This window comes from Caretta caretta, chromosome 2, assembly GCF_965140235.1.
Source record: "Caretta caretta isolate rCarCar2 chromosome 2, rCarCar1.hap1, whole genome shotgun sequence".
Classification (NCBI taxonomy): Eukaryota; Metazoa; Chordata; order Testudines; family Cheloniidae; genus Caretta; species Caretta caretta.
In genome coordinates this window covers 265,581,040-265,702,935 of record NC_134207.1, presented here as the reverse complement: position 1 = coordinate 265,702,935, position 121,896 = coordinate 265,581,040, and the positions used below count along the sequence as shown (strand labels likewise).

At 47.4% G+C, this 121,896-nt stretch overlaps 1 protein-coding gene and 2 long non-coding RNA genes across 4 annotated transcripts; 2 read left to right on the top strand and 1 right to left on the bottom strand.

The window, feature by feature from the left end:
• Positions 1–402: 402 nt before the first annotated feature.
• On the bottom strand, positions 403–4,931 carry LOC142071236 (uncharacterized). Of its 2 annotated transcripts, none has more exons than XR_012667318.1 (3): positions 4,873–4,931; positions 3,472–3,611; positions 403–3,330 (listed from the first exon to the last, which is right to left on the bottom strand). It is a non-coding gene; the product is annotated as an uncharacterized LOC142071236 (long non-coding RNA). The 2 variants fall into 2 exon arrangements; XR_012667319.1 differs by having other exon boundaries at positions 403–3,261.
• A 54-nt stretch (positions 4,932–4,985) lies between these two features.
• CCDC12 (coiled-coil domain containing 12) lies at positions 4,986–83,413 on the top strand. Its single transcript, XM_048837358.2, has 8 exons — positions 4,986–5,153; positions 48,960–49,030; positions 68,563–68,642; positions 75,207–75,268; positions 75,392–75,426; positions 76,950–77,026; positions 78,696–78,779; positions 79,481–83,413. The coding sequence occupies exons 1-7, from the start codon at positions 5,001–5,003 to the stop codon at positions 78,773–78,775; spliced, it is 558 nt and encodes a 185-aa protein (XP_048693315.2). The 5' UTR covers positions 4,986–5,000; the 3' UTR covers positions 78,776–78,779; positions 79,481–83,413.
• Positions 83,414–91,283: 7,870 nt separating this feature from the next.
• Positions 91,284–97,377, top strand: LOC125630810 (uncharacterized). Its single transcript, XR_007354795.2, has 2 exons — positions 91,284–91,576; positions 96,988–97,377. It is a non-coding gene; the product is annotated as an uncharacterized LOC125630810 (long non-coding RNA).
• Positions 97,378–121,896: the final 24,519 nt, after the last annotated feature.

Here is a 121,896-nt window from a genome sequence, read left to right as displayed (position 1 = left end):
ATAGGGTGTTGGGCAAGAGGGCGGCTGTCACATATGGAAAGATTGGTGCCGGCCTAGATTCCTGTTTGCATAAATCCCCAGCACACAAGTTGCCAGGGTTCCTTCCCCACTCTGAACTCTAGGGTACAGATGTGGGGACCCGCATGAAAGATCCCCTAAGCTTATTTCTACCAGTTTAGGTTAAAACTTCCCCCAGGCACAAAGTCTTTGCCCTTGGATTAGGTAAACGCTGCCACCACCAAGTGATTTAACAAACAATCAGGGAAAGGACCACTTGGAGTTCCTATTTCCCCAAAATATCCCCCCAAACCCTTACACCCCCTTTTCTGGGGAGGCTTGAGAGTAAACAAGAAGAGCACAGACCAGCCTTGGATTTTTAAGACCCCAAAAAACCCAATCAGATTCTTAAAAAACAGGACTTTATTAGAAGATCAAAAAAAGATAAGAGAACAACTCTGTAAGATCAGAATGGAAGATAATCTTACAGGCAGTCAGATTCAAAACATAGAGAATCCCTCTAGGCAAAACCTTAAGTTACAAAAAGACACAAAAACAGGAATGCACATTTCCTCTAGCACAGCGAATTTCACAAGCCATAACAAATAAAACCTAACACATTTTCTAGCTAGATTACTTACTAACTTTACAGGAGTTGGAGGGCTTGCATCCTTGATCTGTTCCCGGCAAAGGTATCACACAGACCGACAAAAGCCTTTTCCCCCACTCCAGATTTGAAAGTATCTTGTCCCCTCATTGGTCATTTTGGGTCAGGTGCCAGCCAGGTTACCTGAGCTTCTAAACCCTTTACAGGTAAAAGGACTTTGCCTCTGGCCAGGAGGGATTTTATAGCACTGTATACAGAATTCCCTTTATATTTATGACACATAAATGGTGGTGTAGGTGCAATTGTGCCTGCAACCAGCAACCAGCAACACTGACATGCTGTGAATTTGGTAGGGCCATATTCATAAGTGTTTCACCTGAGGATCTTTAAACACTTTACAAATATTAATAAATTAACTGCTCCGGCATGTAGGTGTTAGCTGCATTTTACATGTGGGGAAACCGAGGCACAAAGCTGTGATGCTATTTAGCTAAGATTAGCGAGCTGTGAGTAGAACCCAGAATCCCGGACTCCCCCTCTCTGGGCAGTGGGGCCTCTTGGACAACACATGAAATGGGATGAGATTAAAAAAGAGGTGTGTAGATTGCAACTACGAAAATACAGTTTTATCTTTACATACCCAATACAGTGCCTATAAAATCTCATTACACATCAGTTTAAAACAATGCAGGCACTTAGATAGCCCAAGTACAAATTCTGTAAAGCACTATACACGTCATAACAAACAAGCATGTTTACAAAGGCAGTCTATCAAATTTAAACTTAAAAATAGGTCCCCTCTCCTGCTGGATGTCTCTGAAAGACCTCTGAGCAGATAAGCAATATGCTAATGAGTTGCATTTGCTCCTGCCCTTCACCCGTTCTGACACTGAACCTACAGATTCCTTTGTCCAATGTCTCATTATGCATGTTCTTGTTGCTGACAGTGCTACTTCCATACGTTTGCCTTGACGTGTACTTAATATAACCGCTTTTCAGTTCTTTAAAATGCAGACACCAATGGGCCCATCTAGCTTAGTATCATTCCCAAGGCCTTCTATTGTGCACAGCCAGTACCCTCATACCTGAATCTATCTAGATAGCCTCATGCTTTGTTTACATTTAGGCAGAAACCTGCTAACATGTGGATTCAGGAGACCCTAACATAACAGTACTCTTTAATGTAGCATGTGAACAGTTGTTTGGGTGTGATATTTTCCCTTCCAAAATGACCTGCCTAATACCTGTGGCATGGGGCTCGAGAAAGTTTTCATGGTGTAATTTACTGAATTTTGAACTGTTTAATTCTTCTTTGATTTTGTCTCTAGCTATTTTTAAAGCAGGATTTCCTGTTTAGTTCACTGCCAGTCTGTTGTGGGACTGAATTTCTCTTGAAAACAGCTTGTGACACTAACGTAATTCTGACAAGCACAGAGGCACATTTGTGTTGTGCATAAAGAAATACTAACACCTAACTTGAAAGAGGTGTTTCCTAGTGGTCTGATTACGGGACTGAGAGTCAAAGAACCCTGGAGCTCTAACCCATCTGTTACAGTGACTCTGTATGTATGCCCTTGGGCTAGTCACTTAACCACCCCATGCCTCAGTTTCTCCATCTGTAAAATGGGGATAATGATACTTTCTTCCTATTGAATTTAATGGCACTGGATCAGGGCCTAAAATGGTTACTCTAAAGCATGTGAGAATCTCTCTTAGTCAGACATAAGTGTCTGTCCTGTAACCTAGCCAAGCGTGCGTCTGTTGAGTCTGGCAGCCAAGAAGTTACAGCAGCTGCCACCCGAGAAATGCAAAGCTTACAAACGTTCTTTATCACCAGCAGGCAAGTAGCTTGCTCCATAATGTCACAGACCCCGTGTGGATGTAGTGACTGTATAAACGGTTGAACAAGGGCTCCTCTCCGGGTTTGAAGGTTGTGCCACACTGTATCATCAGAAAGGTTATTTCCCCCATAAGGGTCCTGTTCGATCTTTGCTCAGTGCATTGAGTTGTTAATGGTTTCCACACAGGTAACAAAAAAGCAAAGCAGCTTGCCGTTTGTTGGCAGATTTGCTGGAAAGTTCTGAACTTAAAGGCTAAATGAAGTTAGTATAACTTATTCGCTTCTCAGATGTCACTTATTTACTAATATTTACTTATTTACTGGTGGGTTCTTTGGTGAAATGAATTTGATGGGTCCCAAATGTTCACATCCCAGAAACCACTAGAATATTCAACAATAACTGGACTCACTGAACCCAATTCTTCTCTGCTGCCAGCTTCGCCAAGGGACCTTATACCAGCGGTCAGTGAAACAGAGCTCTGGTCTGCCACGCCTCTGGAGTACCCGCTACCCTGGAATGGAAGAGTTGCAGCTAGTGCAGAAGTTGCCTCCGTTGGCAGAAACCCAACAGGAAGGTCCCGTTCACAAGTGGAATTCTCCTCTGGCTGTTTTTGCCCATGATTGTCACTCTCAGCAGAGAGGCCAGGCGCTGAAAGGGTCATGGGGACTCTGCTGTCCTCTGTGGGTTAGGACCCAGCTACGTTCATGACCACACTTCTAGTCACGATCCCTGAAGACAGCTGTACCTCTCGGGTAGATGTCAAGCCCCAGGACGAGGTGTGTGAGTGACACAAACAAATTGTTCACAGTCAGAGGGCTGTGGGATGAGCCGGAAGAAAACAAGGAGAATAAACCTGGGATTCTGCCCTTTTAGCTTTTTTCAAGCCTGAAAGAGGGACCGTGTAAGGGTTATTTTCTTCTTGTTCTTAAACATTAGAAAATCCATCTGAGCCAATTATACTCACGCCCCCTAAATCCACCTGTCGTTTCAATTGGACGTGGGACTCTTCCCTCTTTCTGCACTAACCTGCTGTCTAGCGCTGTCCATGTGCTGCAGCCTCCTACCTCAGGAGAGGGTGAAATGAACCCATGGTCCCGTTTGTGTCTCCGTTCGCACAGAGCTTTGGGAGAGATGGGGCGAGAGATTCCTAGGGCCAGACTGTCATCCTGTGGATGAAGAAAAGGAGTACTTGTGGCACCTTAGAGACTAACCAATTTATTTGAGCATAAGCTTTAGCTCACGAAAGCTTATGCTCAAATAAATTGGTTAGTCTCTAAGGTGCCACAAGTACTCCTTTTCTTTTTGCGAATACAGACTAACACGGCTGTTACTCTGAAACCTGTCCTGTGGATAGAGAGATCTAGGGGCAAGGTGGACTTTCCCAGTGACAGGAATCCTAGGTAGCATGCGGGGAGCCAGGGACAGGAGCCTACCAACCCCGGCAAGCCTAGAGACTAGCAGGGAAAGGGAGGCCTACTCCTGAGGGCAGCTGCTGCTGTCCTGTCCCTGATTCTCCCCTGCCTTCTCCTCTCCCCGTCCCTTCTACTTCCCCACTCTCCCCTAGTCCCTTCCTCCTTCTCAGTCCTGTTACCCCCTCTCCCAGCCTGCTCCCCTTCCCCACCCTGCTCAATCCTCCTGCCCCATCCCTTCTGCTCCCCTCCCCCATCAGCTCCCTCTTCCTGCCCCATCCCTCTGCTCCCCTTCCCCACCCCGCCCCCTCCTCCTGCCCCATCCCCTCTGCTCCCCTCCCCCACCCCGCCCCCTCCTCCTGCCCCATCCCCTCTGCTCCCCTCCCCCACCTCGCCCCCTCCTCCTGTCCCATCCCTCTGCTCCCCTTCCCCACCCCGCCCCCTCCTCCTGCCCCATCCCCTCTGCTCCCCTCCCCCACCCCGCCCCCTCCTCCTGCCCCATCCCCTCTGCTCCCCTTCCCCACCCCGCTCACTCCTCCTGCCCCATTCCCTCTGCTCCCCTCCCCCACCCCGCCCCCTCCTCCTGCCCCATCCCCTCTGCTCCCCTCCCCCACCCCGCCCCCTCCTCCTGCCCCATCCCCTCTGCTCCCCTCCCCCACCCCGCCCCCTCCTCCTGCCCCATTCCCTCTGCTCCCCTCCCCCACCCCGCCCCCTCCTCCTGCCCCATCCCCTCTGCTCCCCTCCCCCACCCCGCCCCCTCCTCCTGCCCCATCCCCTCTGCTCCCCTTCCCCACCCCGCCCCCTCCACCTGCCCCATCCCCTCTGCTCCCCTCCCCCACCCCGCCCCCTCCTCCTGCCCCATCCCCTCTGCTCCCCTTCCCCACCCCGCCCCCTCCACCTGCCCCATCCCCTCTGCTCCCCTCCCCCACCCCGCTCCCTCCTCCTGCCCCATTCCCTCTGCTCCCCTCCCCCACCCCGCTCCCTCCTCCTGCCCCCCGCCCCGGATCCCCGCCCCCACCCTGGCTCCCGCCCGAAGCGCTCAGGCTCCGATCGATGCGCTCGGGGCTCCCCCTGGCCCCGCGGAGGCCGCTCGATTGGCCGGGCCTGTCCCCTCCCCCGCGCGGTGTCTGCCGGGCGTTGGGGAAAATGGCGGCCCCCGTTGCCAACTCAGGTCCCGGCCCCGACCCCGGCATCGGCCCCGGCTCCGGCTCCGGCTCCGGCGTGGGGCGGCTGCAGGAGGCGGCGCTGCGGCGGAGGGAGCGGCTCAAGGCCCTGCGGAGCCGGACAGCGGCGCATAAGGTGACCCGGCCGGACCCCGGGGTGGGAGCGCGGGGGGGGGGGGGTCGTCCTGTGGGGGAGGGGGAGGAGCCGGGGGGTCCCTGTGGGGGAGGGGTATTGGGAGTGGGGGGGATGGCTGCAGGAGCTGGGGGGGGCCTGTGGGGGAGGGGGATGGGAGCGGGGGAGATGGCTGGAGGAGTGGGGGGAGGGCTGGAGGTGCTGGGGGGTCCTGTGGGGGAGGGGAATGGGAGTGGGGGAGATGGCTGGAGGTGCTGGGGGGGCCCTGTGGGGGAGAGGGATTGGGGGGGATGGCTGCAGGAGCTGGGGGGAGCCTGTGGGGGAGGGGGATGGGAGCAGGGGGGATGGCTGGAGGAGGGGGATGGGAGCAGGGGGGATGGCTGGAGGAGGGGGATGGGAGCAGGGGGGATGGCTGGAGGAGGGGGATGGGAGCAGGGGGGATGGCTGGAGGAGGGGGATGGGAGCGGGGGGGATGGTTGGGGGAGGGGGATGGGAGCGGGGGGGATGGTTGGGGGAGGGGGATGGGAGCGGGGGGGATGGCTGGGGGGGCCCTGTGGGGGAGGGGGAGGAGCTGGGGGGGCCCTGTGGGGGAGGGGAATGGGAGTGGGGGAGATGGTTGGGGGAGGGGGATGGGAGCGGGGGGATGGCTGGAGGAGCGGGGGGAGGGGGATGGGAGCGGGGGGGATGGCTGGAGGAGTGGGGGCGAGAGGGGAGCTGTGGGTGTAACAGAATTGGGGAGCACCAAGGGTCACCCAGGGGTGGGTTGCGTGGGGAGGTCTGGGAGCTGCTGGTGTTGGGGGAATGGGGGGGATCTTGTGTGGTGTGAGTGTACCCAGTGGGGGGGGGGAGTTGAAGGTGTTCCTGGGGCTGGGGGAGCAAGGGCAGCTGAGGCCAACCAGGGTGAGAGGAGCTGAGGGAGACAGGTGCACTCAGTATTTGTGTGGGGCACAAGGACAGTGGGGGGCACTGAGGAATTGGAGGGGGGCCACAGAGGAGCAGGGTAGTAGGGAGGTGTGCATGGGAGTTGGGAGAAGACTGGGGGATGTCTGGGGGAACCTTTCAAGAGTGGCAGGAAGGGCGTGCACCCCAATGGACCTGCCTGTGGTATTTAGCTAACCAGTAACCTGCTGATTGAGCCCCGATCCGTAATTGGATATCTGTGGGCAGTCGCCTCCATCTGTGTAGGGTTCCTACTGACTTCATAAAAGCTCTGTAAGGGTTGCAGGGGATCCCCTGTGTGGGTCCAATTGCAGAACCAGAGCCCATCTCTGCTACTTATTAATTCATTGTTATCTTTGCTCCATGGTGCTGTATATTCGCCTTTGCTGAATAACCATGTGCTGATGTACAATTCCATTCCTGCTCTTGGCTGTTGTCTTGTCATCCACCTTGTTTGTCTTGTGTCTGTTTTAGCTTGTAAGATCCATGGGATCGTGTCTGCTGTCTGTATTGAATGGCACTTAGCTCATTTAGTTTGGGGTGGTGTTAAAATAATAAATAAGCCCCAATATGAAGTGCACAGATGGGAATCGGTGGTCAGAGTTAAGTATAAACTGGGGATTAATTCTGTCATGTTCAAATATTTTGTATTTTTTATAGCAGTTTCTGATTTATTGGGGTGGGGGGAGAGGCTTACAAATCTTAATTAATCCCCCAAACAATCTATCAGAAGGGTGTTACCTGCATGGTACTTATGGGGAAACTGAGACACGGGATCTGTGATTTACTCAGACCATGCACATGTCAGTCCCATGATTATGACTTGGGAGTTTCATGGCTCTCAGTCCTGTGTTCATTGCCTGTAACCTTGGTTTCCTAACTTTGTGTTTTGTGGTGGTAAATTTGCAATGACAAATGATAGAATACCAGCCCCAGATCAGCTGTGTGGAAACACCTAGCATGAGGACAGTAAGTGAAAGAAGGGGTTGGGTTGGGTGAGCGGGGAAAGAGTCCCTTGAAGAAGGAGGAAAGATGGGCATGAGTCCTGTGGAGAGGTGAGAAGTTACTCAACAATCACTGGGGAGAAGGCAATGAATGACTCAGATAGCTTGATCTTCATTACAGTGCCTGAACTCTGTGTGTAAAGTAGACTGAGTTACCACCTCGTGGATTTTGTCCTTCAGGGAAAAACCAGTTACTGCATGATGCTGAGATATGATATTGTCACATTGTGAATTTCATTGTGATGTGACTGTACAGCGCTGTAAGTGTACTTATTGCTGTACAGTAGGTGATCTGTACCAAATGGATAACGGGTCTCAGCTACAAAAATCAGCCTAAAATCAGTAGCAGGAACATTACAGGGCAGTGCAAAACACAACAGAAAATAGTATATAGTCAACATACGTGGAACCTTAGATTGTATGCCCTTTGGAATAGGAACTGCCTCTTTGTATAGTACCTAGCACAATGGGGTTCTGGTCCATGACTGCACCTTCTAGACCTTTTTTACTGTATTAATAATAATAATAATAATGTGGTGTTTTTCTAGGCTGAAATTATTTCTGGGATAGTTAAAAGTGGCTTTGCAATCACTGCTTGCTGAATCGCTCTGGATTGAAGTTTAGGTACTAAGGTGGTGGGGTTTGTATAAGTAGCTTGGCAGGTAAATTCAGGGTGACCTTACAAAATGACTTAAGTCAGTTTTGGTCAGGGCATTCTCTTTTCTCCCTCAAAGGTGGAACTGGAAGATTGTTGGAAGGAGGGTTGCAATTGTTAGTCTCATCAGGACAGTTTTATAGTCATTTTGAAGACACATACAGAGTTTGTTTAGCTGCGGCTTCTTGAAAACTATTAGTTCCACTTCTTTTATTATCCTTGGTCTTTAATGGGGGTTGCAGAACATACAACTCTAGTTTGTGTCCTGTATGGACTGGCACACAAGATAAGGAACCAGGTAGCACAGAGCCTTTGTACTTTTTCTAGGTACTTTCAAAAAAGTTGATACATATTTTCCTTCCCTCTATTAAATCCCCTTCCTGTACATGGTACCGTGTGTTGCCCTGTTCTTTTGTCTCTTTGCTTTTGGAAGACAGATGAGGCTCAGGCATTCCTTTGTTAGTGGGAGACATTGCTTACACTATGGGAGTCTTGTCACGTCTCTTGGACAGGGGTGGCCAACCTGAGCCTGAGAAGGAACCAGAATTTGAAATGTACATTGCCAAAGAACCACAGTAATACGTCAGCAGCCCCCCATCTGCTCCCCAGTGCCTCTGCCTGCCGGCAGCCCCCTCCAATCAGTGCCTACTCCATCCCACGCCCACCACAATCGGCTATTTCACCTGCGCAGGAGGCTATGGGGAGAGAGGGGAGGAGCGAGGGCATGCAAGGCTTAGGGGAAGGGGCAAGGGCCTTGGGGGGGGTGGAGTGGGGGCAGAGCAGGGGGTTGAGCAGTGAGAACCCCCAGCAAATTGGCAAGTAATCATCTATTGCTTCAGCCCCGGAATCAGTGCCTCGGTAAGGAGCCGCGTATTAACCTCTGAAGAACCGCATGTGGCTCCGAAGCCACAGGTTGGGCACCCCGCTCTAGGAGTTGTCAGCTACAACTGTAGTGTCCACCTAGTGAGAAAGAGGCTAATTCTGAGACTTCCACTCTGTTTCCTCAGGGGTATCGAGTCACTTCAGGCTGGTTAGAGTCTTTGGAAATTCAGAAGAAATCCATGCAGTTAAGAATTTGGGCTTTTCTTGGAAAATCTGTATTACACTACACATCTGTAGTGCCTTTGATATTGTACGCCAGGCGTGAACGTGGCCCACTTTTTCATTCAGTTGCTGGCTTAGACTTCATGATGTAAATCCTTTTCTCGAGCAAACTAAAGAGTGAAAGCTTCCATTGTTGTGCTGCTCAGGAACATGCAAAATAAATGTGTTGACCTCTTTCTGGGTAGGAAACCGTTGCTTCATGCTGGGTAAGTGTAATGTGTGGCTTACTTTGTTTCTTCATTTGGGTAGTTTTCAAAAATAGATAAACAAATGCAATGTGCGGCAGATAATTTTTTGAGTTCCTGTTGGATGCCACTTAATCATAGTTCTACACCTCAACAAGAGATCAAATAAAGGTGTGCTCTTAAATTTGCCTGTGTTGGTGTCCTTAAGAATTCCTGTAAGTTGGGTTGTATCAGTGCTTGACTTAGTTTCTGCAATATGTTTATAATAGGTGTGAACCAAATGATGACTTATCACTGTCTTCATTATTGGGGCTTGACCAACTGAGTGTAAATGGTGGATGTTTCTGAAGTAGCTCATAGGAGCATCAAAGTCATCAGCCAGAACTTGAAACACTTATTATTTGCCACTTTAAATAGCAAAATTGGAAAACATATTCACGTTCTCTATATGTGTATATATCTATCTTCTTACTATATGTTCCATTCTATGCATCCGATGAAGTGGACTGTGGCCCACGAAAGCTTATGCTCAAATTTGTTAGTCTCTAAGGTGCCACAAGTCCTCCTGTTCATATTCCAAAACAAACTCCCTCTTAAAGAAAGGGATAACATTTGTTGAGATACACAATAGAGACGTGATTGGTGCAATGCACACCGTGATTACCTTATCTGAACTTGGCCTGTACAACATTTGAAAAGCCCGTAGTCATTGCTATGCAATCTGAATTTTGGTTTGAGCTCTTCTTACTCAATTTGTGCCACTGCCAAAGCTGATGTTATTCCCTGTGTGATACCATCAGCTGTCCCAGATTCCAAGTGTACTCTATCACAAAGATAGTACAAGGTTTCCATCCTACACAAAACTGATGTATGCAGACTCTTGGTTCAGCTACAGACCTGTCAGTGGATCCAACAGCAAGTATGGTAATAAAACCTAGCTTTCTGATTGTATTTCTGAGAAACTTTTCTAAGACCCTGTATTTGTCTTTGTAAAGCATTTCCCTGTGGATGTTAAATATAGCTTGCTCCAAGAGTAAGGCCATCTTTGGCTTGCAAGTTGCAATGTATTTCAAAATCTCAAACTGAAGTCATGTTTAACTGCTCTATAACCGGTGTTCAACAAGCTCGGCAAGTTTAAGATCTTCTCATGGAGCATTTTATGGAGCAATCGGTAATGGGAGCTTCTTGGGGACAAAGTGATGCGTTTCCTGCTTCCATGCATTTCACATGAGCAGCAGAGTGGTTGTGTATGTTTAGGAACCCAATTCTAATGGTCTTATACCCGGTTACAAGCAGAGTGTCCTGATGACCAAGCTTTTCATGCTTTCTGCAAAGTACACAAGATTTTATCTTTCTGACATGAAAATGATAGCCACTTTCCGACTGTAACCTTTAGCGTGCAAGCTTTATTCTCCCTCTTAAAATCAAATCAAAGTCTGCCTGGCCAAAGCTTCTGCTGCTAAACTTACATGGCTTTAGAAGTTGCTATGTAGCCTATTTCAGCTTGGCTGGAATATTAAACATTTGCTTGCCTTTGAATTACCTGAGTGTAACTGAAAAGCCTAAACCACATCTCTTGGTTCTCCACTCACCATACACTCCTGATCAGTGCACTAAAAAACACATTCAAGCTGAGGCCCAGCAGACGTTCTTTCCAGGATGCTATCACCTTCTCCCAAAGCATTGTATGTAGTTGGCACCAACGAGGCCCATTCGTCACCCCTCTGACTAGCAGCTCAGTAGTTCTGCTCTGCTCAGCCCCTACTCCCCTTACCACTAAATTCTTTGGTTCGCTACCACTCAGCCCTCCTGGTCACCCTCACCTCTAACTGACAGCTCAGTTTGCTGCTGTTCAGATCCTGCACCCATCCTCCCCTGTTCTCATCCAATGGGCAGGAAACCTGACCCTCTTATTTACTCAGAGGGTGCTACGTCTTGCCTTGGGCTCCTAGGCAAAGGGGGTTTCCCTAGCTGGGTTGGAAGATCACTTCAAGCTAAGTGACTAGCATGCATGGAAGGTGCTTTTAACCCTGTATGATTATTTGTGTTATGCTGGTACCTAAGGGAGCCCCGGTCATGGACCAGCACCTGATTGTGCCACACCATTTTCCTAAAAGCTGATATATTTGCGAGTAACTGGGGAAGGTGTAAAACTGACAAAAGTTCAAATAGTCTTTTATCTAGTATCCAACAGAAATCCATATGAAGGGACAACATGGGAGCAATGCTTTCTGAAGAATAAACTTCCCCTCTTTTTGTTTTTTTGTAGAAGAGGAAACGTGCCGGACAGTGTCTTGATGTTTAATATGGCCTTGCACATTTTTCTGCAGGCTTAGGATATTTAAATATCTTTGATAGAGGTTGGTTATATAATTGGCACTTAGCTGATGTTTTTGGTGCCACGTCCAATTAAGAGGAAAGCAGCACCGGGTTTTCTGATGCCAGCCCTGGTAACGCTCACATGATGATGTCGATCAGTCTTTTTAACTTTTAAGAATTTTAATTTTGAAACAGAGTGAGAAGTGCTTCCAGCTTTTGGGGGAAAAACGGGGGTGGTTGTTCTAAGTAACTGAGTGTGCGTCATATTATATCTATAAGAGCAAGCCTCTCCCAAATGGAGAGCATAAGAGAGAATGCTTGGGGGGCAGTTTATCACTTAGTCATTCGGCACAGCAGTGGGGCGGAAGAATCTGACACTGCATGCGTTTTATACAAAAGTGTAAAACCGCATAATAAGTACTAGAAGCAGCAGCTGTATTTGTACTGTAGGTGCATCATAATGTTCTCAGCTTGCTTTAATCTTCTTACGTTAATTCTAATTAACATAGTAACGTTTTTCTTATCGTACCATGTAGTCCAGCCCACTTATTGTCTGCTGCTTTCACATGACCTATCTTTTTTCCATTAAATAGCTGAAAATCAAATAATTAAACAGAATGCTGCTTTTCACCCATTGTTAACAGTTATTATTGCTAAAGAATTAAGTTAGGCTCATTTTAAAGCTTAATACTACATGCCTGGTTGTTTTTAGTGCCCATCACTTAGCTACCAAGTGCAGCATCACTATCTGATTATAAATTTTGGAACACAGTTAGAGAATGTGGTCTCTTAGATTTATTTAAAGCTTTTAGGCACGTGATTACCTGACTTCTCATGACTCCTAGCTTGCTTAGGCTCCGATCCTTCCAACATTTAAACACATACTTAACTTCATGCACTTCAGCAGTCTCATTGTCAATGGGACTACTCTCATGTAAGTGTTTGCAGGATTGGGGCAGTAAAGCATAACCTCAACATCATTCATTTACAGTAAATGAAAATAAGATGGAGGGTAGTTGTATCATTCCTCGTGGAAAATTGAAAACCCACTTGTACTACAGGCCTCAGTTGACTCTTAGATCCCAGCACTGCAGTTCCTAATTGAAATTACTGGCGAGCTTTGCCTACATAAGAAATGCAGGATTGGGTCCAAAGGGCTCTTTGGAGCAGGGAAAACTGTTTTACAATTAACCCCAAATCAGAAATTGGCCACTGGTATTAAATGGGCACACTTGCATGGAATCAACATCAAAACATTTAGGGTTGGACTTCCTAAGTGACTTAAGAGCACAAGCTGTGTTGAATGTCAATGGGACTTGTAAATCTACATCATGTAAGCACTTAAAAATTCCACCCTTAGTACATAGAGAATCTTATTCCCGTTTACCACAATTTTCCATTAAGCTAGTTGACATTACAAACTGTTAGCTTTATCTTTTTCTGTTGCAAATGTTTGTTTAAGAGTTTTTATGTAGTGATGTTATAACCATTTTGGTCCTGGGATATTAGAGAGACAAGGTGGGTGAAGTAATATCTTTAAATGGACCAAATTCTATTGATGAGAGAGACAAACACAAAGCTCTTCTTGAGGCCTGGGAAATGGAATATGTCAGAGCTAAATACAAGGTGGAACAGATTGTTTAGCGCAAGTAGTTAACACATATTTCAAGGGACCATTCAAGGTGAAGTGGCCTGTTAACTCCCGTCCAATCATAGGGGGAAAGGAAGGGTGGGAGGGGGGAAAAAGGCAGTTTGGGGGGTGATCGCTAGTGGGTTACAGATTGTTGTAATAAGATGTAAATCCAGTGTCTCTCTCTATTAGTCCATGATTTTTAATATCTAACTGAGTTAAGAATTTAAGCTCCCAGGCTCGTGTTTTGAAGGCATTGTGCTGGTTTCCTTGGAGAACAAGGACTGAGTGGTCAGCTATAGAGTGATCATTTTGTGAAAAGTGTTCACCCACAGGTGACTGGGTGGTTTTGTCTTTTATCATTTTTCTGTGAGAGTTTATTCAAGGGTGTAGCGATTGTCTAGTTTCATTGACATAGTTGTTACTGGGGCATTTAGTGCACTGGGTGAGGTCTCATCTTTGGCTGTCCCTCGATGCGAGGATGATGTCTGCCAAGGGGGTTCATTGGTGGCTTTTTAAGTGGTTGAGGAGCCCAATTCGTGCCCTGAAAATTTTCCCACAGAAGTGACAGATGTAATCTTGGAGGAGACAGAGTTGCTGGCTGGACTTTTGTGTCCTTTCTTTCCTCCTTTGTCCCTAGCCTCTGTTTGCCAGAAGCTGGGATTGGGTGACAGGGTACGGATCACTTGATGATAACCTGTCTGTTCGTTCCCTTTGGGGCACCTGGCATTGGCCACTGTCAGAGGACAGGATACTGGGCTTGATGAACCTTTGGTCTGACCCAGTATGACCGTTCTTATGTTCTCTGTCTCATGAGCACATCTGTTCTCCTCAAAGTGAGCTGTGGCTTGGTGTATGGTGTGACGCCACCGTGTTCTCCCAGTTTGTTGCATTGATGCCTTACTTTTTAAGATGTACTTTCAGTATGTCTTTGAAACACTTCCGCTGCCCTCCTTCCCTGATTTAACTGAGAGAAGAGTACTTGCTTTGGGAGGCGAGCGTCAGGCATACGTACAAAGCGTCCAGCTCAGCGGAGTTGGTGTTTCATGGCCTGTGCTTCTATACTGCTGCTGATGGCTGCAGAGAGAGCCCTGATGTTACTGCGTCGGTCTTCCCAGCTGATCCTGAGAAGCCTCCTGAGGCAGCACTGCTGGAACCACGCCAGCTGCTTGAGACGTTGTCGATAGGTTACCCAGGTCTCACACCCATAGGGAAGGGTGGGGATGACAACTGCCTTGTAAACCAAGATCTTGGTGCCAGTTTGCAGACCCCTGTCATTGAAGATTTGTTTGAGTAGTCTTCCAAAGGATGTGCTGGCACAGCGGATCCTGTATTCAATTTCTGTATTAATGCTGACTGTTTGGGAGAGGTGGCTGCCAAGGTAAGGAAAATGGTCCACGTTTTCCAGGGGTTCTCTACTGATGGTGGTTTGTAGAGTATGAAGAGTAGTTTGTGCAGGTGAGGGCTGATAGAATACCTTGGTTTTCCCGACGTTGAGAGAGTGACCCAGGCTGTGAGAGGCATCTGCAAAAAGGTTTAGGGTACTTTGCATGTTGGCCTCTGTGTGTGTGAGAGAATGACGCTGTCATCTTCATACTGAAGTCAGTGATGCCAATTCTCGTGATCTTAGATTTTGTTTGGAGATGTCGAAGATTGAAGAGTTGACCATCCATACGATATTCAGTCCTGATTCCATCAGGAATATGGTCATGAATGAGAGTTAGGATCACGGCAAGGTAAGTGGAGAAGAGTGTTGGAGCAATGATGCTTGACACCAGTGTGAATGATGAATGGTTCGGTCTCTGAGCCGTTACACAGCATGGTGGCAGTCATCCCATCATGCAGTAGTCTGATGATGGAAATGAATATTTGTTGGCAGCCAAACCTGCACAGCATCTTCCATAGGGCATCACGATTGATAGCCAAAGGCCTTGGTTAGATTGATGAATGCTATGAACAGTTCCTGGTGTTGCTGTCTGCACTTCTCCTGAATCCGTTGTGCCACGAAGATCATGTCAGTTGTGCCTCGGGATGGCCTGAATCCACAATGTGATTCAGGGAGGAGTTCTTCGGCAAGGGGGAGGAGGCGGTTTAGTAGGATCTGGGCAAGGGTCTTCCCTGTGATGGAGAGGAAGGCAATACCTCGGTAGTTCCCGCACAAAGATTTGTCCCCTTTCTTAAATACTGTAACAATGTTGGCCTTCTTAAAGTCAGGTGGAATTTCTTCACAGGTCAAGATTTTGTCAAGGAGTTGGCAAAGTTTGTGCTGGAGCATTGTTTCACTGGCTTTAAAAAGCTCAGCTGGGAAGCTGTCTGGGCCTGATGTCTTGTGTTTTTTTTTTTTTTTTTGTCTGGGTGATAGCACACCCAGACTTCCTCAGAAGATGGGGGGGATCAGCAAGGGGTTCCATTGCAGAGCCTTGTGGAAGGGTGTCTTTAGAAACCGTGGATTCGCAGTTTAGTAGGCTCTCAAAGCACTCCTTCCAGCGTTGTTTAGTGGCCGCATTGTTCTTGAGGAGGGTGGAGCCATCCTGGGAACTTAAGGGGGTTGGGCCTTTGGAGCTTGGCCCATACGTAGCTTTTGTTGCTCGAAAGAAGCTTCTCATGTCATCCTGATCTACGAAACCCTGGATCTCAGAGGCCTTCTCGTGCCACCACTTATTTTTGATGTCACGTAACCTCCTTTGGACTTTGACTTTGAGCAAGTGGTAGGCCTCATGTTATCGTTGGTTAGAGGAATCATTTTGCCAATTACAGAATGCAGTTCTTTTCTGTTGAATTAATACTAGGATTTCCTTGTTGTTTTTGTTAAACCAGTCATGGTGCTGATAAGTGGAATATTCTATAGTTTCAGCACATGCACTGTGAATGATATTTTTTAAGCTCTTGAATGTCACTGATGTTATCAGGCAAGTTAGAGTTTCTCAGGTAGCTGTTGCTGGAACGTCTCGCAGCTAGCTTGGTCTTGAAGTACTTTGACGTTCTACTGCTTTTGCTTAGTCTTTGGGTGTTTGTGGTGTGGTGGAGCGAGCTGCAGGTACATGAGTGATCTTACTAATCGATGGTCTGTCCAACAGTGATCTGTACCTCTCATGGCTCATCTTATATGGAGTCAAATCTCAGGCTCTGACTATAACATAGTCAAGGAGGTGCCGGTGTTTGGACTGAGGCTGTTTCTAGGTGGTCTTAAATTTGTTACTCTGCCTAACGATGGTATTTGTGACGAGCAGGTCATGCTCCACACATTTGCTGAGGAGGAGAATACCATTGGGGCTTACATTTCCCACCCCTTCTTTGCCTATTGTGCTGCTCCAGAGTTGAGAGTCCCATCTGATTCTGGCATTGAAATCTCCCAGGAGGATGAATTTGTCTGCTTTAGGTATGGCTGTGAAGACTGCATCGAGAGCACTATAAAACTGCTCCTTGTTGTCTTCCTCATCATCAAGTGTTGGGGCGTATACACTGATGACTGTGGCATATTGGTTGTTGCTGAGCTTGAGCCGAAGTGTCATGAGATGCTCCTTGATCCCCACAGGAAGCTCCAAAAGCTGACTGGTGATCTTATTTTTGATGGCAAAGCCAATCCCGTGAAAGCCTCTCTTCAGGTGGTGAATGAAGAAGGTGAGTGAGGTACATCACATGTTGTAATAGGCATGTGTAGGGCCCATGGATATTGAAAGGTATGTTGTGCGGGGTGTTGGTCATTGTAGCAGTGGAGATATGTTTACAGGTTTTGCATCTGTTGTTCTGGCAGAGTCTGGTGCTGTTTTGAGTTGGTATGTCCTGATCTGTGTGGAGCTTGCTTCTAAAAGTGAGCTTGGAGAGGTTGGGGATTGTTTGAAGGCCGGAAGAGGGGGTTCAGGAAAGATTTCTTTCAGGATGTGGTCCCCATTAAGTATGGATTGCAGTTATTTAATGATACTCCGTATAGATTCCAGTGTGGGGCGGTACGTGACAACTAGGGGTGTGCGTTCGGAGGTGGTTTTATTTCTGTATTGAAGCAGGTTCTCTCAGGGTGTTTGGGTGGCTTGTTTCGTGATGCAGTCTACTTCTCTGGTGAGGTATCGTTGTTTGGTAAAGGCAGTTTTAAGTGTGCTAAGGTGTATATATCCTGGACTTTTTACTCCGAGCATAGTTTGTGGTATCTGAGTGCCTGGCTGTAGATAACAAATGTCTTGATGTGTTTTGGGTGGTTATTGGATCTGTCCAAATAGGTGTGGTGATCTGTGCGTTTCTTGTTTATATTTGTCTGTAGGGTTCCATTGTTAAAGCTGATTGTGGTGTCCAGGAAGTTGATGCTAGTGTGGGAGTGTTCTAGAGTGAGTTTAACGGACGAGTGATGGTTTCTGAAGTTGGGTGGAAATCTATGAGGGAGTTAATGTCATCTATCCAGAGCATGAAAATATAATCGATGTATTTCATGGGTTTTGTGGTGCATTTATCCAGAAATTCTCCTTCACGGTGACCCATGAAGAGGTTGGCATACTGGGGAGCCATTGTAGTACCCACCGCTATTGTCATCGTTTGGACAAAATGTTTGCTGAATGTAAAATTGTTGTGGTGAGGAAGAAATGGATGAGTTTGATGTGTTTTGGGGAGTATAGCTGAGGGTTGCCCATTATCTTGTAAATATCTGAGGCAGGCAATACTTGTTGGTGTAAAGGGAGGTGAAATCCGTGGTCGCAAGGATGGCGTCTAAGAGATTGGCTCTTGAGAAAAGACCTTATTTGTACATCTGCATCTGTCTACTTTAGGGTTTTGACCTTCTGCTGGTCACTGGAGTATTTGAGTGCTTTTTCTGTAGGAAATGTATAGGGTTTCAAAACCAGAAAAATGTCATGTGATACGGATTCTTCAAAGGGCTACTTTGTGGGCGTGTACTGGGGTACATCCGTAAGTAGATGAAAACACCGTGTACACTGGAGCGTGCATTCATTAGAATTGCTGATGCCTCAATGTATTTTAAGCAGAGATTTTGGAATCCATCTACCATAGACTGTTTTGAAAACCGAGCATGTAAAATGGGGAAAACCTAGTTTTTCTTAGTTGCTGTTGGATACCACAGATGTGTCAATGTGTGACCCAAATAGTTAGTTTCACTGTAGGGTGGTGTCAAGTTTCCTTCCCCACTCTGAACTCTAGGGTACAGATGTGGGGACCTGCATGAAAGACCCCCTAAGCTTATTTTTACCAGCTTAGGTTAAAACTTCCCCAAGGTACAAACTTTTGCCTTGTCCTTGAACCCTATGCTGCCACCACCAAGCGTGTTAACAAAGAACAGGGAAAGAGCCCACTTGGAGACGTCTTCCCCCAAAATATAGCCCCAAGCCCTACACCCCCTTTCCTGGGGAAGGCTTGATAAAAATCCTCACCAGTTTGTACAGGTGAACACAGACCCAAACCCTTGGATCTTAAGAACAATGAAAAAGCAATCAGGTTCTTAAAAGAAGAATTTTATTTAAAGAAAAGGTAAAAGAATCACCTCTGTAAAATCAGAATGGTAAATACCTTACAGGGTAATCAGATTCAAAACATAGAGAATCCCTCTAGGTAAAACCTTAAGTTACAAAAAGACACAAAAACAGGAATATATATTCCATTCAGCACAGCTTATTTTACCAGCCATTAAATAGATGGAAATCTAATGCATTTCTAGCTAGATTACTTGCTAACAGAAGTTCTGAGACTGCATTCCTGATCTGTTCCCGGCAAAAGCATCACACAGACCTACGAACCCTTTGTTCCTCCCTTCCTTCCTCCTCCTCTTCCCCCGCCCCGCATATGAAAGTATCTTGTCTCCTCATTGGTCATTTTGGTCAGGTGCCAGCGAGGTTATCTTAGCTTCTTAATCCTTTACAGGTTTTGCCTCTGGCCAGGAGGGATTTTATAGCACTGTATACAGACAAGTGGTTACCCTTCCCTTTATTTTTATGACAGGAGGCATTTTGATTGTAATTACAATACATAGCAAAGTATTCTTTAGCTCTTTCCTCGCGGCTAGTGCTGTAGTGAAGCTGTGGGTCTGTGAATTATCCATATAAAAGAATCAACTGAGCTGTTTTGCCTTTCTTGCGAGCTGAGCCCTTTTCACACAACCAGTTACTTAGTAATGTTGTTAGCAATATTTTTTCGAACAGTGCAGTTGCCTTAAACACTGCTTTGTCACCTGGGGTTTGCTTCTTAATCTCTAATGTGGAAATAATTGTGTGTGTAACCTTTAGATTTTGAAATGGGGGAGGAAATGTTCATTGGCCACTGCTGGTGTGATAAAGTCTGTGGCTTGCTCTTGCTAGGGGAGGAAGCTGCTACTGTATTGTTAATTCAGAGTACATGAGAGCGGGAGGATGTTTACTTAACAACAAAATTTGAGCATTAAAATCAAGTATTGAAAATTGTGAGGCCTCACTGTGTGGTGAATTACTGAGTATTTGCATCTGCTTACTATTTGTTGGTTCCTTCTAAAAGATTTGGAGGACAGGAGGGTTGGAATAGAGAGAAAAAGCTTTGAGTGCAGAGATCAAACTCTCCATACGAATATACAGATACAAGGCATGTGCAGTGCAGCACAAATGATGAGCACAAAAGTAGTAATCTGTTTTGAAGGGTGCTGTTAACTTGTAAGATCAGTTTAAAACAAATTTAAAACCAGTCTTAGGTTCTACACTTGTCCTGTTTCCCCTGCCAGTCTTTATGGTTTTTAATTTTTTTCTTCCATTTTCTAAAATGAGTTACTCTCTGCCATTGCTGTATGAAAGACCCACACAAATGGGGAAAAAGACTATACAGGGGAAACAGTGAAAATGACTGGACACGGTGCTCCTAAATGCACAAAGTAAATAAATGGGGGATATTTTCCAGTAGTCTGGGGTGTTACTTTAACAAAAGTAGGTAAAATTTCAGGCAGAAGTCGTTGTTTTTGATCTTTACGTACTTGTTTCTTTGTCTTTGAATCATATCTAGCTTGTATGTTGTGTTTTCCACTTAGGAAGACATAGTCAAACTAGACCGAGGAACAGTGGGTCTTCCTTATGAAATTTTAGCTTGTGCTGACTTTGCTAGTGCTGTTTTATGTAACAGTGTTGTAAACTAGGTAAATATCTAGTTGATGTACCCCCTGGAAGACCTCTGCATAACCCCAGAGGTATGCATACCCCTGGTTGAGAACCACTGGTGCAGAGCACAGGAAAACCAAGGAGAGGCTGGTTCACATCCTCATTTCCTACTGATGAGCAAACTGAAGCTGAGAGGTTGTCACCTGCCTGTGGTCAAATGACAAGTGAATGTCAAACTCAGAAGTCCCTGGCTCCTAGTTCTACGTTTAGACTACAAGTCCATACCTCTCCAAGGTGGCTGTCTCCTTCCTTATGTATGGCAGCACGTGACCACATTTCATTCCTATTTCTTGCTATCTAGGTGTTTTCACGCTCTTTGCTTTTTAATTTTTAAAGCAGCTTTGTTGTTGGTTGAGGTGAATATTTAACAGAACTTGGCTGGTACAAATAGATGCTAATTGCAAACTAAACATGACTAGCACTTTTTCTGTGTTGTTGCTTTTTTGCAATTTCCGTAAGATGCTGCTTTCCATTTTTGCATAAAAGCAGCAAAGCAATGTAACACACTGGCATTTAGAGGCAAATCTTTGAAAACTGCTGCAAACTCACTTGGACATCTTCCCCTTCCCCAGTATAAAAACATTGTAATATAATAAAACCCGGTGAGATCCCATATTTATGTTGTAAATGAGGATTAATTTTCACATGAGAAACTGGCAATAAGTTTATGGGATCTGATTGTCATGATGCTCATTATCTTGACTTATTTTTGCATTGCCATGGTAATGGGCAGAGAGTTTTTCCTTTTTCCTTTTTTCTATTTGTACCCATAAAAAAGATTAACTGCTCCTTTTCAACACAAACTGTGCTGTGCTAAACCTGTGGCTCCTTTAATCTGCCGCTCAGTGATCCCAGCTGTGCAGTCTGACTCTTCTTTCTGCTGGAGCTTTTGAATGGGCTCCATGGAAATAGATGACTGACAGGCATCTTTTCATCGGTAGCTGGTGGTATGCACGCAATGAATGGATACAAGCTCCAGACGGTAGTGCAAAGGCAGACAAGTTATGATACTAATACTGCACATGGGGGGTGGGAGGGGAAGAGAGCATGACAGCTCTCCTGTGGTACACATCCTCTACCCCTTTGCTTCAAATGAAACTTCCGATGTCACCTTCTTCCGGCCCATCAGAAATTTTTGTTCAGTTTGTTTAAATAGCCCACAATGGGAGAATCAGGGCACCTTTTTTCCACTGGAATTTGAGCTACCATCTATTGTTTTTGAAGGAAGTGAGCAATGAATTTGGGGGCAGCATCAACGTGGTATTGAGCTCTTGCTCTTAATGGCCTGAAGTTGACTCACTTGAATTGAATAGCTTGCTGTCTGTTGGAAAATAATGTGGCTAGAACTTGATCTGAGCCCCTCCCGCCCACACACTTGTTTGACTCTCTTTTTCTAACACCTTCTTTGAAACTTGAAAATGTGTTTGCCTTCAGATTTGGTTGGGTTCCATTTAACAACCCACTATCTCTTTTTAATGGGGCTTGACATTTGTTTTCTTTAAAATCTTAGTTCCCTAAATATAGCCAACGCACATCATTCTGCTATTCGAAATGTCTCGCACACAGCATGAATGTTTCAAAGGTGATGTATTTACAGCCATAGAAAAAAAATATGAAACAGAGATATTCAGTGGCTGGAAGGTGTGTGTGTGTACTTTCAAAAGCCTCCTTCAGTTTGAAAGTGGTACTGAAAATTGGGAACCAAAACTGATTATCCTAAGCGGTGAATACCATCTAAATGGATTTAGGAAACTTACAGTGGGTGTTCCATAGAAGAATTACCCTCCTTGGATAGAGCGATATGAGGGATGTCATGGGCGGGCAAAGCAATATAATGAAGAGGTGCAATGGAGTGCCCATAGAGAGACTCCATGAGCATGACATGAGATGCCTGACGTGACAGGCTGGGTCTGAGACGTACCGCTTTGTAAAGGGTCGTAGCGGAAGGGACAGACTGGATGGAATAGGAGGTCCCATTGTCCAGAAGTATAAGATTTTGTTTATTCACTGTAACCAGTGGTGAGCTGGAGCCGGTTCGCATGAGCCGGTTGTTAAATTTTAAACAGTTTTAGAACAGTTTGTTGACCCGCTTCCCTGCAGGGGACGCTGAGGCTTTGATGGGCTCCGGCTGGGAAGTGATGTAATTCCTCCTCCGGCCGCCGGGGGCGCTGCACTGGGGGAGCCACGTGGGCTGTCGCCTGGCCCTGGGCACGAGGCCTGGTGCTGCTGCTGCTCCCCTGGCCCTGAGGCTCCCGCTGTTGCCTGGTGGGTCCCCAGCTGCTCTGCTGGGCCTGGGCTGCATCCTGCTGCTCCCCCCGTGAGCACCCACCACCCTGCCCGCAGCCAGCCCGTGCCTCCAGCCACCCCCTCACCCCCTGCCTTGCCTGCAGCCAGCCCCTGCCGCACCCCCTTCCCTGCCTCCAGCCACCCCCGCGCCACTTGCCTGCAGCCAGCCCCCGTCTCCAGCCACCCCCTGCCCTGCCTCCAGCCAGCCCCACACCTCCTGCCCGGAGCCAGCCCCTGCCACACCCCCTGCCCTGTCTCCAGCCAGCCCCTGTCTCCAGCCAGCCCCTGTCTCCAGCCAGCCCCTGCCACACCCCCTGCCCTGCCCGCAGCCAGCCCCTGTCTCCAGCCAGCCCCTGCCACACCCCCTGCCCTGTCTCCAGCCAGCCCCTGTCTCCAGCCAGCCCCTGCCACACCCCCTGCCCTGCCCGCAGCCAGCCCCTGTCTCCAGCCAGCCCCTGCCACACCCCCTGCCCTGCCCGCAGCCAGCCCCTGTCTCCAGCCAGCCCCTGCCACACCCCCTGCCCTGCCTGCAGCCAGCCCCTGTCTCCAGCCAGCCCCTGCCACACCCCCTGCCCTGCCCGCAGCCAGCCCCTGTCTCCAGCCAGCCCCTGCCACACCCCCTGCCCTGCCCGCAGCCAGCCCCTGTCTCCAGCCAGCCCCTGCCACACCCCCTGCCCTGCCCGCAGCCAACCCCTGTCTCCAGCCAGCCCCGCACCCCCCTGCCACACGCTCCTGTCTGCAGCTGGCCCCACGTCCACTGGTGCCCTGCAGTTCCCAGGGCAGTAACCCTGCACACCTGCTTCAATGAGGGGTGCAGGGAGCAGCTGGGACCCACACATGTGCACACCCTAGGGTGACCAGACAGCAAGTGTGAAAAATCACACGGGGTTGGGGGGTAATAGGAGCCTATATAAGAAAAAGACCCCAAAATCGGGACTGTCCCTATAAAATCAGGCCATCTGGTCACCCTAGCACTCCCCCAGGGAGTGGCGGGGACCCACACATGTGAAACGGAGCCCATTTCTAGTTCAGGCCCATTTTTTTAAAAAAGAACTTTAGGCAGGGTTAACACACACCCGTATTTTCCTGGACAGGTCAGGCTTTTTGGTTTTTAAATCGCCGTCCAGGGAAAATACGGACGTAGGGTAACCCTGTTGGTACAAAAAATACATACTGGGGCACATCCCTTAAATCAGAACTTTTTATAGGGAACCGGTTGTTAAGATTTTGGCAGCTCATCACTGACTGTAACACAAATGGTACCTGTCTAGATCAGCTTTTGCAGCAGTTAAAATGAGGTGTGTGTACTGGTTCTTTTGTTTTATCTACCATTGCTGTCGTTCCTTTGTGCATCATGGGCACGAATGGATTTATTCTTGCAACTCCTCTGTGAGGCATTACCCTGTTGTATAGAGGGGGACTTGAGGCACAGAGGAAAATTACACAAGAAGTCTATGGCAGAGCTGGTAATAAAACTGGGACCTTCTGAGTCCCAATTAGTGCCTTAGCCACCAGACCTTCCTTCCTTCTAATAAGATTTTCTCTTATTAAATAAATCTTGTCTTATTAGCCCCAAACCACTCGGAGTTTATCTGGGAATTTCATAGTTGCTGTCTGAGATGAAACAACTGTCAAAGCCTCTAAGAAAAGGTCGGGAAATAAGGCTGTTTGGCCCCAGCCCTTTTGGGATTCTCTGTCAAAGGGCACAGACTAAGGATTCCGCTCCAGTAATGTGTCACTTTCATGGTCCTCTTCCACATGCACAGAGGATGTACTCAGTGACCACAGACTAGAGTTGCATTTAAGGAAGTAAGGTGACAGGGTACAGACAACTAGGGGAAAGGGGGGCTTAATATTGGGGAAATTTTTCCGTACAATGCACTATTTTAAGTATTAGAGACTCATTGCTTTGGTATCTAATCACATCTCCACTGGCTGTGGAATACTCTTCCAAGAGAATGGTGGAAGCCCCATTATTCATCCAGTCTAGTTTTAAACGTACCGTAACAGTAGCAAATAGTGCAAAAGGGAACAATTCTGCACTGGCAGCGCAAAGGACTACATAACTTATTAGATCCCTTCCATCTCCAGCATCTGATTCAGTTTCTGAGTTAGTGTGAGTGAGAGTATATAAAATGTGCATATATAAGCATAATATTGTAAGTCTTAAGAGACATGATCTAGTGAACTATGCATGTGAGCTGGGAATTTGTGGGTTCAAATTCCAGCTCTGGCTTGCTGCATGGCCTTAAAGCAAACTGCCCAGCTCCAGTTTCCCCACCTGTAAAATGGAGATGAGAATGCTTTTTTCATAGTTATTGAGGGTATAGTTGTATGGAAAATGCTGTGTAAGTGCTATGTATTACTGACACAACAGGATAGTGTATTATAGACAGACACTTCTTGTGCAGGGATATTCCAAATGTAGTGTTTCTTATTTGGGCACCAGCATTGCTCCCATCCAACCCTCTGGGAGCAGTGTTAAACTGCAGTTACAGAGCCAGCTGAATACTAGAGTAGGACTTTTTCCACATTGTGTACAGTAAATAAATCCCATGCTCTGAACCTGTTCAGGGGAGAAGGAGCTGGTTTGCTGGGAGGGGAAGTCTCCTAGCTCCAGTCCAAAAGCAGCTGCCACCGGTATCACAGACAGAGGTTGTGATATCAAGGTGGGGAGAGAGTAGCAGGAACGTGTATGCTCTTTAACCGCTACTCATACCATGGCGATGGGCGGGGTGTTACAACCTGAGTAGAACAGAACCAAATTCCCAGCACTGAGTGCAAGTAACGGAAGAATGCAAAGAGCACACATGGTAGGAACATGATGCTAGCTTGTTTTTGTCTAGAAAATATCAACCGGCAAAGGGAACTAGGAGCTGTCCATGTGCTGTGACAGGTTCCCAGCTGAGTTCTCTTTCTCCAGCCACTTTATTTGCTACATCGCACTTTCACTGCAGTTCTAAACAGACAGGAAATCTGCAGTAGTTGAAAACTCTAACTAAACCAACCTAAGCTCTAACCAGGCGATCTCTCCACATTGAAGAGAGATGCACAGCATGGTGACTGGGCAGCATGCCTTCTTCAAATGTGTTTTTTCCCTTAGTTTTATTTTAGAAGAAAGAGTGTATCAGCAGCTTGTGTTCTTGAAAGCAGAGAACAAAGTGGCTGAGAACATAGTTGCTGTGGTAACAACACAGCATAGTAAAGTTACATTACATGGAGACAAAAATGTACACTTCAGGGCTAGCCAAGGCTCTTTCTATTTAGGGCTTATCAAGAAAATAATATGCTATCACCGCAAAGCTCAAGTGTTTGGATGTCGAAACCTGCAGACAAAATTATTTCCCCAGCAATGTACAAGACAATTCGCAATGAAAAATTATTAGTCATCTAATCCATGAAGAAATGTTACTTAGCTGTTCTATCTCACTAGTCAATTTAGATAGTGCCATTTGCAGGCGGAGTGTTTATAGTAGTTAATCCTTTCAAGACTGGGCATGTCTGCCAAAGCATTTATTTGACAGTTAAGCAAATGTCCATATTCCAAGAGTTCATACACAACAAATGCAACCTGGCAAAAGAGCTAACATAAAAAGTAAAAAGGTCTATTCTAAGTAAAACATATTTTGCATCTCTGTAGCGCCTTTGACCTAAGGTTTTCAAAGTGCTTTGTAAATGTTAAATTTCACAACTTCCCTGTGATGTAAGTAAGTAGCAATCCCATTTATAGACTGGTAAACTGAGGCATAGGCAAGTTCTTTGGTCTCTCTAAGGTCACGCTATATCAGTGGCAGAATTGGAGGTAGAACCTAGGACTCCTAACTCCAAGTCCCTTGGAGTAACCGCTAGACCAGTGACTCTCTGTACCCCTTTCAGGAGTCTTATCCGTCTTGCCTACTCCCAAATTTCACATTACTTAAAAACTATTGTATTTTTATGTCTGATTTTGTAAGCAAAAAGTGTCCCAGCACACGATTAATGAAAATTTGTTTACTTTCTCATTTTTACCATATAATTATAAAATAAATCAATTGGAATATAAATATTGTACTTACAGTTCAGTGTATAGTATACAGAGCAGTATAAATAAGTCACTGTATGAAAATTTAGTTTGTACTGACTTCGCTAGTGCTTTTTATGTAGCCAGTAGTAAAACTAGGCAAATATTCGATGAGTTGATGTACCCCCTGGAAGACCTCTGTGTACCCCCAGGCATATGACCCCTGGCTGAGAACCACTGCACTAGACTCACTCCAGTAGTGATGGCTGCCCAGCCATGCAGGGCAAATTCTACTAAATGGAGCCAGATGAATAGAAGTGTACTACTTGGAGAGAGGTTTCCAAGTGGCAGCCGTGTTAGTCTGTATCAGCAAAAACAACGAGGAGTCCTTGTGGCACCTCAGAGACTAACAAATTTATTTGGGCACAAGCTTTTGTGGGCTTGAACCCACTTCGTCAGATGCATGGAGTGGAAAATACAGTAAGCAGGTATAAATACACGGCACATGAGAAGATGGGAGTTGTCTTACCGAGTGGGGGGGTCAGTGCTAACGAGACCAATTCAATTAGGGTGGATGTGGCCCATTTCCAACAGTTGATAAGGTGTGAGTATCAACAGAGGGAAAATAATTTTTTGTAGTGACCCAGCCACTCCCATTCTTTATTCAGGCCTAATTTGATGGTGTTAAGTTTGCAAATTAATTCCAGTTTTGCAGTTTCTCTTTGAAGTCTGTTTTTAAGTTTTTTTGTTGAAGAGTGACCACTTTTAAGTTTGTTATTGAGTGTCCAGGGAGATTGAAGTGCTTTCCTACTGGTTTTTGAATATTACAGTTCTTGATGTCTGATTTGCGTCCATTTATTCTTTTGTGTAGAGGCTGTTTCGTTTGTCCAATGTACATGGCAGAGGGGCATTGCTGGCACATGATGGCATATATCACATTGGTAGATGTGCAGGTGAACTAGCCTCTGATGGTGTGCCTGATGTGGTTAGGTCCTATGATGGTGTCCCTTGAATAGATATGCGGACACAGTTGGCAACGCGGTTTGTTGCAGGGATTGCCTCCTGTACCAGCAATGCCCCTCTGCCATGTACAACAGAGGAAATGTTCTCCTTCTGAATCGGGCAATTCTGTGCCTAGCTACCAACTAACAAGATTTGCATAAAAGTAATTAAATCTTTAACCAGATGTTCTGGCCTCTCCAGAAGACAGCAGTAAGTGGATGGCATAATTGTTCTCTTATGCAAAACTTAAATATTCCAGAATTTAAAATAACTAGTGATGGAAGCTGGATTCTTGGTTAATATGTCAGATACTGTAAAATAATGGTCTTTTTTTAAAAGTTTCTTTTAAATCAGCATAACAATTGCAGTGGATGCGTTAGAGAAATATCAGTCAAATCTACTGCCACTTCCTTTTGAGAATACACACATACTGTTTACCAGTTCTTTCCCCTAAAATTCACAGATTCCTTTCCCATCTGCTTTAACATTTATAAAAATACAGCTATAAATCCTTTCTACATTCCTTCCTATTGTAACTCTATTTCTCTGGCTGGTTCATGAGTTTTGACTAAAGATTTTTTTCTGGATTAGCCCTGTCTTATTACCTAATTATTTCTTTTCAAATGGAACATGCACTACTTCATCTGCATTCAGAACAAAGCTACGTTCACACCTTCCCTCCTCAAGACTTACAACATGTGGAAATTGTCCCCTGTTCTGAGGAAATATGCTTAGTAAGGTCAAAACTGCAGAGCCTTCACCCAAACCTTGGTTTCTGCAGTCAGAGCCCTTCACAGTGTGAACTCATCCAGCTTCATAAGATAAGGTAGCATTGATACGTACTTGATTAGGAGACCTAGAAAAAACCCAAATGCTGTAAGCAATGGTGTTGGGGATTCGCAGAGGACCCACTTCCCCTAGAAGTATCATAGCTGTGCCCCAGCATGTCAGGGAGTGCTGTGTTCCTGAGGGCTGGTCTTTCTGATGAGATGAAAAGCCTAATGTTCTTGCAGACCTCTTGTGGTCTTTGCAGATCCCATGACTCTCTCTTTGCAAGACAAGGAGTGCTAATTTCAGTATGTGAGCCAAATTCTGTGTTGTATAATTATACTCTGCCTCCCTAATGCTGCGTTTATTCTATGCACTATTCATTTTTGTCCTTAAACTTGTGTGCTGTTGCCACCAGGTCACTACTGATATGTAGCTGGCAAAGTAATGCTATCATGTGATGTTTGAATATTTATTTGATCATCTGTTAAGGATGTTAAGCTCTTTAGAGAATCACATCCAAATTTAGGAGAGTTCTCATTTTGGGCAGTTTTTTTTTTTTTTTTTTTTACAAATAAGTAGCTTTGTAACTCTGAACTTTGAACTTCAGCCCAAATTGTGCAATTTTATATTTTTATATATAGCTCCTTTCATTTAATACTATTGCATTGCGGTTATGTAGCAGCTTTCATCAGTAAATCTCAAAGCACTTTGCAAAGGTGAGTAAGTATTATCCCTGTGTTTTATAGATTTGTAAACTGCAGCACAGAAAGCAACTTGTCTGAAGTCACAGAGCGAGGAATAGAACCCAGGTCTCCGGACTCCTTTGCCCTCCCCGTTACACTATGCTCACCTCAAGTTTTATTCGCTGCTGGGGTTGACCGAAGATTTTCCATCTATACTATTTTTTTGACAGAAAATTGGGCTTTTGATGCAATGAAATGTTTCATAAAAAGCATCTGGTTTCTGTGAAAGTGTTCTGATTTTTTTTTTCCCACTGAAAAACTGCAAAGTGAAGTTTTCAACCAAAATTCTAAATATTTTTGATTTAGATTGGCCTCGTGGGAGGTGGTGTTCAGTTCCCTCATTTCCACATTCTCCTTAGTTAGTGAGCTAGGCTTCCGCTCCCACGGTGCACTGTCCTATAAAGGAGAATGGGATCATGAGGCACTGCGGCGGTATTTCTGAATTTAACTATTTTGGTTTTTCATTTTTTCCTGAAAAGTAGAAATTTTCTGCTGGGACAGGGAACCCCATTTTCCAAACAGCTGTATTTCCTACCCTATTGCTGACTTGCACAGTGGCTTTGGGCAAGTCACTTAACGCTCAAGAGATGTACAGAGAGGCTGTATAATTAAAACATTGTTCTTCAGTAACATCCAGTTACTAAAATGATTTAATCTTTCTAAACACATTGGATAAATGTCAGGCCTTCCATCCAAACACTTGACTTGCTTTTCAGGCATGGTGCTCATTTAATATCCAAACATTTCTGTTAGGTAGATATGTACTATCCCTATTTCACATACGGGACACTGAGCAATCCTATTACTACTGTCATAGGAGTGCTAGATGAACAGATCCCCATGTACAAAGATGAGTTATGGTTGCAGACCTCTGGGCCCAAGATGAGTTTCTCCCATTGATTTGTATGATGGGATGATGATTGATATGACAATATTTCGCTATTTCCTATCCCCTTCGCTAAAGCTACGTCTACACTGCAGACCATACGGTGGCACAGTTGTGTCGCTGGAAGGTCTCCTGTGTAGCTGCTCTTTGCCTGTAGAGAGAGTTCTCCTGTCGGCATAGCACTGTCCACACCAGCACTTCTGTTGGTGAAATTTACATCAGTCAGGGATGTGTGTTTTTTTCTTTTCTTTTTTTTTTTTTGAGCCCTGTCCTACAAAAGTGCTAGTGTAGACAAAGCCTAAGCATTCAATTGGTAAAGTGATTTGAGATCCATTTAGCTAGATAACTGCTAGATGATTCTTACTGTAGGCTTTTTGATTTAAGTTTAGTTCCTGTATTGCTTCAGAGCTCAGAGTTATGTGTAGATCATGACCAGATGAGAAGATCTTAACTCTCTTTTTGTGAACAAACAGGTTTCTCCAGAAATGTTCTGCCTGGAAGAACAAGGTTGAATGCATACGAGTGTGTTAAGGGAAAGAAAAACCCATGTGTGCGTAGCTGGGGAAGTAGGCTCCTGTTCTTGCATGGCTGACTGGCACTGCCTTTCAACAGGCTTTTTTGTTTAATTTGTGAAGGGAAAAAAAAACCCTCCAGAAAATAGGTTAATCATCAGCTGCAAAAATGCAGAATTAGATCTGTCTTGCACCCAAGTGCAATGCTTAATTAGTGTGTGTAAAGCTGTGAAATTCTCCCCGTATGGTTTGAGACTAACCTGTTTTGTAAATATAGGGGTGGGGAGGGGAAAGTTCATCTGCCGAGAGAAGTTTCTGCTTGGTTCTAGCTAAAATGTTTATCTTTTAACAGGTCCTTGCATGTAAAACCAAACCTCCCTGGTTTTTTTTCTGATGGAGAAGTGAAACCGGCTATGTGGCTTTTATTTTTGTTTTTGTCCTAAGACAGCAAAGGTACCAGTCTAGCTGAAATGTTTCTAAAAACTGAACAAGCCACCTATTCTTCCCCCCAACCCTCGGAAAGAGAACAGTTCTCATCATCCAAGATCATTTAAAAACGGTCCTGGGTTTGGTAAAATTTGCCCTGGGGTTCTTGGCAACTAACAGTTTCTTGTTGCTTGTTTGCTCAGTGTGAAGCGTGAGGGACAGTTTCTGTTCTGGGTGATGGAAAGGAAGTGTGCAATCTGGATGGTGGTGATCTGGGACCACAGCAAGCAAATTGTTTCCAAGTTCTTTAAAATACAGCACTGAGGATTATTTCTTGGTTTTATAAATTTTGTTGAACGATGCAGAGATTGTCGTAGAGCATGATGTACTGTAAATTGGTTACCATATATTGGAAGGAATGCATCTTGCAAGCTATTAGTTTGTCAAACTCCGAAGATAAGTCTTCACTGTCTATTTAACGAGTTACTTTAGTTTTGTCCTCCCACGGTGTCTATGCGCCACTGCCCCATTGGATGGAAGGTCAGGCCCACTCAAATGTGGGAACCCGTTTCTATTTAGTGGCTGCACCCTATAGAGAATATATGCTATGCTAGAATGAATGTATTTCAGGAACCGATACTGATTTACGTTTTAAGAGAGCTGATGCATGTTCTTAATTGCATAAATCATTGTGAGATGATTGTACGTGCCAGGTTCTACTATTCATCCAGGTTGTGTCATGGGATGTGGAATGGTTTTCTGCTCTCTGCAGATGTCAAGAGTATTAGGTAGTCCCTTATGGGTGCTTGTTTCATTTAAGACATAAGCCATGGTAGAGGGGATTTCCTCAGGGAAAGTATCCAGACTCAGATGCAAGAAAACACTAGTTTACCTCTGACATACTACACATTTGTTTTTTGATGCTCTTGCAAATTGGCAGCTGTGTCCATGTTCATGTGAGAGTACTTTTCTAACAGCAAAGACAAATCTCCCTGCTGGCTCCTGCTGTGAAGGGTGCATCACATTTCTCAGCAGCATTCTGGGTCGACCTAAACAAGGCTGTTTCATTATGGGATCACGATCCCGAAGGTGTTGGAAAAACCTCATGGGAACACTTGCAGTAATAAGAAAAGAGAATATTAAAAACACCTGCAAAAGAGATTCTGTTAATGGAAGTCTCCTCTCAACACATTTGAAGGAAGTGCCAGCTTCTAATGCCACAGAATAGTACACTAGCATTGATCAATACAAGTGAAATCTATACAAATCACTTGCTGGGAAAGGGAACTGTGTTAGAGTAGTGTCCCACACACTCAGGAACCCTAGTTGTTCCATAATGACTGGATCTGGAGGCTTGGCATTTGGAAAAACATTTTGAAAAATTAAGTACTTAAAATAAAACGATAACCTATCGAGGGATCATTAAGGACTTTACTTAAGATGACAGCGCAAGTTTGGAATTAAAATTGTGGATTGGTTCTTGGCTAACTCATTGTACCAAAGTCTTGGACTATTACAGAGAGATTCTTGCCTCTGCATAGTTAAGGTTGAACCATTGTAATGCGCTATTTTTACACCTTCCACCCCCTTATAACTTTGGTCTGGCCTAGATAATGCCACACTTTCTTGGATGGTAAAGGGTAATGTTTCTGAAGCATTGGTGGAAAGTTCACTAATCTATTTAAAAACAATAAAAGAACCCTGATTTTAAATCTTCATTTTTGTTTATCTCCCTCTGGCTCAAAAGTGGCTTGTTTCTGCCCCTTCACATGTTTCATGTAGTTAAATCTCATTGAAAGCTCATATGACTGCACCCTGGTTTCTGCAGCTATAGCTAGTAAATAAAACTATTAAGCTCTGTGTATAGCTTTGGTTTCCGTGGAATTTCTGTGCCATTAATTTCAGTTGTGATAGCAACTGTACTGTCAGTTGCAAAATATATCCACTGATACTTCACCTTTAACAGTAGTTGCTGAAAGAAAATACTCAGGCACTGACATTTGGATAATGCAAGTATATTTAAAATAGCAAACCCACTATTTCATGAATTTAAGGTTATTGTGATGATGAAAAAATGTATTTCTTTATACGTGAATGATAAGTGTGTTCATGCTGATTAGGTAGGACATGTAAGAATTGGTGCCTGTAGTTATTTGCTTAGGATTTTTAGAGGCATTGATGTGAAAACAGGATATTTAGTTTTCAGAGCCTGTTCCGTTCCTTCTGATTGTTCCTTATGTGAAGTCACAATGTTTTGTCTGTGATTTAATCATTTCCATAGCAACCAACTGTGATTGAACAGGGTTTATGACTTCAGTAAGAAATAAGCACCAGGAACACAGAGGTTCTTAAAAACAATCACGTTTTCATACTCTAATAAATAGGGTGGCTATAAGAAAATTGTTTCTAAATAGTGGTTTGTCACAAAGTACCAATGGATCTTTAAGACCTGAATATGTATTTATGAATTTTTATATTTTCCTGGCTCTCCTCTGTAAATGTTAAAATGAAGCTTTTTTACTGCTTGCTTTTATTCATATTAACTACCCAGTCAGGGAATTAAAACTGCTTGATCCTTTGGAATTTGTGTAAAAATTTGGTAATGGAAACTCAGCTACCCAATGATGTTGTAAAGTGGATGGCACTTAATGATGCTCTTGTGTTTTCCATTCGTGGTACTAAGATAATTAAATGTCCCAAAACTTGTGTTAACACAGAATTAAGGTTACCTAGTGGTGCCTCGTGCCCTTCCCGAATGTGGAGAGTGACTATGTTTCTGAAAACCAGGCAATACAGAGTTAGGGTACAGGCCACCTCCTTCAATACAACCTTACCTCTGCCTTCTCTAAGTGAAGCCCCACCATGCCAATAACACACAGACTAGTACTCTACCCTCACAGATGCTACAGAAGACTCCAGGAACAGAGCATATAAGCACTGTAGGACATGGTCTAACTGTGTCACCTTCTCTTTGCGAAGGCAAAACTTGGAGTGTAGCAAACAGGAGCTACCTTTACCTGGCCTGCACTCAAACTCTGGCCTACTCCATACAAACCACCCAAGTCCTGCTAATTGTTACCAAATCTTCAACCTTGGCTAGAGGATTTTGTCCGAGACATTGCCTTCACTTACCGCTCACTGTGCCCCACAGACCTCTGTCATCTGTGCCACCAGAATGCTATGGCAAGAAGACACCCCCTCATGCACCTCTAGTGAGACAGCCTACAAAATTCGGCCCTGAAATGAGGCATACCTGCTCTCTCAAGGTACACATGCCCCTCTTCTCATCTCATGGAGACAGCTCTGCCAAGCTGTTACAACTAATCCCTCCACTATTCAGTACAGCTTCAGCTACCACAGGGGACGCAGCTGGAACACATGCAGAGAAAAGCTGAAATTCAAATCTGTGGAATACCAACAACGGGACAGTCTCTGAGTCCTTCCTCGTAGCTACTTACTATAGATTCATATATTTAATACCAGAAGGGACCACTAGATCATGTCGTTTGACCTCTTGTATAACACAAACCAGAGAATTTTATCTAGTTCCTCCTGTATTGAGCCTAATAACTTGTGATTGACTAAAGCATCTTCCAATAAGGCATCTAGTCTTGATTTGAAGATGACAAGAAATGGAGAACCTGCCACTTTTCTTGGCTGTTTAATATTTGCACCACCCTTGCTGAACAATTCCCAACTCGGGGGGCTGTGTGGGGGCAGTGTTAAGGTTGCATTGAGGAGCTGGCTTGTCCTTTAACTTTTTATCTCTTAATTTTTAGAGACTTAAAAGTTAGGCATGCTTCACATTAGGGAAGAGCACGAGGCACCACTGGGCAACCATAACTTCGTATTAACGAAGTTTTGGAGCATTTAATTTCCTTTGTTTAAAAAAAAAAAATTTCTGCATCCGCATGCACTATAGCTCTGTTCCCCCCCCCCCCCCTCCCTCCACTGCTTGTGGGAAGTGTCAGGCAGCACGTCCCTGCAGCCCACACCACTTCCCCCAGCTCCCATTGACCGGGAATGGTGAACCATGGCCACTGGGAGCTGTGGGCGGCTGTGTCTGCGGACGGTCAATGTAAACAAATTGTCTCGCAGCCTGCCAGCAGATTACCCTGACGGGCCACAGGTTGCCCTCCACTGTTGTTGATAGAACAGTCTTAGACTTTTGTAAGGCATTTGACTTAATACTTTACAACATTCTCATTAGAAAATTAGCACAATACAATATCAAAAAATCGCACATTAAATGGATTAAAAACTGGCTAACTGACAGATCTCAAAGTAGTTGTCAATGGGGAGTTGTCGAATGGGGATGTTTCTAGTGGGGTTCTGCAACAGTCAGTATTAGGTCTGACACCATTCAATATTGTTGCAGTGATATGGAAGTAAATATAAAATCACTGCTGATATTAAAAATTTTCTGGATGACACAGAGATCGGTGGAGTGGTAAATGAAGAGGGCAGGGCAGTCATACAGAGTAATCTGGATTGCTTGGTAAAATGGGCCATTGAAACAAAATTAATACAGCCAAATACAAGTTACACATCCGGGAAAAAGGGATGCAGGCCATACCTACAGAATGTTGGAATGTATCCTGGAAAGCAGGGACTCAAAGGATTTAGGGGTTGTAGTAGACAAGAACGTAATAGACGACGTTACCTTGCATTGGCAAAAAGGGCCAGTTTGATCCTTTGATGTATAAGGAAGAGGAGAGAGGCGAGTTTTCCTCTGGGTATGGCATTGGTGAGATCAGTAATGCAGTATTCCATCTGGTTCTGGTGGCCATCTTTTAAAATGGAAGTTGAAAAATTGGACAGGGTGCAGAAAACAGCACCACAAAAATGATTCGAAGACTGGAGAAAAAGCTTCACAGTGAGAGACTTAGAGCTGTATCAGCTTCGTTTATCAGAAGGAAGATTGAGAGGTGACTTGACTGCAGAGCATGAATACCTTTGTGGGGAGAAAGTACTGGGCACTAAAGGGCTCTTTAAACTAACCGAGAAAGGCATATCAAGAAGTGATGGCTGGAAGTTTAAACCAGACAAATTCAGATTAAAAATTAGGCACAAATTTTTAACAGAGAGGGTGATTAACCACTGGAACAAAGAGAAGTGGTGGATTCTTCATTTCCTTATGTCTTCATGTCAAGAGTAGATGTCTTTCTGGAAGATCTGCTTTAGTCAGACACAAGTTATTGGACTTAATACAGGGGTGTCTGGATGAAATTCTGTGTCCTGTGACCGACAGGTGGTCAGGCTAGATGACTTAAGTTCCTCTTGGCTTTATTGTATTTATCTATAAATGAAAATGCAAAGAGATGGCTCTTCTCTAGTTCTTAAGGGGATAGGATTGTATAGTTAATTGATTAGGTCCTGCTGTTGAAAAAGCCTTATAGCCTTGCCTTAGTTCTATTCATTTTGTATTTCTCATGACCGTGCTGGTCTGTACTCATGATGACAAGCACAATATCCTCAGGTAGTCGAGGCCTGCTCCACTGAGGCCTTTGTAGATTGGTACCAGGACACTGAAGTACCTTGGTACTGAACTGTGGCCCAGAGAAACATGTGGAGCCCTGGTGTGATGTGCTCCTGTTACTCTGCTCTAGTTGGAAGGTGCACGGCTGCACGCTGAACTAAATGGAGGTGCTTTGCAGCCTTCACCTTCCCCCAGTTTTAGGACCTTACAGTAATCCATCTGGGAGGTGATAAACCCACAGTTTACTGCTGCATCTGACAAGGATCAAGCTCAGTCTGCTGATCAGCTGAGAGGAAAGATACCTGTGTTGCATGGCGCACGATCTCAGATGTAATACTAAACTGTATAAAGGGGAAAACCAGGAGGTTGAAATGCCTTCTGTGACAACATTCCCTCCTGCTGACCAACAGGGCGTACTCTCCCTTACTGTTCGTGCTTGAGCTCAGGAAGCTGCTATCGTACATAACCTGGTGGTTTCCCCAGTAATGCTGCAGGTATTTGGGAGCATTGATACTGCGATGGAGCGTACAGACCTTGTGATCTGAGCAAAGTCCTTTAGATGCTACCAATAATCCTGAGCATGGAAAGGCAGCTCTTTGGGTGTACATGGTGAGTGCTGGGACAGCAATGGCTGGAAGAAAAGTAGGGGGTGGTTTCTTGCTGACAGTTGACTACACCCACCAGATGTATTTTTCTGCAGTGTCGCCATCTGGCATTTGCTTACTGTACTGCGGCCAAACGTATCTTTATCACCATCTGGCACTTGCTAAGAGAATAAGAAGATAACACATGGACACTGACTATACCCTAAGTTGCATCAAAGGTTCTTGCAGGGCCCAGATTCTGCCGTCTTATGTGTCCACATATATGCTGTTAAGTTGGGCTATTACCAGTTTGTTCTTTGTGAATCTTTGCCACTGGCATTGTTTAACATTGGGATGCTAGTCCTCTTTGAATAATTCAGTGTCAGCCTTCTGGGGGATTTTGTGTCTATATCAGGAAATGCTTTAAAGTCCCCTTTAGCGTTTTTGTAAAACAAAGTCCTTTTTATCTTAAACCTCTTTGCTTTATTAACTCCCTACCTTATCCACCCGGAAGTCATTTTCATTCTGATGGCTTCAAGCCAAAAGTAGTGGATGAGGATTGCGATGTTTGAGACCTAAGTAACTACCAGATTGTAAATGAGCAGCATTTATATATTTTATCCTGGCAGTTCATCCAAGGGCTGTCTATGCCCAGCAGACTGAGATATGGGAAAGACTTTCATTTGCAGGCAGCTAGCATGCAGTTTTGTAGGCCTTAGCAATACAGCTACCTCCAGTGGTGTGACTTACTGTTGCTAATAACCAGCATTGTTGGAGTCTCACCACAGGGCATATCAGAAAGAGGATGTGCTAGAAATAAGAGCAGGGCAGAGCAATACAAGGGTTGTTTTCAGCTCCCCCTGTTGCTTTCAGTTTAAATACAAGAAAACAAAGTTGAAGCCTATTTGGCTAGTGCCTTGAACTGACTTATTGCTCTGTAGACCTGTGGAAATTGACCACCTCCAAGGGGGAAGATGACGGAAGCATTTGAAATGTGGAGCTGTTACTGGAAATAGAAGCCAATAGCTGGGCAATGCAGTATTGTGAAGAGAAATGTTTCCTCTCCTGGAGCTTGAGAAATGAAAGATACAGTATTGCACATGACCACTAAGCAGAAGTGGAGACCATCTGGAGAAGATGATGGTGGAAGGCAGCTTGCCAAGGAAGAAGCTGAAGGGAAGGCCGAGGGGGGAAGTAGCCGACAACAGGGCTACAATGAATTATACTGTATTAATTGTATGGTTGCTGTGTTAGAAAATGCACATGTTCAGATAGGAATCCCAGATGGTTGGCAGAACTTAGAGTATGCTGGAAAGGACAGAGAGGTGGCTGCACAAAACAGAACAGAACCATAAGCTGGGCTAAAATGGCACAACGAAGGGCCGCTTTCCCCGTCTCAGTAAATGATCAGGATAGTCAGTGCTGTCTGGTGATTCCAGCACAGCACTGCTGGCAGCGAAGAGAGGTGTTCTGCTTCTCACGCCATCTCGCTGCGTGGCCTTGGGTTCTCTGTGCCCTAGTTTCCTTACCTGTAGAATGGCGCTATTGCCACCCGCTCCAGCGCTTGAGAACCTCAGACAGACAAGTTTCAGAATAGCAGCTGTGTTAGTCTGTATCCGCAAAAAGAAAAGGAGGACTTGTGGCACCTTAATGTAATGTAATAACCCATCCACTCCCAGTCTTTATTCAAGCCTAAGTTAATTGTATCCAGTTTGCAAATTAATTCCAATTCAGCAGTCTCTCGTTGGAGTCTGTTTGTGAAGTTTTTTTGTTGAAGAATTGCAACTTTTAGGTCTCTAATCTAGTGACCAGAGAGATTGAAGTGTTCTCTGACTGGTTTTTGAATGTTATAATTCTTGACTTCTGATTTGTGTCCATTTATTCTTTGACGTAGGGACTGTCCAGTTTGACCAATGTACATGGCAGAGGGGCATTGCTGGCACATGATGGCATCTATCACATTGGTAGATGTGCAGGTGAATGAGCCTCTGATAGTGTGGCTGATGTGATTAGGCCCTATGATGGTGTCCCCTGAATAGATATGTGGACACAGTTGGCAACGGGCTTTGTTGCAAGGATAGGTTCCTGGGTTAGTGGTTCTGTTGTGTGGTTGCTGGTGAGTATTTGCTTCAGGTTGGGGCGCTGTCTGTAGGCAAGGACTGGCCTGTCTCCCAAGATCTGTGTACCTACTACAGGACAGGCCCAACAAAGAAAATAACAGAACGCCACTAGCCATCACCTTCAGCCCCCAACTAAACCTTCAGCTCTCCAACGCATCATCAAGGATCTACAACCTATCCTGAAGGATGACCCATCAGTCTTACAGATCAAATACATGTAAAGACTGGGAGTGGATGGGTCATTACACAAAATAAAACTATTTCCCCATGTTTATTTCCCCCCCCACCCCCGCGCCCACCGTTCCTCAGATGTTCTTGTAAACTGCTGGAAATGGGCCCACCTTGATTATCACTACAAAAGGTTGTCCCCTCTCCTCCTCCTCCCCCCCCCCCGCCGCTCTCCTGCTAGTAATGGCTCATGTTACCTGATCACTTTCCTTACAGTGTGTATGGTAACACCCATTGTTTCATGGTCTCTGTGTATATAAATCTCCACACTGTATTTTCCACTGAATGCATCCGATGAAGTGAGCTGTAGCTCACGAAAGCTCATGCTCAAATAAATTTGTTAGTCTCTAAGGTGCCACAAGTACTCCTTTTTCTTTTTTCAGATAGACAAAGTATCATCACTGCAAGCTCTCCAACTTACATACAGGTTCTGTCTTACTGTGCATCTTAGCCCTGTTGGAATAGCTCAATGGAAAACTCTCCTACTAGTCTCATAGTCTGCAGTAGACTCTAGCAATGCTAACTAGAAATGCTGATCAGGTAGCTTCTGCTAGTACACAAGCAACAGCCCAATGGGTTACAGGTTTAACTGGCCCAAGGAAGAATATTTCAGAAACAAACATTGCCTTTGTTTGAAAGGACAGCAGCTAACACCTTCAGAAATGAAAAGGAGTACTTGTGGCACCTTAGAGACTAACCAATTTATTTGAGCATGAACTTTCGTGAGCTACAGCTCACTTCATCGGATGCATATCGTGGAAACTGCAGCAGACTTTATATACACACAGAGAATATGAAACAATACCTCCTCCCACCCCACTGTCCTGCTGGTAATAGCTTATCTAAAGTGATCATCAAGTTGGGCCATTTCCAGCACAAATCCAGGTTTTCTCACCTTCCACCCCCCCACACAAATTCACTCTCCTGCTGGTGATAGCCCATCGGAAGAGACAACTCTCCACACAATGTGCATGATAATCAAGTTGGGCCATTTCCTGCACAAATCCAGGTTCTCTCATCCCCTCACCCCCCTCCCAAAAACCACACACACAAACTCACTATCCTGCTGGTAATAGCTCATCCAAAGTGACCACTCTCCCTACAATGTGCATGATAATCAAGGTGGGCCATTTCCAGCACAAATCCAGGTAGTCTCTAAGGTGCCACAAGTACTCCTTTTCTTTTTGCGAATACAGACTAACACGGCTGTTACTCTGAAACCTTCAGAAATGTGAAAGACTCTTGGAATTCCTGCAAGAATCTGCTGGTGTTTCACCTTCTGACCTAAGCTGTTGTGTAGGTAGATCCCAGCTTGTACTGTGTGTCTGAAGTGATTTTCTGTTTTGGGGAGTATGTGTAAAGAGCCATGGTGTGCCAAGAGGTTGCCGTCCGCAGGCAAAGATGATGGTTACTGACATAATATGCAGTGCATCCTACCTTCTCGGAGGGGGAAAACAGCTGAGGCAAACTACTGACTTACATCACACACTGCTGTGAGCGATTGTTTATCCTTCCCCTCTGTGCTGTTGTCTTTGTGGGCTATTAGTCTATGGGGCTACAGGCATTTTCAGGGCCCTTTTCTGTTGCAGTGATCCAATATTTTGCTTTCCTATGCAACAGAGTCCTGAAGCTCCAGTCCTGTGGGGGTGGGAGGTGGGTGGGAAATAAATATAAAGCGTCTTCAAAGCTCAGCTTCCTAGGCATTACTCAATAGGCAGTCCTCTTGCGGCCAACCTTTTGACATGCTCTGGTATGAAATTGACGAGGAGCACTATGAATCAGCTACATGTTGGAAGACAGAGTTTATATTTTTTAGAAACACATAACCTTCTCCCAGTGCACTCCGTAACCCACTACTAACTGGTAACTCTGCTTCTCTCAGCTAGCATGTATTGCTAAACTGTTCAAGACCAACACTGAAAGCCCTAGTTTATAATTTGCAGGGTGACTGGAAATGGAATTGAGGGAAATACAAGGATTTCTCCTTGCAGTCTAAAGGAAGTATGATCCACACATTGATCTATTGATTAAGCAGCCATGGGGCTATGAGAAAACAGACTGAACAAAGGCCCTTCTGTAAAAGGCTCAGTGACAAAAGAACACTTCACTGTAAAGCCATGACTATTTCTTACCTAGCTTGGTTTCAGAGAGGCTGTGCTGCTCAGCATTTCCTGGCTTTTCAGGCTGACTCTGGGAACTGGAAAAATTAGCACTTGGTTTGAATGATCCTGCTAATGAAACCTGAAATCTTGTTTAACAGCCATTGTTGCAAAGAAGGAACCAGCATTAATTTCTCTTGGGAGAGAGAGACCTAAATTTTAAGACACCGGTTTCAGATCCCCTCTGTTTTTGTTCTGTCTGGTGCAACCATATTAGAAGCAGATAATCAGAAGGAAGGGAATGTAGTTTACAGGTATTTATGCTAGTGATGGGCAACTTGTAGCTGCTTACGCACAGGCTTTTCTTCTGTAACCCATAACTCCATGGTAGCAGTCTCTGAAATGTTTCCCGTTCCAAGCAGAGAGTCAGGAAGACCGGCAGAACTGCAGCATCTCAATGTGTGGATGACATGATGGTGTAGGGAGGAGTGTGTTATGTTTATTAGTAACTGAGGAACCTTTTGGGAAAGGAGGAGCCTATAAATAAAGGATGGGCTCCACAAAAACCAAAATGGAACCAGATTTCTGGAATTTAAAATTAAAAAGGTTGTAGAGGATTTTTTGAACTAAGCGCTGTGGGAAAGCTGACCCATGTGGAGAAGAATACAGTTTGGGTAGAGACATCCCTTAGGGATGAAATTATTAAAGGGGAAACTCTATATCCTAGTAAAGATAGGAAAGAAGTCAGTAGAGTACAGGTAGGAGGTAGTGAGGAATAGTCAAATGTAAGAGTCTCACTGAAATATAACATATGAAGGCAAGCAACTGAATATTGAGAAATTGTACAAGTGTTTATATACAAATGCTAGAAATCTAAATACTAAGATGGGTGAACTAGAGTGCCTGGCATTAAATGAGGATATTGCTATAATAGGCATCATGGAAAGTTGGTGGAAGGAGGATAATCAGTGAGACAGGGTGATACTAGGGTACAAGTTTATATAGGAATGACAGAGTAGGTTGTGCTGGATTGGAGTGGCACTGTATGTGAAAGAAAGCAGCAGGTCAAATAAAGTAAAAATCTTAAATGAATCAAACTGTGCCATGGAATCTCTATGGAGAGAAATCCCATGCTTGAATAATAAAGAGTATAGCATGAGGAATATATACTCTTATAAAGCTGCTGTCAGCTGGGTCATGCATCACTATGCATAATTTTCCAGATACAGAGAAGTTGTCCCTCCAGAAAACATTTGGGTACAAATGGGCAACAAATTCCATAAGATACTTTGGAATTTAATCTCAAACAACCTAAAACAGCTGTAAGATGTCAAATCTTTGTTCGGGAACTATAGAGGTATTGCTCTCCTCTCCATCGCAGGGAAGATTCTTGCCTGGATGCTACTAAACCGCCTCCTCCCCCTTGCCGAGGAACTCCTCACTGAATCACAGCGTGGCTTCAGGTCATCCCGAGGCACAACTGACATGATCTTCGTGTCACGACAGATTCAGGAGTAGTGCAGAGAGCAACACCTGGAACTATTCATGGCATTCATTGACCTAATGAAGGCCTTTGTCTCTATAAACCGTGATGCCCTATGAAAGGTGCTGTGTAGGTTTGCCTGTCCACAGAAATTCATTTCCGCTATCAGACTACTCCATGATGGGATGACTGCCACCATTTTGTGCAACGGCTCAGAGACCGAATCATTCAGCATTCGCCCCGGTGTCAAGCAGGGCTTTGTCATTGCTCCAGCACTCTTCTCCATTTACGTTGTTGTGATCCTGATTCTCATTCGTGACTGCTTTCCTGATGCAATTGGGATTGAGTATTGTATGGATAGTCAACTCTTCAATCTTCAACGTCTGTCTGCAAACAAAATCTAAGATCACGAGAATTGGCATCACTGACTTCAGTATGAAAATGACTGTCATTCTTGCACACACACACAGGCCAACCTGCAAAGCACCCTAAATCTTTTTGCTGATGCCTATCACAACCTGGGTGTCTCTCTCAACATCAGGAAAACCAAGGTACTCTAGCAGCCCTCATCTGCACAAACTACTCTTCGTACTCCATAAATCACCATCAGTGGAGAACCCCTGGAAAATGTAGACCATTTTCTGTACCTTGGCAGCCATCTCTCCCAAACAGCCAGCACTGACACAGAAATTGAATATAGGATCTACTTTGCCAGTGAATCATAGAATATCAGGGTTGGAAGGGACCTCAGGAGGTCATCTAGTCCAACCACCTGCTCAAAGCAGGACTAATCCCCAACTAAATCATCCCAGCCAGAGCTTTCTCAAGCCTGACCTTAAAAACTTCTAAGGAAGGAGATTCCACCACCTCCCTAGGTAACGCATTCAAGTGTTTCACCACCCTCCTAGTGAAAAAGGTTTTCCTAATATCCAACGTAAACCTCCCCCACTGCAACTTGAGACCATTACTCCTTGTTCTGTCATCAGCTACCACTGAGAACAGTCTAGATCCATCCTCTTTGGAACCCCCTTTCAGGTAGTTGAAAGCAGCTATCAAATCCCCCTCATTCTTCTCTTCCGTAGACTAAACAATCCCAGCTCCCTTAGCCTCTCCTCATAAGTCATGTGTTCCAGACTCCTAATCATTTTTATTGCTCTCTGCTGGACGTTTTCCAATTTTTCCACACCCTTCTTGTAGCGTGGGCCCAAAACTGGACACAGTACTCCAGATGAGGCCTCACCAATGTCGAATAGAGGGGAATGATTACATCCCTCGATCTGCTGGCAATGCCCCTATGTATACATCCCAAAATGCCATTGGCCTTCTTGGCAACAAGGGCACGCAACAAGGGCACATCCTTTGGAAGACTATTCCAATGAGTCTTCAATGTTAGGAATCTATAGACAGGTACCAAGATCTTGGTTTACAAGGCAGTTGTCATCCCCACCCTTCTCTGTGGGTGTGAGACCTGGGTAACCTTCCGAGAACGTCTCAAGCAGCTGGGAAGACCGACGCAGTAACATCAGGGTTCTCTCTGCAGCCAACATAGTATAGAAACACAGGTATAGAAGTATACAGGCACAGTATAGAAGCATAGGTCATGAAATACCAACTCTGCTGGGCTGGCCACTGTGTACATATGCCGACACTCTCCTTCCGAAGCAAGTACTCTTCTCTCAGTTAAGTCAGGGAAGAAGGGCTCGCGGAGGGCAGCGGAAACGTTTTAAAGACATACTGAAAGTACATCTTAAAAAGGGAGACATCAACCCAAGAGACTGGGAGGACTTGGCGCAGAACAGAACCCAGGGGTGCCACACCATACACCAAGCCACAGCTCACTTTGAGGAGAACAGACGTGCTCATGAGACAGAGAAGCAACAAAGGAGGAAAGAAAGGGCACAACACTCTAGCCAACAACTCTGTCTCCTCCAAGATTACATCTGTCACTTCTGTGGGAAAATCTGCAGGGACGAATTGGGCTCCTCAGCCACTTAAATACTCACCAGGGAACCCCCTTGGCAGATGTCATCCTTGCATTGAGCGATAGCAGAAGAAGTCAAACCGCTACTTCAGCAAATGAACAAAGGTTGCATGCTGAGGGAAATACGCAGTTTCTTGGTGAGGAAGAATAGCTACAGTCAAATTGAATATTTTGTCAAGGATATCCTCCTTGTTTCAAAATCTTCTGGGAAAGCTCTAGCAAGAATACAAGGAATGTTAGAATTCATATAGAATAAGAAAAGAGAGAGAGTGCAGATACTTTACAGGTCCATTAAATAGGGTGAACCAGTTGTTCCAAATTTTACATGGTACTATCAAGCCAGCCAGCTCAAGCAAACACTGGGTCTTTATTGAACAGGAAAATTATGGCAATCTAAATATTGCTAGGATAGCACGGATTAAAACAAACCAAATCCACCTATGCATATGTCTTCATGCAATCTGTGTAAATCAAGGGTGACCAACCTGTGGTTCTTCAGAAGATAATAGCCAGCTCCTTGTCTAGGCACCAACTCTCGGGCTGGAGCTACAGGTGCCAACTTTCCAATGTGCTGGGGGGTGCTCACTGCTCAACCCCTGGCTCTGCCACAGGCCCTGCCCCCACCCCTGAGCCTGCCGTGCCCTCGCTCCTCCCCCTTTCCCCCAGAGTCTCCTGCACACCACGAAACAGCTGATGTGGAGGGAAGGGGAGGCAGTGATTGGCGGGGCTGCTGGTGGGTGGGAGACGCTGGGAACAGGGCAGGAGCTGATGCAGGGGCTGCTGACGTATTACTGTGGCTCTTTGGCAATGTACATTGATAAATTCTGGCTTCTTCTCAGGTTCAGGTTGGCCACACCCGATATAGATTCTTTAGCAAAGACTACTGTATGGGTTTGGGATAGAACCAGAGATAAGATGTTCCATTTCTTTGCTAATTACACCCATTGCAAATAATCCAAATCATACAGCAGAGTTTTAAACTTTTGGAGAGCAATGAAATTCATGTGTTTGGCCAACTGTTCACCAAAGAACCTTTTCTAACTCATTTAGAAATCAAAACCTGCTTTAACTGGCCTACTCTCCTGTAGTCCCAGTACTTTCAAGTTAGGCATTATGTTTCCCAATTTCCTAGGAAACTTTTCCATAGAAAGCCAACTTTAGTAGAAATGATGGCTTCTTGTTGATTAGAAAATAAAAAATTATAACTAATTTATGTCAATCTTTGCTGATGAATTTCCTAACAAAGAAACATATTCACAAAGAAAAAAAGAATTGGATAGATAAATTACCCCAGAGGAATTGGCTTTGATCTGTGGGGGAAAAAGCCAGCAACCTCAGTCTGTAGCAAAATAAAAGAAAATTCCTTAATATCTATTTCGGTGGTACCTCACATCAGTCAGGTTTAAAAAAATATAGAGTGTGAATTGGGATAAAAGTTGGTGAAATTGTGGTGAAAGAGGTACAGTGCACCTGTCCGGTTATTAGAGAATTTTGGGATGTGCTGCATAATGAAATATTATAAATTGTTGGATATTTATTACTGTTAATAGCTATAGTGACAGACAGGAACTGTCTGTTTACATGGCTAATCATTAAACAAGATATAAGTAAACACATACAATTAGTAAAAAGAAAAGGAGTACTAGCGGCACCTTAGAGACTAACCAATTTATTTGAGTATAAGCTTTCATGAGCTACAGCTCACTTCATCGGATGCATTCAGTGGAAAATACAGTGAGGAGATGATTTATAAACACACAGAACATGAAAAAATGGGTGTTTGTTATACACATTGTAAGGAGAGTGATCACTTAAGATGAGCTATTACCAGCAGGAGAGTGGGGTGGGGGGGCGGGGGGGGGAACCTTTTGTAGTGATAATCAAGGTGGGTCATTGCCAGCAGTTAACAGGAACGTTTGAGGAGCGGTGGGGGGAAAAAAACATGGGGAAATAGTTTTACTTTCTGTAATGACCCATCCACTCCCAGTGTCTATTCAAGCCTAAGTTAATTGTATCCAATTTGCAAATTAATTCCAATTCAGCAGTCTCTCGTTGGAGTCTGTTTTTGAAGTCTTTTTGTTGTAATATTGCGACCTTTAGGTCTGTAATCGAGTGACCAGAGAGATTGAAGTGTTCTCCAACTGGTTTATGAATGTTATAATTCTTGACATCTGATCTGTGTCCATTTATTCTTTTACGTAGGGACTGTCCAGTTTGACCAATGTACATGGCAGAGGGGCATTGCTGGCACATGATGGCATCTATCACATTGGTAGATGTGCAGGTGAATGAGCCTCTGATAGTGTAGCTGATGTGATTAGGCCCTATGATGGTGTCCCCTGAATAGATATGTGGACACAGTTGGCAACGGGCTTTGTTGCAAGGATAGGTTCCTGGGTTAGTGGTTTTGTTGTGTAGTGTGTGGTTGCTGTTGAGTATTTGCTTCAGGTTGGGGCGCTGTCTGTAGGCAAGGACTGGCCTGTCTCCCAAGATTTGTGAGAGTGATGGACAGGCCCAACAAAGAAAATAACAGAACGCCACTAGCCATCACCTTCAGCCCCCAACGAAACCTTCAGCTCTCCAACGCATCATCAAGGATCTACAGCCTATCCTGAGGGATGAGCCATCACTCTCACAAATCTTGATTTGCATGATTTCAATTAGATAATGTCACAATTACCAAATGATTACCAAAAAGCCCAGGAGGATTACCAGATGATCCTTCGATAATCCTCCTGGCGGAATTGGTCAGGTTCAAAGAATTAATTTAACATCTGCTAATAGCCGCTAGGTTACTCATAGCGCCTCATTGAAGGGGGGGGGAAAGTCCCACATTAAAGGAATGGCTCCAAAAAATATGGGCATTGTTATGGAAAGAATAATGCATCAATATCATACTCAACAAAACAGAGGGGCCAATAAATACTTAGATGTTTGGTTACCATTTATTGATTATTTAAAGTACATTCCCCTGCAAATAAATCCTAGCACACGAATCCAATTTTTTAATATTAAGGTTGATGGACATGGCTGGTTTGATAAATGAGTAGATTCAGTAGTTGCACTCGCTACAATCACCAGAAAACACAGCATGGCTAGTGGAAGGTGACTCATTCTAATATGGTAACATCCTACTAAATAGAAGCATAGAATCTCAGGGTTGGAAGGGACCTCAGGAGGTCATCTAGTCCAACCCCCTGCTCAAAGCAGGACCAATCCCCAATTTTTGCCCCAAATGGCCCCCTCAAGGATTGAACTCTCAATCCTGGGTTTAGCAGGCCAATGCTCAAACCACTGAACTATCCCTCCACCCGCACTGAGATTTGATTATTCCATTACTGTGTAATGTTTCTCTAACAAAGATAAGCTCAGTGTTGTAATCATTAATGCTTTGTTTCTGATTTACGTAGTAATGATTTGTAAACCTGTTGGAACTTCCTACGTAGTTATTTTAAATGATAAAGAAGTCCACAGCTGCCTGGAGCCCTGTCTAAAAGCAGTGCACTCCCATTGTTGCTTTCACTGGTGTAGCTGACCCATTGCTAGCACACGTGGGATATGTTTCAGAAAGCAGGCTAGTGTAAACACAGCCTGGTTGTATGCTAGGGAATAATCCTGCACTCTCAGGGAGATGGACGTAATAGGACTCTTCCTATCAACATGTAGCTCCCTTCAGATCCAGTCACTATCACTTCACTTATTGGCCAGAATAGAATTCAGCCTTCCCTCCTAGCCAGGGGAGCTCAGGATCCAAACTCAGATCTCCTCCCCAACCTTGTGACTTGGTGAAGCCGTACACAGCTGTTACCAGTTTACTGCATTGTCCTTTGCCCTACAATGCCCTACAATCAACATTACTCTGTTGTTTGAAACAAGGTTTCTACTGCAGACCAGGTCTCTGAGCTTAGAATTTACCGTGGCTTGCTGTTCGCTCACTGAATTGGCTTGGACAGCCAGAAATAAGGAGAATATTCGTGAATTTTCCTTGTCTTTGGTGCAAACTAGACACAGTGAAAATTGCAGCTATCTTTGCCTAAAAGCAAGTCAGATTTAAATTATAGAGAACACTGTTATGCATATCTGTCCTGTGGCCTCTCTTCAATGTGGCTCTGAAGTGAGCTGTAGCTCACGAAAACTTATGCTCAAATAAATTGGTTAGTCTCTAAGGTGCCACTAGTACTCCTTTTCTTTTTATTCCGTTCTTTTGTTACTGTGCATAATTCTGGAAAGTAGAAGTTTGACAAACTTTTTCCTTTCGCAGAATAAGGACAATGGTGAACCTGAGAATAAGCACTTGAGAGAAGATGACGAAGAGGATGCCACCAAACACAAGTAATTTGTTTATTTTTCAGAGGGATGTCTCTGACTATGTGTTCTCTTTGTGCTGCTTTCCATGGTTTGCTAATTAGGATCTTTGCTTGGCTTCCAGTGCCCAGATATCTTAGTGTGAATTTACTCTCTCTCAGTGAAGATTATCTGACATTGAGGGACTACAGTGAAAAACCACAGACAGTGTAGCCCTAGCAAAAAAGAAATTATCAGTAAGAAATTTTCAGTTTCAGACACTTTAGGAAATTCAAACAGCCCTTCTGTTTGGGAATAACTCTCTAGGTATGTCTACACACCAAAGGAAAACCCATGGCTCGCCAGTGCCTGCTGGCTCGGGTGCTGCGCTGTTTCATGGCTGTGTAGACTTCTGGGCTCCAGCTGGAGCCCTGGGACCCTCCCGCTTCACAGGGTCCTAGAGCTTGGGTGCCACCCTGAGTCCAGACATCTGCACAGCAGTGAAACAGCCCCACCACCCAAGCCCTGCAAGCCCAAGTCAGTTGGCACGGGCCAACCATGGGTGTCTAGTTGCTGTGTAGACATACCCTTCGGGACTGACACACAAGGGGAAGCCATCCCAAACAAAGGATTATCAGAATCTGAACACAATGTAGCCTTCTTCCATGGTTATGTCTTTGTCTTCTCCTGACATGCCTTAAACATGGAGTTATTTTTGGCACCCATGAGTGAAGGCCCAGAGGCCAAATGGGGCTCACATTAATTGTGGCCTGCTGCTGCGCTTTTCTTGTAACTACACGGTGTAAAGACAAAGTTGATCAACTACAGGCTTTCCTTGATGGCAAAATCCACTAACTCTGTCGTTGGTTTTGCCACCAATAAGTATTTGCAGGTCCCAACAGAGGACTCGGGGGGGGGGGGGGGACGCTTTGAATTTAGTGCGATCAAGGGAGTTTTACGTTCTTCCTCACCATCTGGCAGTGCAGAAATCCCCCTGCTGGGGAGCTGGATTTGAACTGCTGCCTCTGCACATGAGCACTTGCTCAATGGTGCTGACAGGAGCAGAGTGACACTGTGTCCCTGGTCTATTTCAATTCTGCTGCGGAAGTGCGGTGTGCAAGGACCGCCCGGGTGTCATTCTGCACTGGGGCTGAGAGCGGCTCTTGGGATGGAACATGGCGAAGAGGCAGACTTGTGTATCAAACTGTTCTTGTACCTGAAAGGGTAGAGGGGCCCTGCAGAAGGTAAGTGAGCTGACAGGCCAAGAGTTGAAGGTATAGAGCTTGGTGAATAATGAATGAGCTGCTATTACTTTCCAGCCCTCTGCCACTTGATATACTGAGTGAGCGACAAGATGATGCAGCATATTGTGACGCTGTGACTAGACGTGTCAGACCTGTGGCATCTCTGCCATACGAGATGGCATTATTGTGCCATCAGTGATGCATTCTGACATCCACTCCCTGGTTTCTAATGATATTAATGTTCTCTTTGGAGAGCCCTAACAGTGACGTAAAAACAGCCTCTCTTGACTTTCAGCCCTATGGTTCCTCCCTTTTAAATGTTGATGTATTGTCAGGCAGCGCAATGAGGTGCCAGAAGTCACATTGTTTCATACCAAACCTTCAGCCTGTGTACTTTGGAGTTGGCAAACCACCTTCTCCTCCAGGGACTATTGGAAACTCCTGTCATCTCCTGACCTTTGGCTGGTGCCATAAAGGCCAAAGGGGTTTTCCACATGTGTACAGTGTCTGTGAAACTTCAGAGTAGCTGTACAAGAGAAGAAAGCTTTAAGTGTGACACCAGCTGCTCCCTGTCAGAAGTCCGTTTTGTATCAATGGGCCTAACTCTGCCCCCGGGTGCATGCTTGGGGCTAGGTCAGTGGGAGTCGCATGCTTTTGAAGGCACAATTTGTTGTAAAAAGAGTAAAGTTTGCTTTCTGTAGCTATTACGATCCAATAGATTGCAAGACCCTTGTGTGTGTCTCTCCAACTACGCTCTGTGTTGTCAGGATCCAAATGTAACTTTGCAAGGCAAATTAGAACAGTCTCTTCTCTGTAGTGGATGTTTGAATCTCAAATTCAGGTTTAAGTGTTCAGCTGATAGAGATATTAGCTTTGCAATTAAACTTCTTTGATGTACTTAAGAATTTCACTATTGGCTCACTCCTTTACCAGACAAATATTCTTTGGAATTCTTAGGAAACTGATACCTTGCTTTCATTCTAGATTTGCACCTTCCAGTAGTGTCTCTGAACTACCCCAGCCCCTTGAAACAGGGACTAGTGTGTGCACTGCCATAGTGCTTGTGAGTCTGGCTCGTCACAAAAGGTAGGCTGATCAGGTTGATCCTGAACTTGAGAAGCAGTAGGCTCTAGAAATCAATGCTTATGGGACAGCTGCTAGCTGTACCATAGTTAAGGTTGTAGGAGCATTTCTGTAGCACTGTAGAGGCTATGCAGCAGGCTAAGAAAAACCCTGTTGTCTGGAGTTGAAGACAACCAAAAACTTGATCCAGGCAAGTGAATTGTAATTGTCCACTAAATAATCTTATGACCTACACTTACACCCTGGATGTATTGTCTAACCAACGTGACTGACCTGAGTCTGAAAAAAGAGAACCGAGCCACCAGCTTTGGTTTCCTTGTGAAAACCATTGGAAGAAAATGATTTAGTTGCCTGCCTCCTCACCAAGCTTTGCTAAGCTCCTTCTGGCTGTCTTTGGCCAGGCGTACCTCCGGCTGCACTTGTGGTTGAGAGAGAGGATTACGTGATGCCAGTAGTGTAGCTACTGGCATGCTATGTGGCTGAATTAATAAATGCAAAGTAATGCACGTTGGACAGCATAATCCCAACGAAGCACACAAAATGATAGGGTCTAAATTAGCTGTAAACACTCCAAGAAAGAGTGGATAATTTTCTGAAAACATCGCCTCAATGAGCAGCAGTAGTTTAAAAAAAAAAAAAAAAAGGTAACAGTGTTAGGGGCCGTTAGGAAAGGGCTACATAATAAAACAGAAAATATCATCATGCCACTGTATAAATCCATGATATACATACACCTTGAGTACTGCATACAGTTCTGGTTGCCTCATCTGAAATAAGATACTTTAGAATTGGGAAAAGTACAGAGAAGAGCAGCAAAACTGATTCGGGGTCTGGAACCGCTTCCACAGGGAGAGATTAAAAAGACGGGGACTGTTCAGATTGGCAGAGAGATGACTAAGGAGGGATGTGAGAGAGGTCTATAAAACCATGACTGGTGGGGAGAAAGTGACTAGGGAAGTGTTATTTACCCCTTCACACAACACAAGAACCAGGGATCACCTGATGAAATTACTGGGAAGCAGGTCTAAAACAAACAAAAGGCAGTACTTCTTCACACAACACACAGTCAACCTCTGGAACTCATTGCCAGGGGATATTGTGAAGGCCAAACATTGTAACTGGGTTAAAAAAAGAATTAGATAAGTTCTTGGAGGATCGGTCCATCAATGGCTATTAGCCAAGATGGTCAGGGATACAACTCAGTGCTCTGGGTGTCCCTAAGCCTCTGACTGCCAGAAGCTGGGACTTGATGACAGGGGATGGATCACTTGTTAATTGACCTGTTCAGTTCATTTCCTTTGAAGCATCTGTCATTGGCCACCGTCGGAAGACGGGATTCTGGGCTAGATGGACCATTGGTCTGACAGCATGGTCGTTTTTATATACCACAAAGAATGTGGCAATCATCTTTTTGTTGAATAACTCTGTTTAAAATCCGGGTGATCATTAGATAAGTTGCTTTAAAGAGAATTTTTCTAGCCCATTGGATAACTGTTGCACATGTGCTACAAACCTTGGAGAACCTGAACTGAGAAGATGGTTCCCAGGCTACAAGGCATTCGCCTAGGACTTGGGTGACCCAGGTTCAAGTCCCTCCTTTGCCACAGACTTCCTTCCTTGTGACCTTGGGCAAGTCATTTAGTTTCTATGCCTCAGTTCCCCATCTATAAAATTGGAGATGACAGCACTGCCCTACCCACATGGGTGCTGTGTGGATAAATACATTAAAGATACTGAGGCACTCACGTGGTACTGGGGTCAGATGAATACCAAAAGGAAAAAGATACTTCTGCATTAGTCTACAAATCCCACCACACTGACCCTCCTGGCTGGGACCATTCTGGAGTTGTCACTGTGGTTTAAATAGCACGGAAGACTTTTTTTAAAGCTACACATACAGTGCTTCAAACCCTGGTGAATTCTTGCTGGGTTTTCTTACCGTATTAATGGGGCTACTTTCAAGGAATCTCTTCTTTGTATATCCTTCAACGCAAGGATGATGTCTGCCAAAGGGGTTTATTGGCGGATTTTTAGGTGGCTGAGGTGCCCAATTCGTGCCCTGCAGATTTTCAGGTGTGGTCTTAGAGGAGACAGAGTTGTTGGCTGGAGTGTTGGGCCCTTTCTTTCCTCCTTTGTCACTTCTCTGTCTCATGAGCACGTCTGTTCTCCTCAAAGTGGGCTGTGGCTTGGTGCATGGTGCATATTCCCAAGGACGGCTGGGATCTCAAGATTGCATCTGTAAAGCCAAAATGCAACATTTTACAGAGGCACCGTTGTTCACACTTGACAGAGCAACGATTCTGCCGATCTTGAAGACAAGCACAGTGCACACAATAGCACAAACTGCCTCTCTCAAGGCAAGTGCACATAACCCACAAGAGCCCCAAAATGGTGAGTAACCACAGGGGCAGGGGGGACTGATTGTTCCAGGGCCATATTGTCCTCTGGGGTTCTGTGCCTTGGGGAGAGCCAACAGCTGCAGGGGGCCCCTATACTCACTGTCCCCACGTTTTCCACAGGCTGAGTTCGTCCTGGAAGATATCTGGCTGCTGAGGGTGACCTGGGAAGCAAGGGAGGTTGCACTCGCAACCATGCGGCTTCTGCCCTGGCCCTTATGCGGCTTGCCTGTGTGCAGCAATGGTCTCTCTCTCTCCCCCCATCCCCATGGCACAGTGGCGAGCATATGTTACCCTTACTGGGACAAGGAGCACGGTGGCTCTGCCAGGGAACCTACGCAAGCGGATTACCCAGCTTCTGCATGACACCTTCGATGAGATCACTGAGGCCGATTACTGCCATGTGAGAGAGCATGTCAATGGCCTATTCCGCATCTAGGCATGCACGCAGCCCTAACCCTTCCTTCTTTCTGCAACCCTTCTTGCCACAACAGCCCGCACCCAACAACTCCCTTCTCAAAATTAAAAGCTGCTTACTGGGCACCTCCTCTGCTGTTTGTTCTTCCCCAAGCACCGTCCACTGCGACTGGCTACCTTCCTCCTACCTTCCTCCGCTCCTGGCTGCATGCACCCGGCCATCCTCTGGCTCTGCCCCCCCCCACCTCCTCGGCACCCTTGCTCCTGCTTTCCTCCTCTTGCCTTGTTGCACTCTGGGCTGCCACAGCCTCTCAAGTGTCCATGGTGCTCTTTGGCATGGAGGTGGGGTCGCCCCCAGTATCTCGTCCAGCTCTTTGTAGAACTGGCAGGTCGTGGGGGCAGCACCGGAGTGGCGGTTTGCCTCCTGCACTTTGTGGTACGCGTTCTACAGCTCCTTCACTTTAACCCTGCACTGCACCTCGGTCATGGCCCCTTTCTATCACGGCCCTTGATATCTGCCCGTAGGTATCGTAATTCCTAGGGCTGGAGCGCAGCTGGGATTGGACAGTTTCCTCCCTCCAAGCGCTGATGAGGTCTAGCACCTCGCCATTACTCCATACTGGGGATCGCCTGGCGCGTGGAGGCATGGTCACATGGAAAGATGCGCTGAGAGCACTTCACGCCTGGCTGAGCAAACAGGAAGGGGACTTTCAAAATTCCCAGAGAATTTAAAGGGCAGGTCTGATAGTTGGTCCCCTGAGGGCAGGGCAGTAGACTTCAAAGTGATGGCCAGAGTGGCTACAACAGGCATTGAGACACACGTCCTGGAGGCCGATCAGAGCAGTTTAATAGACCAAGACGTCCACACTGGCGCTGCGGCACTCCAGCTGGGGTGCAGCAAGCTCTACGCTTCTCATGGAGGTGGATTGCCAGGGGCGCTCCAGCCCCGGAGTCCAGGCGCTCTACAAGCCTTGCCAGTGTGAACACCTCAGGAGTTAGGATGCCCGGGTCTGATTTAATGCGCGCCAACTCGCAAGTGTAGCCAAGACCTAAGAAACCTATTTCTCCTCTCTCCTCAAGCTTTTGTGCTGCAAGATACCACCACAAAAGTGAGTGCTGAATAGGCCTCTATACAAAAGTGTCAAACCCATGGCAATTCTTGCTCCCATGCATCTTTAATCACCAAACTTGACTCTGGTGATTCACCTTGAACATAGTGGCAAGGCGCTTGTGTGTTTTATTTCCCACTTTCTCCAGACTGTTGATCAGGAAACAACAGTGAGGATCAATTGTGTGCTGTCACTCACGTGGTCAATGTCCTGCAATTGCAAAGGATGGGTGTGGGTGGGGACTTTGGCCCTTCCTATCTATCACTTTCTGTGATTTGGAGAAAGCAGAAGGTAGGGGCTGTTCTTGCAACTATTGATCTAATGCCTCAGATTCCCATAAACTATCATTCACTGATGATTTAACTCTCCACCCCATGAAGGAAATGCTCTGAGCTTGGAAATTATACTGCAGTTCTGCAAACTGGGCTTGTGGCTCGTCAGGAATGTCAAAGAATGCATGGCGGGGAGGAGAGTGAAAGGAGTGACCTGTGACTTAACCAGACATGCTAGCAATTAAACTTCACAAGGCTGTAATTAATCCGCTGCTGGCATTTCAGCACTTAGTCATCCTTAAGAATTACAACTCCCCACAGTGCTGCTTGCACAGAATTATTTCTTGGGAGGAGTTGCAGGAAGCCAGGGCTGTGAACGTGCTCTCTCCCCTGGTTTATGGCAGGATGTCATGGGTCAGGTCAAAACAACCAGTCTTCAGATTCCGTACGCAAAAAATAAGATGGCAAACCTGCCTAGCAATAGATTGGAAAGGAGGAACAACAAGGCAATACCAGGAACAACTTCTATGCAAATACGGTTCCTTTGTGCTTTGGAAGGTGGTACCTATTTCTTGACTATTGGAGTTACTTTTCTACAGGGGAGACCACTGTTACTATATGCAGGGGTAACATCTGACCCTTAATGATGGTATGTGTTTGTTACCCCTGTGGACACATTGTTAGTGACCGGTTGTCCTGGTAGTGAGAGTTGAGCCTGTTAATGTCATCCTGACGTGGCCTAGTGTGGGGTCCTTGACTGATATCTTGACATCATCTTCGTCCTTTCGTTGCCAGGGTCTGAGCATGTGCCGCCTCCACAGTGCTCCCACCTGCTGCCGTTCCTGGAAGTGAGGACAGACTCCAGTCTAAATTCCACTTACGCAGTTGTCGCAGTGCCTGAGTGGCTAGATAGGGGGATAAAAAGCAGCTGACTCTTCCCAACCTGGGTAAAACCAAAGTGAGGCTGGCAAAGAGGAGAAGCATTTTTAGGAACCGTCAGGAGCTTTGATCCCTCCCTCTGAGGATGCCTATCCCCTGGTGGTCAAGGTGGGGTTTGGCCTTCATGTCCTACAGGATTCAGTGCTACTCCTTGATGCCCCAATAGCAGTAACCAGCAGTGCTGCTTCACTTTTGAGGCTAGCCGGATGTGCCCCCTTCCCTCAGCTGAGCACCGAGTCCTAGCGATACAGGCCTCCGTCCAGGAGAGATTATTGCAACAGGCTCTACCTGGGTTTTATGGCTAAGGCCCCACAGAAGTATTAGCTGGTCCGACACACAGTGGGTCACCTGCTAAACAGAGGCTGACTGCACATTGCGCTGGTTCTTCACACTGTATTAGTTCCCTGTGCAATTCCAAACCTGTCCTTGCTGTGCCAAGGCAGTCTTTCTTAGAGCCCTCTCCCCACCATCCACCATGACAGCTGCGATCAGCAGGGACAATGCAGCTGTAAGACCCTAGTGTGAAAGCATTCTCGGCCAGCACTGCAAATTCTTGACAGCAGACTCTTGGCTATCGCATTCCCTAGCAGCACAGTTCATGATCTGCCGGTCTTGTCACGGCTGGGGTGCTACTCGAGTTCCACGGCAGCAGTCTCTTTGCACAGAGGTTCCCTCCATGCCTGCAGAATGGTTGGTAGCATGTGTCTGAGACAACCAAGCAACGAAGCTGTTGTAAGGGATGGAGGATATGTGGTCCTTTTCAGATGTGGTCCTTTTCAGTTATGTGATTCATAACTTGGGAATATGGCCCCTAGATGCAGTGCTGATTGCATGCGTTAGTGAGGGTCAGGTTTTGGATTTTGTCTATCAGGGCAGCTCATTCTGTTGTGCCATGAAGCTGCCAGGCTGGCTCCAGTTTTTGCCATTCTTTGGGTAGTTCTAAATCTGTTTGGTAATTGGTGGTTAGATTATTTGTATCCAGTTGGAATGTGCCCAGTAATCTGGCCAGGCATCATGTGGCACCTTGGTGGACACGTGGCACCTGCATGTGCTTGAAGCTCTTCTACTTCAGCCGTGTGCAGCAGCAGTAGCCAGAAATGGCCATCTCCCCCTTGCTCACGTGGTCTTGAGGAGTCCCTCTTGAGAAACTAGACACCTCTCTAGCCTGTGTTGTTTTGGGGTCTGGCAGGCTAATGATGTGTTTGTTTTTTTTTGACATTCCACAGGTGCCTAAAGGAGCCCTAGGCAGAAGCTTGGGGAAGAGAGAATGTGCTTCAACACGCTCAGTTATTTTAGTGAAAGCAGCCAACCTGCAATGCATGGCAACACACTGGTTCTGAAGTTAAATTGTCTTCGAGAAGGAGGCGATGGGAAGCTACTCTTCCCTCTCTTTGTTTCTCGTTCCTTTTCTGCCCTTCGTTGAGTAAGGAATCCAGGCATGACAGGAAAGAACTGCACCATTGTAAGCAGACAGTAGTTTCTGGACTTCTGTGTTGGCAGGTCCTTTAGAGATGCATCTGCCTCCTGCCCCGGGAGGTGGTAATGTGGTATAGCTCTTCTCTTTGTGATTGGACAACAGGTGATCTCAGCCAGAGGAGAGATCTTTTATTTTATTTTTAACGGTGGTGTAATATACTTTCAGAAAAAAATTCTTGGTTGCTATGTCAACAACAGAGCAAATACAGCAAATTCCCTGCATGAGAATATAAAAGGTGATAGAGTAGCTTGAAAATGTAAGAACCCTTCATTCCAAGCCAGTCCACTGAGAATGAGGGTCAAGGATGGATGGATGGCTGCTAGACCCAGAAATACCAAAGGAAGTAGATGGTGGTAGATATGAAAGTGTAATCTTGAAAACGATGTGGGAAATGGGTTATAAAATCAGGCTGAATGGGAAAGTTCAATAACAGGTAGGGAGGAAAATCTTGGCACCTTCCATACTACGACCTACAAACAGCACCCCAAGAGATAGTAACATAGTATTCCTATTTTATACATGGGTAAGCTGAACCACAGAGAGGTAAATTGACTTGCCCAAGATCACACAGCAGGTTAGTGTTGAAACTGTCTGTAGAAATAGACAAAAGCAGAAAAGTTCAAGACTGTAAGGTTACAAATTCTTCTTTCAGAAATACAGAAATCTTTGTCCAAATGCCATTGACGTATTAAACAACTGTGCCTGTAAAGGTTCAAATCGGAAGTGTAAAAAAAAAAAAAAAAGGGGGTTTAAAGAGACTCCAGGAGAACCAGGTAAAGAGATCAAGGCAACTTCCATAATTTCTTTACGTGTTGAAGCAGAGAGTCTGTGTGTGTGACTGTGGGCTACCTAGACCAGGGGTTCTCAACCTTTTGCTTTCTGAGACACGCACCCCCTCTCTACCCCCCCCCGCCAACATGCTATAGAAACTTCATGGCCCACCTGTGCCACAGTAGCTGGCTTTCTGCATATAAAAGCCAGGGCTGGCGTTAGGGGGTAGCAAGCAGGGCAATGGCCTGGGGCCCCATGCCCCAGGGGTGACCACGAAGCTACATTGCTCAGGCTCAGGTACCTGGGCTTCAGCCCCATGCGATGGGGCTTCGGCTTTCTGCCCTGGGCCCCAGCGAGTCTAATGCTGGCCCTGCTTGGAGCCCCCCTTGAAACCTGCTTGAGGCCTGGACCCCTGGTTGAGAGCTACTGGCCTAGACCAGCCAGAGATAAGTGATCGTTGAAATACCAGAGGAGTATTCTTTTATATCAGTCTCTGTTTAGAGGACAATGAGGAGTTTCCATTTCAAGGGCACTTTTTTTAAAGCAAATTGGAGTGGCTATAACAGAAATTGAAGACTATAAAAATGAAGCTACCGAGCAGCTTGGGAAGTTAAAGTGCGGTGAATAATCAAAACCAGATGGTACTTCTCTGAGGCTTCTGACGGAAATGACCTGAAACAGCTGAGATACTTAGGAGGACATGCAGGACTTCCTTAAACATAGCAACTGTTTCCCAAGAACAGAAAGCTACTAACATGGCACTTGTGCTTCAAAATAGGAGACAGCTGGCATCTTGAGCATTATGAACCATTGAGCTTTGGCTGTGGCTTGGGGCAGCCGATGCACCATCTTGTTTGTAGTCTTTAGCTGGCACCTAGAGCAGTAAGACTTGAGGGAGTGAGTGTGTGGAAAGAATCTAGAAATGTCTAAAGTTTTGTGAGCTTTCAGAATTGGAGGAAGATGGGTGGTTGGCAGGAAGACGAGCCAGTGGGGGATGGCTTCTAAACTACGCAGGAGCAGCGCCCTTGCAATATTTAGAAGGTCGAAATAACTGCTGCCTCCTACTGCAAGCTTCCCCTTGTCTTCCCTCCTGTAAAAAGTACTTCAGCGCCTTCTGCCCATCCTGCCTTTCAAAATGCTAACAACAATTACTCTTCCCCTAAAAGAATGCGCTTGAGTGTTCTAGACAGTTGTTCCTCGCTACTAACCTTGTCCTCACCAAGATGCGAATGTATTGCATTTTGAAGCATTCTAGTTAATGAGAATTCAAGTGGCTGCTTTGTGATAGCAGCTGGAGCATGTGATGGGCTCTGCATCTGAGGAAGTTGCTCTCAGAAGATTTCCTGGCAAATTACAGCACGCTTCAGACAGGCATGAGGAGATGGCATGCAAAAGCATCACCAGAAGACTTTGAAAGCCCATTTATTAATTGGGAAGCAATGTTCCCTGCACGCAACACTCAACGCCGTTAGAGTGAAAAGCAAACAAACTGGAGAAAGCACTTTGTAAGTATCCTCTGTTTGCATCAAGCTAGTTCTTCACATCTTATAGGAATTACTCTTCAAACTCTGTATTGGTTGCAAATGCCAACTGCGTTTTTGCGGATCAGTTCCAAGTACCAGCTGCATCATACCTGGGTGATGCTCGATTGATGCCTCAAAATGAGGTTTTGACCCCCTAAGGAAATTCTTCCCCAGTGGAGGTGCCAGTAGAACCAGTGCTAGATGTAGGGACTTGTAGTGGAAAGTTGGTCTGAGGCTTAACTGCGGTTCCATGACTCTGCTCTGTAGTGCAGATAAATGTAATGGGCATATTTGTTGCCTGTAACCAAGTGATCTAGACCTGTGCTTTCAGAAATACCATGCCATGTGCTATTGCCCCATTAATTACTGTGCTGGTCATTTGGATGCTCAATTACTGCAGTTGCGCATGCAGTCGTCGTAGCTCCCCTGTGCATTCCCAAATGTGGGGTTTATGAAGTCGTGAGGTAAGAAGCTGTGTTCTCTGGATAATGCTGTATTTCTGTTGAACTACAAAACCATTTGTACAAAAAATGGTAAAATATTAAAAACAGAGAGAGATGTAGTTAAAAGGACAATACTTCACTGTGGATTCCATTAGACCCTAGGTGACAGTCGTGCCGTAAATTCAGTAAGAGCTTGCCTTACCCAGCTGCACCTTGTTTGGTGTGAGTGATGGAGGCCCTGGGCCAGTCTTGCTGATACGCCTCCACTCTGGTACTAAGGTGTCTTATGTTGTATCTGAGAAATACGTGATCACATTTATTAAATGTATCCCAGTGCATGGGCCTATGGGGGAAGGGGTAAAGATAAGGAGATTCATTCAGTCTAAACATCCTTATTGTCTGACTTTGATTCCTTAACACTGCAGCCTTAACATTGCATTAACAGGGTTTTCTTTTTTTAGTGACTGGCAGAATGAATGATAACTTTTTTCTAGCATCTAAATGGCCATGTAGCATTGCTGGGTGCTCTTAAACCGGTGTTGCCTTTTACCCCAGAAGAGGCTGCAGTTCATTGGAGTGCCTCCTAAATATAGGGCGTGATCCAAATCCCACTGACGTCAGTGGGCGTCTTTCTGTTGACTTCAGCCAGATTTGGATCAAACTCGTAGTCTGTGAAGTGCTTTGTGATCTGTTTTTGGGGATGAAAGAGTGCTAGAGAAATCAGTTACCTTGACTTTGCTCTCTCCAGCCTCTGTAAGCCTTTGCTTTTCAAGGTAGCCCATTAAATCCCACCTCTCCTAGTCTATTCGTTTCCTACAATAAATTACTAGGTTTGATTTGTGGCACCTTAGAGACTAACAAATTTATTTGAGCATAAGCTTTCGTGGGATGCTCCGATAAAGTGGGTTTTAGCCCACGAAAGTTTATGCTCAAATAAATGTGTTGGTCTCTAAGGTGCCACAAGTACTCCTATTCTTTTTGCGGATACAGACTAACACGGCTGCTACTCTGAAACCTAGGTTTGATTTGGCATCACGCTACCTCTTTGCCGTAAAACATTACAGATCATCAACAAGGAGCCACGAGGTGAGGGTGGGCAAGAAGTCAGAGAGTGGGAAAGACTAACATAAACCAGCTCTGTCTCTTCCTGATGAGCGCTGGAGCCTTGGGGATTAAGTCCATAATCCATGAGCACTTCTGGGAGGCAGCTGCCAGGAACAGTGGGCACTGATAATTACAGGAGGCAGGTGCGTGGCATTGTCTTACATTGAACAATTAAAGGGATCCTTTTTTGTTTATTTCAAACAGTTGTGAGTGAATTTAGTGAGGAACTAAAAGCCATGGCTGGAATTGGGTGTAGTACATCTAGGCACTGAATAGTTTTCTGCACCTGCAGCATCACTGCTGCCCTTATCCCAGGCCCCTTACGTGGCTCTCTCTGCTGGTGCACCTCAGTCCTGGCCCACGGCGTTGTTGCTATCTCAGTCCTGAGCAGCACCAAACAAATTCTGCACTTGCTGTTTTGTCTCATGGATAAATCTCCATCGGAGGCTGACGGTGATAAAACCCCCGTGTTTTTGTTTGCAGTCTGACATGGGATTTGAATCCAGCTTAGCGTCAATGGGCAAAAAGCTGTTTTATTACTAAACTGCGTTCCTGCCTGTTGGGGAATCGGATTTAAACCTTATTATCTTTACTATGCTAGAGCCTCCTCCCTACCTGGTCCATGTGCTGCGTATCCCCAGATGGAGAGTGGGTTTAAGGCTGCCAAAGCCTTGCAACACTGAGGGCTGCAGGGGCTACTTGCCAGGAGCCCAGTTGGCTCTGCCTTGTCTGCAGATCAGTTCACTTAACACACAACCCTGCGGCCCTGGGTTGATATCGGTATTAATAGAAATGGTTTGTGTAAACTTCACCAGCAGTAAAACCCTACAGGCTGATCACTGTGGTCTTCACTCTGTGTTCACAAGGCATGGGGCAGCCAGAAGCCAGGCTGAAGTTCTCCTGGACACGGTTGGAAAAGGTCTGTTTTTCTCCAGGATCCCCCCTCTTACTTCGGGGTCTCAAACTCCTCCATTGGAGAGGGCCAAATGAGGGTTTTAACACTTTTAAGTGGGACGTGGGGCCTACAAAATTAGGGTCACAGAGGCCTCTCGAAATCTAGCAGCGAATAGGTGGTTTGCACAAGGATCATAGAACGTGGCCTTCAAGTTGCTTTGCGTAGGTTGACCCTTTCGCTTGCCTAGAGAAGCTTGCAGAATGGGGGCCTTAGGAAGTGAAGCGCAGGGGGCAAATACTATGTTGAGTGCTTTTAGGACCGCTGCTGTTTTCTGCCCTTTGTTTGGCCACTTGTCCAAGCAGTTTCCCAGTCTGAGCACCCGGCTGTGGCATCTGCATACGCAACCAGGCACAAAATTCTGCATGGTTATTTGGAAATCTGGCTTGCCAGTGTCACAGTTAGGCTTAATGGTACCACCCTATTGACTTGTTTGCTCTGAGCTATTGTTTTGGAGTGGCTGAACTCCTTAAGTCTGCAGTGGCTTACACTCAGTTAACAGGAAAACCTTCTTGACATGAACTTAAGTGACTAAAAACTTTTAAATGAATGCTTCCATTCTGCAGAGTCTGACTCTACTGGGTTAGTGAGAGAAACCCCTTCAGCGTACTAGATCCGGTCTCCCGGCCAAGTGTCTAACAGCACTGCCTGACATCCAATTTCCTTCTGGATGAATTAGTTACTGATGTTTTCTCCAGGCTGGCAACAAAATTCTGCTTAGTGGGGACTGTTAATAAAAACATAAATAAACCTGAGATGTTTGTGTGAAGAGCACTGCGGCCTTGTTCTGAAAAAAAAAAATTGATCAATCATTTGGGACCAGAAGGAATGAAAGGAGCATGCCAGCTAGCAGTTGCTGAAAGGAATTGGCTCTCCTGGTAGGACTCGATGATAGTAAATTAACCTCTATTGATTAAATTCCTCTTCCCACGCAGGCACAAAAAGATACATTGCAATGGAGAGAGATGGGGTTCAGTGGGCTGAGAATAAGATGGGAAGCTAGGTGCTCTCGATCCCTATTCCGATGTCTGACACCACCCTTGTCATTACATTTCACCTCTCTGTTTCGGTTTTCCCCACCTATACACAGTATACTCCTGTTTATCTGAAACCCGATTATCTGAACTTCTGTGTTATCTGAATCTGTTTCTTGTCTGCACCCCCCTCCCCCAAAAAACAACTGCCCATGTGCTACCCTGCCCAGCTGCTGGCGTGCAAACCCCTAGTGAAAGCCCCTGCCCAGCTGCTGGCGTGCAAACCCCTAGTGAAAGCCCCTGCCCAGCTGCTGGCGTGCAAACCCCTAGTGAAAGCCCCTGCCCAGCTGCTGGCGTGCAAAGCCCTAGTGAAAGCCCCTGCCCAGCTGCTGACGTGCAAACCCCTAGTGAAAGCCCCTGCCCAGCTGCTGGCGTGCAAACCCCTAGTGAAAGCCCCTGCCCAGCTGCTGGCATGAACCCCGCTGCCACCTATGCATGCACATCCCCACTCATTGCTCTCTGCCCTTCTCCCCACCCCTTCGCCACGGAGTTGCTCGGCGTTGTAGCTCTCGCCCTAGCTTATGCAGAACCGAGGTGCTCAGCTCTCTCTTCGACGCAGCCTCTGTGCTGCTCCCTGGGCGGCCCGAAGGAGCCAATGCTGGGGCATGCGCGCCCCGAGCCAAGCAGCCACAGGAGCCTGGGTGCCGGGGAGTCTGCTGCCGTGAGGTTACTGTACATGCATAATGACAACAGCTAAGTCTGGACCCTGTCCAGCTGTTTCTGACTGAGGGAGAGGACTGGGACGAAGGGCTGCTTTCTCCATTATCCAAATGGAATCCATCTTGCCTGTGCTATTTGGATAAATAGCAGTGTATTGTAATGGGGCTAAAATTCCCCCGGCCTTGGGGGCGGGGGAAGGGGAGGGGGAATTAAAGATTGGAAAGCCCTCTGGGAGGTGATCAGTCAACCATGATAACTGCTGTTATAGCCACTGCTGTTAGTGATTGCTACTCTGCAGCACAAAGGGCTGGTTCTTGTGGGGCGTGGGGTACGTGGCCACTCCTGCTGACTTCATTAAGTATTAAGTATCCTGACCCTCCTGGACCAGAGCAATCAGCCAGTGCTGCCTTCATTTTAACCTTAGAAATCTCGGTAAACTCACTAATCACTCCAGGCCCTGGGACTGTGGCCTTGGGAGTCCCCAAGATGCTGCCCGGGGGAGTAGTTCTTGTCGTCATAACACACCTGGCCCCGTAAGGTTAATCAGTCGCTTCCCATCCCCCCCTCAGTAAAGTCTTTCCTTCATAACCAGCTTAGCGAACAGTTTCTCCCCAGCAGCTCTCCCAGCGCCAACCGCATCCAGACACGTCTAAAGGTGAATCCCATAAACTCTGACCTGCATTTGACTCAAAGGGAGAAATGTTTGGCTTCCCTTTGTATTTCAGGCCCATGCCAGTCTCTGTTGGAATCTGTTTCTTTTCATCATCCTTGTTCTACCAGCGTCTGCCCAACTGTGGGAAAGTCGGTCTGGTTCTTGGTGTTATGTTGGGGGCGGGGGGGAACTTGAGATCTGGGCTCAGTTCCAGGCTCGGTCACAAACGTCTTGGCTAAGTCACTGAATTGCTCTGGGGCTTGGTTCCCTCTCCTGCTTATTTTAGATATTTCTATGGCCCCCTCCTCGTAGTATCTGGGCATCCCAAACTTTCATTTATCTCCCCAATCCCCTTGCAAGTCCTGTGATCTCCATACAGTTGGGGAACTGAGGCATGGAAAGATCAAGTGGCACACACAAAGTCTGTGGCAGAGGTGGGAATTTAACCTAGGTTGCCTAGGTCCCAGGCTAGCACCCAAAACTCTGGACTGTCTTTCCTGTCGCTGTGGGGGAAGGGGGTAGATTCTCTCCCTTTCTCTTTCTCTGTGCAGTGCAGCTGATTTAGTGGGATCTGTTTCGGTTCTACTAAAAACATGGGAAATTGGTTCCCAGTATCAGAACTGGCAGACCAACACTGTTGCCCGCTGGCTGGGTGGAGGAATTCATACAGTAGCAAGTGAAATGCTGCCCCTTTTTGTGTGACCAGAATGATTTCAGATTAAAACTGGCAATGGTGGCTGTCATAAATATAAAGGGAAGGGTAAACACCTTTAAAATCCCTCCTGGCCAGAGGAAAAACCTTTTCACCTGCAAAGGGTTAAGAAGCTAGGATAACCTCACTGGCACCTGACCAGAATGACCAATGAGGAGACGAGATACTTTCAAAAGCTGTGGGGAGGGAGAAACAAAGCCCCTCTCTCTCTGTCTGTGTGATGCTTTGGCTGGGGACAGAACAGGAATGGAGTCTTAGAACTTAGTAAGTAATCTAGCTAGATATGTGTTAGATTCTGATTCCTTTAAATGGCTGAGAAAATAAGCTGTGCTGAATGGAATGGATATTCCTGTTTTTGTGTCTTTTTGTAACTTAAGGTTTTGTCTAGAGGGATTCTCTGTTTTGAATCTAATTACCCTGTAAGGAGTTTACCATCCTGATTTTACAGAGGTGATTCTTTTTCTTCTATTAAAATTCTTCTTTTAAGAAACTGAATGCTTTTTCATTTTTCTGAAGATCCAAGGGTTTGGGTCTGTGGTCACCTATGCAAATTGGTGAGGATTTTTATCAAACCTTTCCCAGGAAAGGGGGTGTAACGTTTGGGAGGATTTTGGGGGGAAAGACATTTCCAAACGGACTCTTTCATAGTAATATACTGGTTAGATGTTTGGTGGTGGCAGCGAAAGTCCAAGGGCAAAAGGTAAAATAGTTTGTACCTTGGGGAAGTTTTAACCTAAGATGGTAAAAATAAGCTTAAGAGGTTTTCATGCAGGTCCCCACATCTGTACCCTAGAGTTCAGAGTGGGGAAGAAACCTTGACAATGGCATACCTCACGTATAACTTGCCTTTAAAGACAGAGGCCCTAGCATCCAGTGGGAAATGGCCTCTGTGTTAAAACTGGCCATTAAAAGTTGAAAAATCCCAAATTGCTCCATCACTGATTTTTTTTTTTTTTTAAGGGAAAAAAACAATTCAGTACTTACGCAGGATCTAGATGAAAAAGTGGTGTCATCCAATAAGCTGCCCAGCAGCAGTCAAATGCTCTTCCAGGGCCGTTCTGACTGATGCAAGTGCCTAACCAAAAAGTGAGTTAATTTCAAGGTTCATTACAAATAGAAGAGCCTGCAGCCCCTTAGGTATCGCAGGGTAGGTATGAATTTCTAGGTATGAATTACTCTCCAGTGCATCATTTAAGAAATGGTTTTTAGAACAGCGTGATTGGCTCCCACCCCTTGGCTTTTTCTCTAAGCCTCTTGTCCATCTCCCCTCCCCCACAATTTTTAATGCATTTTGCAGTTTAAACTGAGGGCCTTAAAGATGCATTAACAATTTAAACCAATCGAAAGCTTTAGAGCATCTTGAACAGATAAACCAATCTAAAGTGTTGGATTGTTTTAATCTTCTTAATTTGCCTTATGGGCTAAAATACTATTCTATAGCACCAGCTGTTGCTTAGCATTGTTCACAAGCACATGAGACATGGTCCCTACTCTGAGATCTTGCCTTCCAAGGCCCTGATCTTGCAAAAGCATGTGCAGATGCTTGCTTATTATTATTATTTGTCTGACTGTGGCACCAGGGACCCCTACTGTGCGAGATGATGTACAAGTAATCCCACTGAAGTAATGAGGTTACACACATGAATAAAGTTACATATGTGCAGGGTCAGGACCTCCATTAGCATTGAAACACCTAAAAAAATGGACTTAAACCGGAAAAAGATTATGAAAAGGACCAAAAAATGGACCCAATAGGAGAGGGGTTCGGCAGCATCTCTGGAACTCTTCACATCTGGGCCTGGAAAGAATTGGAAGGGTTAACAAACACACATCTCGATGCTGAGCATAGTTTCCCTCTGCCTGCCCACACAGCCCGAGTGGAAGAACTCTGCACAGAAATCCACATTGCATTCTCTTTGCATGTTGCTTTGCGCTCACCTTCCATAAATAGCTGGGTTTAAACACTCTGGATATGAGGCAAACAAGGGCCGTTCAATTCCAATTAACCTTTAAATGATCTCTTACCTTGAAATATGCCATTATTTTCTTGCACCTTGACCTGATACCAGTGCTTTGGCTCTGTTGGCTTCAGTCACGTCAGCAATGGCATTATGCCACAGGTGAATGGACCCCATTGTGGCTTTCCTGCTGGGAGAATCAAACCCGCTTGTTTCAGTGTAATGCCATGTGTATCGAAGCAGTGAAATATGGACCCCTCCACAGCCAGGACTTCCCTATAGATGCACTGTTTGCCACAGAGAAAATGCTTGAGTAGGTGGCTGGTCTGTCGAATTTGCCTCTCTTCAAGGGGCAACCAGCCTTAATTGTGTCCATCTAGTTCAAAGTCTCTCTTCTTATTTATTGATTATAGGGATGGAGCTAGGCTGTCCTCAATGGTGGCAGATGACGGAACAAGAAGCAATGGTCTCCAGTTGCAGTGGGGGCAGTCTAGGTTGGATATTAGGAAACAGTATTTCACTAGGAGGGTGATGAAGCACTGGAATGGGTTACCTAGGGAGGTGGTGGAATCTCCATCCTTAGAGGTTTTTAAGGTCTGGCTTGACAAAGCCCTGGCTGGGATGATTTAGTTGGTGTTGGCCCTGCTTTGAGCAGGGGTTGGACTAGATGACCTTCTGAGGTCTCTTCCAACTCTAATATTCTATGATTAGAGAAAGTGAGAACTTTGGCTTCTGCATTTCTGTTCTTATGCATGTCAGTTAAGATGGTGGCAGCCTGGTGAGGGGGATGTGCATGTGTTTATGCTTCTCCTGCTTTCTCCCCTTCCTTTCTAGGGAGCTCAAGCTGCGAAATTACGTTCCTGAGGATGAAGATCTCAAGAAAAGGAAGGTGCCTCAGGCCAAGCCAGCCTCAGGTAGGTGCTGGAGAGGGAGTTTTTGAGAGCTTGGGAAGGTCGTAACGATGCCTTCCCCCATTCTCCCAGGCAGGATCCCCTGGGAGAATAACGTGAGGGGGAAAGGAGTCCAGGAGAGCTGGCTGTATTTTAAAGAATCCTTATTGAGGTTACAGGGACAAACCATCCCAATGTGTAGAAAGAATAGTAAATATGACAGGCGATCAGCTTGGCTTAACAGTGAAATCCTTGCTGACCTTAAACACAAAAAAGAAGCTTACAAGAAGTGGAAGACTGGACAAATGAGCAGGGAGGAATGTAAAAAATATTGCTCAGGCATGCAGGAGTGAAATCAGGAAGGTCAAATCACATTTGGAGCTGCAGCTAGCAAGAGATGTTAAGAGTAACAAGAAGGGTTTCTTCAGGTATGTTAGCAACAAGAAGAAATTCAAGGAAAGTGTGGGCCCCTTACTGAATGAGGGAGACAACCTAGTGACAGAGGATGTGGAAAAAGCTAATGTACTCAATGCTTTTTTTGCCTCTGTCTTCACGAACAAGGTCAGCTCCCAGACTACTGCAATGGGCAGCACAGCATGGGGAGCGAGGTGACCAGCCCTTTGTGGAGAAAGAAGTGGTTCGGGACTATTTAGAAAAGCTGGACGAGCACAAGTTCATGGGGCTGGATGTGCTGCATCCAAGAGTGCTAAAGGAGTTGGCAGATGTGATTGCAGAGCCATTGGCCATTATCTTTGAAAACTCATGGTGATTAGGGGAGGTCCCAGAAGACTGGAAAAAGGCTAATGTCGTGCCCATCTTTTAAAAAAGGAAAGGAGGAGGATCCTGGGAACTACAGGCCAGTCAGCTTCACCTCAGTCCCTGGAAAAATCATGGAGCAGGTCCTCAAGGAATCAATTCTGAAGCACTTAGAGGAGAGGAAAGTGATCAGGAACAGTCAGCATGGATTCACCAAGGGCAAGTCATGCCTGACTAATCTAATTGCCTTCTATGACGAGATAACTGGCTCTGTGGATGAGGGGAAAGCAGTGGACGTGTTGTTCCTTGACTTTAGCAAAGCTTTTGACACGGTCTCCCACAGTATTCTTGCCAGCAAGTTAAAGAAGTATGAGCTGGATGAATGGACTATAAGGTGGATAGAAAGCTGGCTAGATCATCCGGTTCAATGGGTAGTGATCAATGGCTCCATGTCTAGTTGGCCACGTGTATCAAGCGGAGTGCCCCAAGGGTCGGTCCTGGAGCTGGTTTTGTTCAATATCTTCATTAATGATCTGGAGGATGGTGTGGATTGCACCCTCAGCAAGTTTGCCGATGACACTAAACTGGGAGGAAAGGTAGATACGCTGGAGGGTAGGGATAGGATACAGAGGGACTTAAACAAATTGGAGGATTGGGCCAAAAGAAATCTGATGAGGTTCAACAAGGACAAGTGCAGAGTCCTGCACTTAGGATGGAAGAATCCCATGCACCGCTACAGACTAGGGACCAAATGGCTCGGCAGCAGTTCTGCAGAATAGGACCTAGGGGTTACAGTGGACAAGAAGCTGGATATGAGTCAACAATGTGCCCTTGTTGCCAAGAAGGCCAATGGCATTTTGGGGTGTATAAGTAGGGGCATTGCCAGCAGATCGAGGGATTTGATTGTTCCCCTCTATTCGACATTGGTGAGGCCTCATCTGGAGTACTGTGTCCAGTTTTGGACCCCACACTACAAGAAGGATGTGGAAAAATTGGAAAGCGTCCAGCGGAGGGCAACAGAAATGATTAGGGGACTGGAACACATGACTTATGAGGAGAGGCTGAGGGAACTGGGATTGTTTAGTCTGCGGGAGAGAAGAATGAGGGGGGATTTGAAAGCTGTTTTCAACTACCTGAAAGGGGGTTCCAAAGAGGATGGATCTAGACTGTTCTCCGTAGTAGGAGATGTCAGAATAAGGAGTAATAGTCTCAAGTTGCAGTGGGGGAGATTTAGGTTGGATATTAGGAAAACCTTTTTCACTAGGAGGGTGGTGAAACACTGGAATGCGTTACCTAGGGAGGTGGTGGAATCTCCTTCCTTAGAAGTTTTTAAGGTCAGGCTTGACAAAGTCCTGGCTGGGATGATTTAGTTGGTGGTGGTCCTGCTTTGAGCAGGTGGTTGGACTAGATGACCTCCTGAGGTCCCTTCCAACCCTGATATTCTATGATTCTATGATTTAAAAAACAAAACTTAGAAGATGTGAAAGATACTGGATTGATCACCCTGGAGAGTGAAGTCCTCTGCCTATAGGACAGGGTCAGCAGCAGGCCCAATTTCCTGCACCTTGCCCTATCTGGAGAGACCACCTCTGCTAGTGCTGTAGCAGGAACGCTTCAATCCTTGGCCTCTGCTCTAGCTGCCAACAAGGGCCCCGTTACAGTTTTCATCTAGATCCTTTCCACTCGTCACTGGGAGGAGATCCACCATACACCATCCGTTAAGCCACTGACCTTCGCTACCTTTGACCCTGTTACCTTGAGGGGAAAGGTTCCATATCACCAGTACTTTCTTTTTTAATTCAAACCAAGTGTTGGAAACCTGCCTAACTTTTTTTTTTTTCAGTCCGATTTATTATGATAAACCAGGTGGCACTGGGCACGTGCCTACCACTCTGGGAATTTAGTACCAGCTGCACTCCCCGCTCTGAAGAGATTAGTCTAACCGAGTCTCTCTCCAGTATTTACACTGTTATTGCTCCTCCCACGGTCGGTCAGTCTTAGTGTCAAACTTGGTCCAACTCAGCTGTGTGGTACCCAGTGCCCGGTTGGGGAATCTCGAATGGCTCGGAGGGTGAATGAAATCATCGTTCCCAGCAGTATCTGAGAATTGAGCAGTGAATTGGCCCTACAGAGACTAGACTAGAGTGGTTCAGTGCCCATGTCTGGGTTTTTATACTTCATATAAACCTCTCCCACAGACTGTGGCAATTACCAGCGGGAAATGAGCAGGAGTTGGGACGGCATAGGCAGGAACAACAGCGTGGCTTCACCTCCCAGCAGATGTAACTACCACGTCATTTATGCTTATGTTTCCAAAGAATGGGCCAGAGGCTTCTCAACAGGGCAATCAATCCTTTCTTCTCTGGCTCATGGGTTTGACTCCAGCTTGGGTTAGAAGTGATGGAAAGGGCTTTCCTGCTTATCGGCAGTGTGAGATGGCCTGTGTGAAATGAGTCTGTGAGGTTCAGAACCAATTCTGTTACACCGGAGTCTGTCTCTCACTAACAGGCTCCGTTGAGCGGCTCGGCAGATGTGCCAAGGATCGAAGGAGCATGGAGACCGCCCTCCAGTGGTGGTTCCCTTGAGGTCGGGGTTGAGGCACATCAGTGTGACAGTGTGGAGGAGATTATATTGTGACTGCCCTTGCCGAAGCTTTTCTGTGGGCCCACAGCATTGGGCCAAAGGTTCCCAACGTGGGTGCCTAAAATTAGCTATGGAAAGCCAAATTCAGGCCTGTAAAGTAGTCATTTGATTTTCAGAGGAGCAGGGCTCTCCTGGAAGTCAGTGAGAGCTGTGAGTGCCCAGCACCCTCCGAGAATCAGGCCACTTCTATTCAGGTACCTAACTTTTTAAACAACTATGTTTGAAACTATTAGCCATAACTTCAGGGCTTTCAATCTGGCACCGTTCTCCAGCTTGAAAATCCATGTACCCTTAATTAATGTAAAACAAAAATCCCGATTTGTCTTGCTGCCAGCATGGTGGTGGTAAACCCTCACAGAAGAGAGCTCTTTAAAATATGTGCCAAACAATGGGAGTAGCAGGAATGAGTTCGGGGTATTCCTCTTCATCCTTTCCTGAGTGCGGGAGTGGTGGGTATAATTAGAAATACTGGGGCCTCTGTGGATCTCAGCTGTGGGCAGAATCTCATAGTTTGCCCTCCTGGGAAACAATAACGGCATTTTCCCACAGTCATCAGAGTGGGAAGGGGGCATAGCTGCCTCGATTGTTTCTAGGGATGTCTGAGAACCGGTCGTCTTTACCAGCCCCTCGACAGAGCTATGACCTCCTTTAAAGAGAACACCAGCGGCTTGTAATAGACCAACGCTGCCTTCAGGAGCCTTGCCTCTGAAAGCGTGTGGTGCTGTATGTCTTGGGAAAGGAGTTGCTCTGTAGCTAAAGCATGGAAATTTGGGGTTTAGGCTTGTTTAAAATCATTGATTTGATTGCGGGGGGGTGGGGGGGCAGAGATAAGTCAGGAATCCTGATGTGTATCAAAACAGGGTGTATTCATTTAAAACCACATAAGTAAATTAGTTTGACGTAGAGGTCAGGTAACAAAATGGAGAGGACCTCTCTACTGCAAGTCCTCCCATGTCACAGCCTGATCTTACAGTATGGAGCAGTGATTCTCGACCTATTTACTATTGTGGGCTGCATGTGCAGCTCTCTGTGTTATGTGGGCCGCATCCACACACTATATATACTTCCTGTATGGCCCTGATGATGTCACATGGGCTGCAGCTGTAGTGGGCTGCTAGGAGCCCGCGAGCCACAGGTTCAGAACCACTGGTATAGAGAGAGCTCCTTCCTGTCGCCTGAACTGAACCATGCTCTAAGCAGAGTCGGTATCTAACCATATTATAGTCCTAGCCTGAGTTTGCCAAGGGAGTAGAGCAGGTTCTGCTCTGTGACAGCCCCCTTCACTAATCCTACTTCATCTTTTCCGTGTTTCTGTGTTTTTGTTTCCATCATTCAAAGCCGTTTCCTCTCTGGCCAGGAGCATCCATGGAAGCACAAAACAGGCACAAATTAAACCAACAGGCTAGAGTTTCCCACTCCTCAATGGGCATCTGCAGTCTGCATTTCTAACACCCGGGGGAGGGGGCATGGGATAGAAATAGCACTCGCAAGTGCAGAGTCATGGCCACCAGTAAATATTGCTGTGCTCGGAGTGTCCGGGCCTCTCCCTCTTGCAATGTCTGAGCAGAAAGAAAGATGGAATTCTGCCGTTGGTTTCTCCCTGTCTCTTGTTCCACTTGAGGCTTTACATTAGTTTTGAAGCAGGGATTTTAATCTAGTTTGGGTACTTCTCTGAGTTCAGAGTTCTCCCGGTCGGGGTGTTTCATTCTCAGTGGTGGATGTGCCCATCACAGGAGAGAAGGAGGTATCATATGCTGTGTGTAAGTCTGAGTTCTGGGATGGATAATGTAAAGAATTACGATAAGGAGTTTAAAAGTAACTTGCCACAGAGCTGTGGAGTGGGAAGTCTCCCATGATTACTCTAAATACAGTAATAGCTGGGAATAAAGTTTGCCAATCATCTTTTCAATGCTTCAGATTGTGGGGCTCTGTCCTTCCACTAAGACAGTGTTTCTCAGCGACCAGTGGACTGGTGCCAGTCCCTGAGATCCCCCTACCGCAGTCTAGGAAGGCAGCAAGCTGGTCCCTGTTGAGAGGGACGGCTCTAGAAAATGCTGGAAGGCTCTGTCCTGTGCATCCCTACTTGCTTTAAATTGACATAGTCAACTCAAGTCATATGTTATAAGCAAATCCATTTCCTTTCCAATGTTACAGCAGCAGAGGTTGGACTCAAACCGGGTTTTAATATAATTGACTTCAGGACTGCTGCTGTTCACTTCTTGCATTTCTCTCGGTTCGGACGATGGACATCAGTTTCACGTGGTTTATGGTCTGTTTTGCTTCTGGAGTGCAGTGTTTGGGTTGCAAAAGTTGCAGGGGAATGTTTTTGTAGAGAAGCATGCCTGTTGGGGTTAGGTTTTGTAAAAGCTTCTTAAATACCAAAGTGAAGCATCGTCTTCATGCTGGCTTTCTTATAAGTCACTTTGTTAACATCACATCAGCCATGCTATCAGAGGCTCGTTCACCTGCACATCTACCAATGTGATAGATGCCATCATGTGCCAGCAATGCCCCTCTGCCATATACATTGGCCAAACTGGACAGTCTCTACGTAAAAGAGTAAATGGACACAAATCAGACGTCAAGAATTATAACATTCAAAAACCTGTCGGAGAACACTTCAATCTCTCAGGTCACTAGATTAGAGATCTAAAAGTTGCAATTCTTCAACAAAAAAACTTCAAAAACAGACTCCAATGAGAGACTGCTGAATTGGAATTAATTTGCAAACTGGACACTATTAAATTAGGCTTGAAAAAGACTGGGAGTGGATGTGTCATTACACAAAGTAAAACTATTTCCCCATGTTTAGTCCATACGTGACACCCCCCCCCCCCCCCGTTCCTCACACGTTCTTGTCAACTGCTGGAAATGGCCCATCTTGATTATCATTACAAAAGGTTTCTTTTCTCTCTTCCTGGTAATAGCTCACCTTAACGGATCACTCTCGTTACAGTGTGTATGGTAACACCCATTGTTTCATGTTCTCTGTGTATATAAAATCGTCCTAATGTATTTTCCACTGCATGCATCTGATGAAGTGGGCTGTAGCCAATGAAAGCTTATGCTCAAATAAATTTGTTGGTCTCTAAGGTGCCACAAGTCCTCCTGTTCTTTTTGCGGATACAGAGTAACACGGCTGCTACTCCTGAAATTTGTTAACATTTGTTGTTCTGTTGTTCCCTCTAGTGGAAGATAAGGTGAAAGACCAACTGGAAGCAGCGAAGCCAGAGCCTATTATTGAAGAAGTGGTATGTGTCTTGGTCTTCAATATCTGCTTTGAAATATAATTGTGCACACTTGTAAACTCACTCTTTTCCATTACATGAGTTTGGCTGATCTTAATCAGAATTCCTTTGTTCCTTTTCCCCTAGGATTTGGCAAACCTCGCCCCCAGAAAGCCAGACTGGTAAGTGCGATTTTAGGAATCAGCTTGCATAGATTCAGTCCTTTTAGTCCTAAACATCCGCGTGTGTGTTCATGGTCGCAGGGACGCTCTCCAGCTATTTCCATAACTTTAACCCTGTTAAGGTTGTACCACCTGGGATTACAAAAAATTGGGAAACTTATGTTCAGTATCAAGGGAAACTTCCCAGTAGCGAGATCTGAGCGTAGAACAGTCTCCTAAGGAGAGAAATAAAATCCCCATCCCTGGACATCACAAAAGTTAGACTGCAGAAAACCCTAGTAAATGTCCTGTAGAGAATGAACAAGCTCTGGCTTTTGGGATTAGCTAGATGGGACAGATAAGTGGTGCTGATCTCCACCTTCTGGGAGTTTCTAGGATGGATACAATTTGTCTTGTTTCTATTTGCCTAATGATGAAAGGATCTGGTGAAGCTTGTATTCTTTGCACTGCGGTTGCATGTGGAGGCTCGATTGGGGTCAAGGCCCTGGTGTGCTTGGTACTGTACAAACACACTGTGAACGATGGTCCCACAGCATGACAGCATCCTGATTTCAGCACGTGGACAGGCACCAGGCTTCACGCACACAGCTGGAACAGCATGTGCAGGATAACAAGCTAAGGAATATGTTACTGACAGGGCCCTCCGAAGCCAAGAGCATCTGTGTTCAAAGAGTGTGGGACAGGTTTCTGATGGAAGTGAGGGGCACAGAAGGGCCTGGCCCAATGTTCTCCTCAGCTGGATTTTCACATCCTCCTGTTCTGAAGCCCGATAGATGGAGGTGGCCTGTGTGGCCGCTCAGCAGTGGGTGCGTTAGACCGTTTCTCCCCAAGGGGTCCTCACTGGTTGAGTGTTGGTGTTTTGTGCTCAGCTGGTGAGTTGGCTTCTCTTTGAGTTTGACTATTGTTGTGCCACATGGATCGCTGGGCATGGGCGTTGAGGAGGGACTAATGTGAGTTGTGGGTCTTGCGAAGTGTCAGCAATTCAGAGACACTTGTGGCCACCAGGAATCTCATGGAATCCTCGGTCTTGTAGATGGTGCTTCTCTTCTCACACTTAGGAAGGGCAAGAATTGCCCTATGGGGAGGGGCAGAGGCCAAAGATTTCTTCATTCCCCTTCTTCCCCCAGTGAGGTGAAACTCCCCCGCGCCCCCATGAAGCTGGCACTTTTCTTACCCTTTCCATCTAATTCCTGTTTTAAGGGAATGCCGCTGCTCCCCTGCTCTGGTGGTGGTATTTAGGGACCACCAGTGGCAGGGGTATTCCATCCGACTGGTCTGCATGGCCCTTGCATTGGCTCTGATGATGATTAAAGTGCTGGCAGCTTGCTCTGTAAGACACAATCTCTGCCCCAAGGAGCTTACACTGCAGATGCGGTGTTTGTGGCTGTTCTTCATTTGAGACCCCAGACTGGCTCTGAATAGACTCATGGATCCCTTCTGCTGGGCTAGCTGGTGGGCTAGCTTTGTGTCTGGGTGTGCTTGTGTGTTGGGCTTTTTTGCTAAATTACAATCCTCTCCCCCAGGGATTTAAAGCGAGACGTAGCCAAGAAACTGGAAAAACTGGAGAAGAGAACGCAAAGGGCAATTGCTGAATTGATAAGTAAGTGCACTGCTGCTGTTGAACTAACATGGAAATGGTTATAGACTTGGAAGGACTGGGGCCAAGATTTTTCAAAGGCAGGAGACAAAAATTAGGCTCTTTAATTGATCTGTATGAATCTGTATAAGTGCTCCCAGCAGTTCCTTCTGAGCTCAGAAGGATCTCCGGGGGAGCTCAGCTCTTTGAGAAGCAGACTATTTACTTAGGTGCCTCCATATTTATCTTTGAAAATCGTGGCCTCATTTTCAGGCAGTAAATATTGTTGATGGTCCGTGACACATTTCAGGGTGCAATTCAGACCAGTGGGAGGTTGGGTCACTGCTTGTATTACAACCCTGAATGCCCCAAAGTGCTGCTTTTGCTCCCTGCCTGGATCTCCTCCAGAACTCAAAGGGCTGGTTCCTTTGTCATTTTAGGTGAGAGAGAGAATTTGGGTTTTCTGCCCCTTTCTTTTATAGTCCAGTGAACCTTTGAAATGGATTCTTCTGAAGGTTACCCTCAAAGTACGGTTCCTTCAAGCTGTGAGGAAGGCAACATTGAGTCTGGTGGAGAAGGAAGTTCCCTGCTCTTTCTTCCCTCCCAGGTGTTTGCTAAAATGCAAAGTGTTCTCTTTCCTGTGATCTCCTCCCCTTCTTAGTTTGATGGCCCCATTTACTGCTTATATGTCAATTGAGGTAAACGCCCATTCCTTTCTTTAGGACAGACCAGTTTACCAAATCCCCGGGACATGCCTGGTTTAAACACACTTTAGTCATAATTCCAGCATGTACTCAGAACTCTTTACACACTACACAAGCCTAGTAATGATCAGTGACTTATTAGTTTTCAAATCATTCTGCACAAGGTGTGTTTTGTATAAAGAGTATTACAGTTGTGTGTAGCGTGTGAACAGAGAGGTGCATAGGGTCACAGCCAGTTTCTCACTCAGTCTAGAAAGCAACAGAAAGGACTTTACAACACGACTGGAAATGAACAGAGAGAGTGTTTTAAACATGTTGGACTTGTAGAGAGCTGGAGCTCTCTGGACAACGCTTAGCACCGATGCTGTAACTTTATTTCCAGTTCTGCTCTGAATCTTCATGGCTGAGAACGATCTCCAGTGCAAGATCAGTGGAGCTCAGCAGAACTTTTTAAAACGAAAGGCTGTGGAATAGTGTCAGGAATGAGCCCCCCAGGTGCCCTCTCTCTAGAGGCATTGAGGTGGTCTCTGGAGTGAAGAGTAATGCTGCCTTCCTCTGGTAGTCAGCCAGCCAGATTGTGTTGGTCCTCAGACCATGTTTCCAGCCAAGCCCTCACCGGATATGTTTAAACCATTGTTAGTTCCCCTTGATTGCTTCCCTGATGGGCGGGTGGCTGGTTCGGGGAGGGGTAATACGGCTGCCCACCGTGGGCAGATAGACATGTCTATGGGATGTGCCCCGAGGCTACAGTGGTACAGGTTGTACAGTAGAATCCAGATTCGCTCAGCCAGTTGGGTGACACCCACATCCACTCCAGAAATAACTGGGACCTGAGCCAATTCAGAGTCAATGGAGCAGGGAGACTTGCTGGCAAGGTTGGTGGACATCCTGGAAGTTTGGGTAGCACAGTTCAGATCACCCCCTTAACGTGCCGTTCTAAACTCCGGTTACACAATGATTGCTGACTGGCTTTTCTGTTGCCCGCACAGGAGAGCGATTGAGAGGCCAAGAGGAAGAACTGGCATCAGCTGTTGGATCAGCAAAGCAGGAAGGAAGTGATTCTGATTAAGGAGGTCTGGTTAGCTGTCTCAGAGCACAGACGCATTGGGATTTGTCAGATTGGTCTTGTCACTCTTGCTAACAGAATCCTTAACTCCCTTGGACTTGGGTAGAGGGTAGTGTCTCTCTGAGACTTGAATGCTTTAGCCACATCTCCTAAAGGGGCAGGTATGGGGAGCCCTGCAGTCCTGTCTAGACCCACAAGCATGTGGCTTGCTGTGTGTGAGCATTTCACACGGGAATGCTCCATACAACGTGCATGTTGCACACTGCGTTCTCATCCCCCGGCGAGCGTGCCTGGCTCTCTGGCTCAGCTTCACAGGGGGTGATCATTGCAGTATGTGGTTTGGGATTGCTGGGGGGAGGGTGTCCAATGGAGCTTTTCTGGACTTTTGATGAAGGAAAAGTTCTCGGATAAAGCACTGGATCAGATTAAAGGAGCAAATGGCTCATGAGTGGCATGCGGGACACCACAAAGCCCTGTGCTTAGCGATCATCCCTGGGAACTTCACGTGAGAATTGTGGCCCCTACCTACACTGGTCAGGGAATAGTGGAGCATCTTTCTAGCCCAAGCCGTGTTTAAGAGCAGTGTGCTAGAGAAGTGCGAACGCTTTCTTTGGCCAGTGCAGACACTGTGTTTCTATGCTGTGTGTGTGCACGCGCGCGTGCATATAGAGCCAATTCCTTTGCTGACCTCTGTTATCTCTCCTGCAGACAGCTGAGCACATGGCATAACTGTGTAATATACAAGAGGGGCTGGTGAGCTGTCGTCACTTAAACGGATGAGGGATGAAGCCTCTCCTTGCATGGGAGACTTTGCTGAGGGCAAGAAAAGACCAATGACTGTACAGAAGAATCCCGAAATGGCCTTGCAGCTGGAAAGCTTTCTGCGTGATCACTAAAAGCGGCCTTGCCTGCAGTCTAGAAGAGATTCATGTACGATTCATATTGTTCCCTTTTGCTTTTTACACACACACACACACACACACACCCACACACACATACACCCACACACCCAGGAGGTTGTGGAGCATGTGCCGTATTGGTGGGCTTTGTTACAGATAAAACTGGGCTGCCACATAAAAAAAAAAATATTTTTTTATAATAAAATGATCCGGCAACGGTGCATAATGTCCCGTTCCTGCGCTGGGCGCATCAGTTCAGTGGGGAGGGCACGAGAGCATGTGCTGCAGAGGTAGTTAATTTCAAATTGGGTTTAGTCTGTGGGCCGGCTGCATCTGCTTTGTGGGGGAGGAAGTGGTGCCCGGGCAGCATCAGCTCAGGAGCGCACAGGTGAGGAGCCGCAGCCGTGAACATGCCCCATTCAGTGTCAGATTATTACTATGACTTTCTAAAACCTGTGTCGATATTCACAGCTCTGCAGGAACTTGGGCCTTTGGCTCTTTTTGAATAATGAATCCTTTTCAGTGGCCCTAACTTCACGGAGAGCATCAGGGTGCATTCCTAGGTCCCCTTTGTGAGAGCGGGGTCCCGTTTGCCCTGGACCAGGCTAGCCAACTCCTGATTGAATCACTGTTGTGGTAGCAGCATTCCCATAAGTGTGGGATTTATTTAAAAGCTCACTTTGTGTGGTATAAATGCAAATCACTCTGAAGACATTGTAAAGGATAGACCTGTCGTAGAGAGCAGCTAGTGATGAAGGTTGTAAACACTTTGAGGAAGACGGATGTGAAAAACAGGTGGAAAAAAGGACCAAGAATCATGCCAACTCCTCAGTGGGAGCCTGCACTTTCCTATGTGACGTCAGTTCATGACCTGATCTATTCACTGATCAGACTATACAGCCACAAGAGAACAGACCAGATGCTGTGACGTCACCATGGGATATGATGGACAGCCTATATACATTTAAAAGCTTTGGAGTTCCTGAGATGCAACATCTGATGTGTAAGAATTTGACAGGGATCTTTCGAGCAGAGTTTACACAGGATACAAATAAATGTCCCAGCTAGCAGGTACATACTGCTAGTTAGCTTGTTGAAAGCTGGGGAAAGGTGTTGGGTTAAACATCTCTAGATCAGTCTTCTGTCCACAATTCAGGAGCAGAACAGGCCGCAGGGATTCACGTTTCTTCCGGGCTGTCCTATGGACGTGCCTTGGCGCTGACATGCAGCGGGGAGGAGGGGTTGCTCTCACAGCAAAGCAGTGTAAGACACCCCTGCTAGGAAAACTGAGGGAACACAGCTCTCCAGATTGTACCCTGGGGAATGTCACAGGGAGCCACCCTCAACTGGGCTGCCCTTGCTAAACAGGGGGTAGGATTATCAAATCCCACTGGAAATAAGAGGGGGTGGGAACAGGTGTTTTTATCTGGTGGCAGGGCACCATGCACTTTTTACCTGTCTTAAGGATGAGCGAGGTGGTAGAAAGGAGTGAGTGGGGAGTGGGTCCTCGGAGGGGTGGAAGAGACGAAGCCGGGGATGCCTTGGGGGAAGAGGAAGAGCGGGGGCAGGGCCTGGTGGAGGAGGGGCGGAGCTGCCAGTGGTCCACTGAGAGTCGTGGCTTTTGTTCAGCAATTCCTAGAGCTGAAATCACAGATGACCAGGCCCAGGGGCTGGGGACAACCGTCCCACACTACCCAGTGAAATCATTCAGAGCTGGGCCGGGGGACCTCCAAACACGGCAGTGGGAGTGAGTGGCAAGCAGCGACAGCGGCAGATAGACCAATGACAGCAGCCGTGGAGGCATTGTTCTTTGCTGTCCTCCCACCCCCCCCCACCCCCCACCCCCCCCGGGGGTGGTGGGTGGACCCATGTGAACGTACCTCTGAACTCTGGATCTTCACTAACCAGGGACAGCCAGCCGTGAGCGGGGCGCAGCGGAGGGAGCAGGGAGTGGCATGTTAAAGGGATTTTGGTTCATCAGACTTTCATGACACAAAATGGGAAACTGAGGCAAAGGACACTGCCCAACACGCTGCGGGGTGGGCGTTTGCGGGGTGGGCATGTGCTTTCAACTCATGCTTGTGGAGTTTTCCCAAATTCATGCTGGGTCCCCTTTTCCCTTCTCATCAACATTTTATTTTGTGGCACTGACTCAGTGCTTGTGCGAGGGGAAGGAAGTAGGGCTTCTGAGAGGTCGTGGTGAATTTTCCCACATTACTGCGTGGGAGCTCCAGCCAGTTCTGGGTCGTATGGTTAAGAGGAACCCCTAGATATCAAACCCACCCCTGGTCGCTGCCAGCTCCATTTGGTGGAAGAGTTACATCAGGGTCATACAAAACTCAGCAAGAGCTGGTCCAGATATTTCAGTCGAAGCATTTCCCAGCTGAAATAGGGGGTTAGGCCCAAAATTGGTGAGAAAAGATCCCTTGATTTAATGGTAGGATTTTCTGACAGGAAATTTTGACTTTGTTTAGTTTCTAATTGTCAAAAACTAAAAATTAAATCAGAACGTTTTCATTTTAGGGGTTTTGTCACCCCACTTTCTCCCCTTTTTACTTTTCCACTGACAAAGGGGGAGAAAAAAAAGAAACAAACAATTTTGGGGTTTTTCTTAAAATATACTAGAGCTAGAATTTCCTGTTCATTCCTCCTTCCCTGCCCTGAGGTGCGTGCGCGCACCCCCCCCCCAAGTGCCACATGTGTCTGGGTGGTGGTGGTAATTGCTCAACGGTCCTGTTGGCTGTCTCTCTGAGTGACAGATTGCGCTGTCAGAGATTTATCCACACGAATAAATCACTAAATCTCCAAAATATCGACACTGGCTGCAGTTGCCATGGGATGGAAACTGGGACTTTAGTTTCCCATGCTGGGATCCCCAGGAGCTTCTTGGGTGCGTGACACATCTTTTCTTCAAACACTGATTCCCTAGTTGCCTCTATTTTTGTAGCCAAAAGCCCCAGAAAGGGGCTCTCTAAGGTGGAGGGGAGACCCCCCAAGTTCTCTTACCCTCAGGCCTGACAGAGGCTGAGAACAAAAGAAGATGCTGACAAGAAACTGAGACCGACTTGCCCACCCCCAAACATTCCAAAATCACGAGTCAGGCTCTAGAAAATCTTGTCACCTCATCACAGGCCTCCAGGAGCTGGCGCTTTAAGAAAAACGCCAAATATCGCAGTAGTCACGATAAAAGCGTGAGAGCTGGCGACGCTGCTGAGAACTGGTGCTTTCATCTCGGGAATGGAACTGAGCCGTGTTTTCCTGCCAAAAATGGGAGGGTCTTTCCACAGATCATGGAGGCCTTTCAAGGCTCAGGCAAGGGTTTGGGCCGAGCCGAGCACTTGGGGAGCTGCAGTGACTGGGAGCATGGACAAGCCAGTGGGGATGGAGGGATCGGAGGTTAAGGGTTGGCTGAGCAGGGGGGAAGCCTGAGGCTTGTTTGGGATAGGGGTTGCAGCCTGGGGGTGCTGCTTTTGAGGTGCTGTTGTGGGTCAGATGGTTTGGACTATCTCAGGACGGTTTGGACTATCAGGGCAGAATAACTGAATAAGAAGACAGAGAGCCCCAGAGTTACTGTGTGCAGCCCTGAGAGACTTTTGGGGAAATAGCAGATGACTACCTCTCTGCTCCCCTTTGGGATTACAGATGGTGACTCACCTGTACATAGATTTTTACCTGCTTTGACCTCTCAAGAACTCTCTTCTTTTTTGTAAGCTAATAAACCTTTAGTTAGATTATTACAGAATTGGCTGCCAGCTTTGTCTTTGGTCTGAGATGGAGGATGCAACTCAACGTGGGTGAGGTACTGGGCTTTTGGGCCTTGGAGTAACCTGGAATATTTGTGATTTTTGGTGTACGTGACCATTTATTACATAGTCCAGTTTGCCGGGGTCGCAAGACAGGCTGGAGTGCCAGAGGGGACTGTCTGTGACTCTGTGGTAAGACGACTGTAGTACTTTGGGAGTTCGCATTTGGCACGGGGTTGGTGAAATCTAATTACAGACCATACCACCGGGTGTGTGTGTCTGCCCTGCTTTTGACAGTCATCCCTGAGTCAGGCACTCACTGTAATGAGCTGCTCCAGACAGCATGACAAAGGCCATCTCCTCCCGCTCGCTGCCTCCCCAGGCCCAGGGGCTGAGGAAGGAAGGGGGGGGGGGGAGGCTGGGTCACGCTGAGTCACACCTGGGAGGAGGGGGCTTCTCTGCCCAGGGCGGGTGGGCTGGGCAGGGCACAGGCTATGCCAGCCCCTGGAGTCCTCATCCAGCCTCACATCACCATGAGCACAGCCTCCTCCTGGCAGTGCGCCTCCTCGTGGCCTGGCTGGGAACTGGCCACTCCCTTCGCTGTTAGGGCACGGGCTAGGTCCCAGCTGTCAGAGTGGAGGCTGGGGCAGGGCCTAGTGCTACCCATGGGCAGGTGCGAGGAGACCTGGTTCCACGGGCCTTGCTCCCCACTGGAGAGGAGCGGGGATGGGGTTACTGCAGCGGCTGGGAGCTCTGGGCTGCCTACGAGCCAGGGCTGTTAGGAATGAGGGCGACAAGTTACCGCTCCTCCGGGCTCAGAGGTTCCTGCTTTTATTGGTGCAAGTGAATAAATGCAAAACACACAGGAAACTCCAGGCTCAGCAAAGTGGGTTCATCGCCCAGCATGGAGGGAATGAGCCTCCCACAACCGACAGGGCCCAGTCATGGCCTCTGCCCGCAGCGCTCACCAGGGGCTGGGAGCTTCTGTACCCAGCAGCAAGCGCACTCCTGACGTGTCACCTTGGCCGACAGCTCAGCAGTGCCGGGGAACAGGTGGGGGCAGGGAGGCCGGCTGGGCCCAGCCAGAGCGAAGGTGCCGTCCCCTCCCCAGCCATGGCGCCTGTTCAGCCTTTCTGGATTCCACATCTGAAAGGCTTGAGGAAGCCTCTGAGTCTGGTGCTGCCTGGCAACCCTGGCTTGCGCTTCCTTCTGCGGCCGTGCGGCCCGTCTCACTGAAACACAGACGGGCGAGACACAGCGCTGGGGGCCGGAGGAGCTGGAGGCACCAGCCCACTCCATGGCTGCCCCCTCCAGGCTCACGCTGGGGAGGCCCTGGGTGTGGGTCCCTGCCCGCCCAGGCTGGGAGGCAGCGAGTCTGAGAGAAGCCCAGGGACGGTCAGTGTCCAGCAGCCTCAGCCCAGAATCCCCTTTGCATTGGTCCCAGCCGAGTCCCGTCCCCTCCCCACCAGACTCGTCAGCCCTCAGGGGGCCGCCCCCACTGATCTGCTGTGCCCAGGCCCTGTCTGTATTGCAGTGGGGCGTCCAAAGTGGGCCCTGCTCTGCCTGGCTCAGCCATGGGCCCTGCTCGGCCTCTGTCCCCTGCAGGCGTGAGGGGCCCTGGCCACTGGGCGTTGTCTGGGCTCCCAGCATGTAGGAGCCTGGGGGCAAAGCAGGAACCTCCCAGCCAGGGCTGGGCAAGAGAGACATGAGCAGGAGCCGCCCCAGCTCCGTGCAGGGAGCGTGACGGAGGCGTTACATCGCCACGGCAAACTCTCGTTGGCCGAGCAGGCGGGGAGGCGAGCTGGGTGCTGATGCTCCACAGGGACCGAGAGCGAATTACCCCTGTGGTGGGGTGACGCTCACCGCACGTCCAGCAGGGGGCGCTCTGCAGCCAGGACATCTCACACTCCCCCTGGCTTTTCCGGGCAGGCTTCTCCCCATGTTCTCCCTCTGTCATCCCTTTGCCCCCTGCCCCCTAACGCTCAGCCCTGAATCGGAGCCAGGCCATGGGGCCCGGCTCGCATTTCCTGCTCTGAAAGGAGCCCCTTTGCCCAGAGCTGAGGAGGAGCTGGTGGACGATCCACCAGCTCAGCCCTCCCCAGCTACAGCTGCCCCCTTCCAGGGAGAGGGCGGGGGGAGGCTGGGTGCAGGGGCCGGGTCTGCCCCATACAGAAGGTTCGGCTGGTCAGGGCAGGGGTCAGTGAGAATCTCCCATGGGGCAGGGTCATTTCTGGGGAGCTCATGGATCCCCTAGGTTGGGAGATGCAATTCCCACAGTGGGGACGGGGGCAGGGAGGGTCCCTGGCTCCACACGGCACATCCTGCCAGAGCGACCCGGTATCTGATACCATCCCACCCCCCAGGGATCCCCAGGAAGGGGAACGAGGCAAAGAGCCTCCCTGCAGGGACGTGCTCAGGGCCCCGGGTGCAGGACTCACCAGCGGCTGCTGTTGGGCTCCGTCCACCTGGGCTGACGCCCCATCACGTGCTGCCACCGCGCCGGGACCCTCCACGCCCAGCGGCTGCTGCAGGACGGGCCCAGCCAGGGCAGCCCCGGCCAGCGCCAGAACCAGCCACAGACTCCTCATCGTCCCCTCGGGCTGCGTCTCCTCACGGGACTGTCGAGCTCTGCTACCAATTCCCCTGGGAGAGGGGCCTCGGCCTCGTGTTGCCCTCGGCCTCTTGTGTGCATGAGAGGATTTTAACCAGCTCGTCTCTCCTCAGAAACTCCTCCCTGCCCCAGGGAAACAGAAAGGGCCTTAGTGCCATATGCTGAAATCCCTTCTGGGTTTGCTCATCCCACAGAAGCCTGAAGCAAGTCAGTTACCAGCACTGACCCTGGCCTCTGCCCAGAACAGCCCTTTGTGGGGTTTTTGTATGGCACAAGTGGGGAATGAAGGATAGCGGGACAGGAAACGTTCACAAGCTGTTACACTGGATCCTGCCTTTCCAACTGGCTTGTGTCTGACCCTACACCCACCCAGCACCTCTGCTCTGAGATCTTCCCTTTTTGTCCACTGAAAGGCATCAGAGTGGGCAGTCAAAACACTCGGGGCAACCATTAAGATGTAGCTTGAGAATGGGACACGGGCCTTTTATATCCACGCCACAGGCCCAAGTATGGTCAAGCTCAAGTGACCAGAAGTTACCAGTGGATGGATAACTGAGGTAGCCTAAGCGAAGTAAGTTGGGGGGCCCAGTAGAGTTTCCCCAAGAACAGATGGCCACATCCCAATGACACTGTTGGTAATTCTGTTTGGCAGGTGTCACCAGGTGGTGCTGTCACATAGTATTCTAAGATTCCTTTCTTGGTGTGTGAGCAAGTTTTCAGCCTTGGGAAGACATACTGTGTGTGAATTTTGTGTTATGTTAGGTTGTGGTGTAAAAGGGAGCTGTGAGAGCCACAGGAGAGTTTGCTCTCTGCCTTGGACTCTGATTAGAATCAATTCTGGAGATAGAGTGGCTATCTGGCCATCTCCATTCCAGGATTGGGGGTGTGTGTGTGTGTGTGTAAATAAAGCAAGTTACACTTAGAATATACCTCGATTGTCTGATTTCTCCTTCACTGGGAAGCCAACCTGCAAAGCCCCACACAGCTGCTATTGCTCAGCTAAGGTGTTAGAAGAAGGGGCAAAAGTACTTCGAGATCCTTGGATCAAAGGCCCCAAGAAGCGCCTCAGTGTTTTACAAACATCAACCATGTAGGTAGCTAGAGCGTAGTTACCAGTTTGGGAAGTTAGCCAGGATTTTGGATTCACGCATCTTTTGTACAGCGTCATGGGTATTTTAGCGGCCCCAAGTGGTCAAGAACTTGGTTTTAATCCTCATTGGAAAGGCAGCGACTCCACCAGCCTCTCACCACCAAGTGTGGCATTTCCACAACTGACGAGAGAAGGAGCCCCACGGACTGAACCAGAACCGATTTCGTGTTCCGTGGAGGTTTGCCATCCGAGCCAACGCTGGTTAGCTTGTGAACGGAGACAGGACCACAGCACAAAGTTCTGTGACTGGGCTCAGAGTAATCAGGGATGAATGCTGAGCCTCTTGCCAGTAAAGGTGGCCTGCTCACACTCAGCCTGCAAATCACCCCCCAGCGAGGCTGCGAGAATTAGGATCGTCGCCCATCTGGGTTTTACCCGCACAGTCCTGTTTTTGGCTTCTGTATCTGGGTGTCATTTAGGGTTGACAAGTTTTCAACTGGAAAATCCAGTAGAAAAGGGGACCTGACCACCCTAAATGACACCTGAACCAAAAGCCCAGTTACCGTGGAGCGGGGCAGGTGCCTAGCCATTAACCCGTGCCAGCCCCTGCTCAGCTGGGGCCACCTCCTACCAACAGGCAGGCTCCTTGGAACGATCCAGCGAGCAATTGGGTGTTGGGGGCAGGGGGCGGGGGGGGGGGAGAAGTGAGGTGGGTGGGACCTCGAGGGGCAAGGAGGAGCCACAGCGACCAGTGCTGGAAGTTTAAGAGATTAACTTTTGGAGTCTCAATCAAGCTAGTCAAAAGAAAGAGTCTTCTTGTCTCACCAAGTGGGTCAGCTGTTGCTCATCTTCTGGGACCATCATCTCCTCGAAGTGCACAGGGGACAGGTGGTGTGAAAATAATCAGTGACCACGGGGCGGAGAGAGACCTGGTGGACCCTCTTTGGAAAACAGGTATTGTTAACGCAGCAGAAGCTGGAGCTTGATGCAATGTAGCCGGGGAACGGATTCAAAGAGGGGGAGTAAAGCCGTTGGACCAAGGCAAAGTCCTTAGTAGCTGAGTGCTGTGTGGTTTAGAGGGGAGCAGCCTGGGTGTTGTGATTTGGATCTGATGCAGTGTGTATGTGTAACCCCTGTCTGCTCGGTGTGGCGTTCTGTCCCCCTCTAGTGGCAGCTAGACCAGCTAGAGAGGCTCATGCATTAAGGTCCCGCGGTCATAGAATCATAGACTATCAGGGTTGGAAGGGACCTCAGGAGGTCATCTAGTCCAACCCCCTGCTCAAAGCAGGACCAATCCCCAATTTTTGCCCTAGATCCCTAAATGGCCCCCTCAAGGATTGAACTCACAACCCTGGGTTTAGCAGGCCAATGCTCAAACCACTGAGCTATCCCTCCCCCCTCAGGTCTCAGGTTTGCTCCCAGCCGCTGCCACCTGGGGTCTGTCGGCGGTTGGGGGAAGAAGGCGACTCACAGTCCTGGGCATCCTGAGAAACCATCACACTCCTTAAGACTCTCACCATGAAGAGTTTAACATCCTGTTGAATGGGGAGGGTCCAGGTTGTATTTCTATCTTAAACTCGATTTAAATCCACAGATGATGTGCTTGAGAAAAGGAGATGGTAAAATGCAGAATGGCGGAGACCCTTGGGAGGAAGCGGATGTGTTTGCATTATCTATGGCAAGGGGCTTTGTCACTATATGTATTGTGTTTGGAGAATTTCATATACAGTGATGGAGCAGAGAAGACACCAACCAGTGGATATATGGATGCGTTTCAAGCACTATTTCTCACAACTTGGCACTGGACCCCTCTCTGGACAGATACCGGTCTGTTGTGAGTGGACCCAACTGCTGGATCCCACAAGCTTCTGAGCCCCTGGGCTCTGACTATTCCCTGTTCCTAGCTCTGGACCTCTCGGGCACACTCCCAGGTGCAGACCCTCTGTCTGTCTGTCTCACCCTTTCTGGGCCATGGGACCATGCAGTCTGGCCATCTTAGACCCCCAAACCAGTGACCCAGTCCTTCCAAGCCCACTGTTGCTATGATACTTTCCCTCAGAGTTCCACCTTGCTGTGGGGGCTCTGAGCTTTAAGATCAACCCCTTCAGGGATGACATGGTGGGCCAGCAAGGAATACAGGCTTAGCAAAGAAATTCCTTAATACTGACCCTTTACTCTTAGCAAAGCACACTGAAGAGTTACAGATATTTGGCAACCAACAAAACCCTGAACGCAGTCCCTCTATGTCTGAACTCTCCCCTCCAATGAGTCCTGGGTTTGGTCAATGTCTTTAAGCTAGGCAGCCAAAACTTCATGCCTTCCTTAGCCTGGTCTTCTTGCACGTCTGATCACCATATTTGCGGTCAGGAAGGAATTTTCCCCCAGGTCAGATTGGCAGAGAGTCTCTGGGGGGTTTTCGCCTTCCTCTGCAGCATGGGACAAAGGTCACTTGCAGGTTTAAACTAGTGTAAATGGTGAATTCTCTGGAACTTGAAGTCTTTAAACTATGATTTGAGGACTTTGATAACTCAACCCAAAGTTAGGGGTCTATTACAGGAGCGGGTGGGTGAGGTCGTCTGGCCTGCAGTGTGCAGGAGGTCAGACTAGATGATCACAATGGTCCCTTCTGACCTCAGAGTCTGAGTCTATGTTGTGGTGCTCTTGGTACAGAGAAACATCTTCCTTTTAAAGCAGCCTCTGTCCCCCTTTTGCCCACGTGCTTCAGCTGGGGGCGTTCCTGTCTCCAGCCCCTGTCAGTGTCCTTGTAGAGAGACATTAAAGTCAATGGCGTCCACTGGTAGAAAACCCATTTTCCAAGGAGGGGGAGCGTCATTCAGTGATGATGGCCCTTGAGGGCTCTGTCATCACTTTCCAGACACAGATAGTCTTGCCACTAGGTATCAAGACCTGCCACAAAATGGAGGCTGTAGACCACAAAGGAGGGTTCAATCCAGGATGAAGGTCACATTCTAACACAGACATACCTCCCAGTCTGTCACCCTGTTCATTCCCTGCAGCTTGCTCATTGTCAGGTGGGTTCTTCAAGTGTTGAGCGTTTTTTAAAAAGTAATTTTTGATTAGTTGTAACTTTAGTTTGCTTGGAGGACAGCTGCCTGGCAATTCCCCCCAGTAATGGCCATGGGGGTAACCATCTGGTTACAGAAAACTCTTGTGCTTGTGAAGTCTGCCTGGGATTTCCCTGTTGTTTTCAGAGTTTCATGGAGAGGAATCTTGACGCTCCCCCAATGAATTGGTTCGAACACCGAAATTTCTAAAGGGTTCCTCTGGTGTGAAGTTGATTGCTATCAAGAATGTCATAAATATGATGTTTTCTATTCTACGTCCAGGGTGTAAAACTGTTATTTTCAATGTGGATTTCCCATAAGCGCTTGCTAGATAATCCGCTAAGTTTTATCTCTCTGGGGGACTGGTAGAGAGATGCCTGCATGTCAGCGGCTGGCACAAATGGGGTGCTCTGTTTCTGAAGCCAGCAAAGGGCTTCCTCCATCCTTACTGCTTCATTGCCCTGACTATAAGTTAATTACATTGTTATATGCCTTAAGCATTGGAGACTCCCTGTCCTGAGTGCGCTAAACAGAATTAAATCTGTGCGCAACAGAGGGAAGGACTGCGAGCCCTCTCCTATCCAGCTGAAAACAATTACTGCCTTTGTTTTCTTTTGTGTGTCCGCTCCAAAGCAAGACAACCAAAGACACCAGGAGCTCTGATTCCATCCAGGAGAGAGCAGTGGCGCACGTTACTTGCTATTTTAGCACAACTTCTGCCAGTGAGGGAGCGGGTGCATCAGCAAATGATTTCCCGATCAGTTCGCATCGGAGTAGCTGTGCTCATAACGTCCCTGCTATGACCGAGTATGATGCAGGAATCAGATGTTTGCAGAGGCCTGAGCAGACTCTGCAAGAAATAACAAAGTCAGTGACTTCTCGCCAACCTTCTCATCTGCCTCCCAGATGCTTGCTAAACATTACACAGCCCCCCAGTAGATAATCTCCCAGACATCACGGCTTGGGGGGTCTTTGTTCTTGATCTGTTTGTTCTTAGCATTGCACAATGTACACTGTGTGGGCTGGGGTGTGGGGAAATGATTGGTCAGATGGAGACTCTCTGGGATGGAGCCAAAGAAGGTCTTTGTGTAAAGAAACCCTTTCAATTGGATCATCTGTTCAAACAACCCTTCTTCCCAGTTACAGCCAGCAGAAGAGACTCTTGTGATTCTTCCCAGACCAACTGAGATTGTGAGCAGAGAGTTGGTGCATTCCCCAGGGGGAGACTGAGACCATGATGAGAAGCCTGCTGCTTCTAATGGCTTTTGCGGTGCTTGCTGCAGCCACCATGGCTAGGCCCACCAGGCAGGAGTTGCTGGCTGTGGAAGATCTGGGCGCAGTAGAACCACATGCCAGAACAATAACCCAGGAGAATGGATTCCAGACACAGCTGAAGGTATGTTTTGCAGGAGGGATAAGGAATGGAGGGGAAGTTGTTTGCATTGTGTCTGTCCTTTCTGGGGTCTGCTGGGAGATGTGGGCGGGGGGACATTCAGGATGAGATCCACTGTGTAATCTCGCTGATGAAAAGTTGAGCTTGGAGAAGAAAGTGGAGTGGGTCATTCCCCTTCTCCTGTCTTTGCTGTGGGGTTGTGTGGACTAAGCATGGGGCTGGGAGCCAGGAATTATATTCCTGGCTCTGCCAGTGTCTTGTTGTGTGATCTTGAGCACATCACTTTGCCTCTCTTTGCCTCAGTTTCCCTATCTACAAAACAGGGACAATGACTGGGACTTGCCTGAGGGTGGTCAGGCGGCTACATCACTCCTGTTTCTGTGAAGGGCTATTGTGAAATGCTAACGAAGCTTTGCTGGCAAAATACCGTTCACTAAAAGGCTTTTCCCCCAGGATCTCTGGTGGAGTGAGAATTCCCGTGCGGCTCACGAGAGCACAGAACACCCATCAGATCACTGTATCTGCAGAGGGGCGGATCACTTGGGAAGCGAATGCAGGGATCATGCAGGGCTTCAGGCAGAGGGGAGGTGGGACTCACTCTGGATAAAAGTTGTGATCTGCTGCTGCCAGACACGCTCCCCTATTCCCAGACTAACATCTCCAGACTTCCCAGCATCCAAACTCTCTGCCCGGTGCATCTTGCTCCTGGTGTCACACTGACCTACAGGTAACCTGAACAGACAGGCTTCTTCTCCCCTGGGGGCAGCACCAAAGAATAATCACGCCTGTGGCATCTCTGTGAGAGCATTGTCCGGTGACTTCAGTGGAGGCTGGCCTGGCCTGCTCCAAAGCTGAATTGTGTCCAGCGTATAGGCATTGTGTTCCTATTCATAGGCCGTGCCTGGTGATTAAAGGCAAGGGGAGAAGGAGTTTGGTGTCATCGGTTCTGTTCCTGCCTCTGCCTTGCTGTGTTACCTTAGACTGGTTAACCTCTCTGTGCCTGTTTGCAGTTGGGCGAAGTGGGGAAATACCGCTTGTCTATCCCAGAGGGGTGTTTTGAAGCTTAATTCATTCATGTTGGATGGTCTAGATAATAGATAGACCAGCCATGAGTGCAGGAGACTGGACTAGATGACCTCTTGAGGTCCCTTCCAGTCCTCTGATTCTGTTTGTAAAGCGCTTTGAGATCCCTGGTTATAAGGCACTAGATAATGCAGGGGCAGGGGATTACATGATAACAGTCTGTACAGTGGCTCTAGACCCATTAAAGGCCACACACCACACCATAAATGAATACAGTCTCCTTCTTGGTCTTTGCTAGGACACTTTACAGTTGAGCCCAGCCACGTAGGGGAAAGAATGAGGCAGGTAAAGCCAGGTAAAGCTGAAGATGCAAACGGGAACATCTCAGCCCTCTAGTCAGCTGGCTTCGGTCTATCTCCAGTGCAAACATTTAACTCTTAGCTGGTAGCCCATTAATCCATTAAGGGTCAAGCAACTTGCACTATATTTCTAATGTCAAGCATAATTTATCCTATGCTGAGATTTACAAATATTAACTAAGCCTGTGAAATAGGTTAGTGCCATCTCTGTTTTACAGATAGGGAAACAGAGGCACGGAGGACTTAAGTGACTTGCCCAAGGTCACTGAACAAATCCGTGTCCTGGGCTTAGAACTGGTTCACCGCGTTGAGCTCAATCCATGACACCGGGCTGGCCCGCAAATTAGAAATCTACTAAAAGCCTAACAGAGGATGGAAGAGGCCTGGGCGAGGGGCCTGAGCTATGGCCTAGGAGCCAGGAGTTCTAATACCACCCTCCATCACTGGCTCCCTCTGGGGCCTGCTAATTTAGGATGCCTCAATTTTGTGTGTGTCTTTCAGACACCTCGGGCTAGTTTTTAATGGTAGTTAGGTGCCTAAAGATGTACCTAGGGCCTGACTCCCACTCGGTGTCTATCTGCATCATTCAGTGCCTAAATACCTTTACAAATCTGGCCCCTGCAGCTTGATTTTCTGAAGCACTGAATACCCATAACTCCAGCTGACCTCCCCCAGAGCTGTGGGCGATTAGTCCAGCCGACCATCAAGCCATAGGGGTCTGCAATTTGGGGTGCCCAATTTTTGACCAGTTTTGAAAACTTGGGCTTTAACCGCTGTCTCTTGGGCGCAGCGATCCCTGCCTCAGAGGTGCTATCAGCATTGATTATGTAGGTCCCAATCCTGCCGCCCTCTCTTACGTGAATTCAGTGGTCTACTTCACTGAATCACGGTGGCAGAATCAGGCCCTTCATGTTTATCAAGTGCTGTGAAGATGTAGAAGTGATTTTTATTTAGTTAAGATTAAAGTAGAACAGATCACGTTACAACAGGGCCCTCATTATTGTCGCAGGCTGGCTGGCCCCGTCAACGAAGCGAGTCCAGTGGACTTGTGCCAGAACACATGCACGCACTTTGGCCAATTAAGAGGGCAGGTCAGCACCTGGGGCTGTAAAGGATGAAGGAGAAGGTGAGGGGGAAGAGACCTGGTGAATCAGGACTGCCTGAGAGCACTGGCTGGAGGATTAAGGAAAGGGGCAGGGGAGAGACAGAGTCTACAGAAAGTGGGAAGCTCTGTAGGCCCATCCTGGAAAGAGAGATGAATTGGCTAGGAGGCCAGGCAGAGGGGCTAGTCAGCAAACTAGAGCTAGAGAACCAGTGCTGGGAGGGTGAAAGGGGTTGAGTGGTTGGATTGTGTTTGAGCAGAGAAAAGGAACTGAGGACTGAGGATTGTGTTTGAGCAGAGAAAAGGAACTGAGGACTGAGTGCTGGTGGATCACGGGTGAGGAGCTTGGAAAATTGTCATGTGTTTCACTGTGGCAATGGGCAGGGGGGGCGGGGAACCAGGTCGGTGTGCCTGTCATGCTGGGGGGCCTGCTGCAGTTTGATGACAATTACATTGAACTGGGACCCTCCCTTTCTCCCTCTTCACATCTGAGGCAAGGGGGAGAGAGGAAACAAAATCTAGTGAGATGTAGAAGTAGGAGAAGTTGTACAGCCCTGCATTTCCTGTGCCCTAAACTCAGGCAATCTGCTGCCATTGCTGAGGTCTGGACTTAAAAACGGTACCTTGTGGCATCCCTTGCTCTGCTCCCGTGAGATAAGGACCATGTCCCCAGGAGTGACGTGATGGCTGATTAAGCAGGGCAGCCACTCTCCTGACCTGCTTAACAAACACTCTGTTCATTACAAGAACCCCCCTGAAAGAACTAATTTAGAGTCCCTTCCTGGTACCTTCAAGCAGCCCCAGAACAACCCCGCTCTCTTTCCCAGCACTCCTTGCCCCTCTGCTGGAATTTGAATGAACGCTCCTAGCGATCAAAAGGCCCCTGCAGGATCCTCACTTGTTACGTCACTGCCTCATGACCAACCCCAGGTTTTACTTCACATAACCCCCATTGGACACACTAACAATCTCCACAAGAAGTTTGAAAATGAAGGAACCTCCCTGCATAAAAACACAATTCAGAGCCGGTGGGTTTTGTATAGTTGTCTCTCCTCAAATTAACCTTTTGGTTCCTTATCTCCTGCCAGTGGTGCTGAGGAACTGAAGATGGGGTCTAGTCATTCTTTGCTCCAACATCTCCCCCTCACATCTACCTCTGGCTCTCCCTGTGTGTCTACAAGAGACCTGACCCCTCTCTTTGCTCCTTTGCTCTCCTCAAAACACCCAGGTGATGGGAGTGTGGGACACTGGAGAGAAGGGGAGGGGAACCACCTCTCTACAGCCGTTCAGGACAAAAAGTGAAGAACGGTGGATCTGAAGAATGCGGGACTTTTGGAAGGCATAACTGTGACAAGCCCTGGGAAGGCTGCCCCCGCTGAGACCCTTTTCCAGTCCCCTGAGTGCACCCCTGCCTCTGTTTCTTTTTTAGGGTTAAAATCTTGCCATCCAGACACTTTCTGACTGGCTCTCTGGGTTACACCTCTCAGGCTGTCAGCAGTTTACCTCTGCCCGTCCCAGCCCCCTCATGCATCCTGTCTGCCTTCGGGGGCCTGGCCAGTCCTCGGAGTCAGTGACACACGAGCAGCATCTCCAGAACAAAGGATGACGTACTTGGCCTCAAAGGCTTAGTGAAGTGGATGTAAAATAACAAAGCCACCTACACAAAGGTTGCCTTAGCCACGCTTGGCATTCCCCTTGAGCCCCGTAGCCTTGGTGTCCCCTTTCTCCCGGGGGACCCCAGTTACGGCTTGCTTGCTACAGACCCTGACTCCCAGTCAGCCTGTCTGTCAGTCTCAGAGGTGTGTTGACCATTCTGCCCCCACTCTCGCTCTGGAGGGCAGGTCTTTTAACCGGTCACTGTCTTTTGATCTCTCCTCAGCCAAACAGCCCTGGCGCCAGGCTTGGGGCTGAGGATTCCCTCTTCAAACATCATGGCCAGGTTTATAGCCCTGAAGGGATGCTCCTTACCTAGGCCACTGTTCTGCTTTTCCTGACTAGTTTCTTGAACAACTACTTTTGATCTAACTATGTGTATCCAGGCAGGGACGTATCACATAGATGCACTGAGGGCCTATGATAGTCATCAAAATATGAATATTTCCCAGGTCGCCACAATAACCTCTCTGGTCACTTGGTCAGGACACCAGGGATAACAGATGAGCTATGCCATGGGGTATTTAATGACCACCGGTGGTCAGGCCCTCACTTCTATTCTGCTGAAACATGGCACCTTTAACAGCCACTATCCCTAAAACTACAGTGGGGCATTGGGTCAGGGCTGACCCAGAGGGAAGAATGCCCGATGTTGAATCATCAACGGTACACCACTTCCTGTTGGGCTTTGAAGGCTCCCACCCATGTTCTGACCTAGCCTGTTCCTGCTTAGGTGGGAGATCTGTTAAGTTTTATATTAAAACCCAACCCAACCCTGTAGATCAGAGGTTCTCAACCAGGGGTCTGGCTGTGAGTAGGTTTCAGGGGGGTCTCCAAAATAAACCAGAGAGCAAAGCCAGCGTTAGACTTGCAGGAAACCAGGGCAGAAAGCCCAAGCCCAAGCCCTGCCATGCGAGGCTGAAGCCGAAGGCTGGGCAACTTAGGTCCCCTGTGGCCCCTGCCCTGCTTGCTACCCCCTCACGCTGGCCCCGGCTTATAATCTACTGGATATGTAGAAAACCAGTTGTTGAGGCACAGGTGGGCTGTGGAGTTTTTATAGCATGGGGGCGGGGGGGGGGCGCTCAGAAAGAAAGAGGTTGAGAACCCCTGCTGTTGATTGCACAAAGCTACCCACTGCTCTGCGGATCCCGATGGCTCAGTTTGGCCCTCCTGCTGCATAGCAATAAAACTGCCTGGAGCAAACCCAAATTCAGACCCGGGCTCTCACTGATCCAGTTCTTTCCCTTGTCTCTAAATCTCCTGTTTGTCTATTTTAGGGAGGAAGAGTGCGGAGGTCTGGGAAGGGGAAAAAGAAGGGAAGGTGGAACGCAGGCTCTCTCGCTACTCTCGGAGCAGCCGTACCCAAAGGCTGGAGAGGACGAGGCAGCATCTCGGCCAAGGAGTAGGTGGCCATCCTGCTAGCCACGTTCGCTTGGTCTTGAAAGCTCTTGCGGGTGATGGGAGGGAGTCAGGGAAGAGCCCCTCCTACTCCAGCTGCCCCAGGCGTTAGTGGAAGGCATGCTTTATGATGGCTACGTGAGGATGAGGTTGTCTGTTCCTCCTAGATGCTGCTGGGCTCAGGCCATGACTAGCCTCAGTGCTGCCTGGGACATGGAAAAATAGTCATCTTTTTTCTGTAACGGAATAAAACCAGCCTGTGAAATCTATAGTGGCCTGTGTCTTGTGCATTTATCCCCCGGCGTCCGCGTGCACTAGTGTCGGAGAGGAATACTCTGTGGGTTATATTGCAGCCGCGCCTGGAGGTGTTGGACAGGAGCGGGGCCCGGCGTGTTTGGGTGCGTACGCGTAGTAAGAGACCTCTCCTGTCCAAAAGAGCTTTCAACCCACGGGTACGTCCACAGTGCAGCTGGAGACACGACTGCGGCACGGGCAGGCGCAGACAGGCCCTCTGACGGGGCGGGAAATTGCCCAGGGGCCCGGGTGATTTTAAAAGGGCCCGGGGCCCCCAGCCACCGTCGCTGCCACAGCCAGGAGCTCTGGGCCCTTTTAAATCTCCCTTTAAATCACCCTGGGCCCTTTTAAACTGTAGGGCTCCTAGGCGTGTGCAGGCTGGTACCACCGGCGGTGGCCATCCCTCTCCAGGGGGCCCATTGACTGTTCCGCCCTGGGGCCCGGAACTGCTGTCGGCGGGCCTGGGTGTAGCTCTTGCTAGCTTTTCTCGAGCTAGCATGGCCCATAGAAGCAGGGAAGATGTGGTGACCAGTGGGCTGCACAAACCTGCCCGGGACCCTGGCTACGCACTCGTGTTGCTCACCGGGGCTGAGACCTGTGCGGCTGAGTCATCACCGCTGATTTTAGCCTTGCTCGTGGGAGTAAAGCCGGTGCAGGCACGGCAGCCTGTGCCGCAGTCAGCCCTTCGGTGGCAGGCTAGACCTACCCTAAAAGAGAAGAGGTGGCGGGCCCGGGAGACCAAGGGAGTCGGTAGGGTGGGCTAGAACAGCAGAGCTTCCTTGGCTGCTGTGGTCAATATGCCGCCATGAGGAGTGTGAAGTCTGTAAGGCCTATTTCCATGACTTCCCGTGGCAGCCAAGTGGTTTGGGAGCTGATCCCGCAAGGAGCGGAGCACCACGCCCGCCCTCACCGTAGAGCCTGGAGGGACAGCTACATGTAACTTGGAGTCAAACCTCGGAGGCTCTGAGTACCTAAAGCCTGGTCTGCGCACAGGTTTTGTACCGGGAGAACTGTCGGTTGAGATGTGCTGTGTGGCTTGGTGATTTTTTAAGCCAATCAGGCTATACCGGTACATCTGTAGCGTGGACACAGTTGTAATGGTGCCTTACCCGGAAATTGCTTATTCTCCTTCTTGTATGGGAGCAGCTGTGCCAGGGTAAAGCACCGGAGGGAGGCACCAGTACAGTTAAAGCAGTACAACTCCGGTGCGTAGCAAAACGCTGATTTTTAAAAATCCAGACGGAACCACTAGGTGTCACTAATACACTATTTTATAATCCAGCCTGGATGCTGGCTCTGAAGCAACCTAAGCGGTCATGGGCTAAGAGGGAAGGTCCTATGGTGGATCAGTAACTGGTTACAAGACAGGAAACAAAGGGTAGGAATAATGGGTCAGCTCTCAGAAGAGAGAGAGGCAAATAGTGGTGTCCCTCAGGGGTCTGTACTGGGGACCAGTCCTATTTAACATATTCATGAATGGTCTGGAGAACGGGGTAAACTGTGAGGAGGCAAAATTTGCAGACGATACAAAATTACTCAAGATAGTTAAGTCCAAAGCTGACTGTGAAGAATGACAAAGGGATCTCACAAAACTGGGTGACTAAGAGGAAACAAAATGGCAGATGAAATGCAAAGTCATGGACACTGGAAAACATAATCCCAACTATACATATCAAATGAGGGGGTCTAAATTAGCTGTTACCACTCAAGAGAGAGATCTCGGCGTCGCTGTGGGTAGTTCTCTGAAAACATCCTCTCAATGAGCAGCGGCCGTCAAAAAAGCAAATAGAATGTTGGGAATCATTAGGAAAGCGATCGATAATAAAACATAAAATATCATGTTGCCTCTATATAAATCCAGGGTACGCCCACAGCTTGAATACTGACTGCGTGCAGATGCGGTCACCCCATCTCAAAAAAGATATATTCGAATTGGAAAAGGTTCAGAAAAGGGCAACAAAAATGATTAGGGGTATGGAACGGCTTCTGTGTGAGGAGAAATTAAAAAGAGTGGGACTTTTCAGTGTGTAAAAAAGACAACTAAGAGGGGATATGACAGAGGTCTATAAAATCGTGACTGGTGAGGAGAAAGTGACTAGGGAAGTGTTATTTACTCCTTCACGTAACACAAGAACTAGAGGTCACCCGATGAAATTAATAGGTCTCAGGTTTAAAACAAACAAGTCATACTCTGCACAGTCAACCTGTGGAACTGTTGCCAGGGGATGTTGTGAAGGCCAAAACTATGACGGGTTTAAAAAACAATTGTATAAATTCATGGAGGAGAGGTCCATCAATGGCTATTAGCCAGGATGGTCAGGGATACAACCCCATGCTCTGAGTATCGCTAGCTTCTGTTTGCCAAAAGCTGGAAATGGGAGACAGGAGATGGATCACTCGATGATTGCCTGTTCATTTTCTCTGGGGCACCGGGCACTGGTCACTGTCGGAAGACAGGATCCTGGGCTAGATGGACCTTTGGTCTGACCCAGTGTGGCCGTTCTTATGTTACCTAGCATCTTCAAATGCTGAGAAGAGGGTCTGGAACATTACCATGTATTCACTTTAAACTTATACGTGTGATTAAGTAGAATATCCTGGAGATGTCGCCAGTTCTGTATGCAGAAGACTGAATTCTGAAGAGGGGCAGCTGGGGAGAATTTGGAATCTTTTCCCCTGGCTGTCATATCATTATCCATATTGACATGCTCCAATAAATCTATTTACTCACTCTAGGTGTGCAGTTAAACCAGCTTCCTCTTCTGTCCAGGGCTGACCTTCAGGCGGTAGACGGACACTTTCACAAGCTGATAACCTCAGGATTTTAAATGCACGGAAGTGTTATAAAATATAAATAAATTCATACCTCTGCTCTGAGATTCCAAATTCACATGCAGTAGGCTAAATTCACTGCTTTTTCACTGGTGCAATCCCATTGAGGTCAAAGGGTTTGCCATTGTCTAAATGAGAGACGAATATGGTTCATTGACTTAAAAAGGTTAGATTAATATACTGAAATTCCAATCTGCTCTAAAAAGTGTCTGAATAGCTAGCCCCTTTGTATTCTGCACATCTGTTCCCACCATGTATTTACAGTCATAAATGCATTACCATAATGACAAAAATAATTTTTTTTATTTTTGTTTTTTTAAATTTCTTACTCCTATTCAATTTATAGAGCTCTGAGCGGAGGAGCTGGATTCTCCTCTGACTCATACAGCATCAGCAGACTAGTTAATTAAGTTATGAATTCAGGGTTTGTCTTGGATGCAAATTCATCCTCTTTAATGGCATTGCCCAATTGTCACCCAGGGTTTAATTTGCACTGCAAAATCTTCATTACTGGTGATGATTCTGAGTCACTCAAGGACTGGCAGGTGTAGGTTCTAGACCTTGTCAATTAGGGGCATGGAAAAACTCTCTTGTGCAGAGATTGAGGATTGTTATTTTAGAAAAGAAATGACGAAGGTAAGATGTGATAAGAATATATAAAATAATAGTCAAGAGACGGTAAATCTGGAGTTTCTGTTCTCCCTCCCTAAGAACAAAGGACAGTCAATCAAATTAATAAGTGGCAGAATCAGAACAAGAAAATATCCTTTCATACAACATGTGATTGGAGTGTGGCACTCATGACCACACTATGTCATTGAGACCAACAATGTAGCAAGATTCTACAATGGGTTTAAGAATAGCCCAAGTTGTTATAAATAATGATGATAAAAATTTTGGAAGGGCTATTAAACCTTGTGCTTCAGCTCTAACTATCAGCAACCAGGAGGAGACATAATATGGGGAGCAGATTATTCTACATCTGCTTTTCTTGATGTTTCTACACTGTCAGGCTTTCATGCGCAGTGGCCATTCAAGAACCTTTTGCCTCTTTAAGGGCTTGTCTGCAGGGGAAGTTTGCCTGTGTAGTTATACCCATGTAACTCCCATGTGAATACTCTTATTCTGGAATAAGCATGGCCTTTTTTGGCTTCGTTTAAACCACTTTCATAGTGAAATAAGCTAGCCTGGAATAAAGGCTGTTTAATACCAGAACAATCACTTGGGGTTCATAGAATATCAGGGTTGGAAGGGACCACAGGAGGTCATCTAGTCCAACCCCCTGCTCAAAGCAGGACCAATCCCCAATTTTGCCCCAGAACCCCCTAAATGGCCCCCTCAAGGATTGAACTCACAACCTTGGGTTTAGCAGGCCAATGCTCAAACCACTGAGCTATCCCTCCCTCCAATATATATATTGGTTATATTTGTCTGATTCAGAGATTCCAAGGCCAGAAGGGACCACTGTGATCATCTAGTCGACCTCATGTGTAACCCAGGCCAGAGAACTTCCCCCAAATAATTCCTAGAGCAGATCTTTTAGAAAACAGCTAATCTTGATTTAAAAATTGTCAGGAATGGAGAATCCACCATGAGCCTTGCTAAGTTGCCCAGTGGTTAATTACTCTGTTAAAAATGAATGCCTATAACTATAGAGGTATTGTCATAAACATACAGCTAAGGGTAGCATAAAATCCCTCCTTTACCTGTAAGGGATTCAGAAGCTCAAATAACCTGGTTGGCACCTGACCAAAAGGACCAATAAGGGAAGAAGATCCTTTCAAATCTGTGGGGGGAGGTTTTTGTTTGTGCTCTCTTTGTTGTTCTCTATCGGACAGAGAGGGACCAGGACATCTCCTAAAACCCTACCTGAAATAAGCATAGAAGATTACAAAAATTGTAAGTAATAGCAAGGAAATGCGTTAGATTATCTTTTGTTTTAGCTTGTGAATTTTCCCTATGTTAAGAGGGAGGTTTATTCCTGCTTTTTGTAACTTTGAAGTTGAGCCTAGAGGGGAATCCTCTGTGTTTTAAATCTTATTACCCTGTAAAATTACCTTCCATCCTGATTTTACAGAGTTGCTTCTTTTACTTTATTATAAAGAAAAAAGTTCCTCTTTTAAGAACCTGATTGGTTTTTAGTGTCCTAAAAACCTGTCTGGTCTGTGCTCACTTGGTTAACCTATTGGTTGGTATATTATTTTCAAGCCTTCCCAGGAAAGGGGGTGAAGGAGTTTGGGGGGATATTTTTGGGAAATAGGAACTCCAAGTGCTCCTTTTCCTGAATCTTTGTCTACCTCACTCGGTGGTGGCAGCAATACTGTCCAAGGACAAGGAAAGGATTTGTGCCTTGGGGAAGTTTTTAACCTAAGATGGTAGAAATAAGCTTAAGGGGTCTTTCATGCAGGTCCCCACATCTGTACCCCAGTGTTCAGAGTGGGGAGGGAACCTTGACAGGTATAAAGTCACACTTTACCTTCTACTGGTATATCTTCTTGTATAGGCAAAACCACAGTCCTTCCCTTGTTCCCATCCACTGCCTTCTGAATTCCGTAGTTTTGAATTAACACCATGCACAGAGCTGTTGGAAGTGATTTATCCTATAGTAAAGGATATCGCCAAGCAAATACCTGCTCCAAGGAGGGCGGCACCATATTAAAAAGAGCTGCACAATGCGCCCCAGACAGTTCAAACGGCAGAAGGATTTCTGCTGATGCTGAAAAAATTCCATGGCTGAGTAGCAGGCAGAAAAATATCGCAGGAGTAATTGATGCCTAGAAGGAGTTATCTTAGAAAAATCTAGGAGAGTATAGATAGGCCGAATTCGCGGATACCTAAGAGAAAAAAGATGTTTTGGGGCTAGGGCTAGAGAGAGGGAGGCTCAATTAGTGGCAGTTTAATGTTTGGTTCTTTCCAATCAAACTAATTTTTACAGACATTTGCTTAGATTCTGATCTGACTTACATCAGTGTAAAACCATCGGGCCAGACCTGCAGCTTGTGTGAATCAGCGTGGCTGCAGGGGCTGACCAGACGTCCTGATATTGTCAGGACTGTCCAGAGCGACAGAGGGAGGGGGGATGGAGCGAGTGGGGGACGGGGCCTCGGGAAGGGGCAGGGAGCGGGGCAAGGGTGTTTAGTTTTCTGCAATTAGAAAGTTGGCAACCGTCTGGGTTTGCCTCCTCAGTTATGAAAGTAAAAATATTGCCTGACCCCCGGCAATTTTTTCATTACAAATTCAGCCCTGCCTGTAAGAACCTATTTGAAGGGTTATTAAGGAGGAAAAAGTAGTAATAGACACCTTTACAGGTTAAAGCCAGCAACATGCACACAAATGAGTTGCAATCTAAATCCTAAGAGTCACAGAGTTGTAGTGATCTGTCAATTCAAAATGTCTTTCAGGGAGGACCCTGGGGTAACTCATGGGGATCTCTGCTTTACTTTAATGTCGCTGGCCCTGTGAGAGTTCAGACAGGAAAGGGATGAAAAACCTTCATGTCAACTATTTGTATATCCCTCTTCCAGCATTCAAGCCAATGGGATGAGGCCTTCTGCCTGTACTTCTCCATGGGTGGATGGGGCAATTATCAAAGGTTTTATCTGATAATGGCCCACTTAATTTTTGATAGTCCCCCAGGATAGGCGGGGTGAGGGTCAAGGGGGTGATTCCCGTGCCTGGGTTCACCCGGTCAGAGCACACACTGTCAAAGTTATGAGGCAAAAATTAAATATTTCCTTATAGCGCGGAATCCAGACACTACAGGTGAGATGAGTGCATGCAGCAACTAAATACGTCCTTATAACACGAATACCTGTTTCCAACAAACCTAACGTACAGGTGAGCTGGTTTGGTTTCCAGCTGTGAGTTTGTCAGTTGCCTAAGAACTGGCCCTTAGTTAGCCAGCATGGGGTGGTGGGGAAACGCCGGCTCCCCACAGCCACCCTGCTGAATTGGCTGGCTCCTCCGTCAGATGCTAGTGAACGGAAAGGATAAGAGGGGCAAAGCTCAGAGAGACCGTCCCCCACCCAGCTCCTTTGCTGACCTAGCAGGGCCCACAGACGGATGCACCACAGTTGGATTGAGCTCACCCACAGCCTCCCGCCAGTGTCTCTGCCCAGTGCGGGGAAAGAGGAGAGGAGTAACTCCTGCGCTGTCTGGCCCCTTTTCCTGACTTCCGGGTGGCTGAGCTGCCTGAGGGAAGCTGTATCTCCAGAACTCCTTCCCACACCGACGAGATCCAGAGATCCCAAGGCCAGAGCTGGCACTTAGTTAACCCGGGTCGTGGGGTGGTGACGGTGCGTCAGCCCCTCGCCAGTGCGGCGGGGGACTCGGGCTGGAGCGGGGCCGTTCGCGCTGTTTATCGGGTTAGAGTTTTTCTATCAGCGAGGCCTGGGGAATGTATTGCTGTGTACCTTACAGTCATACTGCCGGGGCTAGCAGGGGCGTGGGGGTGACTCCGTATCTGGCTCTTTAATAAGAGGCTGGTTCTGTCCATGCTCACTAGCCGGCTGGGGACGACTCCCCAAGGCTTCTCCATCACAAGGCGACAAGGATGGGAATTTGGCACAACCTAATGGAAAGATGCCCCCGCCACACTTGAGTGGCATGTAACTGTAGCATAAATGAAGCCTACAAAAGAGACCTTCAAGGTCCAAAGGAGAAGAAGGCCCCCTACTGTCATTGACCATCACTGAGAGTTAGGCACCTAATCGCAGTTTGTGTCTTTGAAAGCCTGCCTCTTATTGTTTTCTAAAAGCTACGCTCTAGCTGCAGCTAGGGTTGCCAACTTTCTAATCGCACAAAACCGAACACCCTTGCCCCGCCCCTGCCCTGCCCCTTCTCTGAGGCTCCACCCCACTCACTCCATCCCCCCTCTGTCCGTTGCTAGCTCTTCCCCACCCTTACTTACTTTCACTGGGCTGGGGCAGGGCATTGGGGTGTGGGAGGGGTTGAGGACTCTGGGGTGGGGCCAGAAATAAGAGGTTCAGTATGTGGGAGGGGGCTCCAGGCTGGGGCAGGAGGTTGGGGGTGCAGGCTCTGGGAGGGGACGTAGGGCTATGGCAGGAGGTTGGGGTGTGGGAGGGGGTGAGGGGCTTTGGCTGGTGGTGCAAGCTCTGGGGTGGGGCTGGGGATGAGGGGATTGGGGTGTAGGAGGGGGGCTCTGGGCTGGTGCTGAGGGGTTTGGAGTGCTGGAGCAGGCTCAGGGCTGGGGAAGGGGGTTGGAGTGCGGGCTTTGGGAGGGGGGTTCAGTGTTGGGGCAGGGAGTTGGGGTGCGGGAAGGGGTTCGGGCTCCAGCCGTGAGGTGCTTACCTCAGGCGGTTCCTGGTTGGCAGTGCAGGGGGGCTAAGGCAGGCTTCCTGCCTGCCCTGGATATGTGCAGCTCTCAGAAGCAGCTGGCATGTCTGGCTCCTAGGGGGAGGCACGGCCAGGCGGCTCTGTGAACTGCTCGCACCCACAGGTGCCACGCCCGCAGCTCCCATTGGCTGTGGTTCTCTGGCCGATGGGTGCTGCGGTGCTGGGGCTCGGGGCAGGGGCAGGGCGTGGAGCTTCCCTGATCACCCCTGCGCCTAGGGTCCGCAGGCACATGCCGGCGACTTCTGGGAGCTGCACGGAGCTAGAGCGGGCAGGAAGCCTGCCTTAGCCCTGCTGCACCGCCGACCGGACTTTTAACGGCTGACCGGCACGGCCAAGGTCCCTTTTTGACTGGGCGCCTGGCAACCCTCGCTGCAAGAGGAATGAAGTTAGAGAACTCCTACGGCCTGGGTTATGCAGGAGATCAGACTAGATGATCACAATGGTCCCTTCTGGCTTTATCATCGATGCCTCTATTGTCTCTCTCTACATGCACAGACCGTTTGTGAGTGGCAGACAGCACAGCTCGGCGTCAGGATCTGAGCAGCTGTAAAAGATGCCCAGGAGGTCTGGGGTGGGATGGGTTTGGAGGGAGGAGACTGGCGGGTCCAGGCCAAAAGATGAAATGTTTGTAAACAGTCTCCTAGTGCTGCTAAAAGCTTGGTTGCATTTCATTCCCATCTGTGAGCGAGTGCCTCCCAGCCAGAAGGATTTCAGAGCACCAGCTGGTGCTGTCAGGGGCAGGAACTGAGCATATATTCAGACCCAAACCAGCCCACTCCAAGAGCACTCTGGGGCTCTTTGTTCTTTTTCCAGCCACTCGCTCCGCAGGTGATCTGCTGCTTCAGGCAGTTTAATTTTGCAAAGTGTTTTACGATGGGTTCTGCGTGCATGAGGCTATAAAAGTCAGCTGGGGTCTGATTGCTTTTCTTCAGGGTCCTCCATGTTGAGCAGGGCTGTTTCTCTCTCTGTGCGACGTGGCTCTGGAAGTGGGCTAGAGCGTCGCTTGCAGGGGTGATCCCAAATCTTGACCTCTCATTGCTACCTGCCTCTTTGGGAGGTGGAATGAGGGTGTGAGCGCTGGTGAGAGAGTGAATTTTGTTTCCTAGTTGCAGTCATGGGACAGGGATCAAGGTTAGCTGCCAAGAGGCTGCAGGAAAGATGATTATGGTGACGTCTCTGGCCTGGGACTTGGGAATAGAACCCGGGACTCCCAGTTTTGCGGCAGGCTTTTTGTATGGCCTTGGGCACGTTACTTAACCTCTCAGTGTCTCAGTTCTCCATCTGTAAAGTGGGGATAATAATACTGCCTTTCTCTCTTCTATTGAGAAGGTAACCTGTTTGGGGCAGGAACCAACTCTCGCTACATGTCCAGCACCTAGCGCAGTGGGGCCCTGGTCTTGGCAGGAACCTCTTGGTGCTATGGGAATGAAAATAATAATAAAGGAGTCATTATCCGCAGACTCCAGTGGCTCCTGTTACAGGCCCCAGGCCGCATGCGTCTCTTGAGACCTCCAAGGTCTAACTTCAGAAGCAAACAGCACCGTTTCGAGTGTCCAGAGCGAAGAAGCCAACCCTGGGTTTTGTGGGTTTAAGCCAGTGCTGAGCTCAGCTCTGAGGGCTGGGCAGAGCTAGACGGGCTGGGTCTCAGCACAAATAGGAACTCTGCTACTAGTAAAGGCCACGGTACACGACCGCTCCCTAGTGCATGAGCTTCGGTGGAAGCCAGGCATGTTCGGTCCCTCAAAATGGAGGCCATTTTAGGTGTCTAAATGTGGATTTGGGTGCCTCACTTGAGGCACTTGAGTTTGAAAATGTTGGCCTTTGTTGTCCGTAAATGTTGTGCATGCCTGGGAGAGGCTACAGCACCGGATGGCTTTACTCCTAAAGCGTTAGACAGAGCAGCATGTTCAGTGCAAGCAGGAGGGAACGTGACAGGTGCTTTAAAGCATTGCCCCACCCAGGAGCTGTGCAGAAAAGGAGCTGGGGGTTACAGCGGATCACAAATTGAATATGAGCCATCAATGTGATGCGGCTGCAAAAAAGACTGATATTCTTAGGTGTATTAACAGGAGTTTTATAGGTAAGACACGGGAGGTGATTGTCCCACTCTGCTCAGCACGGGTGAGGCCCCCGCTGGAGAACTGTGTCCAATTCTGTGTGCCACGCTTTAAGAAAGATGTGGACAAATTGGAGAGAGTCCAGAGGAGAACAACAAAAATGGTAAACGATGACAAGAGCTACATAAGAGCTAGGGTAGTACTACTATTATATTTAATGGCTAAGAACGCAGAAGACAAATACAAAGAACCCCAACATTGGCTTAAAATCATGAGATTTTAAAAATAAATCTCAAGATTCGGGGGGGGGGGGGGGGCTGATTCAAGATTTTGAATGCTTGGCTCTGACAATACTGGCTGCGTATTTCCGCCTCCCATCTGTGAGTCTGGGATTGCTCTGGAGGAGACGAAGAGCTTTGCTGCCAGGGTGGGAGCTGCCTGAAATGCTCCCATAGTTGCTTCTGCCTTTACTAGAAGTTCCCGATTAGCCCGGGCCCTGGCCTGTGACTATAACATTGACAACTGTGCAGAACCCTTCAGAAGAGGGACACAGGTCCCTGCCCAGAGAGTGCTGAAGGCTGGAGGCCTGAGACCTCAGGGGCATTCCTGGAGTGGACCACAGAGGTTAAAGGTGCGGTTACTGTGAAGCTGACAAATAGCAGTGCCCTACCTCACAGGGGGGTTGTGAGCATTGAAGAGTGGGAGGTTCTCCAGCACTGCGGTGATGGGGGCCATATAATTACCACAGATACTTATGCTTCGGCCTCCCCAGTCTGTGGCTTTGGTCAGTGTAAGCGGTTCCACTCACTACTGTGGTGCCCGCTGGCGTCAGAGGGGTCTTCATCTCTAGCGTCCCCCTGGTTAATCGCCTCTTTGGCTCTGCCATGGCCCATCTCCCTCTTCTGTCGCCTAGCCCTCTGGCCACCTCACCTTTCAGTTCAGTCCCCTTCCAGGGTAACGAAATGAAACAACCCACCAAAACAGCAAAACTGACCATGCTTCTGTCCTTCTCCAGCTACGCTGAAGCTCCTGGCTCTTTGGCTCTACTCCTGGGCCCGGTAGAGTTCCTTCATTGCTCTGTAGGCTGAGCACGGCTTCCCAGGGCTGTCTCCCTGGAGGCCCTTCTTCCTAGCAGGTTTCCCCACTGCCTCCTTTCCCCTGGGACTCTGGCAGCTTCTTCCAGGGACCTCCCTGCTTCTTATAGTCCATATCCGCAGGCTTCCCATAGAAGCCAAACCTGCTCTCTGCAGTTTTCTTCAGCCTGCCTTTGCCAGCCCTGGCCCAAAAAGAGGGCACTCCCCTTGCCCTTCCCTCCTGGGGCAGAGCCTGGCTTGAAAAGACACCCAAAAATGTTGCAGGGGAGATTGGGGTCCCCCCTGCAACATACCGGAGTGTTATCCAGATCAGTAAGGGGCTGAATCATCACCTGCCCTGTAACCCAGGGGGCCCTGCAATGGCTGCTGTGGCTCCCAACCTGGATCACTCACAAACAGCCACCAGCATGCAGGTGTCCCTGAGTGTCTGTGTGTAACTGACACTTGCCAGGCGCGTTCTGTCTCTCACCAGCCTGGGTTCCTATAGCAGAGTGACCCCAGCACACTCCCATTACCAGATTTCCCACCCCCCTTCCCAGCAAATGTAGGTTCTGTACTGTCCAGCCCTCTCTTGGATAGTCCAGAAATACGATGTCTGTTGTCCCTCTGAGGGAACAATACACAACAACTTGCCACCTTAAATAGAGTTACCCAGACAGTTTAACTTAAACACACTGGATGAGTTTGAATAACAAGTTCATTTAACTACAAAGAGAGAGATTTTAAGTGAGTACAAGTAATGGGGCATCAAAGTCAGAAATAGTTACAAGAAAAATAAAGATGAAACGCTTGCGAGTGTCTCACTTAACAAACTATACTTGATTCAAGGTAAATTCCTTACCATGTCCTTCTGACAGCATTACTTACCAACATCTTCAGGTCAGGACCTCTCCCGCAAAGTCCAACGGCTATTTCTTTTTGTCATCTTAGATGCAAAGAGGGAGATGGACAGGGAGAGAGAAGCCTTGGGGTATTTGCCCTCACTTTTAGTTCAGCCCGCCTCATAAAGTTCTATCCAGCTGACCAGAAGGAGACCTGGTCTAGCGGGGAAAGATGCTTTGTGCTGTTTTCTTTCACCTGTGTATGCTGAGCTGCAGATTTTTTGGTACCCTTTTCTAGAACCCTAGAGCCATAGGGTTAGGAGGGACCACAAGGGTCATCTAGTCTCATCCCCTGCCAAGATGCAGGATTTGTTGTGTCTAAAACAACTGCCTTTTGTCTCTCACTGTCTGAGGATGCCGTTGACAACTTATGCAAACTGTGGTAACCACACATTCCTTTGTTTAAGACCTGCTTGTGCCTTAATTGGTGCTACACGAGTTTGAACATCTGCCTCTAACATCACACACAGGAGATTTCATATCTTTACTCCCAATGTTGCGACATGCATTTTGCCATGATATTATTGACCCGCGAGGTATTAGTTTTCAAATGAGACCTTGCAAAACATATTTGGTACAAAGATCATCACACCATACACACTCTTGTAAACACAGGGATGCATTCGGTTACCCCACCCATGTCAGAGCCATAGAGTTCAAGGGCAGAAGGGCTCCCAGCACCTGCATGCTAAACCTAACGACCCAAATGAGACCCGGAGGAGACTAGACTATTACATGCTGCCGGCAGAGGACAAAAGGGACTGAGGTGTACCGGTGCCTCAGGTCCCTGCAATGACAGGGAAACACGTAGGGTGTCTGCTTTTCCTTTCCCTCTTTCATTCATTCCTTGCTGTCTTCTCATGCTCTGCCCCTCCCTTCCACAGGTGAGGTCAGCGTCATGCCTTGTCTGTCACCAGCTCTGCTCTTTGGGGTTCGACCATTCGATGAGCAGTGATTCCCCTGCCCTGACATGTGTCAGAGACCCAGCACCTTCTTCTTCTTCTTCCACTCTGAGTCCCACTCACTCATCTCTTTGGCTTCAGTTTCCCCCTGGGCACCAATCTGCAGTCTTTGGCCTGGAGAGTGGGGGTGGAGAGAGACTCCAGACAAGCGGCAGGGAAGACTTTTGAAGGCAACGTCTGACCTCACCTGTCCAGGTGTGTTGGAGGTATGGGCTGTGCCGACTGGTGGCAGCATCTAAGTCTGGGGTCTTTAATCTCAGCTGGGACCTGGGTGGGGGGGATCACTAATTGTATTTGAATCCAGATTGGGATCAGCTCGGGGAGTTAACTTCTACGTTACAGGCGTGGCTGAGCCCGGTTCCTCTTAAAGGGCCAGCCAGCCTCTGACAATCAGATATCCATGGAAATCAGTTGACCTGCATGAGTATTGGGTCTAATGCTAGTGAAATGTAGCTGGGTTTGAGAGTTGGTATAAAGAATACAGCACAGCAGTGTGTGTGGGGTGGGGAGGGGGGGCATAAGATTAGCCATCCTGGGTCAGACCAATGGTCCATCTAGCCCAGTATGCTGGCTTCTGACAATGACCGGTCCCAAATGCTTCAGAAGGAATGAACAGCACAGAGCAATTTACTGAGTGATCCATCCCCTGACATTGAGTCCCAGAGGCGTTTAGGGACACTCAGAGCATGGGGTTATTTTGCCCATGGACACTGGTCCAAATTCTTACTATGAGTATATCTACATTCGAGCTGGGGGTGAAATGTCCAGCGTGGGTAGACGAAGGTGTGTAGCTTTGACCAAGCTAGTGCACTAAAGATAGAAGTGTAGCCATGGCGGTGCAGATGGTGTGATGGGGTAGCTGCCCGAGTACCTCGGTTCCGGCGTGGGATTGTACTTGGGGAGACTAGGCTGTCCCACTGCCCGCGACACGACAGCTACGCTTCTGTTTTTAGCGCTTTTGCTTGCTCGATGCCAGCGTGCGTATATCTACCTGAGCTAGAAAAACACGTCCCGCTCGAATGTGGTCGGATCCTGAGAGAGGCCAGGGCCTGGGGGCTGAACTGCATGAATGACACAAGAGTTGAACTGGGGGCAAACTAAGTTACAGGTGCTATAGCAAAGTATCCCAAATGCCGGATGAACCCGGGGCTGCTTTGAAACCTCTCGGAGCGCTTCAAAGTATCCAGTCGGCATGGTTGTCCCATTCTCCTTTGCATTTAGAGCAGAAAATACTAATTGAAATACATTTCTGATAACAGGAGCTTTTTACATCCTTTTTAAACTTGATTCTGTCATGCTGGATTTCTTAGGCATCACATAGCAGATCCAACTTTCATCATAGCTGCGTGGTTAACAAACTGGCATCAGGGCAGAAGTAGATGGGCAGAGTAAACAGGGAATGACCATTCTTTAGGGTTGCTCCATGTTCTGTCTGTAGGGCTTATAATGGCATTAAAACAATCCCAAAATATCTTTCGGTCTGACACAATGTTGTCCTTAAGGGATGCAGTGACATAGTGTGATCATGATGCACTGATTTATGTCATGACATGTCTTGGTCATTCGTAGCACAACCTCTGCCTTATGGTCTGTCAGATACAACTGTATCAGGGGATCCTATTACAACCCAATTGTTCCCTGACCTGCACACAACATACAGTACATAAGTTACCTTACCTATGTCCCATCACCAGGCTAAAGCCTTGGACACATCTTAGCCTCTTACAGAATATGGCAAAGATAATTCCTTCAATTCAGCTTGGAATCTTCTTGTAACTCTGCCTCTGATGTGATGGTATCTGTAACACAGATATATAGGCCCGTAGAGAAGTCTAAGATAAAGACTTAAAGATAAAGTCTAAGAACAGAAGAGTTTCATAGCAGAACAGACCAATGGCTCCATCAGTTCAGGTATCTTGTCTTAGACGTTGGTTACTGGTGGATGCTTTGCAGCAAATCATAATGCACTTCCCCTTATCATATGCTCCTAACACTGTATTACTAAAACATAAAGAGAAACAATTTCTTGCTAACCCCGTCTGGTGGTCATTTTATGCCCTGAAGCATGAGGAGTGATAGCCCTTGTAAACACATGCGATTTTGCCAGCTAGCCTCTTTCATAGATGGCTAATATCTTTTGAATCTTGTAAGTTGTTTGCCTTGGTAACATCCCGCAGCTGTGAGTTCTGTAGATATATAGTGAGACACTCCTTGTCATGAAGCGCTCAAAATCTGACTAGACCAGCCAGATGAAGGATGGGAGGGAAAAGAGAAGCACAGAGAAACAAAGCAGCTTGCTCAAGGTCACACAGAAAGGCCGGTAACAAGGTCTGCAGTAGAACCTAGGTCTCCCAGTCCCAGCTGAGCCACCAGACCACCGAATAATGCTGCTTCTTCAAGACAATTGGCCTGATTCTCATCTCACAAGGCAGGAAGAGCAACTTAACTGATGTCAGTAGCATGGCCTAGCAGATAGCGGCCTGAACAGAAACTCAGGAAACATGGGGTCTATTCCTAGCTCTGCTACTGGTCTGCTTGGTGACCTTAAGCAAGTCTCTTCATCTCACCGTGCCTCAATTTCCCCATCTGTAAAGTGGGGATAATAATACTGACCTCCTCTGCAAAGTGCTTTCAGATCTATTGATGAAAAATGCTATAGAAGAGCTAGGTATTTATTATATCAGCATGCAACTGGTGTGAGTGAGATCAGATCAGGCCCTGTATCTGCTACAACTGGTTGTGCATATTTTGGGAAGTGCTATGTGCCCCCCATGAAGCTAAGAGGAGCTGAGGGTGCTCCGCGCTTCACAGGAGCTGGGTGCACTGTTAGCGTTTGAAAAAACACTTTATAAAAACAAATCTAAATCTGGTGCCTGAAATCCTAGTTGTCTGTGTCACATCAGGTGCTGACGAAGTGTCAGTTAGTGAGCTACTGAAATCCGATTCGGATGAAGTTTGGGTAAATTGACTAGTAAAGGTTGATGGAACAGATCCAGAAATTATTTCACTCCAGGAGATGGGTCCTGAGATTTTGCCAGCGGTGAAAGGAGGGCGCTCGTTTCTACGCGAAGGCAGTAGAATGTGTTCTTGATAGCAGGAAGCCTTTGTATATGGTTTAAATCCCGATATTCAGCACAAGCTAGTATTGCATGACAGCTAACAACACTGCTCACTTTCACAATCTCCATCCAGCCCTGTAATTCTATAAGAACTGGTATTGCGACGATAACCAATTATGGGCTCATCTTTGCTGTGTCTGGGAGAGGAGGGAGGAAGCCCGAATCTCCAGGATTCATCATTGAACTGAGTGTGTGAGAGAAAAGAAGTGAGAATGCCGTGATGTCCACGAAGACTGTATCTGCACTGCAGAGCCTATGCTGGCATAGCTCCCTCATGTAAAACGCAAAGTTTGCTGACAGGTCTTGTGCTGCCATACTAATCCCTCCTCCCCAAACACATTAGCTAAGACAGAAACGCTCTTCTGTTGGCATACTTGCCTCTGCCCAGAGGATTTTACTCGCACAGCTATGTCACCTAGCGTGTGTGATGTTCATGCCGGCATAATTTTGAAGTGATGACCTGGCCTAAGGATTTTGCTATGCTAATCCTAAGTGATGGGGAACGTGCTTCGATACTACAGCGTCCTGGGGGTTAACCCAAAACACCAAAAACAGAGTTTGTGTTGGAGTGTGTGTACAAGAAAATCAGTCTTCCCCTTTTTAAAGTCCCTTTCTCTCGGGACAGATCTTTATAGTGTGGTCATTACTGGAGTTAACATGTTAAAAAACAGAGGGGTTGATTCTCATTTATAGCACAGTCCCTTCACGCTGCTGTGGCCTGAGGGCTAGAATGCTGGACCAGACTCTGGGGAGGGGGGTTCTATTCCTTGTCCTTCTGGTGACCTGGGGCTAGTCATGTCGCCTCTTTGTGCCTCAGTTTCCCCATCTTTAAAATGCAATGATGCTGACCTCCTCGATCAAATACTTTGGGATCTATGGATGGAATCAATGTAAGTTACACACTCTGTATTAACCTTTTTGGGCTCCCAATGCAGCGTAAAGGGGCTTTAGTGTAAATGAGAAGCAGAATCATAGCCACATCTGGAGTTAAGACGTGCAACCCCGTTGACTTCAGTAGTGTTGCTTGCACTTCCAATAGAATTTGGCCCAGAAGCTGGAGTGTAAGTGGTCTCAGCACTCCGTATCCCAAAGGAGAGTGTGTGGGTATACATTAAACTAGATGTGTTCGAGTCAGGTCACTTAATGCAATTCTGGATGGTGCCCAGATCCTACAGTGATGGAAGCATTTATAAGCACCTACACGGAACAGAATAGAAGCCAGCGGGAAGGACTTGTTCAGTCCTGAAGGCATGGTACAAAAAGCGCGACCACCCGGGTGAGCAAAGAAGGGTTATTGTAAGATGGCTTGCTTCTCCTTTAGAGTCAAAGTGCGTCAGGTCTTCCTGCAATTTGAAAAAGTGAACAATACACAGCTCTCGTCTCAGATTCAACAGCGCATTGATAATTGGGTACACATGGGAAGAGCTATCTAGCAAGCTGCCTATTCAATCGTCCTGGTTGGCGCCAAAGAACGTGAGCGCCAGCTGCAGCCACCAAAGGGACACTGTGCTTCTGAAAACGTAGCCCCCAGGCATGTCCTGGCAGTGGCGGGCTATGCTTCGGTTTCTCTTAGGCATGTGTATGAGAGCAGAGGAGACAGCACAGAGAGACCCCTTGCATGTGGGTAGCCAGTATCCCACACCTTACACTCCTCAAGGGGGATTTGTAGCCGCATGTTACAAGGCATGCTGGCCCTTTAAAGACAAGTTTCAGCTCCAGCTGGGCCCTGTTCATGGTTTCCCCCTTGGACAGAGGAATTCTGGGAACTGTAGTTTGCACGGGTAATGGAAGGGTTTAGCTTTGCAGCAGTGTATGCTGGGAAAGGGACTGGGGATATAGGGACCTTGCAGTGTGCATTGCTGCAAGGCCCACAACTCTCATTAGCCATGGGAATTGCCTCTCATGGGGTTCCTCCATCCGGGGCTGAAACCCGGAACGGGTGCTGTTCTTAAAGGGACAGCAGCCCCTGTTATACATTGGTAGTGGTGGCCTTACCCTGCCTTCTTTCACTGCACAATTACATTTTATACTCACTGAAGGCAGCAAGGATTTTAATCCGTCATCCAACAGCTGTAAATCTCCCAGCCCAAGCAGTGGGAGAATGGGACAGGAAATCAATCACGGCAAGTCTCTGCCATCAGAACATGAGTCATTCACTGGGCCCAAGAATTGGCCGCATGTTTCTGAATTCCATGGAAAGTTAATTCAGTGCAATGTGGCCACATGGGAGAAAATCCAGCATCAGTGTAGGATGCCCTCTTTATTAGCGACACAGTGAAGCATAGAAGCCGAGGGTCCTTAATAATAAAATGTCAATTGCAGAGTGAGCTGCAGTTAGTGTAGATCAGAGGTTCTCAAACTGTGGTCCGCGAACCGCCAATGGTCCACGAGCTCCATTCAGGAGATCTACGGATAGTTCTCTCTAAGGGCTTCCGGCGGTGGTACCTTGGTTGAGGCTATTGTCCTACAAGCTCGTTGGCCCACCAGGTTTCAGCAGACAGTGGGTGGAGGCCAGGATGCAGCAGCTGTCGGGGGACTCCCGGGCCTGGGTTGAAGATGTGGGCCATCATAAGACAGAGGCATAGAGAGAGGAAGGGACTTGCCTGAAGGGACTTACATAGCGGGGAACTGGGAGTAGAACTGATTTTTCCTGTGCTATAGCCCTCTCCATGGACCCCTTTGTGCTCCCCGTGGTGTCTGTTGTTCCCGGCCGATGTCATGCCTCAGTGGTAGTGCTGACTTGGAAGAGGAGGTCGGAGAATACCTTCTACACAGTCTGTCGTGGCGCCAGAGAGAAGACTCACTCTGTGCGTCAGCAAAACATTCCAAAATGACCTGCCTGGCACAGCCCCTCTCTGCATCCTCCAACCCATGTGTTTTGTCCCTCGGCAGCCATGGGAGGTCCGGGAACACTAACTTGAACTGAACTCTGCCCAGCGGGATGTGTTTTAAAGTGTGTCTGGTGACGAAGAAATATTCCGGATTGACAGAGACCGAACTCCTCCCAGTTACCTGTGGGGTAGGTAGGGCGTGGGCAGAAGCAACGGATGCTCCCCCCTTCTCCGGACAACCCAGTCAATGCACCCGAACCCTCCAGAAAGGAGAGTCTCTGTGATCCCATCCAGCCCTTAGCCCCTCTCCTGAGGGCCATTGGTGCCAAGTGTTCCAATGTGGAGGTTTCCCACCGTCTTGCCAAAAGGGATTCCCGTTGCCAAGAATGCCAAGGCCACCTTGGTATTAGAAACCGTCTCTGGCGAGTGAGACTCATTCTGGGTGCCTTATGGCTCAGGGATGCTTGGCATCACGTGACTTGCAGGGTCAGGGCTCTTTTCTGAGTACAAAAACCAGCCCTTTGAATATCAGGCAGGCCAGGAGCTAGGGTCAGGTCAGTGAGTCTGGAGGCTGCTACTTTGGTGCATCAGGGTGTGCTAACGAGTCTAGAAGCCACTCTCTTTACAGGGTGGGGCAAGGAGCCATCGGTCTGTGCAGAAGGCACCAGGGGGCAGGCGGGAAGGAAGTAAAGCTGTGCGTGGGGTGCTGCACAATGTCCATTTATTCTGTTACTGGCGGTAGGGGGCTTCTCCCCCGTGCGTCCACAGGAGCATCCTCTGGTCCTTCCACCTCCCCGTTACAGGTATTAGGTATGGGTTGCGCTGTCCTTTGGGCTGTTTTTGGACCTTGGTCAGCCGCCCAGTGGAATAACGCAGGAATCTGGAAAAGAACCCATTCCCCTTCTATCTTGTCCCATTATCGATGTCGCTTCGCGCCGGTTCCCCACATTGTCTAGCAGCGGGTATGCTCGGCTGCTCTCAAGCAAATGCCATCTGCTGCCGCCGGGCTCCAGATCGTGCTTTTGAATAAAGTCCATTTGTAGCACAATGTGTTGTTGTGAGGTTAGTTTGGAGCATTTTTGGGTTAGTGGCTTTAATCACCTTGTGGAAACAGCTTATGTGATACAGTCTGAGCTGGGCTTGCCTGATAGCCTGGGTCCTGCTTATTCTCAGCCCATTTAATCGCTGTTATTATTTTTTTCTCCCACTCTTATTGGTGCCGCCCTCTCCTGCCTCCTTTAATTTGCTTTATTTCTGTGCTCTTCGCATGCCAACAGCAGCCCACCTGACTGCAGTCTTTGCAGCCCTCAGTCTTCAGCTGTGTTTGTTTTGTGAAAGGCCAGGTGAGAATCACAACTGGGCAGAATGAAACAAGACAAAATGGGCCAGTTTACTCTGAATGCTCTGGGCCGCCCCTGTGACACACAGCTGCCATAAGATCTGATCCATTATAGAATCATAGAACCTCAGGAGGTCATCTAGTCCAACCCCCTGCTCAAAGCAGGATCATCCCCAACTAAATTATCCCAGCCAGGGCTTTGTGAAGGCTTGCTTATGTCTGTAGCTAGTAGCTGTTTTCTTTAATACATGCCTATTGTTTAAGACAGACAAATTCCATACCTAACACCACTCTGAGACAACAATATGGGCATTCAATGGTGTGAAGAACTTTGTGGGAGCCCACTTCACCCCCCTTTGTCAAACCAGGCCTTGAAAACATCTAAGGAAGGAGATTCCACCCCCCACCACAGGTAACCCATTACAGTGCTTCACCACCCACCTAGTGAAATAGTGATTCTTAATATCCAACCTAGACCTGCCCCACTGCAACTTGAGACCATTGGTCCATTTCTGTCATCTGCCACCACTGAGAACAGCCGAGCTCCATCCTCTTTGGAACCCCCTTTCAGGTAGTTGAAGGCTGCTATCAAATCCCCCCTCACTTTTTATCCAAGCAGCTCTCCCTCTTAACCAGCTTCCAGCCTACTTACCTGCTGGGACATGGGACTGATTCTCCGGCAAAGCTCAGGTCCTGGTTTTTCACGTGCTCAGCCACAATTAAGGCCAGATTTTCAAAAGCTCAGTTCCCATGTAGGCACCCAAACAGATGTCTGATTTCAAACATGCCCAGCACCCAGCTCCTCCCAGTGTGACACCTTTGGCCAGACTTTCCACAGAGCTCATCACCCATCGTTCACGCAACGTACTGAGCTCCCTCAAAAACCTGGCCCATGTTGCTCCTTTAGGATGACAATGTAGAGGCGAAAACAATCCCCATTCCAAATTCCATGTGGGGCTGCGCAGTTACCCACGCCCTGGCAGCGAGTTTCAGTAACATTTCTCTGCACCCTTGGTCGCGTCAGCTGGATCCCTTAGTGTTCTTCAAGGGGGCTGAGAGGACACGGGAGGTTGCCTCCGCTTAAGTGATCCAATTAGTGGAGAAATGCTCTATTGCCCATGACCAATGCCTTAAGCTATCCAGTCCTCCAGTGACTTCAGCAAAGTATGTGAAATTCTGGTGGACTCCTGAATATGTAGGCATCAGTTTGATGGGCATAGCTGTTGACTTCAACGGGAACAGCAGATCAGGTGCGTTGTCCCTCTTCCTAATGCTGGGCCTGATCTGGGGACAAGAAGCTGTCAAATCTCAGAGTGATAACTGGGAATTCTGAGGGAATCACTATAATTCATACACAATCAGGTCAATGGAGCAGAAGAAATCACCCTAAGTTAGGTGGTATCGGGGTCTGTGCCTTTCAACACTGTGTGATCACTGCCCACCACAAGTTAGACATAACAAAAGGGTTTGACCCTGCTCCCAATGAAATTAGTGGTCAAACTGCCACAGAGTTGAACAGAAGCAGACGTGGGCCCACAAGGAGAGACCAGCAAACTTGCCCACATATATCCCCAGCCAGCAACAAGGCTTCTGTAGGACCGTAACAGTGGGACAGGAGGTAAAAGCAGGAGGGGGAGAAAAATAACTTTGCTTCCAGGATTTTTCTCTTTGACGTTACAACCCCTGTTCATTGCAGTTAGGGCTAACTCCATCTGGGGCTCATTGTGATTCCTGTCTGTTTAGAACAGGTGCCTAAAGCAAAGCTTATGGCACAGTACATGAAAGATGATGGTATATAGCAACCTGCTAGCCTCGTCAAGGATTGTCCGTTCCCTATTTATTCAGGCATCTGTAACTTCCTGCAGTAATTCCATAAAGTCAGCTCCTGGGGAGAACGATGAAAGAAGTAGGAAAAAATAGAGAGCCCCATATAATTTTATTGTCTGGAAGTTCATTAGCATCTGTTTGATGGGCACAGCTGTCGGTTATTTTTGGTCACATTTCACTGACATGACAGTCATGTATATAAGGTATTTTAGACAGAAAGAAATGCGCCACAGGGAATGGGACTGGAATAGCAGAGCGAAGGAGGTTGCAGGTCAGGTTTAGAGGCAAAGCTATGGGGCGGGTGGGGGGAGGCAGGACTGGAATAGCAGAGGAGAGACACAGGTCAGGTTTGATGTACATGGGTAGAATTTAGATTTTCAGAGTGGTAGCCGTGTTAGTCTGTATCAGCAAAAATAACGAGGAGTCCTTGTGAGTTATGTCCAAGAGCCAAAGACTGGGATAGGAAGGGGGTGTTCCAACTCAGAACTGAGAGGGATTAGCAGAATTGTGTGGGGTAGGGTTACTCTACTTGGCTCCAGCAACTTTTCACTTCCAAAAGCAATGCATTCAGACCAAATGGACGAAGGAGGAAAGCTAACCTTTGTGGTGGAGCCACTCAGTGCTGTCCGTTCTTGTGAATTTTATTTGTGATATTGGGTGTTTTCCTCAAAAGCTGCACCTTTTGGAGCTCCGGTGGTTACATTACAAAAGCTTTCATCACAAAAATAAGTATGTTTCTGCCCCTTGTGATTGTGGGGGAAGTAATGAAAATTAAATCAGGAGGCTTCGTAATCGCATGGTATTTTGAAGGGGCGGGGGTTTGACTCAAGATTTGTGACTGGTTGGCATTGGCAGAATTCATTCTGTGGTGCATGGGCATATGGGATACACATTGCATTGCACTCACGTCACCAGTAGAATACCCACCGGGACACTGCGACACTGCGTCGACCTAACTACGTTGACCTAAGCTCTACGCCTCTGGCGGAGGTGGAGTAATGAAGTTGGTGTAGCGGGCGAGTTATGTTGGAGGGAGCAGAATTTTACTGTAGACACTTACAGAGTTGGGTTGACATAAGCTGCCTTGCGTCGACTTAACTCTGTAGTATAGACCAGGGCTCAGTGAGTGTGGAATTGGAGCAATGAAGCCGTGGCACCATGGGCTTGTCTCCCCAGGAATTACTCAGGTTTCTGGGTGGGTTTGTACAACACATACTGCTATGGCTTCAGGTTCTGGCACCTGAGCTACCCAGATTAAAACTAACTTGAGTGTGTCTTTATGAGCTGCAGTCACATCTGGTTGATTTAGTTGGGGTTGGTCCTGCTTTGAGCAGGGGGTTGGACTAGATGACCTCCTGAGGTTTCTTCCAACCCTAATCTTCTGTGATTCTATGACATACCCTTAATGGAGTCTGAAGCCCGGTCTACACTACTGTGATAAATTGATCTAAGCTACACTACACCAGTTATGTGAATTACGTAACTGAAGTCAATGTAGCTAGATCCACTTACCACAGTGTCTACACCACGCTGTGTTGATGGGAGACACTCTCCCGCCAACTTACTTTCCGCTTCTCGGGGAGGTGGAGAGCAGAAATCAACAAGAGAGCGCTCTCCCATTGATTTATCATGTCTTCACCAGACCTGCTAAATTGATGCCGGTGCATCGATTGCAGCAGTGCCAATTTAGCTCTGTAGTGAAGACGTGCCCTGAGATCTTCGACTCTCAGCTTTGCTTCCAAGCATTCATTGCAAACTCCTAGTGGGTCATGGAATATTGGCTATTAACATGGGCAGCAGGTGGACCCCCACTTCAGGGAGGCTAGACCTTCTGCCTAAGGCCCTGCCCCCCCGCCCCGCCCCGCCAGAGCCCTGATCCCCCTTCACCCTCTTGCAGCTGGAGGAGCCCTGGGCTGGCCAGAGCCCCGAGTCCTCCCACCCCTCCGTGGCCCTCGCAGGTATATAAGGCAGGGCGGGGCTAGAGGACTAGGGTTAACAATCTAAGGCTGTCACCTACTGTAACACTATATAATATTGGTCCAACCAATGTTGGTGCACAGTTCAATTTCTTGATGTTAGTACATTTAAGTTATTCTTAAAATTAAAAAGTTTCTATAAGCTTAGAGGAAACTATTTTTTAAATTTGCTTTGTGATACAGCATGGCCAGAAGGCAGCAGGAGAGTGATATAGGAGAGA

Bases quoted from the DNA above. Each gene is read 5' to 3' on its own strand.
- CCDC12 (XM_048837358.2), top strand. From the start codon at position 5,001: ATGGCGGCCCCCGTTGCCAACTCAGGTCCCGGCCCCGACCCCGGCATC. The intron at 68,643-75,206 runs GTAGGTGCTGGA...TGTTCCCTCTAG, and splicing joins TCAGGCCAAGCCAGCCTCAG to TGGAAGATAAGGTGAAAGAC. The intron at 77,027-78,695 runs GTAAGTGCACTG...TTGCCCGCACAG, and splicing joins GGCAATTGCTGAATTGATAA to GAGAGCGATTGAGAGGCCAA.